The sequence below is a fragment of the Neofelis nebulosa genome, chromosome 14 (genome assembly GCF_028018385.1).
Source record: "Neofelis nebulosa isolate mNeoNeb1 chromosome 14, mNeoNeb1.pri, whole genome shotgun sequence".
Lineage (NCBI taxonomy): Eukaryota > Metazoa > Chordata > Mammalia > Carnivora > Felidae > Neofelis > Neofelis nebulosa.
In genome coordinates, this window is record NC_080795.1 from 10,139,143 (window position 1) to 10,283,321 (window position 144,179).

The 144,179-nt window shown below is 41.7% G+C and overlaps 2 protein-coding genes and 1 long non-coding RNA gene across 6 annotated transcripts; 1 reads left to right on the forward strand and 2 right to left on the reverse strand.

The window, feature by feature from the left end:
• The first annotated feature begins 2,547 nt into the window (after positions 1-2,547).
• SDCBP (syndecan binding protein) lies at positions 2,548-37,523 on the forward strand. 2 transcript variants are annotated; one of them, XM_058699648.1, is made up of 9 exons: positions 2,548-2,681; positions 17,511-17,576; positions 23,515-23,593; positions 25,063-25,172; positions 30,913-31,074; positions 33,448-33,623; positions 34,352-34,523; positions 35,254-35,345; positions 36,363-37,523. In XM_058699648.1, exons 2-9 carry the CDS (start codon positions 17,526-17,528, stop codon positions 36,415-36,417), a joined length of 897 nt encoding a protein of 298 aa, XP_058555631.1. In that variant the 5' UTR covers positions 2,548-2,681; positions 17,511-17,525; the 3' UTR covers positions 36,418-37,523. The 2 variants fall into 2 exon arrangements, with proteins under 2 accessions (XP_058555631.1, XP_058555633.1); XM_058699650.1 differs by having other exon boundaries at positions 30,916-31,074.
• On the reverse strand, positions 16,807-20,377 carry LOC131494908 (uncharacterized). Its single transcript, XR_009253635.1, has 2 exons — positions 17,484-20,377; positions 16,807-17,232 (listed from the first exon to the last, which is right to left on the reverse strand). It is a non-coding gene; the product is annotated as an uncharacterized LOC131494908 (long non-coding RNA).
• On the reverse strand, positions 37,205-100,055 carry NSMAF (neutral sphingomyelinase activation associated factor). Of its 3 annotated transcripts, none has more exons than XM_058699645.1 (31): positions 99,411-100,055; positions 81,825-81,914; positions 78,129-78,207; positions 77,964-78,031; positions 77,847-77,883; positions 73,755-73,805; positions 70,954-71,025; positions 70,588-70,635; positions 70,439-70,491; positions 61,872-62,001; positions 59,179-59,250; positions 58,718-58,826; positions 56,116-56,292; positions 54,622-54,701; positions 53,978-54,068; positions 53,819-53,882; positions 52,796-52,847; positions 52,558-52,678; positions 52,018-52,149; positions 51,201-51,243; positions 50,489-50,652; positions 48,882-48,990; positions 47,494-47,552; positions 44,900-44,967; positions 44,015-44,082; positions 43,466-43,589; positions 41,902-41,985; positions 40,592-40,742; positions 40,075-40,177; positions 39,817-39,926; positions 37,205-38,820 (listed from the first exon to the last, which is right to left on the reverse strand). In XM_058699645.1, exons 1-31 carry the CDS (start codon positions 99,467-99,469, stop codon positions 38,726-38,728), a joined length of 2,763 nt encoding a protein of 920 aa, XP_058555628.1. In that variant the 5' UTR covers positions 99,470-100,055; the 3' UTR covers positions 37,205-38,725. The 3 variants fall into 3 exon arrangements, with proteins under 3 accessions (XP_058555628.1, XP_058555629.1, XP_058555630.1); XM_058699646.1 differs by lacking the exon at positions 99,411-100,055 and adding an exon at positions 98,711-99,010; XM_058699647.1 differs by lacking the exons at positions 50,489-50,652; positions 51,201-51,243; positions 52,018-52,149; ... (16 more) ...; positions 81,825-81,914; positions 99,411-100,055 and adding an exon at positions 49,137-50,481.
• Between the last annotated feature and the right edge of the window lie 44,124 nt (positions 100,056-144,179).

The following is a 144,179-nucleotide window of genomic DNA, read 5'->3' on the forward strand; positions in this document are numbered from 1 at the left end:
AAAAAAATTTTTTTTTAACGTTTATTTATTATTGAGAGACCGAGAGACACAGAGCGTGAGCAGGGGAGGGTCAGAGAGAGGGGGAGACACAGAATCCGAAGCAGGCTCCAGGCTCTGAGCTGTCAGCACAGAGTCCAACTCAGGCTTGAACCCACGAACCCTTGAGATCATGACCTGAGCCAAAGCCGGTTGCCCAACCAACTGAGCCACCCAGGCACCCCAGATCTTTTGCCCAGTTTTAAATTGGGTTGTTTTCCTATTGTTGAGGTTTAGGTGTTTTTTGACTATTTTCGATACAATCCCTTCATCAGATATGTATTTTGCAAATATTTTCTTGTAGTTTGTAGCTTGTCTTTTCATTTTGTAAACAGTGTCTTTCACAGAAGTTTTAAATTTTAATGAAGTCTAACTTGTCCATTTTCTATTTCATGGATTGTGTTTTGGTGTTGTGTCTAAAAACTTATGACCAAACCTAAGGTCACCTAGTTTTTCTCCTATGTTATTTTTCAGAAGTTTAAAGTTGTATGTTTTAAATTTAGGTCTATGATCCATTTCAAATTAAGTTCTGCAAAAGGTGTAAGGTCTATGTCTAGACTTTCTTTTGGGGGGGGGCAGGTGGAAATTCAGTTGTTCCAGCACCATTAAAAACAATTTTTTTTTAATGTTTATTTACTTTTGAGAGAGAGAAGACAGAAACAGAGCACAGGTGTGGGAGGGGCAGAAAGAGAGGGAGACATAGAATTTGAAGCAGGCTCCAGGCTCTGAGCTGTTGTCCCAGAGCTCTACACAGGGCTTGAACCCGCTAACTGCAGGATCATGACGTGAGCAGAAGTAGGCTGCTTAACCGACTGAGGCACCCAGGCGCCCCTTCCAGCCCCATTGCTGAAAAGACTATCCAGTTAGCACCTTTGGCAAAGATCCATTGAATGTATTTGTGTGAGTCTATTTCTGGGCTCTGTATTCTGTTCCACTGATCTATTTTTCTATTCTTTTGATAATGCCACACTGTCTTGATTACTGTAGCTTTACAGTACGTTTTGATATCAGGCAACTGTCAGGCCTGTGACTTTGTTCCTCTTTGATATTATTGGTCCTCCTGGGACTTTTGCCTTTCCATAAAAACTTTAGGATTAGCTTGTTAACGTCCATAAAATAACTTGCTGGGATTTTGAGATCATATCAAATTTATCGAGTTAGGAAACACTGAAATCTTGACAATATTCAATCTTCCCATTCATAAACATGGAATATTTTTCCATGTATTTGGATCTTCTTTGATTTCTTTCATCAGAATTTCATAGTTCTCCTCATATAGATTTTGTACACATTATGTTAGATTATACCTAAGTATTTCATTTTTTGGTGTTAATATAAGTGATACTGTGTCTAATTTCAAATTTCAGTTGTTCCTTGCTGGAAAATATAACAACAATAGGCTTTTGTATATATTAACCTTTTATCCTGCAATTTTGTTATAATTGTTTAAATTTTAGGGGGTTTTCTTGGTTAATTTTTTAAAAATTTTCTACATAATCATGTCACGTTTATGATTAAAAAGGAGGTATATTTTTTTCCTTACCAATCTATTGTCTCATTATTTTTAAACGTCTGTTTCATTCACTAGACCATAAACTCTCCGAGGGCAAGTTTCATCCCATTTACTCGTCATCCCTTTTATGCTCAGATTTTTTATTAGTTTTACCACAGATTATTGTGGCACTAAATAACTTAGCTAGAGATAAAATGCTTCTAAGTTAATGCTATGTGGCCAAGTACTCGATGTTACTCTACGGTAATACGGTAAACTTAGGTGATTTAGTGCCTCAGTTTCTTTGTATGCTAACAGGGATGTTGTACCTTATAGACTGATGTAAGGACCAAAGACTATATACATCAAGTTCTTAGGACAGTGCCTGGAACATAGCCCTCAAGAAATACGGTTGTTGTTGTTGTTGTTGTTGTTGTTGTTGTTGTTGTTTTAGTTTTTGCATCCAGATACCGGTTATTACTTTTACGCAATACCACACACAACCTTGAACGGCCAACGAACGTTCGCTCGGATGGCCGAAGAGTTTATTACAGCCGAAGAAAGAAGCTGTCCCAAAGAGGGCAGGCGCTGGGAAGGGTTCATGGAAGCAATGTTTCTAAGCCTGTGAGTGGCGAGGTAAAGCGAGAGGGAAGAGATTAGTAGGAGTAAAGCGGTAGAAGTCGACGGCTGGCGAGTAAATCTCCAGACGATGGGCTCTTCAGGACTCCCTCTGTACTGGAGGCAATGGGAACCAAATGACCCTAAGCACGGACGAACGCGGCGGAGGGCAGGTGGCACCCGGCCCTGCCGCACTACCCGTCGGGGGGGGTGGTGGTGGTGGAGAAGGTGGGAAGCGTAACCCGGGGCGGCGGGTGGGCACCAAGAGCGTCCCATCCCTGGCTGGAGCGGGAGCCGGAGCAGCCCCCGTCGCGCCCCCGACACCCCGCCCCCGCCGCAGCCCCGTTACCATAGGGACTGGATCACCTGACCCGGAGCCGCGCGCTTGCGCGGGCGGAAGGCGGGGGCGGCACCGTGACGCGCCTCGCGGGCGGTCCTCGGGCGCGCGCCGCTCTTCTCTCTTCGGGTCTCGGGAGTCGGTGCCAGTTACCGAGGCGGCGGCGGCGGCGGCGGTGAGCGAGTCCTTGTGGCCTAGGTGAGCAGCCTCGGTGGGGAGAGAGGGGAGCTCGAGCCGCGTCCCGGGCGCGGAGACTGCGGGCGGAGGCGAGGGGGCCCCGGGTCTCCTAGCGGAGAGCGTCTGGGTCACGGCGGTTTTCGGGAGTCGGCGGCGACGCCCTCTCTCTCCTCAGTGGTCGCCGCGCCCCTCCTTCCGCCCCGCGGGGCCCGGGGCGAAAGTTTGCGCGGGCGGCGCGCTCTGCCTGCCCGGGACCCTGTGGGTTTCGTGGTTCCGCCCGGGACCGGGGCGAGGGGATCGGGGTCGGTGGGGGGCTGGCGGCGGCGGGCGTAGGGACAAGCCCCGAGGCCCGGCCCGCGGCGACGCCGTCAGCTGCCGCCTCAGCTCGGACTCCTGGTTCTGGTCCCTCTCGATCGTTTTTGTTCGTCTTGGCCAAGATCCCTCGGGACCGGTGTGGGAAGAGCCTGGCTGCCGCTCGTCACGGTGCGCCGCTTTCCTTGGACTGCACTTAGCCACCTTCCTGGGTGGCTTCATCGGAACGCCCTGGATTTAGAAGGAGGAAGGAGGTGTCTGTTGAGTGGGCCAAGCCTTGACTTTCTGGAAGGGGGTGGGGAGAGGTTATTCGCCGCGCGGATTTCTGGAGAAGTTGGAGGAAAGGGAGAAACGTTCCAGCAGGGTGTGTTCACAGGGAAATATCCCCCCGAGATGTAAATGACTCACAGTTTTCATTTCAGGATTTCCTTGTAATAATGGGAAAGTGAAGGCATGTATGGAGGTGGAAAGTTTTCCTTTGCGCTGCAGTGGAGTTAATCGTGGGGTCTTCCGGTGTGCCAGTTTTCGAAAGGAATTTCTAGGTTATCTAGGCTGTGTGTACTATCTGCATAGGCATTTACTGTGATTTTTTTTTCTTTAAGTACACTACGTTGGTTTACCAAAGTCTCAGCATCCACTTGTTTGCGGGGCACCTGGGTGGGTTAATCGGTTAATCCTGGGACTCTTGATTTCCGCTCAGGTCTTGAGCTTAGTTGGTGGGATCAAGCCCCTCATCCGGCTCTGTGCTGACCGCGGGGAGCCTGCTTGGGATTCTTTCTCTCCCTCTCTCTGCCCCTCCCCCGCTTGTGCACTCCTTGCTCTTTCTGTCTCTTTCTAAATTAATTAATTAAGCGTAAAAAATTTCTGTTTTAAAACTCTACTTGTTTGAGAGAGAAAACGATTGATTAAAAAGGAAAATTACATTGAAAACAGCTGCAGGCTGTTCGCTGTCTCTCCAGTGTATGTAAGGGATTCGTTTAAATTCAGATTTTCCAGTCTTTAGCTTTACTATTGAGGGCAAAAGGTAAAGAAATTTTTTTTCATGTTTTCTGGTCCCAGTTTAGTTGTATACGTTTTTGTCCGTTAATTGGTGTGTAAATATTATGGATCAAGTGGGTTGTGCCACAGAATGAAACTAAGGATGTGGAACGTGTTTTAAAACGTTCAGGAAATAGTCCATTAAAATCCAAATTTAACTTTGACAGCATTAGTTTTTACTTATTTGAGCATTAAAAGGATATAAAAGTCATGACCAGAAGAGGATGAATTTACGAATAGTTGGCAGTTGAACGCACTCTTTAATAAAGCCATTCCTTTAATTAAACATGACTCAACAAGTTTTTTCTTTCCTCTTTTTGCCAGATTTAGATACTTGTTTTAGGCAGTAAATACCAAGATTTTCTTTAAAAAAAAAAAAAAAAAAAGATTCCCCTGAACCACTTTATTTATTTTTCAAGTTTACTTATTTTGAGAGGGAGTCATGGCGAGTGGCAGGGGAGAATCCCACGCAGACCCCACACTGCCAGCGCAGAGCCCACTTCGGGGCTTGAAACCACAAAGTCATGAAGTCATTGGGACGCCTGGGTGGCTCAGTGGGCCAAGCGTCCGACTTCGGCTCAGGTCATGATCTCGCGGTCCGTGAGTTCGAGACCCGCATCGGGCTCTGTGCTGATGGCTCGGAGCCTGGAGCCTGTTTCGGATTCTGACCCCCTCTCTCCCTGTCTCTCTGACCCTCCCCTGTTCATGCTCTGTCTCTCTCTGTCTCAAAAATAAATAAACGTTAAAAAAAAAAAAAAAGCATGACCTGAGCTGAAACCAAGAATCATGAACCTTAACCAGCTGAGCCACGCAGGTGCCCCTTTTCTTGAGTTTTTGATTATAGCCATTCTGGTAGGTGCTAGGTGATATCTTATTGTATTTTTGATTGCATTTCCCTTTGAGAGTGATGTTGAGTATCTTTTCATGTGTCTGTTGGCCATCTGGAAGTCTTGGTTGGAGAAATGTCTGTTCATGTCTTCTGTCCATTTTTAAAAATCTGATTATTCTTTGGGCTTTGAGTTGTATAAGTTCTTTATGTATTCTGAATACCAGTTTTTTATCAGATCGGTCATTTGCAAATATCTTTTTTCATTCAGTAGGTTGCCTTTTAGTTGTGTTGATTGTTTCCTATGCTTTGCAAAAAACTCTTTATTTTGATGTCGTCCCAATAGTTAATTTTTGCTTTCAATTCCTTTGCCTCAGGAGACATATCTAGAAAAATGTTGCTACAGCCCACATGAGAAACCCTTGCTGCTTGGGCTCTCTTCTAGGATTTTTATGGTTTCAGGTCTCACATTCAGGGCTTTAATCCATTTTGAGTTTATTTTTGTGAGTGTGGTGTAAGAAAATGATCCAGTTTCATTCTTTTGTGCCTGATCAGTTTTTCTTCAATACTTGTTTTTTGTTTTTTTTTGTTTGTTTGTTTTTATAGTAGCCATCCTAATGGGTGTGAGGTGATATCTCATAGTTTAGATTTGCATTTTTGTAATGATTAATGATGTTTAGCATCTTTTCATGTGTTTATGGCCATTCTTGTATCTTATTTAGAGAAATGTCTATTCAAGTCCTTTACCAGTTTTGTTGGTTTTGTTTTCTTGTGGAGTTTTAGTAGTTCTCTAAATATTCTCAGTATTAATCCCTTACTGGACATATGATTTACAAATATTTTCTCCCATTTTATGTGTTGCCTTTTTGCTCTGTTGATGGCATCTTTTGAAGTACAAAATTTTAAAAGTTAATGAAGTCTAACGTGTATATTTTCTTTTGTAAATATACACATTGGTATGATGTGCCTTGGTATGATGTCCAAAAAAATCACTGCCAAATCCAAATTCATGAATCTTTAGTCCTGTGTTTTCTTCCAAGAGTTTTTTTTTTTGCTGTTGTTGTAGATCTTGAATTTAGGTCCTTTATCCATTTTGTTAATTTTTGAAATGGGGTTGTTAGGTAAGGATTCACATTTATGCTGTAGCACATGGGTACCTAATTTTCTGAGCACCATTTGTTGAAAAGACTTTTATTCATTGAATGATCTTGGCACTCTTGTCAAAAATCATTTGACCATATATACATGTGAAAGTTTATTTCTATGCTTTCTGTTCTTTTCCAATGATCTCTGTGCTATTATGCTGATACCCTACTGTTTTGATTACTGTAGCCTTATAATAAGTTTTGAAAGCAGCAAGTGTGAGTCTTCCACTTTTGTTCTTTTTCAAGATTGTTTTGGATATTTGAGTCCCTTGAAATTCCATATGAATTTTAGGATGAGTTTTTCTATTCTTGAAAAATATTCATTGTGATTTTGATAGGGATTGCATTGAATCTTGAGATCACTTTGGATGATACTGACATTTTAACCATATTAAGTCTACCAATCCATGAACATATGGTACCTAAGTATTTTATTCTTCTTGATGTTATTGTAAGACAGTAGCAATTTTAAGATTGTTCATTTTTCATGTATAGAGATGTAGCTAATTTTTGTGCATTGACTGTATCTTGCTACATTGCTGAATTTATTAGTTCTAACAGCTTTTTTTGTGTGGAGTCTTTAGAAGTTTTTAAACCCTAAACATATACATCATATAATATGCACAGATCATTTTACTTCTTTTTCAATTTGGATGCCTTTTATTTCTTATTTTTGCCTAATTGCTCTCACTAGAACTTCCAGTACTATGTTGAATAGAAATGGAAAAAGTGGGTTTCCTTGCCTTGTTGCTGATCTTAGAGGAAAAATATTTAGTCTTTCACCACTGAGTATGATGTTTAGTGTGGGGTTTTCATGTATGGCTTTTAATAATGGATGTAGTTTTCTTCTATTTGGTGAGTGTTTTTATCATGAAAGCATGCTGAATTTTATCAAATGTTTTTTCTGCATCAGTTGAGATGATCATGTGGTTTTTGTCTCCTTTATTTTATTGGTGTGACCTGTTACATTGATTAGTTTTTGTATGTTGAACCATCCTTGTATTCCAGGAATAAATCCCAATTGTTAAAAGGTGTATAATCCTTTAATGTTCTGTTGAATTCCACTTGCTTGTATTTTGAGGATTTTTGCATCAGTGTTCATAAAGGATGTTGGTCTGTAATTTTCTTTTTTGGAGTGACTGTCTCGCTTTGGTATCAGGTTAATGCTGTCCTCAGAGAATGAGTTAGGAAGTATTTCCTTCTCTTCAGCTTTTTCACCAATTTTGAGAAGGACTGGTATTCTTTTTTAAATGTTCAGAATTCAATGAAGTTTCACGGTTAGGGCTTTTATTTGTTGGGAGATTTTAGATTACTGATTTAGTCTTCTCACCTGGTATAGGTATATTCAAATTTTGAATTTATTTGTGATTTAATTTTGGTAGGCTTTATGTTTCTTGGAATTTGTCCATTTTATTTAGGTTATCTGATACTTTGACGTACAGTCATGCAGACTACTCTCTTATAATTTATTTCTGCAGAATAATTGTTAATATTCCCATTTTCTGATTTTAGTATTTTGAGTTTTCTCTATTTTTTAGTCCATCTAGCAAAAGGTTTGTCAGTTTTGTTGATTTTCTTCAAAGAACCAACTTTTGGTTTCATTGATTTTTTTTTTTTTCTCTCTCATATTTTCAATTCTCTGGTTCACTTATTTCTAATCTTTATGATTTCCTTCTTTTTGCTAGTTTTGGGTTTAGTTTATACTTCTTTTTTTAGTTCTTTAAGTTCCCTCTCCTTGTAACACATATGTTAGCATATTTTGTACAGTGCTCTAAAGCATAATTTGTTTTCCCAGTTAATGATATTTTAGACCTCTTTCAATGTTCGTATATATAGAACTTCCTCCTTTGAAGTCTTTTGCTATTGCAGTTGGTGCTTCGATGAATAAGCTTTTACATATGTCACTCTTTACATGCGAATATTTTTGTAGGCTGAAGATCTAAAGTGGCATTGCACTATGTTTATAATTCTGGTAGATACTGCAAACTTCTGTATGGAAATTGTACTAGTTTACACTTCCGCTAATAATGTATGAGTGTTTCTCACAACCTTACTATCAGAGTGTTGCCAAACTTTGGATTTTTGCCAATCCAGCAAGTCAGAAATGTAACCTTATGGGTAAGAAGACAGTATCCTACATAACAGTAGACTTTATATGGCCACGTTTCACAGTGGTTTATGAGAATCTCCTTGGATAATTATTAAAGAGTTCCTAAGTCCTTCCATGGTCTGTGTCAGCCTGGGAAGCTCTTTTTAACTAGTGCCCAGGTAATTCTGATCTGATGATTAACCAAGTTTGAGAACCATCACCCTAGACCTGTTTAGGACTTTATCAAAGTGAGCGCATTGACGCCATTTATGAGCCATATAGAATGCTTATTAATCCTTAGTGTACTGTAATAAATGGTTATCACCATTTACCATGTAAGCCCAATGGACACTTCTTTTATTTTTTATACTTTAATTCACCTTATGAAAAACTTGTAGAAGTAAAAAGTAAAGGGACAGTGAAGCACAGTTTTACTGAAAACACAATTTTAATAATGACTGGACACAAGAAACCCACATTTTATTCTAAATTTTCCTGGATTTGGGGTGCCTGGGTGGCTCAGTCAGTTAAGTGTCCTACTTCAACTCAGGTCATGATCTCGCGGTTCATGAGTTCAAGCCCTATGTCAGGCTCTGTGCGGACAGCACAGAGCCTGGAGCCTGCTTGGGATTGTGTGTCTCCCTCTCTCTCTGCCCCTCCCCCACTGACACTGTCTCTCCCTCTCCCAAAAATAAACAAACATTAAAAAAAAAAAAACAAACCTGAGAATATGTGTAGCAGACAATAAATAACACAGAGCAGGAAAAAAAATTAAAAAAAAGAAATAAGTAACATTTCCTGGATTTGAAAGCGTATGTGGCTGAAATGGGCAACATCTTTTTGAGTACAACTAATTGCTCATCAATTGTAATAAAGGAAATTAGCATGTGTCTATCTTATAAATATTGTTTCCATTTGAATATGTCTCTAATATGTTCTAGCTTGTCATTACTTCATGATATGTGTTGTCAAAACAATACTGATTCTAGATCTCAAATATATCTCTAATAGATTCTGTCTTTACCATCTGGTAATTTTTGTATTTGCATTGTCAAAATGCAGTACTTCTGCAAATATTAATGTCTTTTTGAGGGGAACACTATCTTTGTTCTATATTTACAGAGAATTTTTACTTATACTTTATATTATAAACTCCAATTAGGGTAATTAATGTGCTGAGTTTTAAAAAATTTCTCTACATTAGTTTCCTTCCAATCATCTTTGTTGAACACCAGACTTCATTTGGCCATTTAAAAGCCATATCAAGTAAATTTTGATTCACAGATACAAGAGTAAAAAGATAATATTTTAGTAAAACTAACTGAGTGAAAAGTTATATTTCTTTATTAGAGATATATATTTACCTACTGATTCTTAAATTTGAAGAATTTCTGTTAGGGTATTGTCATCTGAAAACCCAGTCTGTGATTTGCTTATATAATCAATTTCCTCATTATATAAGAGCCTAGAGTACAGCTACTTGTCACTTTGCATTATCTAATGATTTGTCTAATAAGTAACTTCCTCCTTCAGTTTCCTTCTTTCTTCCATCATGGGTGAAAAATGAAAAATTCCAAGTGTTCAAGAAATGCTTGTTTAGAAAATAAGCTACAAATGTGGTGTCTAAAGAGTATATATATTCTTGAAAGAGGATGCAATACTCTGGCCAGTACAAACTGAAGGATAAAAGAGTGTGATTAATTTGCTGTTGCATCATTCTAGGTGATCTTATTTTTTGTTAATTTGGTTTTTTAGCATGGTTGGGGAAAACTGATGAATTCTGATGAAATAATTCCTAGATTGATGAAATAGGTGTTTCAAAGACAGAGGAAAATAAGTTCACTAAGATCTCATAATAGATCTTAGTTTTATTAAAAAAAAAAAAAAAAGTCCAGTTGAGCCCTTATTAAAATTTTTATTTTTATTTTTTATTAAAAAAATTTTTTTTTTCAACGTTTTTTATTTATTTTTGGGACAGAGAGAGACAGAGCATGAACGGGGGAGGGGCAGAGAGAGAGGGAGACACAGAATCGGAAACAGGCTCCAGGCTCCGAGCCATCAGCCCAGAGCCCGACGCGGGGCTCAAACTCACGGACCGCGAGATCGTGACCTGGCTGAAGTCGGACGCTTAACCGACTGCGCCACCCAGGCGCCCCAAGCCCTTATTAAATTTATAAGATAGAGTGATTTTACTACATTTAAACATTTTTCTTCCTCTTTGTTCTTTGGATGATCTGTATGAAAGAATAAAAGTCGCTAAACAGAACTCCTAAAAAAAAAAAAAAAAAAAAAAAAAAAAAAAGGAACTCATTGGACCCTGATGGGTACACAGTGTTGAGGGCAGATTTCTGAACCTGACTCCAGACTTGACTGTTTCATTTTCTGGGCTAGGAATCTAGATTACGGTACTATAGTAGTCTCCCTTTATCTGCATGGTCAGATGTGGTCTGGAAGCAGATGATTCTTCTCTGATGTATTATCAGAAGGTCAGTAGTAGCCTAACGTTAGGTCACAATGCCTATGTCATTCACCTCACCTCATCCGTTTTATCAACTAACATCATAAGAAGGGTGACTATAGTACAAAAGGATATTTAGAGAGCGAGAACACATTCATATAACTTTTGCAGTATGTGTTTATAATTGTTTTATTGTTATTGTTAATTTCTCAGTATGCTTAAAACTTTGTCGTAGATACATATGTGTAGGAAAAAGCATAGTGTGTTTAGGTTCAGTGTTATAACTAGTCCATATATCCAGTAGGGGTCTTGGAATGTGTCCCTTGCAGATAAGGAGGTTATGAGTGTACTTTAGGTTCCTTTACTGATGTGCATTTGTTGTTTCTTGTGCTAATTAAAAATGTTTTGTACCATATTTTATTTTACAGTAATTGTAAGCTAATTAGGCTCCTTCTATGTTTAAATAAGAGAATAGTTTGATATGCTGACTTCCTGTGAAAATAACTTGTGGGACTAGAACATTCAAGCCCTTTGCTGTTGAAGAGTTCCAGGAATATAGCTTGTGGTGGCAGATATTTAAAAAACAAATGGGTTCTAAAAATTTTTGCCTTACAGGAAAGATACTTTGTTGATGTTATACGTTAAATTGAGACCCTGGAAAGCAAATTAAGTTGGTGGCAGAGCTGAGACTAAGACTTGGCTCCCTCGCCCCCCACTATATTTTTTAATTTTTAAAAACTTTTATTAAAGTTCAGAGGAGACCTATATCATTGTTAGTTTCAGGTGTGCAACAGAATGATTTTATATTTGTATATAATGTGAAATCACAGTAAGTCTGGTTAACATCATCACCACACATAGCTTTTTTCCCTTGTGGTGAGAACTTTTAAGATTCATTCTCTTAGCACTTTCAGATATACAGTACAGCATTATTAACTGTAGTCATCATCCGGTACGTTATGTCATCAGGATTTATTTTATAAGTGAAAGTTTGTGCCTTTTGACTCCCTTCATTCACTTTGCTCATCCCTTACCTTCCCCCACCACTGGCAACTACCAGTCTGTTCTCTGTATCAACAAGTTTGTTTTTGTTTTTGTTGTTGTTTAGATTCCACATATAATAAAGACCATATGGTTATTGTCTTTGACTTTTTTCACGTAGCATAATGCCTGTAAGGTGTGTCCATGTTGTTGCAAATAGCAAGATATCCTATTTTTTTATGGCTGCGACATATTCCATTGTGTGTGTTTGTGTGTCTTACATTTTCTTTGTCCATTCCTTTATTCATGAATAACAAGATTTCCTTCTTTGTTATGGCTGAAAATATTCCATTGTGTATATATACCACATTTTCTTTACCCATTCATCCATTTGTGGACTCTTATGTAGCTTCTGTGTCTTGATTATTTTAAATAGTGTTGCTTTGAACGTGGAGGTGCAGATATCTTTTTACGTTGGTGTTTGTGTTCAGATATATACTCAGAGGTGGAATTGCTTGGTAATTCAGTTTTTAATTTTTTGAGAAACCTCCGTGCTGTTTCCCACGGTGGTTGCACCAATTTATGTTTGCACCATTGATGCACAAGGGTTCCTTCTTCTCCGGATCTTCACCAACACTTATTTCTTGTCATTTTGATTACAGTCGTTCTGACAGGTAGAGGTGATATCTCATTGTAGTTTCGATTTGCAGTTCCCTGATGGGTAATGATGTTGAGCACCTTTTCATATACTTGTTAGCCATTTGTATGTCATCTTTGGGAAAATGTTTGTTCAGATCCTCTGCCCGTTCTTTTAAATGAGATTTGTGTGTGTGTGTGCGTTCGCACGCTTAAGTTGTATGAATTCTTTATTTTGGACATTAACTCCTTTTCAAATATATGACATGAAAGTGTTTTCTCCCATTTTGTGGGTTGCCTTTTCAATTGTTGATTGTTACCTTTGCTCTGCAGAAGTTTTTAGTTTTAGTCCCACTTATTTAGTTTTCTGTTGTTGCCTTTGCTTTTGGTGTTACATTCAAAAAATCATCAAGATGAATGTCAAGGAGCTTAACATCTATATTTTTTTCTAGAGGTTTTCTAGATGTTCTGAAATATCACATATGGCATTTGAGTTATGGAGGCCTTTAGTCCACCCAGATAGAAAGACTCCAAGGAAGTTACCCTGACACTGCCCTGAGGAAATGGAGAGTCAAATGGGAAACTGGATACTGAGGCAGAGTAGTTGGGTAATTTTTATTTTTAGGTGTTCTAAAGAAACCCTGGCACTATTTCAAGCTCTGAGAAACCTCTTAGTAGAAACGAATTTGGGGGTTATTTTCTAAGGCCTGGGATGCAGAGGCCTTTCATTATGCATGGAGAAAGTTGAGAGTCCATGAGGTTGCATAGAGTGGGCCAAACCTGGTGTAGAGGTAAATGGAGAACACCAGTTCTCTCCAGGCATTAGACCAGTGAAAGAAAGCTGTTACAGTCAGGAATGTTGTACTGAACTGGTGGAGTAGAGTGGATGGCAAGATGTTTTGCCTACTAATCTCAGGGTGAGTAGGATATACACCAGTTGATTCTCAGCTGTAGGGGAGGCCTGGAAACAAAACTGTATAGTCAGTCCGATGATAGTCTGTGAGGGGCGTTTTAAGAGAAAGTGAAAAGAGAATTCACATACTGATGTAATAGAATTATTTTCACAATCCCCTTAAATCTCATCATTAGTCATTCTGAAATTCCAGCCATACTTGAAAGGATTTTTCAAAGATAGCTTTGTAGTTCTTCAGAAAGAACTACTTATTGTTGACACTTAAGATTAGACCAAAGATTAACTCATACAAGTTGATAGAGCCTTTCAGAAAAATAATACAAGAATTTATTATTATCCTGGAAGAGCTTTAAACAGGGTTGTGTTCAAATATGTAGACTTGGAGGCGAAGAAAATTGAACTTTTCAATAAATGTTCGAAAGATACTTACTGCTATTGACAACATCAGTAAAAATGTAATAAACATTTGACTTGGTTTAGGACAAGACATCATGCTAGATAAATAAGAAATTAAAGGCCTTGACCTCAAGAACAGAGATAAACGTAAACTAGCTGTATAACGTAAGGCAGAATGACGCTGGTGACTTGAGAGAAACGGTGTCAGACTGAGGTCATCAGTGGTGTCCTCACAAAAGTGGCTCTTGACTGCGATTTTGATAGAGAAGTCCTGGAAGGACATTCTGGGAAGAGGAAGCAGCTTTTGCAAAGATACGGAGACACAGAAGCACTAGACCTGGCTGGGAAATAGCAAGTAGTTTGTGGCTAGAATGTTGTAATGCTTAAAGGAAATGATGTGAAAGGAGGCCACAACAATAGTTTGTGAAGGAGAATCATTAAGGAATCCTTTGTATTTTAGAAGAGTGGTGAGAGTTAATTAAGGTCAACGTACTTAGAGCAAACCTGAAACTAAATGTTTAAAAAAGCATAGGTTGGGGTGATATTTGATATTTAAAAAATGTCTGAAAAGCCATTTATTTTTTCGGGGATTGAATTTGAGTATTTGTATGAGTGTGAAGTCACTTCTGGGGAATGAGCAGCCTTAGAGTTGTTCGGACGACTTCAGTTAATGTTTATTTGAGGGAAAGCTTCTATGAGGAAAATCTCTGAGAAAATTCACTGAGTTTTGAAACTTACCACTCATCCAATTCATTTTTCATGAGGAAAAGGGGATCTTGTGGGTGGCCAGTGGCAAAACTAAAAGTAGAAACCAAAAATAGAAATAGTACTAGATTAAAAGTCAACGTTTGTTCCAGTGAATTTCAGAGGATTTTATGAGGTTGATAAAATGGTTGGAAAGGTAAATAAAATGTGTTTAAGGGGGAAGCTGTTAGAGAAATGATTTTTTGAGACACAGAAAAGGTACTCCCATTTCCCCCGCCCCCTGGATTAATAGAATTAAGTCATTTTTTAAAATTGTGCTTTCACATAAATTTGTATTTTATTCATAAACCTAAGCCCTATTTTCCCCTTAAAAACTATCAGGCCATTTTTATTTGGCATTTTGTTGGAGGCCCTATCCCAGGAGAATTAGGCAAAAAAAAAAAAAAAAAAAAAAAGAGGAAAGAAAGTAATAAAGTAGTCAAAGGATTTGAATTGGCATTTTCCCTAAGATATACAAATGGCCAATAACCAAATGAAAAGATGCGGGACATCATTAGTCATAGGGAAACACAAGTCAGAACTGCAGTGGGTGCAGCTTCATGTATGCTAGGGTGTCTGTAGTCAAAAAGACAATAGTAAGTATTGGCGAAGATACGGAGAAATTGGGACCCTCTGTTATTTGTTACTGGTGGGAATGTCAAGTGATGCACTTGGGTAAAAAGCAAAAGATTTATGCAATCTGAAAAGCCAGAGTATGATGATGCAGTCACTTTGGAAACCAGTTCGACAGTTCCTCAAAAAGTTAAACATCAAGTGACCACGTGACTCAGCAGTTCACTCTTCCCTGTGTGACAAGAGAATTATACATGTTTACACAAAAATCTGGATGTGAATGTTCATTAGCATCATTAGCGGCATTATTCGCAATAGTCAAAAAGTGTAAAAACCCAAAATGTCATCGAGTGATGAATGGATACCCCAGATGCAGTGTCTCTGCAATGGAATATTACGTAGTCATAAAAAGGAGTGAAGTGTTGGTCCATGCTACAGCGTGGAGGAACTCGGAAAGCATTATACTAAGTGCAAAAGAAAGAAACACGAGAGTCAACATGTTTTGTGATTCTAAATTAAATATCCAGAATAGGCAAATCAAGAAGCAAAAAGTAGATTCTTAGTTGTCTAGAGCTGGAGGGAGGGGAGAATAGGAGGGGAGATAGGCGTGTCATTTCTTTTTGAGGTGCTGGAAATACTCTAATATTAGATGGTAGGGATGGTTGCGCAACTGTAGACACGTTAAGACTGTAGAACTGCATCTTTTAAAAGTGAATTTTATGGTATGTGGAGGATATAAATTTTTTAAAAAGTACGGTGGTCTGGCATCCAGTCAAGAAATGGAAGCGATACAGCAATTTAAACGGTGAAAGTTGAATGCACGGAATTATTAACTATAACATGATTTAAGGGACAGGAATTGGCTAGCCAAAAGTAAAGACAACTTTAATGAATACAGGAAGAGCAGATTTAGTAAGTACCTACTACCCCCAGGGCTGAGCTGGAGTGCCCCCCAGAGGCTGCCCTCTTCCTGCGTCTGAGACCCGGGCCTCGGGGAGTGCGGGCCTTGCTCAGTGGAGGGTGAAGTTGGCATCTCAGAGGCGACCCTACTGGCCCTTCTCCCTCCGGGGTGCTGGTGGAGGCCAGGATGGTGCCGTCTCTGGGGACTTGCTGCACACGAGGCGGTGTTAGGGAGAGCTGCTCACGGGGAGGTGCCTCGCGGGTGGCAGCAAGCGGGAAGCTGCTCGGCGCGGCGCCGGGGTCCGAGGCGCTTCTGCGCACTGTGGGCCTCGGGTGCTAAAGAAGCCGCTCCCTGGCGGGAGCAAGGTGCTGGAGAAGCAGGTGCCACGAGGGCCTGGCCAGAGCGGTGTCCTGGACCCTGGAGGCGAAAACCCTCTCGCCGCCAGCGTATCTCCAGCTCCCTGCACTGAGGGAGCTTAACCTGGTGCTGCTGGTCACAGAGCAGTGTTCAAGGGCCCATCTCCATATCGCAGAGCCTAGAGGAATGCCTGGATTTGGAGAGGGGAGGTAGGTAATAAATTGATAGCTAGTTCCCGAATCTCTGTCATACCTACCCTATGCCAGTTTGGGATATGTTCTGTTTGGTTGGCTTTAAAGAAGGTACCAGATATTTATTTCAAAATAGCCAAACAAAATTTTAAAGGACATATCCTTGTAATACGTCTAAAGAACTTTGTTTTAAATTACTAGAAAAAACAACTCATGGTCACTAAAAAACATTGAACAGTATAGAAATGTCTAAAATGTAAAAAATTTCTTTGGGCTCCTTAGTGGCTCAGTCGGTTAAGCATCTGAGTTAAGCTCAGGTCATGATCTCATGATTCATGAGTTCGAGCCCCGTATCGGGCTCTGTGCTGACAACTCAGAGCCTGGAGCCTGCTTCGGATTCTGTGTCTCCCTCTCTCTCTGACCCTCCCCTGGTCATGTTCTGTCTTGCAAATAAATAAACATTAAAAAAAATTTTTTTAACGTAAAAATTTCTCTTATTCCTTAGTCCCTTAATATCTGCATCATTCGTGTGTCCTGAAGATAAAACTGTTGTTAATAATTGCTGTCTATTGTTTCTTCTAATTACGTGTGTGTGTGTGTGTGTGTGTGTGTGTGTGTTTCCTAGTGATAGAGATTCTATAGATACTGCATAGGAACTCTTTTAGGGTTTTGTTAGGATATGATCATTGCACATCTGCCAAGTGCATGTGCACACTAGGTAAGTCACATAACTGTACTCTTTGATTTTCTAAACTTTTGAAGTGGACTTTTCCTTGAAGGGAAATTTAAAATCTGCAGTGGATACAGTTTGGTAGTAGTAGTAAGGGAGGGAGAAATAGTTTGCTAACCAGTAATCAGTTTTTAGTGTAGGCTAGATGTTCATATTTTTCCATGTGTCTTACAGTTCAGATGTTTCTTACTGTGTTAAAAATTTACACATGTTCACATGTATTGCTGGTTTATATGTTGCTGGCTATGCATAGTATTTAAATTTCAATGACATTTGGGGCGCCTGGATGGCGCAGTCGGTTAAGCGTCCGACTTCAGCCAGGTCACGATCTCGCAGTCCGTGAGTTCGAGCCCCGCGTCAGGCTCTGGGCTGATGGCTCGGAGCCTGGAGCCTGTTTCCGATGCTGTGTCTCCCTCTCTCACTGCCCCTCCCCCGTTCATGCTCTGTCTCTCTCTGTCCCAAAAATAAATAAAAAACGTTGAAAAAAAAAAAAAATTTAAAAAAAAAATAAATTTCAATGACATTTGAATTACAGAAATTTATTTTTGTTTTTTCTTTAGAAAAATCCTGCAAAAATGTCTCTGTACCCATCTCTTGAAGACCTGAAGGTAGACAAAGTTATTCAGGTATGTTTAAGTTGTTTGTGTACTTTAGAAAATATATATGTAATGTCATAATGTTCTAGTTATAGGTGAAGTGAAGGAAGAAACTTAAATAGCAGGTGCATTCATTTTTACAGTTCAACTTTTTTCAGTTTATTAATTGCAGACTAAAAATTTACAGAAAAGCTGCCAATTCTTTTTTATTTCACTGTGAATTAATGGGCCTGGGGTATTACTTCTTTAAAACTGGACTTAAAGCTCTTTAAAGATAGGTTGATTTTAAGACCAGAATTTAAATACTATATATTTAAGTTGGTAAAATACACTTCAACTCCTTAGGCGGTTCATAGTTTTGTTTAAAATTAGTACATTGTTCTCTTGGATCTTCAGGTATGACTGATTTTTAAAATGAGTCTTTGCCTTTTCTTCGAAGTTAAAAATTACAGAAATGGTGAATGCTTTTAGAAGTAGCGTAAAAGCACAATGAAAGTGAAGGGTTTTGTTTCCTTTTAGGTATAAGTGGCAGACATTTCACGTGTTTGTCCTCTAAATGTATTTCATTAAGTCAAACGTTTTTTGTAGTACTTCATGTGAGTATTAGTTTTGAAGACAGATGCTTCTGGGGCAGGCACCTGGGTGGCCCAGTCAGTTAAGCAAGCATCCAGCTCTGGATTTTGGCTCAGGTCATGATCTCACATGGACATGTGGTCTCTGGACATGAGGTCCAGCCCTCCTCCGGGCTGACAGTGCAGAGCCTGCTTGGGATTTTCTCTCCCTCTCTCTCTTTTTCCCCCTCCCTGTGTATGCTCTTCCTCTCTCTCTCTAGATACATAAATAAACTTAAAAGAAAATTTAGTTTTTGAATGAAGACTGAGTCTTCTGCTTAAGAAAGTTGGAAATAGGGGTCAATTCTTGCTGTTTTTGTGAGTTTTTATTCTTTTTAACTGGGATAATTTGTAGTATTTAATGAACCTGTCCTTTTTTCCAGTTTACATTAAACTTGATCTTATAAATAAGCTCATTTTTTTTTAGCTCTTGTTTATTCTTTGAATTTGATAAGGTAAATGACACTCCGTGATTTCCTTCATTAGTCCTAAAACCTTTTTAAAATGATAAATGTGATGAGATTCTTTCTGAGTTGTTAATTACTTCAAAGCTTCTTATCCTGAAGATCCTTGTTTACTCCAAGTAAGATTTATTTCTTAGTAATTATTTAACAGACATAAAAAGTTTATTATAGGGGCACCTGGGTCTCAGTCCATTGAGTGTCCGACTTCCTCAGGTTGTGATCTCGCAGTTCGTGAGTTCAAGCCCCACATTGGGCTGTGTGCTCTCAGCTCAGAGCCTGGAGCCTGCTTTGGATTCTGTGTCTCCCTTTCTCTCTCTCTCTCTCTCTCTCTGCCCCTCCCCTGCTCATGCTCTGTCTCTCTCTCAAAAATAAATCAACATTAAAAAAAATTAAAAAGCTTATTCTAAGCCTGCAAGAAGTCTTAAGCAACCTCAAGTATGTAAGTTTTTTTGGGCAAAATGTTGGCCTTTCTAGGGTGAAAACCCCCCAGCAATAACAGTAGCAGTTGTATGGCTGCTTATAGCAATGATTGGGTAAATATGGGTGGACATCATGAGTATTTATTTTCCATTATAAATCCACTGAGGATATTAAAATACGGTTGGTAAAAGTGTCTGAAATCTGTTCAGCTGCTAAAGGCTTTGATGCTTCAATTTTAAGAGGTTTGTTCAGTCATGTAATGCTCTATCCTTTCTTCAGTATTTTGTCAGCATTTTTCTTATATAGTTTTATTTCTGCAAAATTCATCTGAACAAGCATACGTTGTTTTTAAAAAGCTTGTGTCTGAAATATTTAGCCTTCACGAATAACAAGCCATTAATAAGACATCAATAAGGATTTGCAGATGGATCTGAAGGAATGACTAATCTGTTTTCATCGTTTTCTGTTAGTTTTTATAGAATTGAACTCTAACCAGAGTTGCCTTTGAACAGAAGTATTTGATTTTTGAAAAACAAAAAGGAAAGTTGATATTTATAAATGTTTGATTGGAAAATAAAGAGGGCTACGAACACATCACACTGACCTCTTTAAGGAGAAGTAAATTATATGGGTATTTCCATCAGAAGACCTTTTAATGTTGTGAGCAGGAAGCTAGCTGCTTAGAAATACAACCATGAGTTAAGGAGGGGGAAACTTGGCTTTTTTTTCTTTCTGTATTTAAAAATAGTCCTGCCTTAGTCACTGTAGTCCTGGGCTGGTCTTTCTTGTTTCATTTTCTAAGATAGAGTTAGGTTTATTTTTGTGCTTGAGATGCCCCTGCAGAAGCAGCGTTTATTTTCTAATCTTCTGACCTTGTACACCACGGCAAAGCTAAACTGCAGCAGCGAACTGGCAGTTCATATTGTGTAAACTGTTTTACAAAAGCCATTAGGCTGTTGCTCTTAGCATCATATAATCCCTGAATCTCTATCCATTATGAGGTTGACGCGAGTGTCTCCACATGCATGCCCTGGAAGGGACTCCTTGGGGATCCCATTCCTTTTTTTTTTTTTTTTTTTTAGTAATTTGAGATTTCCAGTAAGTGTGAAATAGTTTGCTACATTTTAATGGTGTATAGTCTTTAAGCCCTTGATGTACCTTCTTTCTTGTGTTTTATCTTTACTACAGATTATATGATAATTAAATATGTACCTATTAGCAGAGAGCTTTCTCTATATAGTCTCACTTCAGTATTTCTTGGATAAGAACAGAAACAATGAGTACAAGAACAGAAAAATATACCCAACGTAAAAAGGAGCAATTTTTTAAACATTAAAAAAACAATTTTTAGGGGCGCCTGGGTGGCTCAGTCGGTTAAGCGTCCGACTTCAGCTCAGGTCACGATCTCGTGGTCCGTGAGTTTGAGCCCTGTGTCGAGCTCTGTGCTGACCGCTCAGAGCCTGGAGCCTGTTTCAGATTCTGTGTCTCCCTCTCTCTCTGCCCCTCCCCCGTTCATGCTCTGTCTCTCTCTGTCTCAAAAATAAACGTTAAAAAAAAAAATTAAAAAAACAAACAATTTTTAAAAGTTTGAGAGTCGGGGAGGGGCAGAGAGAGGGAGAGAGGATCCCAGGCAAGCTCCACACTCAGCACGGAGCCTGAAACAGGCTCATGAGATCATGAGAAAGAATAATTTTTTAAAAATAGGGGTGCCTGGGTGGCTCGGTCAGTTATGTGTCTGACTTTGGGATCAGGTCATGATCTCCTGGCTAGTGAGTTCAAGCCCCATGTCAGGCTCTGTGCTGACAGCTCAAGAGCCCGGAGCCAGCTTCAGATTCTGTGTCTCCCTCTCTCTCTCTGCCCTTCCCCCATGCATGCTCTGTCTCTCTCTCTCTCTCTCCTTCAAAAATAAATAAACATTAATTTTTTTTTAATTATTACGTTCTATTTTTAGAACAGTTTTAGGTTCACAGCAAAATAGAATGGAAAGTTACAGAGGGTTAACCTGTAATTAACCACCCCTCCCTTCAACACATACATAGAGCACATCCTCCCCCACTATCAGTATCCTCATTTGATTGGTATGTTTGTTGTTAAGTGATTAGCGTACACGGACACATTACCACTCAAAGTCCATAGTTTGTTTACATTAGGGTTCACTCTTGGTGTTACGTACTTGGTGTTGTTTTGACAAATGTCTAATGACATAGCCACCATGGTATTGTACAGAATCTAGTGTTATACAGAATTCTGTATTGCAAAATATGGCCCTAAAAATTCTTACCTATTCCTCTCTTCCTCCCCACTTACCCTGGCAGCTGCTGATCTGTTTACTGCCTCCATAGTTTGCCTTCTCCAAAATGTCATATAGTTGAAATCATACTGTTTTCAGACTTTTCAGGTTGGTTTCTTTCACTTAGTAGTATGCATTTAAGTTTCCTCTATGCCTTTTCATGGCTTGATAGTTCATTTCCTTCGAGTGCCGAACAGTATTTTTTTTTTTCCTTAGAGGTTATCCAAGAAGTAATCCACTGGCTCCTAGCTCATTTTAGCTGATAGCTGCTGAAAGAACTTTGAAAATTCAACATACACTGAGTTTGTGGACTATTATATAAAATTATAGAGATTTTCATTGCATTTTATTTCAGTTTAGAATGTGACAAATTGTAAAACAATCAATACTAAAGTATGCAATAACAAGCATATCAAAATATTTACAACCCAAGTGAATGAAGTACCCTCCAGTGCTTTTATAGGCTGTGCTTATTTAAGTTAAGCTTCCATCACTCCAAGCCTCTTTGGGACTACTCTTGGCACTAATTTCAGGAGTAGGTATAACACTTCATTATTTTTTTAACGTTTATTTTATAAGTTATTTTTTTAAATTTTTTTTAACGTTTATTTATTTTTGAGACAGAGAGAGACAGAGCATGAACGGGGGAGGGGCAGAGAGAGAGGGAGACACAGAATCTGAAACAGGCTCCAGGCTCTGAGCTGTCAGCACAGAGCCCGACGTGGGGCTCGAACCCACGGACTGTGAGATCGTGACCTGAGCCGAAGTCAGACGCTTAACCGACCGAGCCACCCAGGCGCCCCTTAACGTTTATTTTAGAGAGCATGAGCGGGAGAGGAACAGAGAGAGCGAGACACAGAATCGGAAGCAGGCTCCAGGCTCTGAGCTGTCAGCACAGACATTTACACTTTTCATTACTCTTTTACTCACTACTCTACAAATACTTGTAGAAGAAAAAAAGCTCAACCAGATTCATATAAAAAGTCACATATCAGAAAAACACCTAAAAATGTAAATACTTTTAAGTTGCTAATATTTTGCCGTGTTAGCATATCCCACTGAAATCATCTTCATTTTATCAGCTGTAAGCAGAGGGATACACTGTACTAAATACAAAATTATTACGGAGTAAGCAAAGTGCATACTTTATCATGGGTATAAAAGAATAATGATTAAAATAACGTATAACTTTTAAACAAATTTGTCAAAGTCATTTCACAATGCATGTATTTGTCAACATGCTACTCTTACTGAAATACGCCAGGAACTCCTCTCAGGCTGCCTCACAGCGCATGTCACATTAAGTATTCCAAGATGAAATCCTTTTTCTGATACGGATCTGACTTTCTGAAATCACCATGTAGCATTTAGAGACAATATTGTAAAGTTGTATGGCCCACCTCTCTTTTTTTTAAATTCACGTATTTATTTTAACATACATCCAAGTTAACATATAGTGCAACGATGATTTCAGAAGTAGAATCCAGTGATTCGTCTCTACGTATAACACCCAGGGCTCATCCCAACAAGTGCCCTCCTCGATGCCCCTTGCTCATTTAGCCCATCCCCCCACCCACAACCCCTCCCAGCAACCTTGTTTGTTCTCTGTATTTTAAGAGTCTCTTATGTTTTGTCACCCTCCCTGTTTTTATATTATTTTTGCTTCCCTTCCCTCATGTTCATCTGTTTTGTATCCTAAATTCCAAGTATGAGTGAAGTCATATTTGTCTTTCTCTAATTTCGCTTAGCAGAATACACTTTAACTCTGGTTCCATCCACATTGTTGCAAATGGCAAGGTTTCATTCTTTTTGGCTGGATTAAATAAGTATGTGGATTAAATTGGAAATACGTGTATTAAATAAATATGTGGATTCAATAATGCAGTTTAGGGGCACCTGGGTTAAGCGTCCAGCTTCAGCTCAAGTTATAATCTCATGGCTTGAGCGTTCGAGCCCCGCATATGGTACATGGTAAATGTTAAAATATTCAGAATATGAAGTGTATTTTAGATTTGCAGATTTTCTTTGAAAAATATGTTGCTGAAGGATTTGAAATTGAACTTTATTGAATAAGACTTAAATGTTTTAGTTTTTTTGGAAGTACTACATTTAACTTATAAATTATGGAAGAATTTTAAGTAAGTGTATGTGTAGCATTGTAAGAATCTTCTTTTCTTTTTCAGGCTCAGACTGCCTTTTCTGCCAACCCTGCCAACCCAGCAATTTTGTCTGAGGCCTCAGCTCCCATTTCTCAAGATGGAAGTAGGTTTATATTTCGGGTTCATTGTTCTTGAACAGAAATATGTTTAAGCTTTCTTTTACTGAAATAGGGAATCCAAAAGAATTTTTTTAACCTGTAGCATAATATGCGGTTCAAGTTCCAGTAATAGTAGGAAAAAAATGTTTACTTCAAAATAGAATCCTTTAATCAAAAGAATGAACTATGACTATGAAGATAGGTCTTATAGTTTAATCAAACTTAAGTGGATTAAGTGAAATCTCAGCCCCATAAACCCCTAATTTATGACTGCTTCATTATGAAAAAACAGTATATGTGCACTGTGTGTCCCATGCTACTGCTCTTGAACTTTGTGAACTGTCCTCCACCTTTGTGAGGTGAGGGTGGGGTTTGAAATTTCCAACCACCTCCGTTTGGGGGAGCGTCCCAAATTCTGGAACCTCTACTAGGTCTCCGTATATACGTCTCTTTGATTCCTTTTCCTTCTTTGTTTAGAGAGGTTTAGACCAGAGCTCCTAATTAGTATGACTTAAAATAAAAAAGGAGGGGCGCCTGGGTGGCGCAGTCGGTTAAGCGTCCGACTTCAGCCAGGTCACGATCTCGCGGTCCGTGAGTTCGAGCCCCGCGTCGGGCTCCGGGCTGACGGCTCGGAGCCTGGAGCCCGCTTCCGATTCTGTGTCTCCCTCTCTCTCTGCCCCTCCCCCGTTCATGCTCTGTCTCTGTCTGTCCCAAAAATAAATTTAACAAGTTGGAAAAAAAAAAATTAAAAAAAAAAAATAAATAAAATAAAATAAAATAAAAAAGGAGTATTCAATAGATTTTTGTAGCCAGTCATCTTATAACTACTTATAACATTGTTTCTTCTAGAAAATTCATTTTAAGTCACAAGTCATGTAAAAAGGAACTTAAGGAAATAGTACCTAACTTTGCTACTAAGTTAAATACTGCTGATACTTAAATATATTGTTTCTAAGATTTCGTTGGAATGTGGTTAATGTTTTTTAAATGCTCTGACACTAAATACGTTTTTAAGCTTTGATTTATTTTTTTTTATTTTAGTTCAGAAGAATCATTTCGAAGCTGTGTTTATTAAATGAGTTGTAAAGTAGCTGGCTTGACAATAAACATTTTAGTCAGTTCTGAGGTGGAGATCAGTGCTATGCTTACGAAATTGAGAAATAGATTTATTTTAAGAGAAAAAGGCAAGATAATTTATTTGGAAAAATTTACTTGTACTCTTCACTATTTAGAAATCTGAGGTTATTTCAGTTCAAATGTCTTTATACTTTATGACTTTCACCTTAAACTTTTTCTGTATTTCCCATTTCTAATTGTCATTACAGAGACAAGGAGACGATTTTCCAAATTGCTAATTTAAATTCATTCTAGATTTTCTAAATTAAATGTAGTTTTTAAACACAACTAGAAGCCCATAATAACAGTTTTCATTTTAAACATTCCTCTGTTTTCTTTATGCATTCATTTATGTTAGATCTCTATCCTAAACTGTATCCGGAGCTCTCTCAGTACATGGGGCTGAGTTTAAATGAAGAAGAAGTCCGTGCAAATATGGCCTTGGTCCCTGGAGCATCAGTTCAGGGGGTACGTATAGTGTAATTAATTTTGAATTGTATAAAATCATATTTTAGACATAGATAAAATGTCTTATGGCCAACTCTTATGGCCAACAGATTTATAACTTCACAGATTTATAACTTCTCTAATTTTAGATTGCCTCCTGGATCTCACTTCGTAAAGTATCTACTTTCATCCTTTTACCACTTTTCTAGTTTCTTAAGAGTGAAAGATTCAGACGCCGCTGACTAGTCCGTTCTTCTTAGTCTTCTGCATTTAGTCAGTTACGAAGACCTGGTGATTTTGTCTTCACTGTGATTTTTGTATTCCCTTTAGTCATTCCAGGGCTGCTATAACCCTACTCAGGCTACTTCTAACCTCTTCAGTTTCCTCGAGTGACTTCTTATATCAAACAGTACTAAGCTGCTGCTGGATTCATCTTTCTGAAGTACGGGTCTGTCATATCTCTTTGGTCACAATCTTCTAGCACTCCCAAGTCTAAAGCTCCCTGTAATAAGACCCCAGATTCTAGGCTTAAATCTGATGCATCTCACAGCCTCTTATTAAGGTTCTTGCTGTGAGGCCATAGCCCTTTATAGCACTTATTATAATTAAATCACAAAGACAGGGTCCGTGTCTGTCTTGTTGCCATAATTCCAGTACTTAATACGGTACCTGGCATTTATCTGTTTACCAAATATTTATTGAAAACTTGCTCGGATCAGTCAGAGCCCATTTGGTAGACAGCAGAAGAAATTAGAAAAGTTGAAGACTTGAAAACGCGGACGTGGGACAGAGATGTAATTGCAGGAAGTAGCTGCTGCTCCTAGCACTGGGGTGGCACAGGGAAGGGTTCGGAGTCTGCAGAGCCTGCAAGCTTGGGGGGAAGGGCCCCTTGGAGCTGGGCCTCAGACCTTGCAGGAGAGGACACTGCTGTTAGCACTGGGACCTCGGAGAGGGTGTGGCGAGGCCGGTTCTGGGAGTGGCAGTAAAAGCTGGAGACCGGAATCAACTCCTGCCACCAAGATGAAGGGTGAGGCCCAGGCCGTGCTGACAGGAACAGGAAACAAAGAGGAGGGAACAAGGCACTTGTCCTCCTCTAGCCTTCCAGCCTCCTGTGGTGGATGCTGACGAGAAGCCCCTGGCCCAGGAATACGCACGTAATCTGCACGCGTAAGCCCCAGTGTCACCAAATAGAGTCTAGAAGGGTGGCTTAAGAGCTGCTACTGCCTCCTCCTTTGACTACTCAGTATATGCACACACTTCTCCAAGGATTGTAATTTCCTAGGACAGCAGTTACTTCACAGGTGCCTTTTAAAAGATGTAATTCTTGGTAAAACTGAGGTTCAGTCCACTTTCTGTTAAGGGAAGCCCTCATGGTAAGCGTTTTAGGCTTTGCTGGGCACATAGGGTTCCTGTCGCCTATTCTTGTGGTTTTCTTTGTTTGCTTACAGCCTTTAGAAACAGAAAAGTCATTCTTAATCCAGGGGTGTATAAACCAAGTCAGTTACCACTGATGGAATGACGTTTCTCTTACCCTTTCCCCAGAATGGGACGATGCCAGTTATCATAGCCATGTCTGGGCAGCGGCCTGTGGTACCAGTTACTGTGCAATGTCAATTACTCCTTACTACTCATGTTCCCAGCTGAATATTTGTAACCTAAAGAAAAGGTATCGAGTTCACTGCTATAAAAAATTCAGGTATTTTGGGTAAAGGAAGTAGGGGGAAACAAAAAGATCATTTGCTGTATTTACAGAAGGTGTACAGGTACAATCACAGAAGGTAGTCGTGGCTACTGTGATTCTCTTGGTGACTGATCATGATGCTGTAGTTGGTATTATGACTCCCTTTGACTGCTACACATTCTTTACCCCCTCTGCCCTTGAGCTGGTCTTTTCTTAATACCTACTGGGGTGACCTAAACCATTTTTGAAGTGTCTGATTCTCTGGGGTTCCTTTTTTTTTTTTTTTTTTATGTTTATTTTGAGAGAGTGCAAGCAGTGGAGGGGAAGAGAGAGAGGGAGAGCGAGAATCCCAAGCAGGGTCCGTGCTGTCAGCACAGACTGGACACTGGACTTGATCCCACGAACTGTGAGATCATGACCTGAGCCGAAACCAAGAGTCAGATGCTTAACCAACTGAGCCACCCAAGTGCCCTGAATCCCTGGGATTCTTAAGCATCTTGCTTTCTCTTTTGTTTTATTTTGTTGCTGGAGATTTCTACTAACCTTTTCCATGTAGTGAATTTTTCATTTCACATACTGTATTTTTCTTCTCTAGATGGTCCAGCTGGTTTTGAGTCCTTGAGTGTACTGAACGTAATCATAGTAGCTATTTTAAAATCCCAGTGTGCTAATTTTATGGTTTTTTATTTCTGAGTTTCTGTTAACTGCCCTTTCCCCTAATCATGGGTTACATTTTCCTCCTTGTTCACATGCCACCTGTTTTTTTAAAATCAGAACCGAATATTGTGAAATTTACGTTTTTAGGTGCTGAATCACGTTGTACTTCTAAAAAGAGTGTCGGCACTTATTTTGGCAAGCAGTTAAGTTCGTTACATGTGCATCAGCTTGGTCATTCAGGGGCTTGATTTTACACATTGTTAGGGTAGGTCTGAGGCAGCCTTTATTTTTAATGTTTATTTTTTAACGTGTATTTATTTTTGAGGGAGAGAATGCGAGTGGGTTGGAGCAGAGAGAGAGGGAGGCACAGAGTACAAAGCAGGCTCCAGGCTCCGAGCTGTCAGCAAAGAGCCCGACATGGGGCTCATGAGCTGTGAGATCACGACCTGAGCCAAAGCCGGACGCTCCAACTGAGCCACCCGGGCCCCCCAGGGGCAGCCTTTATTTTATTGTAGGGTTGTTGTAGCCCCATTACTCAACATGTGTGTCCCCTCAGGTTCTCTGCTGAAGGTCCTGGGTATTTAAATGAGCACACCACACTTGCTGGTAGGACCCTGGATGTCTCCCAGTCGTGGGGGTTCTGCGGGAAGCCTCAGCTTACAGCTCCCTGCATGTTCTTTGCCTGGCCTTTGGAGCTTTATTTCATAGATACTGGGATTAGCATTCAGCAGAGGGTTCAAGGAGACCCCTACAGCTTTCTGGAGCTTTTTCTCTGTGTAGCTCCCTCCTTTTTGGAACTCAGCCCTATAAATTCTAGCAGTCTTTCTAGCTGCTTCTGCCTTCCTGATTTTTGTCTTTTCAACTAACAAGAGCACAGTGCTCTGCTTGGCACTTGTACTTCTGTGTTCCAGTCCAGATAGTGGTCTGGGCAGAAAGCCAGGCAATGACAGGGCTCACCTCATGTGTTTCCCATCTTTCAGGGATTACTGTCCTACCCTACATAGTGTCCACTGTCCAAAAATTGTTGCCTCCTATCTTTCCAGTTTTCTGGTTATTTATCGCAGGAGGGTAATTCTGGCTCCATCGTGACTACAAGCTGAAGTGGATTTTTCTGTTAATTTTACTGTTGGACATGGAAGACCTAAGAGGCATCTCAAAGAACTTTCTGGATTCCAAACATAGTCTAGAACCCATTATCAAGCAGCAATCCAATTTCACTTGGTTACCAGAATTAATCACACTAGCCAATTTAGTAACCTCCTCTTGCCTTTGTTCAGTGGCATATGAAGTCCAAAACAATGGTTAGGTGATGTTCTTCTGATTCAGAGGAGACAGTGTTGTGTTCCCAGGTGGAGGCATGCCTCCTTCGTAAATAAGACCTTCACACTGTAGAGCTCGGTATGGGGGTACGGGGGGGGGGGTGCGGGATGCAAAACTTTTGTGTTTAGATATAACAGCGAGAGGAACTAACTGTTCCCACAGCCACATCTTGGTTTCCAGATCTTTTATTCTGGCCTTGGAAAAAACTGCATCATGTATTTGGTTGCACATTCAAAGCATCTATTCTAGAAGCTAGAACCCTTTTCAGGGTGCTGTCTTCCACTGGCCCTTAAATGAGGGGCGATGAGAGCCAGTAGCTTAAGAACCCACACGTTCCACGCACTGTGCTAGGTGTGATAGATCTAATAGTGAACCACAGCAGTGTCCCACCCACCACACACGCCAGTGAAACTCGCATTGTAGGCAAATAAGCCAGCGCTTATGACATGAACGAAATGAATGAAGTGCCAGGGCTATATGTCAATATCGTGAGCATATGTGTTCTCTCTGAGGGGTTGACATACGATGAGTAAAGAACTGAAGGAAATGAGGGAGTAAGGCATGTGAATATCTGGTAAGAGAACACCGAGAACTTGAAGGCTTCATTTCTTGAAGGCAGAAATGAACTTGGTGGACTTGACAAGACTTGTGTGATGGCCAGAGGAAGCAAGGGTAGGGCATGGTGGTAGCAGATGGCATTGGACGGGTGGTGAGGGCCGGGTGGTCTGTGGCCTTGTAGACCGTGGTAAGGGATTGGGATCTGAGTTGTGGGAGTGGTGTAATCTGATTTCCTTCTCCCCCCCCCCCCCTTTTTTTTTTTTTAAAAATTTATGTTTTTGTTCTGTAGACAGTCAGGAAGACGGTCTAGAAGGTTATTGTAGTAGCCCTCTCCGGAAATGGTTGCTTGCTTAGAATGGGGGAAGGGCGCAGAGATGATGTGTTGGTCATAGTAAGTAAGAACGCCTAGTACATCAAGTACTTAAAAATACTTGCTGGAAAAAATAAAGATATTTCAAAAGTAAAACCTCCTCCAAAGCTCCCTTGCCCCTTTGTTCTGTATTCCAGCCAAACTAAATAATTCATTGGCTTCAATTTTTGTTTCTATCCCATTACCTGATTTTCCTGTGTCTCTTGTAGCTGTAATCATTTCTTGTTTTGAACCTGTATAATCTCATAAGTAGTATTTTCTGGCATTGTGTTCTGATTTCTAGCATAATTTTATGTGTGCATTACTCCCGTTAAGACTTTCAGCTTTAGGAATATGCGGTCATAATCACCACACATCTGAACCAAAAATTTGCGATCTGTGATTACGTAGTTGAGGTTCCTTTTTCCCTGTTATTGTTGCTCTGAACTCATAGTTCTTAGGTAGGTCGGAGGTTCTTTTGACAGATTCCAGCTAAGAAGGCTTGGTAAGCTCTTCCCACATTATCTTTTTGGTTGAAGAAAGGGTCCGCTCAAACTAGAAAACCAGTTTTGGTCAAGAAAACTTGAGAAAACTGAGAAACTGGGAACGTGGTACCTGCCAGGAATGCCAAGTATAGCTCTTCTCGGTCAGTCTGCTTTGTGCGTACAGTTGGTTAGTCCATAAATGTTCACTGTGGAGGAGGAGAACGATCCTGTCTCGTGTGCCAGCACTTCTGGAGCATGCAGTTTTAATCCTTACACTGGCACTGTGAGGTAAGAAGGTTCTCCCTTTTATAGAAACTCTGAAAGGGTCAGTAGATGGCTACACATCAGACCATATACAGAAGAACCCTCTGGAAAATGTGTGTTCTCAAGAGTATGATGTGGCCTTTGAGCTCAAGGATAATATGTTTGAAGACAAGCCAGAGTATACATGAAGCAGATGTCAGTGAATTCAGAAGGCGACAGAGAAAGCCACTGAATCTTTTGGAGGGGATACATGTGGTAATAAATTTCCTTTAGGATTAGTAAATAAAAGCTGGGGACGTTTTTGTGTAAATCCATGTATTTGAAGGAAACAGTATGCAGATTACTTTGTGGGAAACCACAACTGAGTATATTCAAGTTAATTGTCATTTTAGGTTTTTTCATGAAGAATGTTTCTAAGTATCGACACGTCGTATATGTTTTTGTCAGCAGCTGGTGGCACGACCCTCCAGCATGAACTACATGGTGGCTCCTGTAACTGGTAACGACGTTGGGATTCGTAGAGCAGAAATTAAGCAAGGGATTCGTGAAGTCATTTTGTGTAAGGATCAAGATGGAAAGATTGGGCTCAGGCTTAAATCAGTAGATAATGTAAGTATTTTTAATTATATTTCAGTTTGTCAAAATAGCTTATGGGATATTAAGTGATCACTATTAGCATAATTGACAGTGCAAATGTTTACAAAAAATTTTTTTTAATGTTTATTTTTGTGAGAGAGCGAGCGAGCGAGCGTGAGCAGGGTAGGAGCAGAGAGAGAGGGAGACACAGAATCTGAAACAGGCTCCAGGCTCCGAGCCGTCAGCACAGAGCACAACGTGGGGCTCGAACTGATGAACCGCGAGATCGTGACCCGAGCCGAAGTCAGACACATAACTGGCTGAGCCACCCAGGCGCCCCTACAGTGCAAATGTTTTAATTAATTGTATTGCATCTATAATCAAGATTATTTTAAGTCCAGTAACTTAAATTTTTCCACTTGGAGATGCTCTGTTCTGCAGAGGCAGAGCTGATACTTCATTACCTTAAGTGAATTATTTTTTGAGTCTCCTTTCTGGAATAAAGTTCATCGGTCTATGTATAACATAGTTTATACAGATAAAATTATGACCTTCAAATAGGGCATCATATGTACATGTTAAGAAAGACTGACCAGTGAGAGTTGGTGGTCTTGTGTGTATTTTCCAATAACGATCATTTAACTTGTGAAGTGAGTTTGCAGGCTTGTTATTTCCATCCTTCGGTGTGAATTTAATAGGTCATTTTTTGAGCAAAAGTGATTTTCTAATTAGGGCAGTCATTATTTTACTTTGTAATTACTTCTTACCGCACCATACTGAAGAAATTAAATGGGGTGGTTACTCTCTGAGGAGGCGTTTAGGATTGTTAAAGACATGCCGAGTCTTTACCCCGATTTGTGGTTTCAGGCATTACCTCGGATTCCTTAGCAGTCTGAAGTCTTATTAGCTTAGTGTGTCCCACCTTTTCACATAGAAAATGCTAAAGGTAATGAGTGTTGCACACTGTGGTAAATGGCTGAGGCTGATCCTGGCAGGAAGCCCCAACCCTGCCTGCCTACCCGGAGGGCTCAGGGCATCAGCGGCTCGCACACCTGTAACTTACGCAGGACACGTCAACACGCTTCCTCGGAAGCCCTGACTTCACTGCCTTTCCTTCCTTTTCAGTAGTGTGTGCAGCCCCTTCTGCCGGGATTTGCTCTCTGCTCCTTCCTCTGCCCTAAAAGACAAGATACTCTTCATAGGCCCCTATCTCCACTGCACTTATCCCTGCAGTGGATTTCGCCGTTTGGCCAAAACTCCTTGCTCTGACCATTTCATAGGGGGCCAGCCAGTTTTCGGTACTGTCCTAAAGTAAGCTGTAAGATACGGGACAGGAATTCTGTCCGACCCAGCCTAAGAGTATAGAAAGGGTCTAGCTTTGTAGATGTTTTCATATTTTGCCAAGTTTACTCTTCTTCATTTCTGAGACAGAGCGAGAGCGTGAGTGAGGGAGGGGCAGAGAGAGAGGGAGACACAGAAGCTGAAGCAGGCTCCAGGCTCTGAGCTTATCAGCACGGAGCCCGACGCGGCGCTTGAACTCGTAAACCACAAGATCATGACCTGAGCCAAAGTTGGATGCTTAACCCGGCTGAGCCACCCAGACGCCCCAAACTTGTATTTTTTTTTTTTTTTTATATTCAACATCTGAGATTGAGAGTTTATAGGAGTAGAAGTCTCCGTGTGGGTTTAATTCTCTGTTGACTAAACTTGAGTTTTCTGTATTTATTTCATAGTGGATTCTTTATAAAAACTGGAGTGGTATTGAATGTACCTTTTAGGCTATTAAATAAACCTTAATCTTATTTAATTAACCTTATTTACTTCTCTGTAATTTAGCAAATGGGTTGAGGAGTCCTTCAACTCTAAAGAAGAGTTGTGACCTTACACTGTCATTTAAAAAAAAATTTTTTTTTAATGTTCATTTTTGAGAGGGGCAGAGAGAGAGGGAGACACAGAATCCGAAGCAGACTCCAGGCTCTGAGCTGTCAGCACAGAGCCCGGTGTGGGCTCGAACCCATGAACCGTGAGATCATGAGCTGAACTGAAGTCATGCTCAACTGACTGAGCCACCCACCCAGGCGCTTGTAGAAACCCTACTTTGTTTTCCTTAGACTTTTTATTCCAAGATGAAGGGGGTGATTGAGGTTGGTCAGGTGGGTCATGATTTGAGGTAGAAATTACTAGTGTGATTTTACGTTTTTGCCCTAATTCCTGGGGTCATTGCCTCCATAAAATTTTCAGTTTCTTTTTTGGGAGTAATGACGCATACATATTCGTGTAGTTTTTCTTTTTCTTTTTTAACTAGGGTAGATTCATAACCTGAACAGTTGGTTCTTAATTTCCCAGTGTTTTTAAACCATTATCGTAACAGTGGCAAATGACTAAAGTTACTTCCTTATTCTCTAGGGTATATTTGTTCAGCTGGTCCAGGCAAATTCTCCGGCCTCTTTGGTTGGTCTGAGATTTGGGGACCAGGTACTCCAGATCAACGGGGAAAACTGTGCAGGTTGGAGCTCTGATAAGGCACATAAGGTGCTGAAACAGGCTTTTGGGGAGAAGATTACTATGACTGTTCGTGACCGGTAAGTTGACTAGACTGTTGAAATGGAAATTCAAGACTAGTTTTCCATTCTCTGGGGCTTTGAGATTCTGTGAATATGGTTGACTGTGTTGCAGAAGAATATTAGATGTTATTGATTAGCCTTACAGTCTTGTAGTTGTTTGGTGCAGATTTTTCTTAAAAATTTTTAGAGCATTCTGGTTTCGTATGCATCCTCTAGAAGTTACTTTCCTGTCTCTTTCTCTAGATCGTAGTAAATGAACATTGGAAGGGCAAGCAGTATGGCATCTCTGGCCTCACTTTCCAGCTTACTGTTTAGACATCCAGCATAGGAGGGACACCGTGCCAGGGTCCCTGCAGAACTCCCAAGTTGGGGTGGGAGTTCTAAAAACCAAATCTGGCCTTCAGGGGGGTTATGAAGCTCTAGTTGCCAAGGTAGAAAGGTGGCATTTTTATATTTAGCAGTTTATAAACCAAACGTTTGGCACTGAAATAAGGCCTCTATTTTCCTGCCCCTTAGCAAGTGTTAAGGGTCGATCTATGTCACATTGGTACAGTTAGCTTTTGGGTTTTTATTCTTCTCAGTTAAACTTCGGTTTTATCTAATTTTGTTCCTAGTTTCTCACACGGTAGGTGTTTAAGTAAACATTCTGCAGATGGAACATCTTCTCTACTTTAAGGAGAATTTTGAAGAGTAACTTGGGCCAATAGAAAGAAGTAAACTTTTCACTTAACCCATTATGTCTGCAGGCCCTTTGAGCGGACGATTACCATGCATAAGGATAGTACTGGACATGTTGGGTTTATCTTTAAAAATGGAAAGATAACATCCATAGTGAAAGACAGTTCTGCAGCCAGAAATGGTCTTCTCACGGAGCACAACATCTGTGAAGTCAACGGGCAGAATGTCATTGGGCTGAAGGTAAGAACAGAACTTGGGTCTCGTGCTACCTTTCCCATTTGTTTCAGTGGCGTTTGCGTGTAGACTTGCAAAATAAATAGGAACTTGGGGAGATGTGGGACCTAGGACTCTGGCTGTGCTCTCAGGCCAAAGGAATTACCTGGACTATTCTCTGGAATTGTCGTTCCTATAGCAGAGGGCTTGACTGCTATGATCTCTGCAGTCCCTTGAACTAGAATTCTGTGGAGATGTGGGCATTGAGGATTTTGAGGACATTCTGAATGAGTGATTGCTCAGCTTTTTCCAACCCAGGAATGGTAGGAAGTGAGTAATGGTTTCTGTTTAGATTAGTACCACATTTTCCCCCTCCACCGATTCCTAAATAAGGCTATGTTAGGGTCAAAAGGTTTTCATTAAGACCTGCTCGTTTCATGAACTTGGTTAAGAGTGCACTGTTAACACTGAGAAGACATGGGAAGTCTTGTACATGAAGAAAATTATTTCATCTTAAGTAATGAAAAAGATGATTCTTTGGCTACAATACTTAGTTTACTTAGCAATTTTGTTACCATCTATAAAATTGCCATTCTGTAGAATTAAACTTGGTGAAACTAGAAAAAATACCAAATATCGAGGGTCAGATTTTAGAATTATTAGCAAATCGTATGTGGACATACATATTTACCAAGAATAACATAATGTCATACTTCTTAAAGCCTTAGAATTAATTTTCATTGCGTGTTTTTAACAGGACTCTCAAATTGCAGACATACTGTCAACATCCGAGTCTGTAGTTACTATTACGATCATGCCTGCTTTTATCTTTGAACATATTATCAAACGGTAAGTAGACCGTACTTCAACTTGGTGCTTACGGTCCTGTGAGGTAAAAGAAAGTCCTTGTGCCTATATGAATTCCTCCATCTATGGTTCTTTTACCTAAGGGATGACGTGGTGTTGATCTCGAAATTTGAAGTTAATTATTTAAATCAGGGGAATTGGTAAGGATGACCACTCACAACTTCCCAAGTATTGAATACAATTCACCATCTGCTTCTGAAATTTTGACCTTTTCTGGTAGAAAAGAGGGACGTGAGCAGAAGTGGGCAGGCTTTCATGTCAGCTTCAGTAAAACGGACTAGAGTTGCACTCTGCCCGCAGTTCCTCTGCTCAGTAGAAATCTACTCGTGGGGGTTCACGATGGAGAATTCCTGCCTGTGGGATGTTAGGAGTAACGGTGCCTATTCTGAAAGCATCTCAGGAGGCAGGTCAGGCGTGTGGTGCCACCATGGTGCTCAGGAAGGGAGGCTGGAAAACTGACTTGGGGGAAGAGAAGAGGGACAGCCAGTGTTACCTTCCCTAGAACCTTTGAAATCCTGGCTTCTGTCAGCTGTTTTTACCAAGCCAACTTGGATCCTTTTTTCAGATTCTGTCTTGCCTGTGGAGATAGGATTTAAAAGAGTAAAAACATAATACCTTAGTAAAGTTTGTGTTTATGGATGGAAGGAAAAGGAAGCTGGAGTCGAGACTAGTCAGAGTTCTCTCAAACCAGCGATAGGGTCTCCCTTCCCCTTTCCCTCCCAGTTCATAGCAGTGTTGTCATTTTCCTTGTTTTAGTCACCGGTATTAATATTCAAGCACTTACTTGTATCTGATCTAACCTTTCCCAGCCTTTCACACTGGGTATTTTGTGAACTAGATTACCTGAGACTCTTAGAACTCATGAAAAAGACCTTCCCTCTCCCCCCAATTCCACTGGGTCCCAAGTGCTAAGCTTGAGTGGGAGTTTTCTTGGATCAGCATAATAGCTTTTTTGAACCAAGAAACCCAAACCTCCGTATTTAATAAACTCTCTCGTAGGATGGCCCCAAGCATTATGAAAAGCCTGATGGATCACACCATTCCTGAAGTTTAAACGTCATGGCACAATGGAAACTCCACTGAACTTCTCCGGTTTACTTCTCGGGCAACTTAACTTTATATTATGCACATGAAGCTTTCTAGGAGCCAGAGAGCATATGCTGCATGAAGCCCTTTCTATCTTACATTATGGCTGGGAATCTTAACTGTTTTGATCGGATATCTCGTCCCACTTCAAGATCGTTGTAGCCTTATCCTGGTTTTACAGATGTGAAACTTTGGACAGATTTACTGATTTTCATAGAGTAGTTTCTCTACTGGAAACCCGATGCTTTTACAAGCCATTATGATTAGAATGACTGATACAGGCTTAGCTCTGTGTTAGAACGAATCACCTTTATCCTGTATATCAAGTAGTGCCGCTCACGTTACTTTAGTTCTGTGGTATAATTGCCTTTTTAATGTGTTACCATAGTACGTGTAGAATGATTGCTTTTGATGGTTTTTTAGTTCTGCGTGCGTGCGTCAAACACCAATTAAGAACACTGGTTTCATTCCGTGTAAGCATTATACAGTGTAGGTTGCAAGAGACTGTTGATCATCATTAAATTGTAACTACCTTTACTCTATATGCTTGAACTGTCGCCTTAACTGTGTTAAGCATCTAGAATAAAAGCCAAAATAGAACTATTGCTGCCTTTCTAAAACCCAGAATGCAGTTCTGTATTAAACTGAAATGTACACTAGCCCAGAACGGTTAATGGTACATACTGAGCTACCGCATAGCTGCTTAGTTGCATTGGAGATTTTCTAGTCGTTGTGTAATGGAAATTTCTTTCTTCCAAAAGTTACTGACCTTACTTCCTAGAAATGAATCAGTATGTATTAACTGTAAAAATTCTTATACCAAATAGGATAAACTTTGACTCTCTTTTTTCATTTGTAGATTAAGTGGAATAGTATCTAATTTTGTCATTTACTCTAACATTATGTAACCTAGCTACTTCGGGATGGCCTTAGGATGTCTTCCAGGTAATCTGTTCCATTTCCTGACCCCTCCCTACAAACCAAGTGGCATATGACACATTACCCTCATTTTTTTGTTTTTTGTTTTGGTTTATGCCTATTCCATTTTAATTAAATATGTATAAATAAAGTTAACTTTTAGCCTATTTCTTGAATCATTTGGAAACTGTCTGTGGATTTCACCAAACTTGCGCATGACTTAGAAAACAGGCCCGTGGGGTTTCTCCCGGAGCAGCTGGCGTCCACGGGCCCTGAGAAGAGCCCTCTGTGCTGAGAGAGGAGGAGGAGCGCCTGTCAGGAGAAGTGCTTCCGCCTCTGAACCCCAGAGGGCCGGCGTGCACATCCAGGCAGAGCAACAGGAAGCCACTGAGGCTCCTTGCAAACCTGAGACCGAGTCATGTTTAATGACGCTTGTTACCCTGGTCAGGGTCTCCCGCCATGTGATACGGCCTATAAGACCTAACAATGTTTTTTAAAGATCATAGAAGAGTTTTAACAGAAAGGCAAATCAGTACTGTTTAACATCTTACCTTGAGATTTAGAAAAGCAAACCAAACAACATTTCCCCGTTTACTTTACCTTGTTTTGTTCTCTGGATTTGGACTATCTGAAGACAGTTCCAAAAATATAAGAAGGACATTCTCATCACTAAGTTTGGTTTTCTAGAAGGACCAATACTTGAAGTTCGTAAAGGGCACTAGCCTTGGTAATCACTTAAGAAAATGAAAACAGCTTTCATTACAGAAAAATATTTTTAATGTAGAAAAGATGAGCATTTAATAGCTATAATGAAATAAACCGTCCTGTACACAGTAAACTTACTGTTACAAGAATTGCTGATCCTTCCCCAGGTTCTTAGAATCTGAGAACAGTAGGTTATACAAAGTAAACCGCCACTCCGTGAAAACACATACCCCAGGACCCAATGGGCAGCAATTTCGTAGGTAAGGAAGACAAAACAGCGTGACTCAGAAGTAGCAGAGAATACTGCACATTTTCTTGGAAAATTCTGAGCTGCTCAGCGTTTTTTGAGTTTTCCCAACTCCGTTTTGTATCTCTTAGCTACTTTTCTTTGCCACTCAAACCTGCCGCGGGACGAACACCTGCCTTACAGGTGTAATGTTTTCACCCTACCACCGCCACGTTTTGTCCGCCTTAGAGGATGGCGACCAATGGCTTTCAATGAAGTCACCACGATTTTGGAAGTTTAAAACCACAAATACCTCATGTGGTAAAACTTCGAATACCATCATTGCACATTCACCAGTTGATTTCAAAGTTTGGTTCAAAATACATTAAATAGAGTTCAACTTAACATTCAAGAGAGGAAAAGGCACTTAATACTGCAATTTCCAGAACATTATTTGTCTGTCTTCCCCTCCTGTGATGATACTGCTACACTGTTCATTCATCCATATACATGTCACAGCACCTAAGGGAAAGAGACCATGTGGTTAGGTGGCAAGTCGACCAGGGGGCCCGGAGATCCGCTGTTAAGTACTCTCATCCTGTAATCGGTGTGTCAATGAAAAATAACTGCTTGGCGCAAGGAATGTGTGAGGAATGAGAAACCGCTCACGTGGAAAGCTGAAATAACGGAGGATTAGGAGTAACACCAGAATGCAAGTATATACATCTACGATAACAGGAGACAGACGAGAGGAAGAGGTAAGGAATTGGTGTGAGGCTGCGAAGTCCATTTACTGGACGGAGTCGAAGGTTATTTAAAGCCGGTAAACTGCGAATGACCTACACAGGTCACTGTAGAACGTGGCGAAATGACCATGTCACCAAAGGACAGAGGGAAGAGGATGTCGGGGGGGAAGTTCCTGGTCACAGTGGAAAAGTAGATACTTATAACCTTAGAAACTAGAAGAATTAAAGACCATAAGTCTTTGAGATGAGGAGGCAACCGTGCAAATAGAAGCACATACAGCGAGTCTCCAGGGGATACTGGGTGGGAAGAAAAGGGCAGAATACTTCATACACGTACAACACATCCCTCGTCTCAACAGTAAGGGTACACCCACACCCAGGACGCAAACTGGAAGAAAGTCCTCAAAGGAGAACAGGGAGGAAGGGGGTCAGTGGTGGGAGGAAGATCGTTTTTACTGAAATTAATTACTTTTGTGCTGTTTTGGGGTTTTTAAAAAACTTTGTGCGTGTACTTAAAAAAGTTGCAGCTTTTACTATGGTTTTTAATTCTCCAAGTGGGAGTTAATGCAAAAACTTCCTTTTTGGAGTCAGTCAACATAAATCTCAGTCCCGAAGGGTCACTTGGCCAACGAAGATGCTCGTGGGGAACGTTTACGACGTGGAGGGCAGTGGGGTGTTTTCTGCCTGGGAGAGGTAGGTTTCCTGATGGGAAAAGCAGGTTGGAGTTCAGCATTTTAGGAAGAAAGGTCAAGTCAACTGCATAACCACTTACCTGCGTGGCCCTGTATTCTCTCACTGAGCTTTCCTCCGAGGAGGTCCCAGACCAGCAGTTCACCAGACTGACTTCCAGACAAAACAGAATTTCCATCCCAGATGAAGCACCTGCAACAATGATTGAGAAACAGCCATTTGGTCATTTATCATGAAGGAAGGGCCCTATCCACGCCGGCCAAAGCAAGCCCAAATGTCACGATCACGAGCTTGTCCGTAAACGTCTTCGCCCACTAGTAACGCGAGCAAGAGAACGTACCTCTGGGGCTCGTCTGAGGTCATAGAGGAGATGAGCATTCCCGTCTGCACATCTATGACGTTTAGACAGCCATCTGCACCTGTGCTGAGGACGTGGCGACTGTCTGTAACGCGAGAGACAATTACAGCTTCAGAAGTGTGTTCTAGATCGTTCTGACGTTTCATCTCTGGCATAGCGTTCACCTGCATTTTCCCTGAGCTACTTGTACTTAACCAAGGACTCTCCTCTCGTGGAAACGTTTGTTTCTAAGACACTGGGCCGATGACCCTTTGGGGTGAGTCCACCCGCGCACTATAAATCCGTTCCTCTGGTGAGCTGGCGAATTAAGAGCAGCGTCCGCCGTAGCTCTCCTGGAGGTACAAATGGCCCAAGTAGCCCGTATTCTGCCACGAAGCAGCCTTGGATACGGGCAAAACTACTTCTATCGGCAGCCTGTTTTTCTTTTTACATTCTTATGATTTCAAGATAATAATTCTGATTCCCCCAGTGTCCTCTGTATTAAAAAGGATAAAACTACCTGGGCTAAAAGCAGCATCACGTATGGTCCCCGAATGGCACGGGATCTGGTGCAGTACGGTGGCCGTGGTGAGGTCCCAGATACTCACTGTGCCTTCTTTGGTGCCTGAGACCAACATCGTACCTGCGGCATTTAGGCTAATTGTATCTACCTGAGGAAGGAAACACATAACGTAATCCATTTAGAATTACGGTCATCACGGTTTCCCTAGGCTGACTCGACTATGTGCACGTGATGAAGGTTAAGCTCTAACGGACAGTGTACTGATGTGGCTAATGCAGACGTGTTTCAACATCGCCTACGCAGTTACTGAAAAATGAAATTCTTCATATGCTAGTGAACAAAATGAAATCTTGCCAACGTAAATGGAATGCAGTTTTAAAAGAGCTTAAAATTGGGGCGCCCAGGTGGCTCAGTCGGTCCAGCGGCCGACTTCGGCTCAGGTCATGATCTCGTGGTTTGAGAGTTCGAGCCCCTTGTCGGGCTCCGTGCTGACAGCTCCGGGCCTGGAGCCTGCTTCGGAATCTGTGACTCCCTCTCTCTCTGTCCCTTTCCCACTCACACTCTCTGTCTCAAAAAATGTTAAAAGAAATTCTTTTTAATAGCCTAAAATCAACAGTTTCTGAATAACTCTGAATTACAAATTGTAACGAGGTACCAAACTGAGGCACAGGTGATCCATGTTATTTGAGGGATTTCGGAGAAATGGGGATCTCTCGGGTTATATTTGCGTGCCCGCCTGGAATTACATACTCCGTAAATATTTCTGAACCTTAGCTCGTCTGTCGACCATGCAAATCAGGTTTCAGGTCACCATCTCAGAGAAGAGAGTACCGTGAGCTCCAGTGGGAGGAGCAGCTGTGCGACCCACTGGTTGTGGAACGAGCGAGGGGAACCAAGTGCGAGCTCTGGTTCTGCCCCAGGTCATGTGCGCCCGGGCCACCCAACACCAGGTTTACGTTCTTGGCTGTTGGAGGGTGTCACGCTAGATAGTCCCTTCTACTAATGTGCTGGAAAACATGAGAGATGATGGGGCATACTTTCTTGCCCCAGATAGTTCGAGGGGATCTAAATATTCATTGTCATGCTCAGAAATTGGACCGGACGGTAGCTGATTCTCAGAGAAACAGCAAATCGGAGAAAAAAAGGCAAAGTAGACTTGGAAACCCAAAGAGTCGAGTCAAAAGAACGGAGAGCCCGTGCTCTCCTCCCACAAGCGAAATAAAATGAAGCAAAAAAATGAAAACACAGGTAAGACCAAGAACAGCCCACCCTCCCTCGGACTCAGGCGTGTCTTTGCTGGTACTCACACTGACGTCGTGTTCCAGCTCGGCCAGCATGTCAAACCGGTGTCTTTTGGGGCATGTCGTTTCTGCAGGAACCCCGGACCACACCTAGGGTAGAACGTGTCACGGGAGGGATTTGCAAACATTCAGAGCGAAAGCATTTCTAACACATCCAAGAAAAGCGCCCTTGACCAACCAACTCCCATTTAACCTATTTGCCAACAAAACACAGCTGTGACTAAGTGCTTCTGGCTCCCTCCCTGCACTGCCCACGCTTCTGTTCCTGCCACAGGCGCTTGCCCGGTGTCTACTGCACCTGTGTCTGTTTCTGTCCTTTGCACCCGCTGTCGTCGTCGTGGTCTTCGTGTGAACTACGGAAACCTGACTGCAGAAGCGCTGTGGCATCCGGTGACGTTTCGAGAAGACCCAAAAAGGCAAGTCACCGAAAAAAATTGCCAAAATGCGGCGCGAGCGAGAAAATTTGTCTATAAGAATGGGGGGAAATCCTGAAAAACTCCGGAAGGAATTCTAATAGTTTTAGGTTCCTGCTTGCTTTTTACATAAATGCAAATTGGAAACAGGATGGTGAACGCTGGTGTGGTCTCTGCAAGACAGTTGGGCAGGATTCCAAAGCAAAGGCCATGGATGCCCCACGTCGACAGAATGGTGAAGGCGTGTGCGTTTGTATGTTCTAACTTTAAGTCGAATGCATTCTCTTTTCATGATTCCCCACTTCAGCTTGATGTTTTTTGATTAACTGCTAGTCCAAACTGTGAGATAAGAGGACTCCTACTGCATACAGTTGGCCCTTGAACAATGCAGGGGTTAGGGCTCTGACCACCCCTACCCCCTCCCCCCCGCCCACGCCATGCACTTGAAAATCTACTTATAACTTTGACTCTCCCCAAACTTAACTACTGTACTGATTGCATACTGTTGACTGGAAGTCTTACAACATAAACAGCTAACCTAGTCTGCATCTTACATGTATTATAGACTGTAATCTTACAATCGGTTACAGAACATAAAATGGTAAGAAAATCATAAAATAGATTTACAGTAGTGTATGAATTTACCAACAAAAATCCACATATAAGTGGACCTGAGCAGTTCCAACCTGTGTGATTCAGGGGTCCAACTGTTCCACCTCATTTAACCCCCTGGTTGAGCGCACAGTACAAAAGTCATGAAGACTTCCTATTAAGAGGTGCACACATTAAACACACACAGGCAGGGGCGCCTGGGTGGCTCAGTCCATCCAGCTTCCGACTTTGGCACAGGTCATGATCTCACAGTTCGTGAGTTCAAGCCCTGCGTTGGGCTCTCTGCTAGCAGTGCAGAGCCCTCTTTGGATCCTCAGTCTCCCCTCTCTCTACCCGTCCCCTGCTCATGCTTGCTCTCTCTCTCCCTTAAACATAAATTAATATTAAAAAAAAAAAAACAAACAGGCATTAACATTCAGGATCTTTATATATCACTTATACACTTCGTGAAAAATAGTGAAGTGACTGAGCACATGAACAGACAGCAGAATGGTTTATAATACTTGTATTATCCTAACATTTTAAGCTAGAAATTCTATGCAAACCTTCACTGTGGAGTCCCACGATGCGGAATACAGCCGGTTGTCATGCCAACAGATCTTACTAACGGCATCGTCGTGTCCCCTTAACGTGTCCTGGCGTCTTCCAAATGCTATAGAATAAAAATAGCTAACAGACAAGATAATGAGAACTATTAAAAAGCATTCCAGCTTAATTTTAAGACCCTTAAACACATATTCAAGGAATATTATATCATTTAAGTTCTCTACTTACTCAGGCCCACTAGAATGACAAATTTACTTGTTCTCCTGTTATCAGGCCAAAATACTCAAAATCTGGATTTAAAGCTAGAAATCTCCAGGTCTGGCTCATCTGTGTTTTCACCTCCATTTAACACACAAAGGAAAACAGAGTCCAGTTGGAGAACTTATTAGATTCAAATGCAGAGTCAAAGCCATCAGCACTACCCTTCTGTAGTATGTGACAATAACACAGTGTCTCCCCAGCGGAAGACCTGGCCCTTCCTGCCTTTCATCCGCAAAGACAGCGGGGCCACGCGAGGGATTACACGAGCAGCCCGCGCAGATACATACACGTTGTTGTCCCACGAAGAACTGATGACCGTGGCGTCTCCTGGCAAAAGCAAACAAGATGATAAAGCCTGAAATACAAATGGTTTGACATTAATGGTTTACGATAATCAGCAGATCCCGAACATGGTGAAATTATCTTGGGAGCCCTCGCCTGCCAAATTAATGCTCACATTCTGCTTATTTTGGCCTTCCTCATATTCAGGGAGTTTTTTTTTTTTTCAATCGGCCAATTCCAGAGGCTTAGTTTCCTCCCAAACGTAAGAAAGGAGGTCAAAGTGTGTGCAGTGCACACGGGTCTAGCCTGAGGATTTTCAGGGGCTTTGGATGGCTCTCGTGGCCCTGGGCTAGAGAAAATCCTAACACAGGTGAATCGTGGGGTGGGCAGAGGTGGGGGCTTTATTTATCCTCAAGAATCCTCTCTGGATCATACACTTCCCATGCGTAGGGAGGACTTCAAAAATTCTTTAGGGAATTTCAAAACCTTTCGGATGGTTTACATGAATAATAAAGTGTGTCTTTTTCAGAAGAACTGGTTTTGCTAGTATTAGGTGTCCTATCAACTCAGAAACACAAGTTATTTATAAACTACAGAAACATTTAGTTAGATAGTTCCGGAAAAGCACAGATTTATTAAGTAGAGAATTCTGAGTAGTACTTCAAATTTTCTAGGCTACAAATGAAAACACGGTATTATGAGAAAGAGGTACCCTGAAAAAAGTTGAAATTGAACTTAGAACTAATCTAACTCAGGCATTCTGTGCACACCTACACAGGAATAAACCCAATTGTCTGGGGGAGAAATGAAATGCCATTATACGTGTGTTGAAAACAAAGTGCTACGTGAATTTCCATGGTGACGCTGACTTAAAAGTAAAATGAACTCACCATATTTGAAAAGGATATACTTCTTTGTAGCATTTTGGATTCCTTAGAAAACATCTTCAGGGTGGAATCTAATTTAATAACGAGAAGGCAGACATGTGAGAAAGATTTCCTGACCCTTACAGAGGACAAAGAACAGCCAGAGGCCAGCAGGCAGTGGCACACTCTTACGGAGAGCTGGGTGGCAGGTGGGGGGGCTGATCTGCGGCCCATCTGGGCAACAGCACTGGCGACCTGTAACCCCTGGACGAGGAAATTAACATACCAGTACGGGCCCAGCACACTGCTGACATTTCAGCATGGCTGAACACAGAGCTGGCTCAGTCACTGACAGGAGTTAAAAGTTAAAGAGAAGTAAAACAGCAATTTTGAATTAATGAAAACAAAAATCTTGCCAATATCTGTTTTTTTTTTTTTTTCTTTTTAAACAGCCCAGTTAGGGTGTGATACCCTTGAATTAGCGTTTATGGAAGAACCACTCAACTTTCTAAAGGATAATAAAGTAGGGATTATAATGTCCTTGCCTAATAAAGGTGTAGCAAAACAATTTCTTTAAAAACCAAGATTCACAAAACTTACAATGAGCTCCAAATGCCCCATATTTGAAACATGTAACAACTCATTTCCTAATCTGTAAACGTATAACACGATAAATAAAAGGCCCGAATGAGTTTTAGGCAATTTCTTCTGTACAGTAAAAGGTAACCTCTCAACCTAATTTTTGCAACACCAACACACACGAGCCCTGAGACTTCGTAAAACTGAAAATTCTCCAGGATTAGCTTGGAAACAAAGCCCGAAGAGTGAGCACATTACCTGAACTTCACCCTTTGGGGCATAATTACTTCTGAGACTCTTTCCAACAGTGCTTGTGATTCTAAAGAATGCCCCTCCTATTGGGCATTTTTGAGTATTCACCCCAGGGTCTACGAAAGCTCACTAATTTGGGGCATCCTATAGAAAGCCATAAGCCAGCCTGGGGGGACAAGGATGCTGTTCTCAAAAACCAAAGGTTCCCTGCGTATGCTGGGGGTGATCCTGTCAAAGGCGGCTGTAAGAGCCAGGCTCACAGGTGATGGGTCCCCGCCGAACGCTCACGTCACTAAACACATCTACCACATACGGGAGGAAGAAAGGTCACTTTGGGGTGGTGATCTCGATATGTATAAATCAGTAATACAAGTTTTATCAACAGAAGAAAGAAACCAGAAAAAAACCAAAGCTTCTGACTTAAAAGAACCCTCTTTCTCCTTTATTTGTCAAATTCACAAAGAAGCGATACAATGCTTAATAAAAACCTCAGAGGTGCAAAGCCTTGACACTCCTAAGACTCAGGGTTTTACAAGGTCATACAAGTACAATGGACTAAAGGATTTAACAAACCATGTCAGACAAATCCGGCTAAGAACACAGGCTCTGATTGAAGCATTTGTCTTGTGTTATAATGCTGGCACATTCAGCGGGCAGGATCCCGGCAAAACACGGATGGCTTCCTTCTACCGGAGCAACACCTCCGTGACCCCAACAGGGCCCGGTGCGTGTCCTGCATGTTAACTCCCTTTGGTCTACAGTACGATCACTTTATGTTTTTAAATTTATTTTTATTCTATTTTAGAGCGAGCATGTGAGTGGGGGAGAGGGACAGAGGAAGAGAGAGACAGACAGAGAGAGAGAGAGAGAGAGAGAGAGAGAGAGAGAGACACTATTAAGCAGGCTCCATGCTCAGGGTGGAGGCCAACTTGCGGCTCCAGCCCACGACCCCAGGGTCACGACCTGAGCCAAAATCAAGAGGTGGACACTCAACCGACTGAGCCACCCAGGCGCCCCTACAGTAGAATCGTTTTCTATACTTTGTGGAAAATTCCGTTTCATGAAACCTGAGACTGTACTGGGAAGGGAAAGGAACGACGTGCTACAGACAGTAAACCACAATTGCAGAACCGGAGCGTAGCAACTCTCGTTTATCTGGAGGTGTCTGGTTAGCACCATTGCTGACCTCCAGCGACAAAAAATAGGATTTCCTCTGAAAAACGCTAAAGAAGAAGTACCCTCAAAAAACAGCCAGCTACTAACTCTGTCAGAGCAAGCTGTAAAACACAAGCAGGACAGCGAAGACCTACTTTGATAACGCATAAGAACATTAACAGTGTATGAACGGGGTTTCCAGCTGAAATCGACATCAAACTCCCTGAAATATATACCAGCGGACAAGAACGAAAACCTTAGCGGCAAATGCGCCCCTTCACGCTCCGCGCCCTGGGCCGCCCTCTGCTGGACACTGCGGCGCCCTGCCGGGCCCCGGGCTCAGGACCTCAGCCAGCCCCGAGGCAGAAAGGGCCCCACCGAGCAAGCAGGTGGGAAACAAGCCCTTTCTGTCCCTTAAGTTTCGGGAAACCTCGCCAGCAACAGAAAGGCACTTGCGTGATCGTTTCTGGCAAACTATGAGGAAGCTGCGTGCTAAACGCCACAGCTGCTCCAAATTCACGTTCTGGGGAGGCAGCACACTCAAGTACGAGCCCCTGACCGAGAGTTAACAGACTTCGCGACTGGGACGCTTCGCGCTTCCAGGCGAACCACCTTTCGGGCAGGAGACATACCTTGCGAGGTGGTGAAGACGGAGGAGCCGTTGCCGGACACTGCGATTCCAGTAACCGCCCTGTGTGAAAACAGACTTTGATGAATCACCATCGACCGTGCGCCAGACGCGAGTCTCTTCCGAGTCTCCGATCTCATCTCACCAAGCTCCTGGGATTCCCCCCGTCACATCTGTCTGCCGGATCCGTCCCCCCCGTGACACCCGCCACCGCCAGATCATCGCCGGGGAGCTTCTCACTTCGTCTGGGCGATGCCCGTGGCGAGAAGTCATCCCCACTCCCGGCTTCCCTGGCTGCCACATTCCAAGTCGCACACCGTCCTGACAGCTGGAAAGCTGGGATGCCTGTCCTTCCGTTCCACTCTCCTGGACCATCTCCCAACATTACTGAACCCCTCTCTTCTTCACGCTCGCTCGCTCGCTTCGCGGCGGAGTCGAATTTACCTAGCATCTGTTCACCGATGACACCCTTGTCTGGTTCCGCCATCTCCTCCTAAAGGACCCTTTGCGTATTCACTGCCTTGGATAAGGCCTCTTTCTGTGCGTCACGTGGAGAAGTTGAGACAAGGGAAAGCCTCTGTTGTAATGAGGAAGGCAGGACGCTTTCTTTTCAGGAGGCTGTGCTCTGATAGGAAGCCACTTGTCTCAAGTAGGTGGCACATTCAGTTCCACCCATGACCAACGGTGTATGTGGCACCAGCACGTCGGAGGGGACGTCTGTGTCCGTGGGACAGGACAGCGGGCCTCACCCCTGAGCTGGCGTTTTCTTATCTGTGACAGGATGGCTGAGGGGACGTCAGTGCTTCTCAAGCCTTTCCAGCACAGTGCGTGAATGACCTGACGGCAGAAGTCTTGAACGCCCGAAACCCCTCTGGGTCTGACAGCAGGCCCGTATTTTTTGAAAGGATAGGTGTTATTTTGAAAACTCCTGTCGAACTTAGCACTTTAATCTCTTTCTCTCTCTCGATACACACATTTGTTGTAATTTTTTGACAAAGACACATTCTCCCCTACAATATCCGTAAAATTCAACACCCGGGGAGGATACACTGTGCTTCTGCCACGGCTCCACACCATCAAAGCCGAGAGGGGCCGTGCGCCCCAGCGTGAGAGGCACAAATCTACCTGCTGACTGCAGACCCCATCCTGTGCTCTAGAAAGACCAGGGGTACAAAGGACAGCATGGGATGCTGACATAAATTCATTTTGTGCCAAACTTTGTTTCCCTTGCCACACTGACCTCAGATGGCTGATCACTACAGACATTTCGGGGGGTAAAAACCGATCAAGACAGCACTGAAACAGAATTTCCACCCCCTTGACTCCACGTAAAACCGGGGGCCCCAAGCCAAGACCCCGACCTCTGCCATGATGGCACAGAGACACTCTTACTCTTTGTGGATTTTATATCGCTCGTGTAACTGCAGTTTGGTGATGTTATTCCAGGCCAGTGTTTTGCTTTCTTCGGTCAGGTCCTCAAAAGACTCTTCACCTGGAGAGACTACATTGAATTGTTGCTAAGTGAGTCAACCCAATTACTAACGTGCAACCCAGGCAACAAATACCAGAATCACCATATTTTCTATTAAAATCAAACGACCAAGGAAACAAAATGCCCCACTGAAATAGAACTGCTTTGAAATGTACCTGCTAGGCAGCTCCATGTTGGTCAAGGGAAAATGATAAAATGTGTAATCTAAGTAAGATAAAAATCCTGTGGGGAAAGACTAAAAAGTACCTACGCGGTAACTGAAGTCATTTTAGACTCTTATCAGCGTCTGCAAAGTTTTCACTCGCCCCTAGCTTAGGAACCTCAGGAAACACAGACTGAGTAACTACTTCCTTGTCAGTAATCTTGCAAAAACCCGTTTCCGAAAAATGCTGCGGTGTCCTTTTGGTTTTGAGGGGGAGAAAGAGCAGAGATACATACGATCAGAGCTACAAGTGCCCCCGGACGGGACCAGCGAGGCCATCCCTCCTGTTTTATGAGCGGCTGGCACAATTACCCTTTCAAATCATCACAAGACAGTGGTATGAGCCTGCTGACTAAACAGGGCACAGGTTTAAGAGGCATCACAAGACAGTCCTATGGTCTCTATGACTTAACCCCACGGGACATGACCTCTCAGAGAACTCCCAGCCAGCCCTGGCTCAAGGGCCCCTGCGAGCCACGCCTCCACGCCGGAGGGAGCACTCAGCTGTGTGTGCACAAGCCCGAAGCTGTGTGTGTGTCCGGAACAGACGCACAAGCGCGGAGGAGGAGAAATCACGTGACTGTGCTCCCCATGTTCCACGTCCTGTCAGACTCCTTCTGGGAGCCGGTGGGTTTGAGGCTGTCCTACGTGCCATGTACAACATGGATAACGGGATAAAGGGGAGTATTCTTTCCTCCTTTTCCAAACACTAGATGTGAGAACAGGCAGGGTCGAGTTCAGTTTGAGCACGTAGCACATGCCCGCACACGAGAGAGACTCCGGAAATGTCTGTCAAATGACTGAATAAGGAAAAAGAATTCAGTAAAGAAAATAAAGCACCTGGAACTCAAGACCTGTGTGTGGGGAAGGAGGAGGAGAACTCGGGACGGAGGAAGTCATTTCTGGGACAGAGCCGGGAGGAGCCGGGTGAAGCGGCAGGGCCAGGACGCGTCCACGCGGACGTGTGAGCGGCTAAGGACCGAACGGCAGCGTGGAAAACCACAGAGAAGAAAGAGAAGCAGAATGCTAACAGAGTACTGCCAAGTCTCATGTGACGTGAGTAACACTACCAGAAAATAAAAGTAACTTGGTTTTCTCTGAAGTCAGTAGTCAAACACAAAACAGCGACAAAACCAGCCTTGTCAGAGTCGTTTCTCGGCTGAACTGCAGTAAGATGGCTGAACACACCCACCTCCAGGGAACGCGACGGCTCCCACTTCAGCTACGCTTCAGAATCTTCCGGAACATCTTCGTCAGAAAAGAGCAACACAAGGTGCTCACGTTTATTCCCTTTACAAAACGTACCTGGAGAATCTGCTAGGGGAGCATTATGACCGCAGGTCTGGGAGAAACTTCTACACTTTGGGGTGATCCGTCGAGGATGGGGCGTCACAAAGAGCTGTTTTGGCGTCTGCCCAAATTCCAAGATTTGGGTTAGCATGGCCACTTTCTCGTCAGGGTCCTCAATGCTTTAGGACAGAACACAAATAATGCAGTGAACCTTGAGGTTCCAGTTAGTTTCTTGAAAGCATAAACGTCAAATGATGCAGGTCAACACGAGAGGTTAACCCTCACATAGCTGCTGTTGAGCAACAGCTATGTGCCAGGACTGCTGAAGCCTCATTACAGGTTGTTCGATCATTTTCTGAGGCTCCGGAATGTACCTAGTGGTGAATGCAAGATACTATTCATTGTGAAATTTCCGTACCTTAGTATTATTATTCACAGAGCTGCAGTAATCATTTAAAGAAGTACTTGTTTTTTTTATTTTAGAGAGACACAGAGTACAAGTAGGGGAGAAAGGGAAGGGGGGTAAGAGAGAAAGAGAGAGAGATTGAGAACCTTAAGCAGGCTCCATGCTGAGCACAGAGCCCAACACGGGGCTTCCTTCCACGATCCTGGGATCATGACCTGAGCCGAAATCAAGTCAGGCGCTCAACCGACTGAGCCACCCGGGTGCCCCGATAAAGAGGTATTTTGTAACTTAAGTAGAAACTCCTTACAGACATACAAATACCTGTTCAAGTCTACACCTCCTTCGTAGGTCAGCGGATGAAATACTGAAAAAGGAGATGAAAAACACTATTGAAAGAGGTCATGTTTAGATAATATACACGCTGTACAGAGTTCTGTTTTTTTTTTTTTTTTTTTTTTTAAACTCAACAGCTTTAAATTTTTATTCAAAGAAATTGACGGTCACTTTGCAAAAATGACTAATAATATCCAACGGCAATAAATATCAACTCGGGCTATTATCTCTCGCAGAGCAGAAATCTCATCAGCAGCTCAGTCTGTTATCTCCGGGTGTTTCCCCACCAGCACTTCAGGCCCCCCCCCCCCCCCCCCCCACCCCGGGGCAGCACAAATCACCCCGCACTGCCCCGAACTTTCAGCTCAGCCACCCTCATGAGCGACACCGGAAACCTGGAGGCGGTAAGAACCAGACTGAGGAGGAGGTGGAATTCTGCCCACGTCTGTCTTTCTGCTCAATTAATAAGACACTCTGGGGCCCTTCATAGGAACGGGGGGTGCTCTCCTAGTCTATACTGACTGAGTTTTACTTGACATTATTGGGTGGGATGGAGAGTACATGCTAAAACTGGAAGGCTGTAGAAAAACACTTCTCGGGATCATGGTAAAGTTGATGTTCTTAAAGGCAAAAGTCCTTCCCCCTCTGTGGCTCAGTCTGATCCCAGAGGCGGGTGTCAGATGCTTCTGCCGCACCAGTGCCTCAGTTTTTCTTTCTTCCTCTTCTTTTTTTATTTTATTTTTTATTTTGGGTTTGCTTTCGCTTTTATCAAAGGCTATAGGAACTTTCCAAGACTATCACGTACCATTATTGGCCCCAACAGCATCGGTGCCTTTTTGCTTGTAGCCAAATATTAGATCGATCCACTCATGAAGGTGTTCTGACACGTAACCGCTTTCCAACGCCTCTTTGCTCTTCTGGAGAAAGTCCTCGGGACCTATTAGATTAGACTTGATCAAAACATCAGTCTTCATTTGTTTTCTCCCATTTCTTGTCTGCCCGTATGCAGACAGAGCTTCTAGGAGAGGCAAGAGGTACATATTTCTTAATGAGGTCCCCCCCCACCCCCACCCCGCCCCCATCACATAAAATATAAAGTTTGGTGGGAAGCGGGGGGTGGCAAAAGTCACGTTCACAACATTTAGGTCTTTCAAATACATATCAATGTTTTTGCATCTTAGACTCACAGACCATTTCTGATTTGGAATAGGACTGGTATTGCCTCATTTACATAGAAAATTACACCGTCATTTAAAACCACCCAGGCAACTACACATAATAATACTCCAATGGCACTGCCGGGTGAGGAACTGTTGTAATTCAGTACTTGCACGGCGGTACTCACTCCGTGCCCAGGGTGGAAGTTCAACATCATCCACCATCTGCCCTCCTTGTCTCTTGCCCAGATCCAACTTCAGACTGTTAACTAAAAAGCTGACATCATCGCCATAGAATTCTGGAATCAACTGAAAGTGTCAGGGGAAGAAAAAGAAAAAAAAAAAGGAAAGGAAGAGCAACGAATATTTTTTCAAGCAGTTGGAAACCACAAGCCCAGTGGATCATTAGCTTTAATAACCGCTTACCTCTTTAAAGTCTGTGGCACCATCCAAACAGTTTTTCCAAGTTTCTGCAATACTAAATACAAAAAAAAAAAAAAAAAAAAAAAAAAAAAAAAAAATCAACTGATCTGAACGCTCAGGTGAGTGAAACAGCAACCGCATCGCAGTCTATGCAGCTAGGTGTTGGTCTACACTTTACCTGCAGTGACTCACTTCTCTAACTCACAATTCTCAACATTTTGTATGAGGATCCCCTTTTACAGAAGAGACACCTCCCTGAGCTCATGCAGGGAGGGACACGGGGGAAGGACACAGACCCAGATGGGGTGTCTCCAAGTCCTTGCCGAGAGCCTCTGCACACACAGCGGCCGGTGCTTAGACACGGAAAACCTAGCACAGCCGTTGTAATAGCTCGTTTCAAAAAGGAATTATAAATAAACAAGCGTACAGTTTAAAAAATGATCGGAGAGACACAGATGAAAAGATTAACAATGAATATTATCTCAGCATGGTGGGAGGCCAAGTGAACTTAATTTTCTTCTTCATATTTTCTGATTTTTTTTTGCAAGGAAATATTACCTTTACAATAAAGAAGTTAAATGCTCAAAGGGAATTATATTCAATAGTATTATTAGAATAACAAAATGTCAGAAATTGTCTAGATGTCCAACAATAGAAAAACTGCTAAAATACTTAAATTATGGCACACATCAGGATATGATATGGGAATTTTAAAAAATCACTGTTTTGAAGAACATGTAATAATATGGAAAATATGGAAAACTTCAACATCTAATACGCGGCTGCAACAGGCAGGACAAAAGCTGTATTTAAAAGAAGTTCTTACAGTTACACACACACACACACACACACACACACACACACACACACACACCCACGACTAGAAAAAGCCTGAATGGAAAAGATATACCAATCAGTGATTCTTTACATCTCTTGACATTTTGGTATCCAGTTTTTGGAAGCAAACACATTGCACGTTTGTAACTAGAGGGTTTAAAACACGCTAAGGGAAGCATTAGGCCAAACCTGTTGAACATTCTGTCTGCATTATCAAACCTTCCGTTCTGCAGGCACAGCATGTACTCCGGTGCTAGAGGGGAGATCAGAGTAAAGTGAGACCACCGAGTCACCGAAGACGCCACGTGAAATAACACCGCATTTGGGAGCGAGGGTAAAGAACCTTACCGATCCTAACAAGGTAAAACAGCACGTAGCCCGGAGAAGAGTAGTGACTGCCGTACATGAACTTTGGCTCTGGCATTTCCTGGTAGCGGCTCTACAACACACGGAAGAAGATCCTGCTAAGTGCTGGCCTGAAAGTAACAACTGACCCAAGTAGTAAAAGCCTCAGCTCGTGGCATGGATACATTATATCCCTTAATTTCTCTCTTAAATAGGAATAGAAGGAAGGAAAAAAAAAAAAAAGGAATAGAAAATAAAACTGCGCACACACAGTATTCCTGTGATAAGTATTTTGCTTTTCTTGGCTCAGTGGGAACAATGCTGGGCTGGATTGAATAGAATGGATTTTATGCATCTCTTGAGCAATTTACCAGAGCACCTTCATGAAAATAAATCAGTCAACTAGTGATCAGTAAACTCCTGCTTCCTGAATTGTAGGCCAAAGATGCAAATGGCGGGTGAGCAGCGAAACCCATGGGGGAAGGCAGCGGGCAGAGAGGACAGTAAGAAGAAATAGGACGTGGATCCTCTGGTCACTCGGCATAGTCCTCATCTAAGTCTTGGAGAAATGAGTTTCCGTTACTATGGACACAGAGGCCATGGCTCGTGGAGTTGTTTAGAAGCCGGGTATCCCCGAACCCACATACCAGAAGTCTTTCCAGCCGTTCCTTGTTTAGAGCCCCTACCGGCCTGCTGAGATCCCGGAACGTTCCCGGATTGGACAAATCTGTAAAAATAAATACGTTTTAAAAAATGAATTATTTAAAATAAAGCAAACAAGCTTATACTTAAGAACCTCACTTCCCACACAACAGATACACATGCACACATTTATTTCCACAAACAGTTTTTGAAAAACCTGAGACAGACCCATTAGAATTCTAGTGTTTCTGATAGTTACTTATGCAGCTGTAACGGTTGCAGCCTGAGCTTTAAGTTAGCAACAGTCACTCAAGAGTAGCATCTCTAGAGGCGCCTGGGTGGCTCAGTCGGTTAAGTGTCCGACTTCAGCTCAGGTCATCCTCTCCCGGTTCGTGAGTTTGAGACCCATGTTGGACTCTGTGCTGACAGCTGGGGCCTGGAGCCTGCTTAGGATTCTGGTACCCCTCCCCCTCCCCCCCGCCCCTCCCCCATGTGCACCAACGCATGTGACTCTCTTTCTCAATAAACATTAAAAAAAAAAGAGTAGCATCTCTAATTGAAAATGCCCTGAATATTGATTTTTTAAAAAAAGAACTACAAATTAAAAAAACAAAACAAAACACTATATTCCAAGGAAAACAACAAAAATAAACACATTTTAAAAGCTAGTATTCTTCTACAAGATTTATGGTTTAAGTTTGAATTATAGTCAACCTTATTTTTCTTATTTTTCTATTATAGCACAATTTGAGAATTGGGGACTGAATATTAGCAGAGAAATAAATTCTCATTCTTAGAAAATCTGTTATTTCCTTCAAGTGTGAGGGTTCAATCAGTCAACTGTCAGAAAGAATTTACTGCCCACAGTACGTTATTTAGAAATACTAGAAAATAAAATTATAATAGAATCATATTTTTGTTAGAAGTAATTTGAGAGATAAATACACAAAGTTAAAATGGTTGCCACTCATTCATGTAATTATTGATGGCTTTTATTTCCTTCTTTAAATATCTCAGTATTTTCTACATGTTCTGGAATGAATAATTATTACTTTTCGCAATCTCATTTTTGAGCGTGAATTTTAAAAGTCTATGACAACCTGGAACAAATTTTCAAAGTGAAAAACGTAAGTATTTCTAATGTGGTAATTAGAGGTAATGCTGGTAACTGGCTTCAAATCGTCCGCCTACTTTCTGGGCAGGTCTTTCCGAAAGTATGGCGGGGGGGGGGGGGGGGGGGGGAGGGGGGGGGAGGGGCTTTTGTTAGGACTAAAAAAATTGAGATAGTGGAGAAAACACCTATGAAACCCATATATAATTTATGGAACACTTATCCAGTGTCTCAGAATGGACATCAGCAACCTTCAGTAAAAAAAAAAAAAACCAAAAAAACCAAAAAACCAAAAATCAAGATGAGTTCTAACGTGCTTACATATCACAACACGATTCTCAGTGAGAATTCATTCTTCCCTCTACAAACTCAGCGCGGCGGCAATTACCCAGTTCTGCGCTGCAGTAATCGTTTATTATCCACGGAAACACCGGGTACTGAGAGAGGTCGTTGCAGCTGCGGTCGGCCAGGTTGTTGAGGTGCAGGAGGTACTGGTAGTTGGAGAGGTGCCCGCGCTGCCACTGCAGGGTGTAGCTTTCGGCCGTGCGCTCCGCGACGTGGTGCTCTGAGGAGGACGGGGCCGCGGTCACCACCGAGCTGGGCGAGCGCTGGCTACGTGGTACTGAGCGTGTAAAAGCTAGGAGCTTTCAACGGAGGCCCTTCAACGTGTTTTTGAAAAATACATTTTAAGAAAAGGAGGGGCGCCCGGGCGGCTCCGTCGGTTGGGCGCCCGACCTCGGCTCAGGTCATGATCTCACGGTTTGTGGGTTCGAGCCCCGCGTCGGGCTCTGGGCAGACGGCTCGGAGCCTGGGGCCTGCTTCCGATTCTGTGCCTCCCTCTCTCTAAGCCCCTCCCCCGCTCACGCTCCCTGTCTCTCAAACATAAATGAACATAAAAAAAAAAATTTTTTTTTTTAAAAAGAAAGAAAACGAAAAGGAGGCTATGGCTGGTTTTCACCAAACGGCCGTTGTGTTGCGTGACTATCTCCAAGATCCAGGAGGGAATATTATCACATATATGGTATAAAACATACTTATGTATCAGATATATGAAAGAAAACAAATAGGAAGGTATGGAGCAAATATGTAAATTACATGGTAATGCATAATACTTACTATATTATATATAGTCTGCCACATACACAAAGCGCTTGAGTTTTAACGCCCTAAAGAAGCCATGGCCGCTCGTAAAAGCTTATTTCCTCCATTTTTTTATGCAATCAAAACAAAAATAATCTTTCAGTCTTCTTTTAGATTAGGAAGAGGTGTACGACAGCTGCTTTGCCAATGCCTGTGCATTATGTATGCGGGTGAGGAGCAAGGCTGAAGGAGAAAAAGGTCTCCGGCAGGAAAACCTAATTTCTCAAATGAGAAGAGCCAGAAGGGCCACCCCCTCCGCCGCCCAGAACACCTCAGGAAACTTGGAATCAGTATGTGGCACCAAGGATAGCTTTCCTCTCAGAGAGCATAAAGTGACTGACTGCTCTCTTTTGTTGAGAAAATTCTGCTGTCGACCTGTTGCTGGCTGCACCAAGCCACTTATCTAAGTCATCTGCTGGCTCAATATTTACTATTTACTTTCACCACGTTGCTTCTCCGACCAGCTAAGAGGAAAGGGGTTAAAAAAATCAAAATGCTTCTTCTTCTCATTTCCCACACTCAGAACACCTCAGAGAAAGTCTGACCAACCTGAGGAATAATACCAGAGAGAATAAGGAAGATTTACAGAAGACAGGTTTTTAGGTCATGGCAAGTTCCTTGACTTGAGATTTGAGGACTCACCATGAAAGTTGAGTTTTTTGTTGTAATCTTGTTAAATAGTTAGAGAAATAAAATGAAAAAAAAAATTAATCAGGAGGCAAGAAATAACAGTCACCTCATATCAGAGCTATACTTAGGCATTAAATTAAACGTAAGAGCTTAATGTGAGAAGAAAAAAAATGAACTCTAAACCTACTAGAAAATAAAATATATTTCTTATTGAAAATAAACGATTCTTCTTTGAGGGAAAATTCCACTTCCAAGGAAGTAAAAGCAGCAAACAAAATTAAGATGGCATTCACAAAAGCCCAACATCTATTTTTGAAAATCAACCCATTGTAGTTTTTATGGTTTACAGACAACTCTGTAAACAAGAATAACTCAACTGAACCGTAGACAACTTCATATCGTTTATGCCTAAAAAGAAAAATATAGGTGTTCTTTCTAACAAAGGTGGGAAAATTCACATTTTTATGGAAGACTGAGGAAATATTAATTAAAAGCAAATCAAGTCGGCTAAGCATCCGACTTCGGCTCAGGTCATGATTTCATGGTTTGTGGGTTTGAGTCCTGCATCAGGCTCTGTGGGGACAGCTCGGAGCCTGGAGCCTGCTTCAGATTCTGTGTCTCCCTCTCTCTCTCTCTACCCCTTCCCACTCACCCTCTGTGTCTGTCTCTCAATAATAAATAAACGTTAAGAAAAATGTTTTTAAATAAAATTAAAAAAGCAGATCAAGTCCCATAGTATTGTACTGAGTACAAAAGGCTCATGTGCACCTTCGGTGCTGTTTTTCAGCTCTGCGATTAAGACCACAGCTAACGCTCACAGACACATGACTGGGTAACTCACAGCCTCATATTAAGAAACCAAGTCTTGGTTTTCATAAACGAATACAAGACATGAATGAACATAAAAAACAATTAGATGGATTCTTTAGAATTCATTCAACGTGGGAGGTGTTAAAATGTAAAAAACATTTAAATGTATTTATCAAGAGTTTTTAAAAGATGCAATTGGCATGAGCTATTACCAAGTTTCACTTCTATCTCCCTCGGTTTTTGGAAGGCCATTCTGCCAGCCACAGTCCCTGCTGAGGAGAACCAAGCAGACCCGGAAAGGGGATTCTACATACAGCAAGCTTCTTACTTCCTACCCCAGGCACTTAGGAGTTGAACTAGAAGATAAACAGAATAGAAGGAATAGATACAATGAAGGGTGAGCACCAAACCTAGATACGTGGCAATATAAAAATAGAGGTCATCTCTGTCTTGAGGTTCATAGAACTTCAGGTAGATGTCAGAACAGAGGTCATCTTCGGTGCAAAACACTTCCAAGCCCTGTAAATTCAGAAAGAAAACAGTAAAGTAAATAGCGTTGTATTTACCCTGCAATCTCAAAACAAGCTACGTGAGTACAAAAGCCTTTCAATTAAACATTTCTATTTTTTATCTGTAGGTCTTATTTATTTATAATCTCCACATACAAATTTGATTTAGTGACGTGTGTGTGTGTGTGTGTGTGTGTGCGCACGCACACAGCTCATCTGAAAGAAAGACTCAGAGTCAATGTGCTTATGACAACATACCCGCACTTTTCAATCACGCCCTGGGTGTGTACAAGCGGAGAGACCACTGGCTAAACTGAAGACATGACAGTCCTCCACCCAGAAGGGACACTTTGGACACTCACCAAAGGCATGAGGCCATGTCTCCTCTTGTAAATGCGGCGGACATCCTGGAGTGTTATCTGCACCACGGGTTTCTTTAAAAGTAGAAAGGCAGCTTCAGACATCAACACTCTGACACAATTAGAAGCTGTCCTTTAGTATCAGAAAGGTGAAAAAAAGGGCCAAATCTTGCTTTTCCAAAGCGTTACATGTGAACAACTGGAAAGGGAGATTTTATGGGGCGCCTGGGTGGCTCAGTCAGTTGAGCATCTTGGTTTCAGCTCAGGTCATTATCTCACAGTTCGTGGGATCGAGCCCCACTTCGGGCTCTGTTGCCGACAGTGTGGAGCCGGCTTGGGGTTCTCTCTCACCTTCTCTCTCTGCCCATCTCCCACACAGGCACACAGACGCACTCTCTCCACTTCTGGTTTTACATGCTGCTCTGCCCTTTTTCTTTTCCTTTTTTTGTTTTTATTTGTTTTTAAAATGTTGATTTAATTTTGAAGGAGAGACAGAGCACGAGCAGGGCAGAGACAGAGAGAGTGGGAGGCACAGAATCCGAAGCAGGCTCCAGGCTCTGAGCTGTCAGCACAGAGCTGGATATGGGGCTCGAACTCACGAGCTGTGAGATCGTGACCTGAGCCGAAGTCGGATGTCCAACCAACTGAGCCACCCAGGTGCCCCTGGTCTGCCCTTTTTCACGAACTTTATGACCTTGGACAAGTTCTGTTACCTTCACTCAGTACCCAAAATATGATAAATGCGCTAATCTATCGCTCAGGATACTGCCAGGCTGCTGCTGAGTGACAAGGAATATTAACGTGCTGGTACAGGTAACTTCTCAGGAATTTTGCTTTTTATAGATCAATGGTTTGCTTACAACTGACACAGTACATCTTTTTATTTCTGTAATCATCTTTATTTCTGTAAAAACTACATTGTGTTAAGGCTCATAAACAACTACACTATTAAGCAGGTCCTCTAAAAGTTTTGTTCTTTATGAGGACGAATATTTTCTTGCTTCTCTAAAGGCTTAAAACACTAGTAAGGGGAGACCAAGGTTAGAAAAGCCACTGAGGGGTCCCTGGGCGGCTCAGTCAGTTAAGCCTCCGACCCTGGGTTCCGTTCTGGGTTTCAGCTCAGGTCATGGTCTCACAGGTCATGGGACTGAGCCCCACGTCCGACTCCATGCTGACAGGGCAGAGCCTGCTTGGGATTCTCTCTCTCCTTGTCTCTGTGCTCCTCCCCCACTCTCTCTCCCTCTCCCTCTCCCTCCCCCTCAAAATCAATAAATAAACTTAAAAAAAAAAAAGCCACGGAGATTGGCTAAAAGGTGACACATCCGTGCTTTTCCTGAGCGAGAGGGAAGAGGAGCCCACAGAGGCCAGGATGCGCAACTGTGGAAACTGCCTGAAGACTGGTCAAGGATCCTAGCCCAGAGATTTGGGAGGGGATGTATGCTCATACTGTGGATTCTCAAGCTATGGCACATACTCAGATATTTTCCTACAGTTTTGGACCCAAGCCACAGTAACAGTAGCGGCCAAGCCAAGTATTACACCAGGAGAGAACGCCCATCAGCAATGCGTAGGGTCTACTGCAGGGCTCGGTGAGGGTGCCCCGCCACCTGGTGGACAAAATTGTCATAGCACCACTTTTCACACAAAAGTGTTAGATGTTTTTTTTTTTTTTTTTTTTTTTTAAATTTTTTTCAACGTTTTTTTATTTATTTTTGGACAGAGAGAGACAGAGCATGAACGGGGGAGGGGCAGAGAGAGGGAGACACAGATCGGAAACAGGCTCCAGGCTCCGAGCCATCAGCCCAGAGCCTGACGCGGGGCTCGAACTCACGGACCGCGAGATCGTGACCTGGCTGAAGTCGGACGCTTAACCGACTGCGCCACCCAGGCGCCCCTAAAAGTGTTAGATGTTTTAGTGACATAGTGACTGAGTGACCAGCCTGGAGAATTTCCAGGATGCAGCCTCCTACGACAGAAAACACGTTCTTTAAGCTGAAAGTCGCACCAAATGGTCCGACTGTCTTATCATGGTGTATTAGGATTTCTGTTCTTCTAATGAACCAGGCCAAAAAGGGGTGAGATCCAGAGAAAGCTACAAATCTTTACAAACTTTAGTGTGAAAATCTGAGTTCAAGTTCACTTTCTGGCCCAGTAAGCCTAAAGTCATTGTGAAAGAGGAGCCTGTTTCCAGAGCAGAAGCACTACAGCTGCCCCATTCCAGCATCCGCACACACACCCCGCGCTAGCTGGCAGAGGGCCACTTCGTTCGCTCCTTTGCGTATGGAGACCTACTGAGTTTGTTCCTAATTAAAGAAAAACAAAATATACCGCATATACAAACGCATAAACAGATGTACAGAAAACATCCATTTCTCGAAGTGCTTCCGAGTAGAAAGCTGTAACAAACCTCCACTGACTCTTCACTAAAAGTGGGAGGGGCAGGGTTTCTTTTCACCGCACTGAGAACAAGTGATCCCCAAATTACGGAAAAGACATCAGAAGAGCTCAGATCTGGATGAGCAGGCCTCGAGATGACACAGGGAGGCCTGTTAAACACGCAGCTGCTGGAGGGGAGGGGGCGGATTCTGATCCTCGCCAGGACAGGGGAACACTGTAACCGCGAGGTCAGGCTCACAGGGAGGGTGAGTAGTCTGGTGCTAACACAGCCGTCCCGCTGACCCTGTGTCCTTCCTCACCGGGTGGCCGTTGAGAGGCTGGAAATACAGGTTTGTGTCCGTGATGCACACGTGTCCAGGGTTCGTCACCAGCGGGGTCACCATTTCTGCCTGGCATTCCATGTGCAGCTTTTCAGAAACACTCTGGAATCTGACAATACAGTTTGCAGCAAAAGCGAGAAAAATCAGAAATCAATCTAATTTCTAGGTTTAACTTTCTCTAAGGGAGCTATAGCCTGACTATGCACGAGGTGTCTAAACACAACATTTAATACAAGAACAACGGTAATCTAAATTGGTCGCTTAAATCAAACGGGCATTCTTTACACAAACAAAACCCTGACATTCTTTTAAATGGCATAATGAAAACTTAGAAAAAAACAACAGATGAACTTATGTATCATAGAAAACAGACAAGTAAATTATACTAAATAATCCCTTATAGCTCAACTCTTCTTCCTCCCAACATAAACTGGCCTTGAAACCGTTATTTTTAAGTTTATTTATTTTGTGAGAGAGAGTGCGCACGGCAGAGGGACAGTGAGAGAGGGACAGAGAATCCCAAGCAGACTCAGTGCTCTCAGCAAAGAGCCTGACGCAGGGCTCGATCCCACAACCATGAGATCATAACTAGAACCAAAACAGTCGGGCGCTCAACTGACTGAACCACCCAGGTGCCCTGAAACTATTCTTAGATTAACGTATTTTGCTATTTGGGGGCCACTAAGCCCTATTTTTATAGTCCCATAAGTCTTCTGGAGTAAATGGCATTTACTTCACATTCTACTTTAGGAGGCTATGAGTATATAATTACAATCACTTGTATGTCAGTTCCAAGGTAGTTCTTTTGTGGATTTACTGCAGAAAAACCAGTCACACATGATTTTTCCACTATCTCCTCCTAAATCGTTTAGTCAAAAAAGCCCATTTTCCTTTTTTTTTTTTTTTTTTTTTTTTACTAATTAAAACAAAATAGAGGGGAAACAACCATGTCATCGATATTTTAAAGCAATTCCTTTGTAAAAGTAACTGGGATAAAAATAAATCTTCCCTGGGGCATCTTGGTGGCTCAGACGGTTAAGCATCTGACTTCAGCTTCAGGTCATCGTCTCCTGATTCGTGGGTTTGAGCCCCGTGCAGGGCTCCGTGCTGACGGCGGGGAGCCTGCTTCGGATCCCCCGTCTCCCTCTCTCTCTGCCCCTCCCCTGCACATGTGCACACATGGGCTCTCTGTCTCTCTCTCAAAAATACATAAATATTAAAAAAAAAATCTCCCCTGCAAGTAACAATGGGACAAAAGCCCGCGGGACAGACTTGAGGTTCCTTGAGAAGTCAAGGGGACCTCAGAGCTCTCACCCTCACCACAAAAACCAGCTGGAGGGCTACACAAGCCTTTTACAAAGCCATCAGAAAGCTTAGATGCAAAGAAACCTAAAAGAAGAGAGAAACAGCTGGGTGGTGGGAAGAGGAATGACCTGTGTTAGAAGGGGAAGGGCTGAGGGATGGAGAGAGGTCTGCAGGGAAGCAGAAGGCAGAGTCAGGACTGAGAGTGGAGGTGCAAAGATGCTGCCAACCGGGGGGAAAGCAGACGGAGGTTGCCCCCGGCTCCGAAAGCAGGTGGTTCAGCTCCATGGCATAAAGATGGCTCTAGGGATCCTCTGAGGGCTCGGATCCCAAGCCCTGCCGGAAGGAAGTCTCAATCGCCCGCAGCAGAGACGGGGAATGGAACGAGGGCTGCAGTGAAGCCCTGACCCCCCTCGATCAGGGGTCACATGGTCAGCACCCTGTCAGAGCCTCAGCACAGGTGGCCGGACAGAAGAAGGGGGCGCACAACTACTTTTGGAGGTAAATAGTATTTAGTTCAGTCTCCACAGTTCTTTTTAAAACCCAACACTCAGCATACGGTAACAAGTTACAAGAAACACAAAGAATCCAGAAAACATGACCCATGCTCCTGAGTGAAAAGATTCAATGGAAGATGACTCAAGGTTGGATCCACCACAGGGAGACTTCAAGATCATAAACACGCTAAATATCTAGAAGATGAAGAACATGTGTGAAGACAAAGGGAATTTCACCGGAGGAATCAAAACTAGGAGAAAGAACCAAGAAGAAATGCTAGGAATGAAAAATCTGGATGGGAGAAATGAAGAATTAATTAAACAAGCTGAACAGACCGGAGATAGCAGGGAAGAAGTCGGGTCAGGCTGAAAATGGGTGAATAAAAAGTGGCCTGAAACAAAATGATAAAAAAAAAAAAAAAAAAAAAAAAAAACAGAACAGAACAGAGTATCTGACAGCTGAGGGAATATACAAAACACACTGACATAGGCATAACTCCAGTTCCAGGGGAAGAGACTGAAGATGGGGCAGAAGAAACACTGAGGGAGAGAATGCGGAAGAACCGACGAGAGACACGGGTTCTAGACTCATGTTACCCCCAAACCGTGAGGTCCCCAGGCAGGATGAGCACAGAGAAAACTACACCTTACATGCAGGCAACAGGACAACACATGACGTGACTTCACAGCAAACAGGGGACACCAACATACAAGAGAACAGAATTCTTTAAAATAGTGACAAGAAAACCAACCCAGAATTCCATATCCAACAAAAATGCCCTTCAGAAATGAAGGGGAAATAAAGATATATTCAGAGAGACCTACTCCGAAAGAAATCACTGAACAGGACTGCACTACAAGAAATGTGACAGAAAGTTCTTCAACCCGAGGAGAAATGAGACTAGATTAAACACACTGGAGTTGCAGAATGAGTACATGTTTAAATATCTGAGTATATGGAACAAGATGTATTTTTCTGTATATTTAGTTTACATACACACATGTACGTAGCTAAATTCTTTTAAAAATCAAATGATTTTTTTTTTTTTTTGAAGCAAAAATAAGAACACCGCGGTTATGGGCTTCATGCTAGATATAGAAATATAATATAAGACCATAAGATCAGGTCTTATGGGCAGGAGAGGCCATATGGAAATACACTCTGTAAAGCATTGTTGTAGAGTAGTGTAATATTATCGAAGATACACTATGGTCCCAGGTGCCTACTGTAATCTCTAGAGCAACCACTAAAAATGATACAAAGTGGCACAGCTTAAAAAGTCAAGACAGTAGACAAAATGGACTACTTAGAAATATTAGATTTACCCCAAAGAAGGCAAGAATGGAGAGTCAGAAAAGCCAAGAACAAATGGAATGCTAACAAATACTGAGATAGGGGATTTAAAAGCAACTATATTAATAACACATAATTACAAATGAATTAAGCATCCCAATTAAAAAGGGAGGGTGTCAGACTGCATGAAAAGCAAGACTCAACTACATAAAGTGTGTGTTGTCTGGTAACAGAATGAAGACACAGACAGGTTAAAAGTAGAGGGACAGATGGGGCGCCTGGGTGGCTCAGTCGGTTAAGCGTCCGACTTCAACTCAGGTCACGATCTCGCGGTCTGTGAGTTCGAGCCCCACGTCGGGCTCTGGGCTGATGGCTCAGAGCCTGGAGCCTGCTTCCGATTCTGTGTCTCCCTCTCTCTCTGTCCCTCCCCCGTTCATGCTCTGTCTCTCTCTGTCTCAAAAATAAATAAACATTAAAAAAAAAAAATTAAAAAAAAAAAAAAAAGTAGAGGAACAGAAAAGGAAATACCATGCCATCATACCATATGAGGAACTCGTATGGCCAGATTAGGAGAGGACAAAGCAGACTTCAAGACAAATGGATAAAGAGGGATACTTCATAATGATGAAGGGTTCAGGGCATCAAGAAGACATTACACATCTAGGGCTCCTGGCTGGCTCAGTCGGTTGAGCATCTGACTCTTGAGTTCGGCTCAGGTCATGATCTCGTGGTTCGTGAGACTGAGCCCTGTGTCGGGCTCTGGGCTGATAGTGCAGAGCCTGCTTGGGATCCTCCCTCCCTCTCTCCCTCCCTCTCTCTCTCTTTCACCCTCTCCCACTCATCACGTTCTCTGTCTCTCTGTCAAAATAAACATTTGAAAAAAAGAAGACATTACACATCAAAATGTACGTGAACCTAACAATATAGCTTCCTAATATACAAGCCATGAACTGACAGAAATGGGAGGGGAATAATCCCACAATCATTGCTGGCAATTTTAACACCCTTCTCGCGGTAACTGATAAAACAAATCAACAAAAACTTGCCAGAGTATAGATGATCAAAACAACCATCAGCCAGGTGGAACCAAACGGCATTTACTCAACACTATATTCAACAACTGCCCAGCACACCTTCCTTTCAGGGACATACGTAACTTTCACCAAGACAGCCCATATGCTGGGCTGAAAGCAAATCTCAACATACCAAAAGACTGGAGTCATATGGAACGTATTCTCTGAACCAAGATGGTATTTAACTAAATGTCGGTAACAATAACAAAATCCCCAAATAGGCTGAAGTTAAATAACACACTTCTAAATAATCCATGGGTCGCAGAAGAGATGGCACAGGAAATTACAAAATATTTTTGCAGTAATGACAGTGAAAACATAAAATGTGTGGGCTTCAGGTGAAGCCGTGCTTAGAGGTCAATTTACATGTAAGTACAAAAAGAAGGTCTAAAATTGCTGATCTGATTTTTGTAAGAAGCTAGAAAAAGAACAGTTAAACCCAAAGGAAGCTGAAGGAAGGAAATCAGAAGAGGGGAAATCCATTTTATATAAAATAGAAAAGTAGAGAAAAATCAATAAAGTCAAAAGTTGGCTCTTCGAAAGGTTAATAAAATTGACAAAGCCCTGGAAAAGCTGGCAAAGAAAGAAAAAACACACAGCTTCAATGTAAGGAGTGAAAGAGGGACGACCATCACGACAGATCTTACTGACATTAAAAGGACAATAACCATTTCACACCAATAAATGTGCCATGAAGTGGACAAATTTTTTGAAAAACACAGCGTAACCAAAACAGGCACAGGAAGAAACAGACAACATACACAGTCTCATGTCTAGTAAATAAATGAGTAAGAGCCCTCAGGCCTATATGGCTTTACCAATGAATTCTGTTAAAAACTTAAGAAAGAAATATAATCTGACAAGCAGTCTTTCAGAAAACAGGATGACGGAACATTGCTAAACTCATCTGATGAGGCCAATAGAACCCTGATAGCAAATCCCGACAGATACATTAAAGATTTATGGAGCAACATCCCTCATGAACATAGAGGCAAAAATCCTTTACAAAATACTAGCAAAGCAAACCTAGTGATATCAAGTAATAAAAAAAGGAGAATACATTATGATCAAGTTGGATTTATCCCATGAATAAGGTTGGTTGAACATTGAAAAAAAGAATCAATCAATGTAATTCACAACATTAACAGAATAAAGTGGGAAAAAAATGATCATTTCAAGAAGTGCAGAAGAAAAAATTAACAAAACTCTAAACCTATTATTGAAAATGCTCTCCGCAAACCAGGAATAAAATGGAGCTTCCTCATTCTGATGAAGGGCATCTATAAAAAACCTAGAGCTAGCCTCTTTCTTCAGCAGTGAAACAAACCCTTTTCCAGTAAGATCAAGGACAGGGCAAGTATGTGCTCCCATCACATCCATTAATTAAACAGCACAATGAGGCAAAACGCAGAAATAAAAGCCATGAGGATTTCTGTGAAACTGTCATTATTCACAGATGAAACGATTATGTATACAGAAATCTACGCAATTTAAAGAAACCCACCAGGACTAATGAGTAAACCTGGAAATGTCACAGGATACAAGGTGGATGTAAAAATCAAAGCAGGCAACAACAACAACAACAAAACACTGTATTTCTACATACCAGTAACAAATAATTGGAAGAAAACATTTAAGTAGCAACAAAAGAAATCACAAATCTAGGAATCTGTCCAACCAAATATGGCCACATCGACAGACTAACCATATAACAACAGGAGAAAGCAGGTGAGTTGTAGAACTCTGTGTGCTATCTTTACACCTTTCCTTTATACCCCAAATTAGTCAAAAATAAAAGACTTTCAAGGGGATTTTTGGGGTACATATGGGGGCAACTTGAATATGACACTATAAATTACATGATGCTATAGAATGATTGCCACTTGAGTACTGTAACAAAATGGAGGGGTGCCAGAGAAGATCCTTGTAAAAGACACAAGTTGAGATAGTTATGGGTAAAGTGTCATGTCTTGCAATGTAATTTCTAGTGATTCTGAAAAAGAATATTTTATATGTAACACATTTACGTACAAGTACACACGACTTATAATGTATATACACATATATGTAAGTATAAAGGAAATATAAATATCAGACATACACCCACACATACACACACACATATATATACACACACATCTACTTGTACACACACAAACACAGAACGTGCAAGAACTAAAGCAAATCTGACAAAATGTTAACAAATTAACCCTTGGTGACTCATAGGGTATCTCTGTTCATTATCTTATTCTTCGGACTTGTGAGGATTTGAAAATTTTCAGAATGAACGGTAGAGAAAAATAAACGTAGTTATCTTTTATTTCTTCAATAAGAAAGTATTTCCTTGGAACTATGATGGTCAAAGTTTACCTTTCTTTGAGAGGAAGTATACCACACGGGAATATGGCATTTTATACAGTAAAAGTTTCTTTTCTAAATTCTTCAGCCTAACATTTTGGAGGCTGGATTAAATTAAAACCTCCACAGTGAGCCATTTTTAAAATTAATGCGATGCTGAAGCCCAGGACTGAAAAAATCGCTACTCAGAATTATGCATTCTAAGTAGGTCAAGAGAAGCTAATTCTTCTTATTCCTTTTCCTTCCTAAAAAGGAAGCTATTCTTCCCCTGGCAATCCATTTACCTAAAATATCCTGCAAGTATTAAAACAGAAAGAAAAATTAATGCTTTATAGGTGAAACAGAAAGAGAAGCAAACAAACATAAACAGAGAAACATTATTGGCCAGATGGCTTTCCTGGCAAGTGCTTCAACACTCTAAAATGTAGTGTAAGGTCACAAATCTCACAAAGATAGCAATAAAACAGAATATTACAAACTAATCTCATTTATAAACATAAGCCTGGAGCAAAAGCCTGGCATATGATAATCCATAAATGAGTCTATTCAACCAATACTTTCTACGTTGTCTTAAGCTGGAGTCATTACAAATGTACGAATCTGAAATAAGAATCTAAAATAAAAATGGTATTTAGTGAACAGGGACTGTAATAATTTATGACAAGATTTTGTACATATTAAAGAATTTACATATAAAGTTAATGGAACTGATCACAAAGTTTAGCCACAAACTGAATACACAAAAATCCACTGCATTCCATGTATCAACAATGAACAGGAAAGGACTTTTTAGGACATCATTTACAACACTGTCAGAAATATGAAGTCCCTGGAATAAATCTAACACAAGTGGGGAAAGACCTTTACAGAGAAAATCATAAGGAAGACGTTAAAGAAGGCCTAAATAAATGAGTGATTCATTGCAATCCCAATCAGAATCCCAGCGGGCTTTCTTTTATGGAACTTGACAAGCTGTTCTTAAATGCACATAGAAGTGCAGGATAAGGCCAAGAATAGCAAAGACATAAACTGAAAAGGAAAATAAAGTGTGAGGCCCTGAACCTGTAAATATCAAGAGTTATTATACAGTTAGAATGATTGAGACAGTGGTATTAGAGAGGAAATGCAGATCTACTTAATAGAAGGCAAGAAACCAGTAAGAACACAGGTCCGTACAAAAAGCATAATTATTTGCAGGAAATATGTTGTATACTTAGAAAAGCTGAGAAAATCAATGAAAAAAATCACCGGACTAGTAGGAATATAGTTTCCCAGTCCCCACAGGACACCTTCGTAAGGTACCTATTACAGCTTGAAGGGTCGGATAAGACTTTCCAGAACAACTGGAAACAAGTGACTTCAGCCAAGCTGAAATCAGAAGAATAAGTAAGAGTCAGCCAGATGCAAAAGAGGAAGGAGGCTGAATGCTCTCAGTACAGGGAACATGCAGGAAGGCTCAGAGACCATTTGATTCAGGATCTGCATAGATGCAAAGAGCTGGAGCACAGAATTCCACAGGACACCAGCGACCACACATACTGCACACACAAGGGCTAGAACCTAAGCCACGTAAGGTTCAGACTTTACCCTGAGGGCAGCTGGAAATCCTGAAGAGTTTTAAACAGACGTGCGACATAATCAAGTTCCTTAGAAAAAGCACATTTTCAAGGCATGCTCGGTAGGGAAGAGAGAATAGGAAAAGAGAAGACTGGAGTCAGGTGGACAAGCTCACAGCCGCTACAGTGTTCTGAGTGAAGGCAGTGGGGGCCTGAACTCAGGCCAACAGCAGGGTGAAAAGACGGAAGTTGACGGCCTAGAAAGATCTTAGTGAGCATCAGTCCACAGGCCTGTCTGGCTGACCCAAGTCAGGATGGAGAAGCGGAGGCAGGGACATTCCCGACAACACGCAGGTCTGGGGGCCGGGACGGTGACATCGGCGGTCTGGGACAGGCCAAAGGAGGCACACGGATCAAAGACATCTGCTGCTTTTAGAATCTGGGAACGAAATCATTAAAAACTTACCTGTTCTTGTCAAATGATGTCCTAGCCAAACGCGACTGCAAAATAGCGGTTATCTATTAAAACAGAACCATTAAAAAATTAGGATTTAGGAGTGAAACCTCAATACAATTTAATTCACGAAAAGGACACCGATCTTTAGAAACTCTTACCATAGCAGTTTGGTCCCCAAGTTTGTCAAGGCAGGACGCTCTGTGAAGCTACAATATACAAATGTACAAGATTTTATTTTTTTTTCTCCAAAACGATAACAAAGATATTTCCTTAGAAGCAATGAAAACCAGCAATCATTCTGTTCCTCGGTAACAGGTAAGATCACTTCTGATACATCTGTGACTTCTTCCTAACATACAGTGTTCAAATGCAACATATTCAAGTAAATCTGCTTCATATTTAGAAAAGAAATTATGGTTTTAGAGAGATGTATAAATAAGATTTTTTTTTCTGTTTTTAAGTTTCTGCCTAAGCGTGCTTTGAATTCTCTGCCCAGGGAATGCCCGAGGAAGGCGCTGGCTTACCTGAAGCAACGTTTCCACGACATCTTCCACTTTCCCTGAAACATCCAATTCAAAAACGTACTCCATTGTGCCCTAAGAAGAAGGGAAACAAATCAAATCAAGGGAAGAGAAGAAGCCCAACCATACTACTTTAGGAACATTTGCAATGCCTCTGCTGGGCTGTGCCCGTGTCTGCCGGCTCCTCCCCCTGGAATGAGAGCTGGGGGGTGGGGGAGGGGGCAGGAGCAGACCCTGCCAGACATTACTGCTACATTTATTATTTCTTCCCTTCTGCAACTTTGGACTCAGTTGGCTGTTTTCTCTCATTTCTCGAGGTGTGTAGTTAGGTTTTTAAATCTGAGATGTTTCCTTCCCTGACTGTAGGTACGTATCACTAGAAACTTCCCCCTCAGTACAGCTTTTGCCGCATCCTGTAAGTTTAGGCATGTTCCGTTTTCGATTTTGTCTCGAGGTGTTTTTTAATTGCCCCATTTCTTCTTTGACCTACAGGTCGTTGCTGGTAACGCCTGTGAACTTGCCTTCTGCTATGTATTTCTAGTTTTAGTCCACCACGGTCAGAAAAGATGTCTGGTATGACTTCAATCTTCTTAAATTCATTTTGTGACCTGACATGTGCTATGTCCTAGGGAATGTTCCTTGTGCTCCTGAGAAGAATGTGTATTCTGCTGCTGTTGGGTGGAGTGTTCTCTGTATGTCTCTTAGGTTCATCTGGTCTATACTGTTGTTCAGATCCTCTGTTTCCTAACTGACCTTCTGTCTGGATGCTCTACCTATAATTGAAAGTGGGGCATCGAGGGGCACCCGGTTAAGCATCCAACTCTTGATTTTGGCTCAGGTCATGATCTCACACACAGTTCGTGAGATCGAGCCCTGCGTCAGGTTCTACACTGATAGCACAGAGCCTACTTGCCTACTTGGGATTCTCTCTCTCTCTCTCTCTCTCTCTCTCTCTCTCTCGCTCTCTCTCTCTCTGCCCCTCCCCGACTGTGTGCTCTTTCTCAAAATAAAGAAACATTAAAAAAAAAAAAAAAAAAAAAAAAAAAAAAGGAAGTGGGGCATTGAGATCTTCTATTTTTATTGTGTTGCTATCAATTTCTCCCTTCAATTCTGTCAATGTTTGCTTCAAACATTTAGGTGCTCAGAGGGCAGGTGAATATCTCCTGTGATGGTTAATGTGATTTGTCACATTCTCTCCTCTTAGCCCTGAGGGAGCGTCTGCTGGGCTGCACTGTCCTCCGTCTGCTGCACCACAGGTCCCTGGAGCGGCAGCCTGATGCCCAGCTTTTCCTTGTGGTCGGTGGCCCCAGGCATCTAGAGCATGCTGGGTCCTGTCACCGCCCCAACACAGGCAACACTGAAGCCAGTCCCTCGGGCAGCCACCCCAACAGTCAGAACACGGTCCCGGACACACGGTTGGACACACGGTTGGACACGGTCCTGTCTTCTCCTGGGAGGAGCTGTGAGTTCCCTCCCGTCACGTGGTACAGTACTGGGGGCGGGACTATATTGAAAGGATGTTACAAACATCCCTATTGGCTTCAGTGGGGCTGTTTCCATGCTAACCTGGGGTGCAGGGCCTCTTAACTGGTTTCCAGGTTTGTCACAAAAGGCACTGGTGGTCCATGTATTGTTGACTGAATCAGGGTCTCCATGAGAGGAACGAGGGCTTCCTATTCCGCCATCTCTCATGGTCACCACCAATGTCACTATCCCTCTTTTTCAATCTGAAAATCACACCCAGTTTACGCTGAAGCAACAGAGCTTCTCTGCTTCGGAAACCTCCCTCATCTCCTTTTACATAACTTCTCAATGGACCAAGAACAGCTTTGTGGATATCAGGAGAGCGATGGGAGGGAGAGTCCCCCAGGCAGTGGGTCTCAACTTGGCGGTGGGGTTCCTACTACCCCAGTGCATTGAGGTCCTACTCAACACCAGGGGGAACAGTGAGTAGGGTGTCTATACCTGCAGTGTGAGGGATGCCCCCACACCATTAAGAACCATCCTTCCCCAAATGCCAACAGCACCAGTGGAGAGCAATTAAATCTCATATCTACAGTTTCTGACTGGTAAATGCCAGTGTTTCTTGTGCATAAACCTCAAAGCCACAGCATGTAGTCTGCGAGTTCCCCAAGTGCTGAGACACTGCAGGCTGGCCTATGACAGACGGAGGTTTAGCCTGTGGGGCTGTTTGCTCCAAGAGGGTGGCTTTTCCTCATTCACGGTGGTGTCCATGTGCAGAGCACCAGCCTGAATGCAGGTCCCGTAAAAACCCTCTTTTGGTAGGAGTTACCCCTTTACTATATATTAAGCTGAAGCCAAAGAATGAAGTGATGTACAGAACGGTTAAATGTGATGCCTATGCTTCCTTGACAAGGCCTGGAAAACCAGAAATGTATGCAAGTATACTCATAGCTCTCTCAATTAAGACAATTTATAAATTATTATTCAGCTCTCAAGGGCATTTTATATCCTATAAATATTTCTTAAACATTTTAAAAAATACAGTTAGCAAATAACCTTATAAATGACACACATTCTGATTTCAATTGCTAATCTAATAATTTAAGCTTTATTTCTCCCCCCCATTAGACACATTTATTTTTTTAAGTCAAAAATTTATTGAAATCTCTTGGACTAAAGTCTGTGGCTCCCTTGGGTAATTCTGTTATAACTGCTGGTAACAAGCTTTAAATACTCTTTATTATTCTTCTATTCGATTAAAGATGTTAATAAAATCACAAAATCTTACTGCTTAAAATCACTATATAAAGTGCCGGGAATAAATGAAAAGCTTTACTTACCCTTTCTATTTTATACGGCGCAACAATATTGTGTTCTTTAATGAAATATACCTGGGAAGGACAAATCAATTACGTGTGAGATAATTAAAAATTCTCAGTAATAAGTTACTATAAATTAAGATATTATGCATCAAATTAAATCAGTGTGAACATAATCTCTATTTCCAAAAGCACTTGCATTGCTCTTAGGATGGCTTTAAAGTTGTAGTGTTAGGATAACAAATTTTTTTTTTTTAATTTTTTTTTCAACGTTTTTTATTTATTTTTGGGACAGAGAGAGACAGAGCATGAACGGGGGAGGGGCAGAGAGAGAGGGAGACACAGAATCAGAAACAGGCTCCAGGCTCCGAGCCGTCGGCCCAGAGCCCGACGCGGGGCTCGAACTCACGGACCGCGAGATCGTGACCTGGCTGAAGTCGGACGCTTAACCGACGGCGCCACCCAGGCGCCCCAGGATAACAAATTTTAAAAAGGGATTCATCAAGGCAGCAAGGTAGCAATCACTGCCGGGTAAGTAAAATCCCCAAGATGTTTTATGAATGTCATGACCTGTACCCAGTAACCAAGCAGACAGAGGAAGGAAGCTAATCGAAGTGCCAATTTTCTAAGAAACGGGTAAAACAAAGTCACTGTGGTATGAGATATGCTTATTAACATAAAGAAACTTCCCTTCTCTGTAGGTGATCTGGGCATAGGGTGTCTTACACGCACTGGTCACCTGCCTACACTGTATGTTAGCAACCATGTCCAAGAAGCAATGACACCCGCCAGGGCATGGAGCCCTACCCGTGTCCCTGCCTTCCCTCCTGCCATGCTGATGGGTGTGCCCAGGCCCTCAGAAGCGGTCCCTCTACTAGGCCACAAAATGTAGACCTCCCTCCACCTGCCAGCTGTTCAGAAACTCGGCTCCTATGGTGATAACGCTTGCTGTACTTTCTCACATTTGAAACAAACAAGAGATAAGAACCCTCCCTTGGGTCTTATATCCTCATTTTACTGTTTCTGTTCCTTTTTGTGGCAAAACTCTTTGCAAGAGCTGACGGTACTTTCTCTTGGGCCCTGGGTGGGTTTTTAGCCACATCACACAGTACAGGGGTGAATCCACTCCTGAGGTCATAAAAGGTGCACCAGATCTCCAGGTCACCAAACTCAAGGGTCTGTTCTGAGCATTTCCCGGGTTCTGCTTCTCGGAGCTCAGGATGGCTCTTCCTGAAGCAGCTGTCCAGCTGGCTTCCAGCCACCGGCTCCCAGCCCTCCCTGGCCTCGCCCGCTGCCCCTTCTGTCTTCCTTCAGACCCTCTCTCTTCCCAACCTCCCGAGGCAGACTTGCTGGGTCTAGTCCTCAGGCCCCTCTGTGTACACCCGGCCCCTAGAAACCTCATCCAGGCCCAGGGCTTCACCCAGCTTATGTCTGTCGCCTCAGCCTTCTCCCTGAAACCCAGACCAATGCTCCCGAGGCCCGCCAGACTTTTCCTCTCAGAGGTCACCTTCTCAACAGAGCCTGCTCTTCCCCAGGCTCCTTGACGGCAATGAAGGGCCTTGCTATCCACCTTTCTGGGGGTCATTCCTGACTGTTCTCCTTTGTACCTTGCAACGAACCCATCAGTACACCTGTTAGGTTTTTCTTCAGCATGTATCCAGACACTGGCCACCTCTCACCCTCCCATTGCTACCATCCTGGACTAAAACCTCCAGGTTCTCAATACCCCTCAAGGCTCTCCTTGCTTCCGCTCATGCCCCCTACAGCACATTCCCTACCCAGCCTCCAAGAGATTTACCAACACACACAACTCAGCTGTCAGGGGTTATTTATTCTCTTTTGTGCTTTATGTGGACTGCTTATTACCCCACAGGGCCTCCGTGACACAGAGCCCACCACCGCCCCACCTCCCTTCCCCGCTGCCCTTCATCCCTCGCCCCAGGCACGTTCACCTGCACTGGGCCTGCCACCTGCCAGGACCTTCGCCTCTCAGGCCCCCACCACTCGGCAGCTGCCTGGCTCATTCCCTCAGCCTTTCTGAGTGGTGTGCCTTCCCATGTGCCTTTGCGGCCGGGCACCGCTGACCATTCTCTGTAAAGCAGCTCCTGCTTTCCTCATCATTCTCAATTCTTTTGTCCTGTTTGCATTTTCTTCAGTACAGAAGATGTCTGCTTATTGTCTGTTGCCCCCATCAAACAGTAAAGTCCATGGGGAGAGGGGCTTTGAATACTTTATTCTTCCCTATGCCTTCAAAGCCGTGAATATATATACTGAATATATAAATGCATGAATAAAAACTATTATTTACACAAACACCTACTCTCTAAAGCCTAAAGAACCATAACATAGTTCTGAAACAAGTGTGACCTCTTAAAGTAATCAAAAGCCACAAAAGTTGAGCTGCTTTTAATTGTATACTTAAGTTGATTTTGAGTTAGTCTGACACGAGACCTCTGCTACTAAGTCTGTAAATGACTAAAATGGATCATTTGTATAATGGAAACCACGCTTCCAATTGAGAAAGTACCTCTTCCTTTCAAGAAGTGGACTTTCTAGAACAAAGCTATGATGTAGGATGATACTACAGAAATAATGAGAGCACAGGTGCAGGCCAGAATTATGGTGTTCCCCCCACCCCACCTCCAGTAATAGATGGCTTTAACTGTTTTCATTTATACCAGGTAAAACAACAGGAAGTCAAAGATAGGCTGGTTTCAAATGTTTTCTTCCTGGAAACTAACTGAATCATGGAAGGTAGACCTAGAAAATCACCTCATCTGTTTATCTCCCTGCTTTCATAAAACACTTTTCAATACACATTAAAAAGTGTTCCATGGGGCCTCCTGGATGGCTCAGTCGGCTAAGCATCTAAGTCTTGATCTTGGCTCAGGTCACGATCTCACAGTTTGTGAGTTTGAGCCCCATGTCGGGCTCTGTGCTGGGCACAGAGCCTGCTTGGGATTCTCTCTCTCCCTCTCTCTCTGCCCCTCCCTTGCTCGCTCTCTCTCTCTCAAAATAAATGAATAAACTTAAAAAAAAAAAAAAAAAAAAAAAAAGTGTTCCATGAACAGAAGGGGTAGGTGATCCGAAAAAAACCCACCGGAGCAGCCTCTGCTCCAATCATCTCCCTCCTACGCTTACTTGACCGTGGAATGACTTCCCTTTGAGAAAATCCACTTCATGGAACTAGGCCTCTGCAGATAGTTGGGGCAACGTGATCTCTAACCCTCTCATTTTAAAGATAAAAAAGGTAAAATCCAGAGCAAAAAGCAAGTGGGAGAGGCCCTTGACTCCTTTCTTATTTATAAGTTAAAAAAAAAAAAAAATCTATGAACGAACTAAGTATATGATGGGAGAAAAACCGTATTTTAATTTTCTCTGTGTTGCCAGCAGTAAGCACAGCACTGGGTACATCATTGTACACGGAATACATCTGGAATGAGTAAGAGGTCATGACCCCAAGCCTCATCACTGTACAAGCCGGCACATCCTGAGCTGGTGGCCTGCTGTCACCATGAGTCGAGCCGAGATCCTACTCAGTGCTGTGCTGCTGGCCCCCACCGACTAAGTGGCCAGGAGGCCTGGGGGGAGGGGGGGACGAGGGGGGGCTGCGGTGGTTTCATCTCAACCCACGGACACCATCATGATCCTCAGGACGAAACCACAAGCCTGTGGGCATCACACAACTTTATAAACATTAAGGATCTCATTAGTGATCACAGCTTTCAAAAAATATATTTCTCGGGGCCCCTGGTGGCTCAGCCAGTTACGTGTCCGACTTTGGCTCAGGTCACGATCTCATGGTTCATGGGTTCGAGCCCCGCATCGGGCTCTGGGCTGACAGCTCAGAGCCTGGAGCCTACTCCGGATTCTGTGTCTCCCTCTCTCTCTGCCCCTCCCCCGCTTGTGCGCTCGCTCTCTCTCTCTCAAAAATAAATAAAAAATTTTAAGAATATTTCTCAATGGTTCAATATTAAAAGCATTTAAAGATCTATTCCAGCAGTCTTCGTCTGAGATTTCTACCAATAATTTCACTGTGCTAAAAAAACCCAAAATGGTGTGTGCGTGTTTTTACTCGGGTTAAGAAAAAAATATTCACTGTGTGCTTCTTACCTGACTGAAAAGGAGTGAAATCGCCCCAGATTTTGCCCTACAATGCAGATAAAAGTCATTAAATATACAGAATTTTTTGGCAGAAGTAAAATTGAATAGTTACCGACAAAGACATACTTTGTCAAGTGTCTACTGGATCCATTTTCTTCATGTTTTCCTATTTTTATACAATCTCTCAAAGGAATCTGGATAAAATTGAGGGAGAAATATTATAAAAATAAGCAAAGGTAAGATATACACAAAGAGTAAGAATGTCTCTGTTCACATTTAAGATGCATTTACCTTAATGATGGGCTGGGATATTGCATCTGGTTCAAAAATAACTGATTTTGAACATATTTTTAAGGAGCCTCTGATTTTCCTAGGGATCAAAATACAAAGGATTATTGCTCATGAACATAACAGAAGTCACCAAAGAACTAGAATACATTGTAACTAGAAAGTACATAGGCAAACCATTAACTAAAAGAACAACAATGCAATTTAAGAGAAGTGGCAGGCCAGATTTTGAACCCGGGGCCATAGCTGGCCATCCTGATCCCATTGCTCATTAGGAACTGAAATTTTTATCATTCTTTCTGTGTTTATTATCTAGAATTCATTAATAGAGAACAACTTGACAGTATTTATCTGTGATCTGGTTACCCTAAAAGTACAAGTTGTACAGAGAAAGCAGGAAAACTGCTTGATTCTTACTTTTCTGAGGGGAGAGCTAGAAAATGCTTTCTTTTAAAATTTTTTTTTTTTCAACGTTTTTTATTTATTTTTGGGACAGAGAGAGACAGAGCATGAACGGGGGAGGGGCAGAGAGAGAGGGAGACACAGAATCAGAAACAGGCTCCAGGCTCCGAGCCATCAGCCCAGAGCCTGACGCGGGGCTCGAACTCACGGACCGCGAGATCGTGACCTGGCTGAAGTCGGACGCTTAACCGACTGCGCCACCCAGGCGCCCCGAAAATGCTTTCTTTTAAAAGAAAAGTATATGAATCCACATAAATGTTTCCAATTCAAAAGTAAGATCAGGCTTTTAACTTAACGCCTTTACTATTGGATTTGTATCTCTTTCGTACTCAAAATCTCTGTCACAGCATCAACATACTCCTCATTTGCTTCACATAAATCTACGTGCGTGTGTGAATAACGAACAGTTTCAAAATAATAATACCAAAAGTACTGACAACAATATTACTACTAAAACATTTGCCACCTTTTTTGCAATTCTTTTTCTACTCAGGCTGCATCTCACCAGAGACACAAATTACTGTAGTTACCCCTCAACTTATATGTAGTTAAGTTCATTTGCTACATTTTCTTTTTCATTTTTAGGATTTGCTGTTTCTTCTGAAATTCAATTCTATATTAAAATATGTGTAGGGGGCGCCTGGGTGGCTCAGTCGGTTGAGTGTCCGACTTCAGCTCAGGTCATGATCTCACAGTCCGTGAGTTCGAGCCCCACATCGGGCTCTGTGAGGACAGCTCAGAGCCTGGAGCCTGCTTCGGATTCTGTGTCTCCCTCGCTCTCTGCGCCGCCCCCCCCCCACCCCCACGCTCTGTCTCTCTTTGTCTCTCAAAAAATGAATAAATGTTAAAAAAAAATTAAATATATGCAAAATATTTCTATAGTTCCAAAAGCAAAGGATATAAAATAAGGGACACTCAGAGAAGTCTAGTTGTCATTTTATATTATTCCCCCATCGCTCCTTCTTCTGTGTAATCATTTTCATTACCTTTTAGTTTATGCTTTTTAAAATGTGTAATTTAAAAAATTTTTAATTTTTAAAAAATATAGCCAAAAAATTATTTCCTTCCTTTCTTATGTGAAAGATAGCATACAGTACCCAGTATTCTGCCCTTCACTTTTTGCACTGAATGCATGCCGGAGACAACTCCACAGCACTATGCACAACTTCTTCAGTCACTGGACTCTTTCCAGTATTTTGCTATTACAAGCAACGTTATGGTAAATAACCCTGTTCATGGGTCCACTTACATATTTCCCACGGTACCCCTGAGACAGCTTCCTAGAAACAGCCTTGCTAGATCAACAGGTTAATGCACATGCCATGCTGCTAGATATCACCGAATTCACTTCCGTGGATTATACCAATGTACTCTAATGGTAACTTAAAACGTAGAAAAATAGGTTTCAGTTTGCTAGCTTACATGTGTGTTTTAATAAGAAACAAACGTACAGTAAAACCTTGGGTTGTAACTTGTTCTGCAAGCGTTCTGCCAGACGAGCAAACATTTCTAATGAATTTTAACTTGATAAACGAGCAACGTCTTGCAATATGAATAGTACATGACGCCGAACATCACATGATCACCACTGACCCAATGGTTCTTTTCTCTCTGTCTCTCTTTCTCGCTCTCTACGGGATCGTGGGTGATCGTCTCCCCACGGATGCTCGGTCTCAAGCCACGGTGTTCGGCAGAAATCAGTGATTTTTCAGAATGTTGGAAGGTGCCCGCAACGGGCACTAGGGTATTTTTTGTCACTTCACAGCATAGTCCTTTGCTTTTCCAGGAGAGTCAGCTTAGGAACGCTTTGCTTCATTCTAGGTCAGGCTACCCGCAGATAGAGACCCTCTCCTCTGCAGCCTTATTGCCGGTTACATTAAATACAGTACATGGCAAGAATTTATTAATACTGTACTGTAGTCAACATCCGTTAGTGATAGTGAAAGTTGTCCTACACAATAACCCTCCTCTCTCTTGTCTCCCTCACACCAGTCACAAAGGCTTTCAAGGGTAAGTGCAGGTTAATATATTTTTCTTTAGATGTTGTATTTTCTTTATTATTTTATATAATATTACAGTATTGTAATCATTTTTATAGGAATATTTTTGGGTTGTGGAATGAATCATCTGAGTTTCTGTTATTTCTTATGGGGAAATTTGCTTTAATGTACAAATGCTTTGGATTACAAGTATGTTCCCAGAATGAATTATGCTCACAAATCAAGGTTTTACCGTACTTAATTTTAAGCAAGACATTGTTATGATATAGGGCAGAGGAGTATTGGGAGGAAAAACAAAGGTATGAAATTAAGGAAAAGAATATGAGCAAAATTCCAGAAGTAAGAAAACAAGGTCCTACTTTCAAGGAATAGTAATTATCTAATTTGAATGTTAAGGAAACAGACATTCAATGCACAGTAGTTTCTGATGCCTGCCTTCCTCCCCAATAGGACAGACACTCCAGGGTCAACTTGTACCCTTCCTGCCCCAGACTTAGACTTAGCCACTTCTCCCAAACAAAAAGCTAAGTAATTTTCACTTTAGGTTGTATCCAAACAAACACCACACGGCTTTGATGGCCCTTTCAAAATAAAACCTGAAGCACAATAAATATTAAAGAGTTTAACTAGTATCAAAGCATGTTCAAGTTGTGGCCTGTATTTGTTAAGGGACATCTCTCAAAGGAAACCATAAGCAAAAACAACTTTGCTGCAACAACTCTGATTTTATGCATTTCAAGTTGGTATTTTAAACAAAAAATTTCATTATAAATTTTTGTACACAGCTTTCAAAAGGTATGGCCAAAGAAACTGAATCTGTTTTTACAGCAATAAGCTGTAACTATTACAATATTCAGAAAACTGATTTCACTTCTACTTCAAATTATTCATTTTGAAAGTACTGATTTTTATGCCACTCTGGTGTTTTATGATCATTACCTTATAACACCATAACCCAAATAATTGAGTATAAGTAGTGATACATGAAAAAAAAAAGACGGAATAATGAAGCCTAGTCCTATCCAGCTGATTTAAGCACCCATATTAGAGGAATTCATACACACTACTTCTTAGCTTTAGAAAAATCTGAAGTATGACAGCAACTTGTAAGGCCTCCTTTCTCATTATGTTCCCAGTACAAAAGAGGGGAGAATCTGCAAGATCATACATTTAATTTTTAAAATATCAGGCAAGGAAAAGGTCTGTGACTCTGTAAAGATCCAAAAATCTTCCTTACCTTTCGTTGTGACCACCTTTGTTCTGAATATGATTAGCTGTATGTTGTTCAAAGTAGTATTCCTCCAAGTTAAGTAGGAGCAAGGAAAATCTAAATTTGGAAAAACCAGAGCAAACAAAACGAAACCTCATGTTTATTATTTTTTTTAAGTATAAGAAAGCAGAATATTTAAAGCATCTGTTCTCAAAGCGTTTTTCCATTCATTAAATCAACAAATACTTATTAAGTGTAGATCCTATACCAGAAACCCTTCTCTAGTCACTGGGAGAAAGCGACAGACAGACCTACCTGGCCAAGCCAAAAATAACACAAATAAAATTATTTACAAGTGGATTTTTTAACTCCTTTAGGAGAACCCCCAAATTTTATATTAAATTTTTTTTTTAAATGTTTATTTACTTTTGACAGAGAGAGAGAGAGAGAGAGCAAGAGCAGGGGAGGGGCAGAGAGAGAGGGAGACACAGAATCCGAAGCAGGCTCCAGGCTCTGAGCTGTCAGCACAGAGCCCGATGCGGGGCTCGAACCCGCAGACCGCAAGACCATGACCTGAGCCAAAGTCGGATGCTCAACCGACTGAGCCACCCAGGTGCCTGAGAACCCCCCAATTTTTTGAAATAAAACTTATTCTTGCCTGAACAAAACCTGGGGCTTTCCCATCTATGGAGTTTTTTCATCCTTTGTTTCCTCTGACCGACCACCAGACGTCCCCACCTCCCCTTCAGACTGCACCCCTCCTCCCATTCTAGTGTTCCACCTTCTGGTTAGTTGGGTTTATCTTACGACTTCCACAAGATCATATGATTCTGAGAGTCAGATCTTTAGATACAGTCCAATGCTTTGGTGTTGAGTAAGTAAGTAAACTGAACAGAAGAGGACTGAAATGTAGATCTTTTAAAAGTTTTAAGTGCTTTAAAAGTATGAATTCAGTTGTATGGCCACAGAAATAAACACATGGCAAATAACTGAAAGCAAGTGTTTTGTCTGTTCTGCAGTGACATCGGGCAACACTGGCGGCATTCTACAGGGTCAGGAAAAGCTCTCACGGGCAGTGTGGGACTGGAGGTCTGGTGTGTTGGAGGAAGGTATCTCTGATATACATAGCAGATCAAGCATGTGTGTCTATCTCTGCTCCACTAACATGTGAATGAAAATATTTTTTAAATTGTAAGACCTCAGACCAAAGAAAACTGAAGAGTCACAAAGACAGGAGCAACAAATATGTAAGAAATGGAAAGCAGATGGGAGGACTCGCCAGAGATCGGAAACCAGAACGGCAGATGCCTCCAGTAGAAGATACCAATCGGTAGAAAACCAACTCAAGTCACAGGACTTCCAAAAAGTCCTGAAATTGCAGGAATCAGGTACCAAGAAGATAGGGAGGAAGCATGGGGGGCATGGCCCGAAGTCTGAATGAGTCAGTAGCCCAGATTCCTCCCCTGATGCCTATCCTACTTCGCTCCGGCACAGGTTTTTCTAGACAAAAACTGAGTAAGAGGCTCCAAAGCAGACACCAAGCACAGTGGAGAGCAAGGCTACGTACGGCGTGAAAAGAGAGTGATTAAGGAAAAAGAAGGAACACATAACCACTCCAAGCAACAGTTTGGCAGATTATTTTTAGAAAAAACCCAACTAGCTTTAGAGAAAAGACCTATGGATAGGAGTACTTGAAGGAGCTGGGTCTCTACAATATCATCCCTTACTGGAGCCCACCAGAAAGGGCCTGCCCACAGTGACACAGAATTACATGCTTCATGCTTAAATACGAATCGATAACTCAAGATCACCAGGCTCTAACATGAAGGAACTAGAGCAAAACAAGCGGAAGAACACAATGTGAAGTTCTAGACATAATACAGAGAACAGGAGCTCAAAAACCTATAATATACTTACAAAAAAGCCATTACATCCAGACAACAAGACATTGCTCGTTACAAAGAAAACCTGAACCAAAAGACGAATAACTCATAAATTAAAAAGAATGACAGCAGGAACCAGCTTTACCATCCTCATAGGTAACTCTTTATTAGCCTATTTATTCTATGTCTTTAAGTCCATGAACAAGAATTAATCATTGGCTAAAATGCCAGAGCTCAAAGGCAAATGCTCACTATTAATTCTTATTCTGAAGTTGAATACAATCACCAGAGTTAGGATTGCTAGAACAGTCCTTTGATGCTTCAGATAATTGCCACGAAGGTTTAAATCAGAGACATACTTCCTAGTTACCTTGGCCCTTGTTTTTAGCTTGTGTCTTAATGACCTAAAAACCTTTGCTTGGGCTGGAGCTATATAATCCTTCCTTCCCCTTCTTGGTCCCCACTCCTCCTCTTAAGAGAAAAGGTAAAATAAGATAAGTATCTTTAGTAAGACAATGGCACAATTTTATTGCTATGAAGCACAAAGAACCTTCATAGACAATCGGCTCTTCCATATAATTATTAAAATATAACCCTATTCTTTGCCACAACATAGATGGATCTAGAGGGTATTAAATTACATGAAATTAATCAGAGAAAGACAAATACCATATGATTTCACTCATATGTGGTATTTAAGAAACACAACAAATGAATACAGGATAAAGAGAGAAAGAAAAAAATAGACTCTTAAATACAGAGAACTGGTGACTGCCAGAGGGGAGGGGGTGGGGGGTGGCTGAAATAGGTAAAGGGATTTAAGAACACACCTGTGATGAGCACCGAGTAACGTACAGGCTTGTGGAATAATTATATTCCACACTAAGTTTTTTAAAAAAGAAAAATAAACATATATACATATATAATCCTATCCTTAATATTGTTAAAACGTCCATACTACCCAAAGTGATCTGCAGAAATCATTGCCAAATCCAGTGTCATGAAGCTTCCCCCCAAGTCTTCTAGGAGTTTTGTACTTTCAGGTCTTGCATTTTAGGCCTTCAATCCATTTCGAGTTAATTTTTGTATGCGATTTTAAAGTAAGGGCCCAACTTCATTCTTTTGCATGTGGAAATCCAGTTTTCCCAGCACCATTTGTTGAAAAGATTGTCCTTTTCTTTCTTTAAAAACTTTTTAGGGGCGCCTGGGTGGCGCAGTCGGTTAAGCGTCCGACTTCAGCCAGGTCACGATCTCGCGGTCCGTGAGTTCGAGCCCCGCGTCGGGCTCTGGGCTGATGGCTCGGAGCCTGGAGCCTGTTTCCGGTTCTGTGTCTCCCTCTCTCTCTGCCCCTCCCCCGTTCATGCTCTGTCTCTCTCTGTCCAAAAAATAAAAAAAAAAAAAAAAAAAAAAAACAAACAAAAAAAAAAACGTTGAAAAAAAAAAAACTTTTTAAATATTTACTTATTATTTTGAGAGAGAGACAGAGTGTGAGCGAGGGAGGGGCAGAGTGAGAGGGAGACATAGAACCCAAAGGAGGCTCCAGGCTCTGAGCTGTCAGCACAGAGCCCGACGCGGGGCTCGAACTCCCAGACTCCGAGATCATGACCTGAGCTAAAGTTGGATGCTCAACTGACTGAGCCACCCAGACGCCCCATGAAAAGACTGTTCTTTTCTTATTGTGTGGCCTTGGAACACTTTTAAAGATCATTTGACATTGATTTGGCAATGATTTCTTGGACAGGACACCAAAAGCAAAAATAAATGAATGTGACCACCTGAAACTTAAAAACTCCTGTGCAGCAAAGAAAATAATCAACAGAATGAGAAGACAACCTAAAGAACTGGAAAGAATATTTGCAAACCATATATCTGGTAAGGAGTTACTACTCAGAATATATAAAGAACTCCTACAACTCAACAACAAAGCTTAACCCAATTTAAGAATGAGCAAAGGACTTTAATAGATACTTCTCCAAAGAAGATATACAAATGGCTGAAAAGTATATGAAAAGATACCCAATATCAGTAATCACCAGGAAAATGCAAACCAAAACCATAAATGAGAGATCGCCTTGCACACCATTCAAAAGAAGAAGAAGAAGAAGAGCAACAACAACAACAACAACAACAACAACAAACATTGGCAAGGATGTGGAGAAATGGGGACCCTTGCCCACTGCTGGCAGGAATGTAAAATGGGGCAGCTGCATGGAAAACAGGGTAGAGGTTCTCTCAAAAATTAAAAATAGAACTACCACACAATCCACAGTCCCACTTCTGGGTATTTATCCAAAAGAATGGAAAAGGGGACCTCAAGATATCAAGTGAGCATAACCAGGCTCACTGCAGCACTGTTTACAACCTACATGTCCATCAATGATGAATGGATAAAGAAAATGGGATATATGCATACAATGGAATATTATTCAGCTTTCAAAAAGAAGGAAGTCCTGTCTTATGCTACAACATGGATGAACCATTATGCTAGTGAAATAAGCCAGTCACAAAAAAACAAATACTACAAAATTCCACTCATGTGAAGTATCTGAGGTAGTCAAACTCTCACCAAGAAAAAACAGAATGGCCGTTGCTAGGAGCTGGCGGTAAAGGGAAAAGTAGAACAGCTTTTCAGGGAGTTGCTTTTCAGTGGGTACAGAGCTCCCGGTTTGCAAGACGGAAAAGTTCTAGAGATCTGTTGCACAACAATGTGAACATACTTAACACTACTGTACTATACACTTGGAAATGGTTACGACAGTAAAACTATGCTATGTGTTTTTTACCACAATTAAAAAAAATAGTATCAACCATTATAGAACTGGAGTCATCATTTGCTAAGTAACTTGTATCCTGCTTCATTTACCAATATTCATACTTTGTAAGAAACGTAAAACACATGGTAAAGGGACAGAACCAAATTAAAGTTAAAGGATGAAGGGATTTTTCTGAGTTTATTTTTCTCTCTACTGAAGTGTTTAGTTATGCCTGCTTTAAAATTTTTGTATGTAAAAATGGTTCCAATAAGGTTTCGTGGTATTTTGAACAATGACTTTTAAACCACATCCCCTGGAGGAAAAGGTTCTGTGAAGTCGCTTTTATAACTTTAAATGATTTCTTTCCGAGGCTCTTGGCCCTGCCCCTGGGATTCCTCAGTTTAATCTGTCTTTACAGAGGTGTGGTGGGCTCTTCAGATTCTCCTGATAAATTCACTCACTCAGCAACTTAACTTTCTTGAAAAAGATGCTGTCCCATCCTCATGTCACCTAAATTTTAAAGGATACCATTCAACACTTAACCAATAGCATCAAATAAGCTCACCCTAGGCAGCCCTGACGGCAACCTTGTGTTCATGCCCACTCGGCCCCTACCCAACACTCCACTGGTGAACAGTATGCACGATGGATCCAGAAGATTGTTCTAGTCGATTAGTTCTCTCGGTTGGAGCTGTACAACAGGCTTCGCTGTGTTGAGGAGAATTGCGTTACGTGCTTAATGGGAGAAAAGGCCCCGAGGCCTCAGTGATGCGTGCACGGGCACAGGAAGGGGCATGAGAGTCCTGTATCTGCCATGTCTACTCTGGATACCCTGACACCATGCTTGGATTAAGCTAGATTCCAGCGCCCCTCCCAGTTACAGAGTTGGTTTAACTGAACTGGGCATTTTGGGTCAGCTTCCTAAAATGGCTCCGAAAACGAGGATGTTAAGAAAAACGCTCAACAAACGAGGCGAGAACACAGTCCTTGACTCACCATTAGAGATGTTTCCCCAATAAGACATTTGACGGTCTGAATACAGTCACTCACACACATATTATCCCACCTGTCATACTAACATTAATTTCTCCCTTCTTGATTCTGTTAAAAGACATCACAAGAACAAACCTTATTCTTTGACGAAGTTCAGATGAACTAATCTACTGTGTGTTCCTGACCGACCAGTCAGAATGCTGTCAAAAGAAATTCGCAAGATGTGACTTTATAGTGGATTCGTGCTAGAGACCGGTGGCAACGACTTCCTCTTCTAGTGGTTTATAAACAATCCATCTGATCTAGAAGTCGCACTAAGCCTGCTTATGCACGTATGCTCTTTCTGCAACTTTCAAAGTTCCTAGATCATGAAAACGATCCTGTGGTCCCAAACGCCAACCCTCCCAGCAGCTTACAGCAGGGGAGGGCACACGTTTTCACCCATCTTACGTAGGCTTATTCTGTTACTCTCAGTCTGAAGGTTCGTGTCATGACAGAGTACAAAATAAGAACCACTTTCTCTGTTATAAATCAATTTTACAGTAGCGGCCTGGGCCCTACCCAGCAGCCTGCTTATTTAAATTCAACATCAGGAAACTTAAAAAAATTTTTTTTAATCTATAGCAGTTTTTAAAGCCACCACTCATTCCCATTTGGGGCTTTAACTTTCTTTTTGCTAATTAAAAAAAAAAAAATTATAAGCTCAGGGGAACACTACCTGTACAACCATCCTACGTTTAGTTGTTTGTCTGATTTTCTGTAACTCTTTACCAAAGACCATTTGGCGTGAATGTTCTGAATTTTATTTTTGACAGTTTCACAACTTTCTGGATCAATATCCATTCCAGAAGAGTCCAGTAAAAATGCCTATCTTTTTTTTTCTTCATTGAAACTTTCAGTATCTGTCTTCTAAAAGTCTAGATTCTATGTATGACAGAATCCTTCTTGATCCCGACCCTGGGCTTCAACAACAAATAACTTGCTATGGACTGCTTTTCCTGAAGGTTTCCAGCACTGCTACTTAATTAAGTAATTTCTCTTTAATATTCAGAATTTCACAGCTTTCAAGCTCTCTGTCTTAAGATAAATCAACATTTCAACAAGGAAACTCAAGAAACAATAACTGTATCTCACTAAGCATCGACTAAGTAAGGTCTCTTGTCATTTTCTGGGTGCTATTTCCTGTTTTCAATCTACATGAGGTACACATCCGCCATTTTTTCCCACTCACTCAGATGCCTTAAAACAAGTGAATGCAATGATCTCCGCTCCTCTTTCCAGTAAGTGCCCTGGGTGTTTCCCCCTCTGGTCATGGATTCCCCTGCAGTTGTGCTTCTTGACATTCGGGTGCACTGCCTTACTTCCTGACAGGTCTTTCCTTTTGTATAGCTCTGCAGCTTTTCAGCACTAGTTTCCAATCTGGAGTCCTGTCCTGCCAAGCTTCAGCACCATCGAAGACACACCGTTAATCATCTTCTGTAATAAAATTCGACTCATTTTATCATTCATGGTCCACACGATTGCACAGAGACATCTGTGTGACTAAATGTTATTTCTAGGTCTTGAACCCATTGTTTTCTCATGTAAATTACTGCCCCTTCTTCCCTTGGAGTAGCATTTCATCTCCTACCTGCTGTCTTCCAGTGTAACCAGTATCACCATTTCATCTGCCCTTGTGATCCTTTCCCTTGGGAGTAAGTTTAAAACTCTAGCCCTTGGCCAGACTCTAGGAAATTACATTCTCCTCTGACTTTGTGAGATGCAGTTACTTCCTGGGCAAGATGGTTCAGATATCAAAATGCCTTTCATTGACCATCCGTAAAGCCAATCACTTCTGCTCTCAAGTCTCAACTATCTTCGAGAACAAACGGCAAAACTATCACCTACGCTCTCGAAGACTTTCAATTTCCTCATCAAGGGAGCATGCTCCATGAGCACTCCCTAAACTGTCGAGAAGCATAGTTCAAAGAAACCAAAAAGAAAAAAAAAAAAGAAAAGAAAAGGAAAGAAAAAGAGGAATACTTAATTACTGTTCTCTAGAACAGTGCTTCTCCAACGTGAATGTGTGTGCGATCATCCGGGGATCACGTTAAAGTGCAGGTTCAGATGCGAGAGATCTGGGGCACAGCCTGAGACTGCGCGTTTCCTAAGGAGCTCTGAGGCAGTGCTGATGCCACGAGCCCGTGGATTACCCCGAGGACAACAGATGCTAACCAACAGCCACGTACACCAGGCTTCGATCGTTCCTCAGTCATTCTACGTTTCTGAGATACCATAAAAATAAGTAGACCTCATTTTAAAACAGAAGCAGGACGCTGTGGTGGCACAGGAGATGGGCTCGGATAGGACAGTATCTTTTCTAGCCCTAGTTCAGCCGTGACTTGGCCGTTAGACTTTTAGTCAAATCACTTTACTATAAAATTGAGGGGAGGGAGACAAATTAGATTACCTCAAGCCTCTTCTTAACCAGCGGGTTTATAGATTTACTAAATAAACCCGGGCTTACACAAATCAGCAGGAATCCCATTTCAGACATTATGGCAGATTACACGTCCAGAGAAACAATCTCAGTACAGAGCCTCTAAAATTGCTGGATCAATTACTGAAATCTCTTTTCAAATGCTTGGCTGAGGTGATGGGAAAGTGAGGAAAAGCTTCAGAAGAGAGAAGTTAGCAGGCACTGGAGCAGTCTTTTCCCCTGGGTGTTTGCCCGACTCTGAGTATTAGAGAGCCTGCACTTAAATGCCCTGTGTCCTGAGGGGACAGTGGGAAGGGGGACAGGGGTAGAGAAAGCTAGAATCCCTAAAGTTAATACCCTTGAAGGATGGAAATAAAAACCACCTCCCACCCTTCCCCAGAGGGAGATGGCAGGACCCAGGCTCTGGCTGGGCTGGGGACAAAGCCCGTCTTGCTTGAGAATGCGAAACCACCAGCCTGTCTTGATACACATCTGGGGCTGGAATTCACACTACTTATTTAGCCCAATAAAACTCCAGACAAACCAGTGTGGTCTCTCCCAGCACCCCAGGCAGAAATGAACGCAAATACTTTCTAGAAAACTCCACCTTAAATCCAGGTCTGCAAGGACTCCCAAGAAGGAGCTTCCAAGGAACAAGAAGACACAATCAAAAAATCATAAAATAAGGGACAAAATTACTGAATGAGGCTCAATACAAGTAACAAACTATTCAATCAAACCTGTATAAGCTACAGATAGCTTATTTCCTATATCTAAGCACTCCAATAGAGAAGTTTAAAGAAACAGAAGGACATCAAAAGTATAACAGAGAAACAGACTTTTATCAAAACTGATCAGGCAGTTATAAATGACCCCCCCCCAAAAACTAGAAATTTAAAAATAATTGAAATTAGAACAAACTAATGATATAGACAGCAAATTAGGCAACTAGAGAAAAAAATGTAAAATGTAAGATAGATTTAAAGAGTCCATAAGGCAGCACAGAAAAATACATATTAAAGAGACTTTATGAGAAATAAAAGTAATATCCTAAGAGCTGAAGGCCTGGCTCCAAATTTTCTAAAACTGTTTCAGCTTTTGAAATACCAATCAGGACAGGTGAATAAAAAGAAATTTTTATACAGACAAACAACAAAGCACTACAAAGAGGAGATCTTAAAAGCAGCCAGAGAAAAGACAGAGATCAATGTTACAAAGAACAATCAGACTTAAATGATAGGGGGTTGTGGGGTGCCTGGGTGGCCCAGTCGGTTAAGCGACCGACTTCGGCTCAGGTCATGATCTCACAGTTCCTGAGTTCCAGCCCCGCGTTGGGCTCTGTGCTGACAGCTTGGAGCCTGGAGCCTGCTTCAGATTCTGTGTCTCCCCCCTCTCTCTACCCCTCCCTCACTCACAGTCCGTCTCTCTCTCTCTCTCTCTCTCTCTCTCTCAAAAATAAACAAACATTAAAAATTGTTTTTAAAAAAATGATAGGGTATGTGGCAGGCTGGTCTCCTCTAGAATAAAAAGTAGCCTCCTGCAAAGCTCCACACAAACCCACTATGCTTCTATGTCAAACAGTCCAGACAAATGCAAGGCTTGGACCCCAGTGCCTTAATTATGCCAGGGAAAGTGCTGGTGGTTCCTTAACCACGGGCACAAATACAACAAATCCTGTCCCTATCCTGCCATATCATATGGGCTCAAGTGCAAGGCTTAACAGCCCCAGTCAGGTCAGAGAAGGGGCGAGGCCAACGCATAGCCACAAACGCTGAGCTGGATGGTGAGTCAAGTCTCCATCACAACACAGCTCTACTGTTTCCTGGCTCCTGGTCATTCCATGGGGTCCAGGTTTCTCCTGGAGTCTGAAGCCTGATCTTACCACGTAGCTAAGAGCTGTACCTTGGGGCAAGGCACACCTTTTCTCTTAGTTTGGGAGCTGAGATCCCCTCCACCAAAAAATGCTTCAGCAAGTCGGGTGCATATTCCCTGGATATCTCCCTTCATTTGCGCAATCTTCAAAATGCTGAGAAAATTACAGTTGACCCCCAAACAACATGGGTTTGAACTGTGCTGACCCACTTATATGTGGATTTTTTTCAATACATATACCACAGTATTGTAGATGTATTTTGTCTTCCTTATAATTTTCTTAATGACATTTCTTCTCTAGTTTACGTTATTGTAAGGATACAGTATATAATACATATGATACACAAAATACTTGTTAATCAACTGTTTGTTATTGGTGAGGCTTCCAGTCAACAGTAGGCTATCTAATAGTTAAGTTTGGGGAGAGTCAAAGATTTTGTCATAGATTTTTGATTGCGCAGGGGGTTGGTGTCCCAAACCCCCTTTTGTTCAAGGGCCAAAACTATACATCTAGCAAGACTGATTTCCAAAACAAGAACATAAGCACATGTTCAGACAGACAAGAAGAGTTTAGTACCATTAGGGGAACTTCTAAAGGATATTCTTCAGGAAAGAGAAAATAATTCTACATGGAAGATATGATAGGCAAGAAGGAATGCTGAACTAAGACAATGGTAAACATGCATGTAAAACTATATAAACATAAACTAGACAATTGTAAAATCTAATTTATAGGTTTAAAATACAGACTGAAAATACTAGACAATAAGAGACTATAATTTGGATGGGACAGAAGTATTCCAAGGTCCTTATATTGTTAGGAAGGTGGCGGGGAGTGGGGTGGGATGGTAAGAGAATGATTAGCTTCAGATCTTAAGCTAAATATAAATGTTAAAATTTCAAGGTAAGCTCTAGAAAAACAGAAACAGAATATATAAGTTACCATATTCTTCAGGAAAGATGAAAGAGAACAGAGTCTTAATCCAAATGAAGGAAAAAAATAAGAAAAAAATTAAAGAACAAAATAAAAAAATAAAAATCCAAATATATCTGTACCATAATAAATATAAATGGACTAAATTAATCTTTCAAGACAAAAATTATTAAAAAATGAATTATTAAAGAATCCAACTATAAAGCTATTTGTAAAAAATACGTCTAAAACCTAAGGACACAGAAAAGTTGAAAGTAAAAAAAAGAAAAATTCCATATAATGCAAATAACCCAAACAAAACTGATAGAGTTATAATATCAAACAAAACAGAAAAAAAAAATCATTCCTAGAAGAAGTCATCATATATCGACTAAAGATTCAATTTTGTAAGATAGCAATTTTAAACTTACATACTCAATAACAACCCCTGAAAATATAAGCAAAAATTGATGGAAATATTAGTCAAAGTTTGCATCATGAAGCATCTCTCGGTAACTGGTAAGTCAATCAAAAAAATTCATTAAGGAAAAAGAAGATCTAAACACAGTTAACAAGATTAACATAACAGATATACAGATATTATATCAATATTAATGTACATCTATTTTCAACCTCACATCAGTTTGTGACAAACAACAATAACCTAAGTCATAATAATTTCAAAGCATTAGTATTATACAGACCTTACTCACTAAACACAAATTAAAAATGAAAAACAAAATAATTTTCAAAATCTTTTGAGTTATAAATGTTACATCACAATTTTACATGTCTGATGGGTAAAAGATGAAATCAAAATGGTATAGGAAAATAAAACAATGAATTCATTAAATGGCCACACCCATTTTATATCACATTAAAACAAATTTCTTGGTGGGGGGGTGGGCACCTGGGTGGCTCAGTCAGTTGGGCGTCCGACTTCGGCTCAGGTCATGATCTCATGATCTGTGAGTTCGAGCCCCGCGTCAGGCTCTGTGCTGACAGCTCAGAGCCTGGAGCCTGCTTCAGATTCTGTGTCTCCCTCTCTCTCTGCCCCTCCTCTGCTCACACTCTATTCTCTCAAAATTAAATAAATATTAAAACAAAATTAAAAAAGATTTTCTTGGGGCACCTAGGAAGCTAGGCGAGTTTGAGCATCCACCTTTGGCTAAGGTAATGATCTCATGGTTCATGAGTTCAAGCCCTGCATCGGGTTCACTGCTGTTAGTGCAGAGCCAGCTTTGGATCCTCTGTCCCCCCCTCTCTCTGCCTCTCTCTCTCTCTCTCTCTCTCAAAAATAAATAAACATTAAAAAAATTTTTTTTTCCTTAATGAAAATCATACAGCAAATCCACTCAGAATGTATAAGCATTCTCTTGTGTCTTCTTAAACAGTAGCCATTTTGGAGGAAATTAATGTCAGACAGCAATGAGGGCATAAGGTGAAGGGTTAGTAATGTAGTTTGGGTAAAGCCAATGTAAATTCTAAATTACTCAAAATATTTACAGCATTTATTTTTTTCTCCCACTGTTTTTTTGTTTGCTCTTATGTGAGAAAAACACGCCCTATTTCTGAGTCACAGGCAGATTTCCTTTAACCCTTCAGCATTCTAACTGCTGATTCCACAGTTAAGTCTCCAAATTCAACACCGGGCACATCCCAATTGAGATACTGAAAGAGTGGGATGCTCAGTCTCGGAAATGAAAGAATAAACAGGAGTACAGCAAGTCACTTGGCCCTCTCAACCAGCATCATTAGTATAATAAATACAGAATCAACTGATAACACTTGAAGTAAAAGATATTTCACATCAGCCAAGAAATGTGGGATCAGCATAACCAAGAGAATTAAACACATGGAATGTTTGAGGCAAAGATGAATTTGAAGAAGTGTCTTATGTAAAAGTATTAATGAAACATGTGTGCCCAATATAGAATTCACGATCACTAATGTTTTATCCTAGAATGACAGCTTGTAAGCTATAGCTAAGTAATCTGCTATACAACCTTAGAGAAAAATTTGACTCCCCAATAGAGTATGCCTTAGGTTATCTAAATTTCTGTATCACCCCAGAAAAAAATAGCTATTCTTCCATAATACCACTCTAGATGTGAAGATAAAAATATTTAACAGTTAACCTACTCCTAAATCTTGAAATAGAAAAATCTTAAGTGCAGCAGTTTGTAAAATATCCTTATCTGCTAACCCACTGTACGCGTTATTTCCAACAACTCCAAAGAAAGACACGAGTTGCCTTTTACAAATGTTTTCCACTGATCTTCATTAAGACCTAAACAGCACATTTTTTAATTAACATTTTTAATGTTTATTTTATTTACTTTATTTATTTTTGAGAGAGAGACAGAGAGAGTGAGCAGGGATGGGCAGAGAAAGAGGAGGAGAGAGAGAATCCCAAGCAGGCTCCGCACTGTCACTACGGAGTCCGATGTGGGGCTCGAACTCACAAACTTGCGAGATCATGACCTGAACTAAAACGAATAGTCAAACACTTAACCAACTGAGCCATCCAGGCCTCCCATTAATGTTTACTTATTTTTGAGAGAGAGACAGAGTGCAAGCAGGGGAGGGGCAGAGACAGAAGGAGACACAGAATCTGAAACAGGCTCCAGGCTCCGAGCTGTCAGCACAGAGCCCAATGCTGGGCTCAAACCCACCAACCGTGAGATCATGACCGGAGCTGAAGTCAGACGCTTAATCGACTAAGCCAGCCAGGCACCCCGACAACACATTTTTAAAAACCAGTAAAATCAATATAGTTCCTGGCATCTAAATCTTAACCAGGATACTAATGTACTTTTAATGACCAAGTATCTCTTCATTTTCTGATACACTACCGAAAATTCCCAAAGCATTCTTTACAAACATGACTAATAAATGGTACTACTGTACAGCTGGTCAAGCCAGAAACCTGAGTATAGGACTGCCAGGCTGAGCAAACAAAAATACAGGATACCTAGTTAAATCTGAATTTCAGACAAATTACAAAAAAATTAATGTAAGTATGTAGCAAATATTGCATGGGACATACTTGCACTAAAAGATTTTTCATTATTCATCTGAAATTCATTTAACTGGGCATCCTGTATGTTATTTGACAACTCTAGCTGGGATTCTTTCTCCGTTGCCTCCTACATGAAATCTACCACACCAAGACCTGTCAATTCCACCTCCTAAGAACATCTCCTAAGTGTAAAATCCATACACTTTTCTCCATTTCTTCTGCCTCCGCTTTGGTCTCAGCCACCAAGAATCTCCCAACCGGTCTTTCTGCTTCTATCTTTGTAGAAATATCACTTACTCTAAATGCAGTAGCATCAATTTAATACTAAAAGAAATAAATGCTAACTTCAGGTTTCTCCTTTTCTGAGGTTATTACTGGGTAGTGGTAGAAATCTAAAATCTCTAAAGCAGCATGAGAGGTGAGGCCTTTTATTAAGGGTCACCTCCGAAGGAGTCCCAAGGAAAGAAACAGTTCTCTTGGGTATGCTTGAGCAAATGGCCTATATCAATCACTGTGCTAATTGGTGTTTATTGCCACAAAGGGATGAGCTAGGAAAAATCTGTGCAGAAATAAAGTTTGCTTTTTAAAGTTTATTTATTTATTTTGAGAGAGAGCGAGCAGGGGTAGGGCAGATAGAGAGGGAGAGAAAGAATCCCAAGCAGGCTCTGCATCGTTGGCACACAGCCCAACACAGGGCTGGATCTCACGAACCCTGAGATCATGACTTGAGCCTAAACTAAGAGTCGGATGCTCAACCGACCGAGCCACCCAGGCACCCCGGAAATGAAGTTGCTTTAAAATAAATCGCCATGGGGCGCCTGGGTGGCTCAGTCGGTTAAGGGGCCGACTTCGGCTCAGGTCACGATCTCGCGGTCCGTGAGTTCGAGCCCCGCGTCGGGCTCTGGGCTGACGGCTCGGCGCCTGGAGCCTGCTTCCGATTCTGTGTCTCCCGCTCTCTCTGACCCTCCCCCGTTCATGCTCTGTCTCTCTCTGTCTCAAAAATAAATAAACGTTAAAAAAAAATAATAATTAAAAAAATAAAAATAAATCGCCTTGTCTTTCAGAGTGAATTCTAAGATTTATAGAGACTGCGTGGTTCTAGCCTACATCTGCTTGTGAGACAGATTCCTTTCATTCAACTGGTACTCTACGGACATCTTCGGGGTTAAAGTCCACTCATCAGCCCAAGGTTGCAAAGTCAGAAAGCAGAGTATTAAAAAATGTGGGCAGTCAGCAAGTAAGATCCAAATAACTCTAAGATGTATGGCGCCAACGTCTTCAGATTCCTGATATGGCAAGTGCAGACTTTAGGATTTGTGCGACATTGTAGAGCTGTATAAACTAAGCAAATTAAGCAAAAATTACAGCTATTGAATGAACTGACAAATCTAAAGAAAACAGTTTTTCCTCTTATGAAAGAGGCCACAGAATTGTTACAAATAACTCTTTGATCAGAGAACATGATGGAAATTCAAGTGTTTCTAAGGTCTTACAATGCAAATTCGAACATCCATCTATTTAATACAGAATACCCCCAATTCTTAACGGTGTTGGTACAGAACAAAGAAACTCTACTCAAGCTCCTTCCAAATGAAACAAGCATTATAAATGAAGTCAGAAGAGCCTCTACAAGTATGAGTTACTTTATTTAGGGTCCAGTCATTATTTAAAAAACAAGCGTTTCTGGGGATGCCTGCATGGCTCAATCGGTTAAGCATTCGAATTTGGCTCAGGTCATGATCTCATGGTTTGTGAGTTCAAGCCCCACATTGGGCTCTGTGCTGACAGCTCAGAGCCCGCAGCCTGCTTCGGATTCTGTGTCTCCCTCTCTCTCTACCCCTCACCCGCTCACACTCTGTCTCTCTCTCAAAAATAAACATTAAAAAAAAAAAAGGCGTTTCTGTGGATAAAAGGCTAATCACAAAACCAGAAACATTCTTGAAAGCCATGTCTGAGATATGTTTTTTTGATACACCTTATCTTCTTCTCTACAGTGGGGAATGAAATTTCAACCTACGGATATCCTGGCCAGGCCAACATTATAGATTAGAAAAGGCTATGAATGTTTGGACAAAACGGATCAAATCAACACCTATAAAACAGGTGTGGATGTTGCAAGATCACGCAAACCTTAAAGTCTCCACCTGTATTTCCATGTATAATCTGCTTTGTTGGTGTCCACTGCAGAGGCCAAGGGCAGGCTGTCCCAAAACTTGCCCCTGCGGCATATTTTACATAAAAGTTACTTAAGAAATAGCCAATGCAGGGACACTCAGACCCTCCTCCCGCCTGAAATCAGGAACAGAATCTTCCAAATGAGAAATACCCTCCCTACTAAGAAACAAAAAGACATCTTTATCACCACAGATAAGGCCTTTAAAGCCAAGAAAGCTGTAGAAACAAACCTTATTTCCCCCCCCCCATCTACCTCAGCCTAAATTCTACCTTGAATTCCCCACTAATTAAAGCTCCCAAACACCTGTTTTCTTTATCCTGTCAATTCCTCACAAATGTATGGTCTCTTTGTCTGAAATGTGAAAGAACTGCCTGCCTTGGTCATTTCTTTAGGTCTCTATTTTAATATTGGGCCTCTGCGGACAAGTCATAAAACTTTGCTTTTCTCCCCCTGTTCATTTGTTGTATGCAAATTGAATTTAGCCCAGCTGGAAGATCTTCAAAGGTAAAGGAAAATTCTTGTTTCCTTCCACCGCTGATCACACAACAACGTGACAGGCTAGCAGAACTCCTAGATAACTTATTCTCACAATCAAAATAACGACTGTAAAATCATTCGTTCCCAGTTCGTTTTGACACCTGAGACCACAGACTCGAAATTCAGCAAGCTATTTCGCTCACCAGTAATTTACTTAGGGCAGAAGTGACCTTTTTTAGAAATGACTTCCCTTGGAGGCGGAGAATCAGAAACTAAACGGGTGCTGCTGCTCAGAGATCATTTGATTGAGCTCGCGGGACCCCAAATCCCTACTGGGATCTGGGGACAATGACTGCTGTGCCTCACCTCGCGTCTGAATGCAAAGCCTTCCAATGCACTTGTCTTGTATATAATGAGACCCAGTGCTCGGTACAACACGTTTGTGGGGTGGCCCTTGGCTTTTCGCAGAATAAGGCCTTTCTTGCGGCCCACCTCGCGGCCCGGCAGGGCAGGGAGCCGGGCAGGCCCTTGCCTTGGCCTTCCGTCTGAAGAAGTCGACAAAAAAAGGCACAGTAAAGCGTGGTATCCAGGTCCGTCCCGGCGCAGGCGGGGTGGTCGCCGACCGCGGAGGGCAGCCCTGGCGGAAAGCCCCTACGGCGCCCACGCAGTGCCCGGACCCGGCGCCGGTGACCCGGGGGGACAGGGGGAGGCCGCCGGCCCGCGCACCGCCAGCCGCACCCCTCCAGAGAACGCCAGGGCTCGCGTCCCGGGCCGGGGCGCCGGGACCCTCGCGGCCTCTTCCGGGTGAGCCGCGTGGCCCCACCTGCGCCCGGCTCGCTACCGGACCGGGACGCGACCCCGGCCCCGACCCGGCTCCCGGGCTCCGGCCGCGGCCCCCGCCCGAGCGCCCGGCATGCTCCGGGCCCCGGCCTTTGTGCCGGGTCCCCACACCGGGTCCGACCTCTCGGGGCCCGGCCGGAAACCCGGCTCCCGCCCCCCTCCCCCGGCCTCCGACCCCGGCTCCGGCCCTCCCCGCCTCCGCCCGCAGGCCGGGGCCGGCGCTCACCTCTCCTTGGAGTAGAGCTGCAGCTGCTGCTCCCGCCGCTTCTTCCGGATAAACGCCATGGAGGGAGGGCAGGGCGCCGGCGCGCGGGGACGCACGGCTCGGGCGCCGCTGCAGTCCGCGAGGAGTCCGGGACGCGCCTGGGAGGCGGGCCCCGCGAGCCGGCCCGCGAGGTCCCGGCCGGGAGGGGAGAGCGGCTGGGGGGCCTGGCTTCGCGCGCGGCGGCGCCGCTGGGCGCCCCACCGCCTGACGCTGCGCCCCCAGGGCCCGCGGCGTCCGGGCCGCGCTCAGCGGAGCATGTTCGCGTGGGGACTCCCGCGGCGCCGTGACTCAGGCCGGAGGAGGGGCGCGCGCTGACCCGAGGCGCCCGACACTCTGGCCGCCGGGTGCGGGGGAAGGACCGGGGCCAGCCTGCGGTCTGTGCTTACGCGCCGAACGTTCCCCGCTCAGTCACCCGCTGCACAGCCCCGTTTTGAATGTTGCACGCGTGAAAACGGAAGCTTGCCCGTGGACTGCCCCCACGTTGCTGGCCACCGGGACTCCAAATAACACCGTTTGGGGCTCTCGATCTCTTGGTAGTTGAAATGTTTGGTCGCATGACTTCTCTTTCTCTCTTTTTCTAACGGCTTTGTTGAGCTAGAACTCACACAGCAAGCAGTTCACCCATTTAGAGTGTACCATTCGGTGATTTTTACCACGGTAGCAGATATGCAGAACTCCCCCCCCCCCCCCGCCCAATACCCTTCGGTTATCACCCCCACGTCCTCGAAGCCCAGCATGAGCAAGCACTTATCAACTTTTCTGTGTCTATGAACTTGCCTATCCGCAACATTTCATATAAATGCAATCGTACGTTATGTAGCCTTTTATGTCTGGCTTCTTTCATTTAGCATGAATGTTTTTCAGATTCATTCATGTATCTGTACTTTATTCTTTTTTATTGCTGGAGAGATAGATCCTAGCGTACGGACGTACCCCATTTTGTTAATCCATTCATCATTTGGCAGTTATGAATAATGCTTCTAAGAACATTCTTGTACAAGTTTTTGCACGGACGGATGTTTTCATTTCTACTGACTACGTGCCTAGGAGTGGAATTGCTGGGTCGTGGAACTCTACGTTTAAACACTTGAGAAACTGCCAAACTGTTTTCTAAAATGGCTGCACCATTTTACGTTTCCATCAGCAGGGTATAAGGGTTCTAATTTCTTCACATTCTTTTTTTTTTTTTTTCACTGAACATTACCATTTTACTTTGTTTTCCTTTGCATAGTCTATTTCTAGTCAGAACATATATTTTGCCCCTTGATGGAAATGCTTATGAAATATACACATACATTTTTCTAGCGCTTAAAAGGTGTTCATTTGCTCAAATAAATTTTTTTTCTTTTTTTTTCTTTTTTTTTCTTTTTTTAAAATTTTTTAATATATGAAATTTACTGTCAAATTGGTTTCCATACAACACCCAGTGCTCATCCCAAAAGGTGCCCTCATCAATACCCATCACCCACCCTGCCCTCCCTCCCACCCCCCATCAACCCTCAGTTTGTTCTCAGTTTTTAACAGTCTCTTATGCTTTGGCTCTCTCCCACTCTAACCTCTTTTTTTTTTTTTCTTTTTTTCCTTCCCCTCCCCCATGGGTTTCTGTTACGTTTCTCAGGATCCGCATAAGAGTGAAACCATATGGTATCTGTCTTTCTCTGTATGGCTTATTTCACTTAGCATCACACTCTCCAGTTCCATCCACGTTGCTACAAAAGGCCATATTTCATTTTTTCTCATTGCCACGTAGTATTCCATTGTGTATATAAACCACAATTTCTTTATCCATTCATCAGTTGATGGACATTTAGGCTCTTTCCGTAATTTGGCTATTGTTGAGAGTGCTGCTATAAACATTGGGGTACAAGTGCCTCTATGCATCAGTACTCCTGTATCCCTTGGATAAATTCCTAGCAGTGCTATTGCTGGGTCATATAATTTCTTCACATTCTTGCTGGCACTTGTTATTATCTGACTTCTTGATTATAGCTATATCCTAGTGGGCGTGAGTAGTATCTCACTGTGTTTATGACTCCTTCATATATCCTGAGCATGACTCTGTGACTGTAAAGGATTTCTAGAATAACAAACTTCTAAACTGTATATATGCTAACACGTATGTATTATCTTACAGATCTGGTTCTGCAGAGTTAGATCTAAAAGCTTCAGGGTAAATGAGTATTTCAGCTCGCTAGGATGTGGCAGGAAATCTCTGAAGGAAAGATGGAGAACCAGGAATAAAAGCCAGGGCCGGATCTTACTGAACTTGATCCCAGCAGCATTGGAAAAATGATATGCATAAAGGGGGCACTCATTACAAGCGTTTGGGAAGGAGTGAGGGTGTGCGGATACCCTGTAACTTGCACTGAGTCCCTTCCGTGTGACCAAGTACTACACAGAACCTGTAACTGTACAAACGTGTCCGAGGCGTTAGCCCCAGTATACCTCTAGGAAACTGTGATTTAGTCGGGTGGCCAAGACAAATACAGGAGTAGATCCACGATGAAACAGGATGATATAACTGCAAAGAGGCACAACGTGATAGCTTTCTATATGAGAAGTACACAATACATATTAAGAGTTATAGGTATTATGAGGTACCACTTTTGGCTGGAAAAAGGCAAGAAAACAGCATGCACGTTTTCTTCTTTTAAACGTTAAAGGATGGGGCATCTGGATGGCTCCGTCTGTTAAGCGCCGACTTAAGCTCAGGTCATGCTCTCCTGGTTTGTGGGTTCAAGCCCCGCCTCGGGCTCTGCGCTGACAGCTCAGAACCTAGAGCCTGCTTCAGATGCTGTGTCTGCCTCTCTCTGCCCCTCCTCAGCCTGTGCTCTCTCTCTCTCCTAAGTAAATAAATAAAGAAAGAAAAATAAATACGCATTAAACATTAAAGGATAATGTGATTCTGGTAGGCAGAGTGACAAGCAATTTCTCCTTGACCGAACTTTAGCCAGGCCTCTTTGAACTTCTTTGTCAATTAGGCCTCAACCGTGCCCCATAAAGACTACAGACTCTCAGCACAAATGATTTTCTCCACACCCTCACCCACGTTAAAAGACCTAAACCAACACTAGCATTGTTTCTAACAGCTCAAGACCTCACACCTGGGATGACCCTAGCCTCCTCTAACGTCCCCGTCTGAGAAAGCTCAAGGCTGCCGATAGAATTTCATGTTTGTTCTAGCCAACACCTGACATGAACCCCTGACTGCTGTTTCTTAGAGCATTTACTAAAAAGAGGTTCCAATTCTGAATTCTCTCTCTGAACCTGTGAGATGGACAAACATGTACCTCCTACAACTCAGGAATGCCTTTCTCAAGGACTTGAAAGCCATTCCTTTGAAATGTAATCATCAGGAAGGATCAGGCTTCTGTCTCCCAGTCTAGGAAGATAATTGCCAGGTAGCAGATACAGATACTGCCTTTACACTGATTAACCCTTTGTAATTCTTCACTTCCCCAGCTTTATCTTTGACAAGAGGAGGGGAAGAAACTCACTCAAAAGGATTTTCTAGAACAACGGCTCAGAAGATGGATGCTTCTGCCGTCACAGAGTGTATGTTGGTGGAGAATTGAGAGAACTGGGGCGGCAATTTCCTCAGCCCCCTTCCACCTCCAGATCCTTCTGGCATCTGCTCCTGTGCTTTCCTTACTGCTGTTTTGAGGTATATTTGCTCCTTTGAAAGACCAACTTCTTCCTTCTCAGCAATTTTGCTTTCATAATTGTGCTTTGTCTCTAGTCCCTTTCTCTCCCTTGCTTTGGCTATTTCTCCCTCCCTTTTGAATCATGCCCACCCAAATAGAAATACAGTTTTCAAAAAAAGGTCCTTTTGTTTCCTCTAGCTCCCCATTCTTAGCAAAACTTCTGGAGACATCTGTCCCTATGTGCTGCCTGCATTTTCTCTCCTTGGACTCCCTTCGATCTGTTCCAACAGGACTTCTGTTTCCATCATTCGACTGAAATGTCAAGTCACCATGATCCTTGGTCACCTTTCTACCTTCAACTTCCCTGAACTCTTGGTGTTGCAGGGTGTTTTACCTCAATAACTGGGATTTGTGGTCTCGCTGCTTCGAAGAGTGAAGAGGTGGACACAAAATGAGCAGCACGAGAAAGTTTATTAGAGTATAAATTTAGAAAGTAAGAATAGTTTGAAGCTCCCTTTACAGGGAGGGAGCATTCTAAAGTGAATGCCCATGGACTACAGGCAAGTGTCCTTTTTTTTTTTTTTTTAACGTTTTTATTTATTTATTAAAAAAAATTTTTTTTTTTTAATGTTTATTTTTGAGACAGAGAGAGACAGAGCATGAACAGGGGAGGGTCAGAGAGAGGGAGACACAGAATCTGAAACAGGCTCCAGGCTCTGAGCCATCAGCTCAGAGCCCAATGCGGGGCTCGAACTCACAGACCGCGAGATCATGACCTGAGCTGAAGTCGGATGCTTAACCAACTGAGCCACCCAGGCGCCCCTTTTTTTAAAAAAAAAATTTTTTTTTTTAATGTTTGCGTTTTTATTTATTTTTGAGAGAGAGAGAGAGAGAGACAGAGTGTGAGTGGGGGAGGTGCAGAGAGAGAGGGAGACACAGATTCCAAAGCAGGCTCCAGTTTCCGAGCTGTCAGCACAGAGCCCGACGGGGGGCTCGAACTCACAACCCGTGAGAGCATGACCTGAGCCGAAGTCAGACATTTAACCAACTGAGCCACCCAGGAGCCCCAAGTGTCCTTGTTTCATAAGTTCTAGTCAGCCTCCATATTCCCCCTTGTTCCTTCTCAGGTTTTACCCTTATTGGCTAGGTAACTCTAAATGCCTAGTCATTCCCTCTTGATTGGCTCGCTTCCATTGAATGAGGGGTGGTCTATGACCATACTGTTCCTTGTGGGTCATACATTTCATGGTCTTTTGGCAAATTCCTGAGGGGAACCTGAGGGGGAATCGGTGGTATCTCTCACATTCTTAAGAGGAAACTTACCCCCCAGGGAGTTTGCTGTGGTCAAACTCTCCCAGCATTGTTCCAAAATATGTTTTTTCCCCACCCAGGGGCCTTGGGACCTAACCTTTCCCTCTCTGCCTGTTCTATCCTATCTTTTCCCTATCTGTTAGCAGAACTCCGCATACTTGAACGTGGCGTTCGACACAGCTCCTTATTGGAGTGCTTCCCTCCGTGAGTTCCAAGGCCCCACAGTTGCCTTGCTTTTCTCTTATGTTGGTCCTTACTCTTCCTCAGTCTCCCTGGCAGGGTTCTCCCCTGCCTAACTTCATACCATTGATTCTCTGCACTCACCATACAGGTCCTTCTACCCCGTGCTGTGATTGGGTGGGGTGGAGGAAGGAGGATCAGAGATATAGTCTTAGGTTTAGGTGTGGGTGAATTCAATTGAATAGCAAATTTCCAAGGTTCTACCCTGCAGAGACTCACCAGGGAAGACAAGAGGGAAAATTTCAGGACATAAAACAAAGTAAAAGATTTCACTGGGGGATGACTGACAGATTGCTTTGTCCCCCAGGCAATGGAGTTTTGGACAGAACGTAGGACTTCCAATGAGTCTGAGTAAAGCCTTAAGATAGTCTTCTGTTTTTACTTGTTTTTTAAATTTTTTCAGAGAGAGAGCTCAAGAGGGAAAGGAGCAAAGGGAGAGAGAGAAAGAATCTTAGGCAGGCTCCACATTCAGCGTAAAGCCCAGCATGTGGCTCAATCCCACGACCCTGAGATCATGACCTGAGCTGAAATCAACCCACTGAACCACCCAGGGGGCCCCAGCTCGAAGCCAATCTTACTTTGATCTTGAGTTGCTTACAAAACTAGTTTGAAGTAATGTTGTCGACCTCAAATCAAGGTGCTTGCACACCCCAGAAAACATGATGAAGCTCTGGAAGAGATCTCATCTCTTTACCCCCGCTCCCATTAGCATCCTCATAAACTCAGAGCTTTATTCTGTTGAAACAATTTTCATTCAGAGCTATTTTGCAAGGCCAAAACACATCTTTGAGCTCTCGGAAGTGTTTTTATTTTCATTGCACAGAATAAGCCCTAAAAACTTCAAAGAGCTTTGTACTCATCAGTTTTAAAAAAAACAAAAAAACTTGTGTTTGGAGGGGCGCCTGGGTGGCTCAGTCGGCTGCGTGTCTGACATCGGCTCAGGCCATGGTCTCACAGCTCATGAGTTCTAGCCCCGCGTGGGGCTCTGCGCGGACAGCTCAGAGCCTGGAACCTGCTTCGGATTTTGTGTCTCCCTCCCTCCCTGCCCTTTCCCCACTTGCGCTCTCACTCTCTCTCAAAAATAAATAAATAAATAAACAAACAAACATTTAAAAAAATTGTGTTTGGTCACAGATGAGGATGTGTAAATTTATGTACCTCCCACTTGCAAGGTGACCATCACCAGAGTAAGCAAGAACACTGTCTTCATCCTGTCCGTAAAATGAATATCTTTCACTAATGCATATTTCTGACAAATGTCTGCTTGAGTTATTTTTTAAAATCTTATGAATGGAAGATTACGTACAGCTGTGTACCATTTTCCTAACATAGCAGCAAGAAGGTTTTCAAAAATAATAAGGTGCAAGAACTGATGTTCTAGACCCTGACGACTGTGTGGCTGCATGATATATCAATAAATAATTCTTGAAAAACTTTTTAGAAATCTTATGAAGTTGTCCATATTTAGCTCTTCTTAAGTAGAAGTGGTAGCCTATTTTTTTTTTTTTACCTAGACAATATGGTCAATCATCATTCTCTTTTATATGTTATGTCTTGCTTCCATTATGCCTTTAAGCTTCCTGTTCTCTGCCTCAGTGCCATTGTATCTTTCATGCAACATTTCTCCCTGTCAACATCCTACCTACTTAAGTTGCCACTCAAGACTTTAAGGCCTTCCCTGATGCACCCAGGGAATTCATCTCACGTTCATTCACTCAAGACGTGTTTATTTCACACCAAGATATGTCAGACGTCGTAATGGGCACTGGATAGTGACTTTACAAAGCTCACAGTCAAATGAGGATTTTAATAGTGATCCCAGTCTACCTTATATTACTGGGATCTTTCTCTCCATTTAGGTTGGAAACTCATTGGAAACAGGAACAGCAGCTTCTTGGTCTTTATATCACATTACTACTCACCACAGTGTCTTGCATCTCGTGGTTGCTCGGTAGTTTTTTTGTCACCACTGTGTCTGTTATGATTTGTTGCATTATAAGTAAAAGAAAACTCAGTCAACAGTTTAAGTTCATTTTCCCACTATCGGCTATGTTTGAAAAGCTCAGGAGTATGATGTGACTTTTCTCTTAGGCTTACATCCATATGGTCCACAAGATCACCGCTTGGTTACCACGATCATACCTGGCTTCTGAACGGAAATAAGGAGGGGAGCGCCTGGGTGGCTCAGTCGGCTGAACGTCCGACTTCGGCTCAGGTCACGATCTTGCGGATTGTGAGTTCGAGCCCTGCGTCGGGCTCTGTGCTGACAGCTCAGAGCCTGGAGCCTGCTTCGGATTCGGTATCTTCCTCTCTCTCAAAAATAAATAAACATTAAAAAAAAAATTTAGAAATAAGGAGGAAAGATAGAGCCTTTCTTGTCCCTTTGACCAGGCAGCCAAAAGCATTCCCAGAAACATACTCCAGACTTTCTTTATATCTCATCAGCCAGAACTGTTATATAGGCAAGCCTATGGCAGCAATGGAGGCTAAGAAAAGTATTTGAATCTTGTAGGCAGGATTGTGGAAAGTAGCCAGGAAGAAGGGGACGGGGAATGGTTCTTGAGTCACCCAACCAGCAGTATGTACCCCGTTACTAAAATAAATAATAGTCAAGGACTTTACCCTGATAGTTCTTCTTTTTTTAAAAAAAAAAAAATTTTTTTTTAAGTTTTTTTAATTTATTTTTGGGACAGAGACAGACAGAGCATGAATGGGGGAGGGTCAGAGAGAGAAGGAGACACAGAATCGGAAACAGGCTCCAGGCTCCGAGCCGTCAGCACAGAGCCCGACGCGGGGCTCGAACTCACGGACCGCGAGATCGTGACCTGAGCCGAAGTCGGCCGCTCAACGGACTGAGCCACCCAGGCGCCCCCCTTGATAGTTCTTCTTAAGGAAGATCACTCTTGGACACTATTACTGTCTTCTCTATTTTTTCTTCAACAAATATATACTGACTGTTTGCTGTGGGCCAGGCAATGCTCTAGGTGCTGGAGACACCGTTGTAGAGAAAATACAGTGCTTGCCCTCATGGAACGTGCATCCTAGTGAGATTGAAAGCAAGGAATATCAATACAGGTGGGGATAAATGCCATGAAGACAAATAGAACAGAGCAAGGGCTAGAGTGTGAAGGTGGTAGGTACCGCTTTCAATAAGGGGGTCATGGAACCCCACTCTGCTGATTGACATTTGAGCTAGTAAATGAATGAATTTAGATATGAATGTGAAGATCCCAGGAAGGGCATTCCAGACAGAGGGGACAGTAAACAGAGCAGCACTGAGACCTGAGCTGAAGTAGCTAAGCGCAGGAAGGGAGGTGGAGGTAAGGCAGCTGAGGCCAGAGACATGGAGCTAGGGAGGGCACTAGACTATTCGTTATTATGTTCTTACCGTTATTGTCATCGTTGACGATGAGTGACAGAAGCCACCTGGGGGGTTAAGAGCAGGGGAGTCACCTGCTATGACTTAAATATTCAAGTTTGATAATGGTGTAACCAGCCTGATAGAAGCTCAGAACATACACAAACAGCTCTGAGAGTTAGGTAGGAACAGTTACTGCTTCCCTCTCCCTTTCACTTCTTGCTTAACAGAGAGAATTTTCGGCATAGCTACCTGGAAATCAAAATTCAAGGATTATTGAGCTAGTGGCTCAACATTTTCATCAAAGACACAGTTTCCTTCCGTCTGTGTTAGGCCTGTAGCACCATTACCTGATTGTAAGTTCGGCCCCTCTCCCCACGGGGTTGACGGATCGTTTAGGTTTTCTCCTTCAGGGTGAGAGACCACATCTAGCCCAGCATCCTAGCCAGAATCCAGAGATCCACCTTGATCGGGTTTCTAGGTCTCACAACTACTTTGAATCAAAGACTTTGGAAAAATGGACTGTTCAATGGGATTTAGGCCAGGGCCATCTCTAAAATTAAAGGTAAGAGTGAGTTGCCCCCAAAGCACACGGCTACGTGAAGAAGGGGAGAAAAAACAAGTGAAAAGTATGTGAGAAGGACCAGGTCATGGGACAGCAATGAGATGCTAGCTCTGCCCCTCATGGTAGACACTACCCATAACCCTTTGAATGTTTTCACTTTGGCAATGTGCGTGTGAACCTCTTCTTTTTCCTTTCATGCCTACTCAGGCTTTTGAGTTAGTGTTGAGGTTAGTGGAGCAATACGACCTTACCTTTTTTTTCAGGCAATTCTTCTTCGTTTTTTTAATTTTATTTTTTATTTTTAAAAATTTACATCCAAATTAGTTAGCATATAGTGAAACAATGGTTTCAGGAGTAGATTCCTTAATGCTCCTTACCCATTTAGCCCATCCCCCCCTCCCACAACCCCTACAGCAACCTCAGTTTGTTCTCCATATTTATGAGTCTCTTCTGTTTTGTCCCCCTCCCTGTTTTTATATTATTTTTGTTTCCCTTCCCTAATGTTCATCTGTTTTGTCTCTTAAAGTCCTCATATGAGTAAAGTCATATGATTTTTGTCTTTCTCTGACTGACTAATTTCACTTAGCATACCCTCCAGTTCCATCCACTTAGTTGCAAATGGCAAGATTTCATTCTTTTTGATTGCTGAGTAATACTCCACTGTATATATAAACCACATCTTCTTTATCCATTCATCCATCGATGGACATTTGGGCTCTTTCCATCCTTTGGCTATTGGTGATAGTGCTGCTATAAACATGGGGGTGCACGTGTCCCTTCGAAACAGCACACCTGTATCCCGTGGATAAATGCCTAGTAGTGCAATGGCGGGGTCGTAGGGTCGTTCTATTTTTAGGTTTTTGAGGAACCTCCATACTGTTTTCCAGAGTGGCTGCAGCAGCTTGCATTGCCACCAACAGTGCAAAAGAGATCCTCTTTCTCCGCATCCTCGCCAACATCTGTTGTTGCCTGAGTTGTTAATGTTAGCCATTCTGACAGGTGTGAGGTGGTATCTTATTGTGGTTTTGATTTGTATTTCCCTGATGATGAGTGAAGTTGAGCATTTTTTCATGTGTCGGTTGGCCATCTGGATGTCTTCTTTGGAGAAGTGTCTATTCATGTTTTTTGCCCATTTCTTCACTGGATTATTTGTTTTTTGCGTGTTGAGTTTGATAAGTTCTTTATAGATTTTGGAGACTAACCCTTTATCTGATATGTCATTTGCAAATATCTTCTCCCACTCTGTCAGTTGCCTTTTAGTTTTGCTGATAGTTTCCTTTGCTGTGCAGAAGCTTTTTATTTTGATGAGGTCCCAGTAGTTCATTTTTGCTTTTGTTTCCCTTGCCTCCAGAGACGTGTTGAGTAAGAAGCTGCTGCAGGCAAGATCAAAGAGGTTTTTGCCTGCTTTCTCCTCAAGGATTTTGATGGCTTCCTGTCTTACATTGAGGTCTTTCATCCATTTTGAGTTAATTTTTGTGTATGGTGTAAGAAAGTGGTCCAGTTTCATTCTTCTGCATGTCGCTGTCCAGCTGACCACATGTCGCGGTCCAGACATACTTCTGCATGTCTTATTCCACTGGATATTCTTTCCTGCTTTGTCAAAGGTTATTTGGCCATATGTTTGTGAGTCCACTTCTGGGTTCTCTATTCTGTTCCACTGATCTGAGTGTCTGTTCTTGTGCCATTCAGGCAATTCTTCTAAGCTAGATTTAAAAAAATTGTTTAAATGGTTCTCCCTGCACAGTTAATATTGTTTCTGAAATTCAGATTTTTATGGCCAGTTGGATTTTTGCCTCAGTCTCAGTGTGCCTCAGGAAATGCATATGCCCACATTGCATTAATATTCTTCTCCTCAGGGAATGTATTTGTCAGAGGGCACCTGTTATCTGTCATCTGCATAGAGTATCTTCCCTGCATGAGTAAGTGAGTACTTTATACACCCAGGAACTTTTTACAGGAACATTGTCCGTGAGAGATTAGTATGAATTAGATTAGAAGGTAGGTAGCAACTGATAAATGAAACGGTGACTTTAAGATATACATCATACACCTCAGAATACAAAAATGTCAACTTTATTAATAAACAAGGAAATAAAAAGTAAAACAGGGGCTCCTGGGTGGCTCAGTCAGTTGGGCGTCTGACCCTTGAATTTGGCTCAGGTCATGATTTCATGGTTTGGGGGATGGAACCCCAAGCCTGCTTGGTATTCTCGTTTTCCCTCTCTCTCTGCCCCTACCCGGCTCACACACGCATGATTTCTCTCTCTCTCTCTCTCTCTCAAAATTAACAACAACAACAAAAAAAGTAAAACAAAATGAGATGTCATTTTCATATATCAAATTAGCAAATAATCTGTTCTATTAATGGTAGCGTTGGCTAAATCCTTAAACATGACTGATAGAACTAAAATTTGGTACCTGTTTCAAGTGTGTGCTGGTACAGATTTAACAACTAGCAAGCTGGGAGAAAACAGACTGATTTCCAGTGCTTACCAATAGCTGTGGTATAAATACTCCTGTCATGGCCAATTTCAAGCTACCAACAGGAAGTCATTGAAGACAGAGTTGTGAAGAGACGGGCACAAGTGAACCAGTCCTTCTGGAAGGCAATTTAAACAGGTGGCAAGACCACTGATTTCATGTCTAGGAATTTATTCCTCAGGAGCTATTCGGCTGCACAAAGAAACACTTTATCTCTTGATCCAAAAGTACTCGGGGTGTAAGGACTCAGGATTAAGACAGAACAAACGATTGGGGTGCCTGGGTGGCTCAGTCGGTTAAGCATCTGGCTTTGGCTCAGGTCATGATCTCACAGTTCCGGAGTTCAAGCCCCACGTCAGGCTCTGTGCTGACAGCTCAGAGGCTGGAGCCTGTTGCGGATTCTGTGTCTCCCTCTCTCTCTCTGTTCCAACTCCCACTCACATTCTGTCTGTCTCTCTCAAAAATAAATAAAGATTAAAAACAATTTTAAAAAGAACAAATGATTAAGAGTTTGGGGAGAAAGGGAGGGATGAGAGATGGGATCAGATTCGGAATGCGTGTCTTGCATCAGTGGCTTGAAAAGTTTGGGCTTCTAATAATAACAGAAGTAAAGAGATGAGAAACGGGAGACTGGGTAGAAAAAGGATTCAGCCTGTTGTCCTGAATACACGGCTCATTGACTTCTGGCTAGTGCTCACGTCTGCATCTCCCCAGGCTTCAGAAGCCCGGGAGGGAAGCCTCTACTGGGAGCAGCAGCATACTTACTCACACACCCAAGCATTTGCAAAGTTGTTTTGGACTCAGTAACTTCCTTATCCTCCAACTTCTCATTAATGATTCAAGTAAAATTTCACTTCCTCCTAGAGCCATCCCCCAATCTCCATTTTGACCTAGCCACACCCAAGGTAAAACACAAGAGATACTGAATGCCCAGCATCCTCATGGTTTCCTGTTCATAGTGTAATTTTAGATCAAACTATAATGTAAATATTTGTTCACATGCCTGTTTACTCTAGTAACATCTCTTCACGGGCAGAGATCATGTTACTCATTTCTGATTCCTAGCAATTAGTAGAATGTCTGTCCATGCATATCTCATCAATGAAAGTTGATGGAAGAAGGAGAGATTCAGGGGCACTTGGGTGGCTCGGTTGGTTAAGCCTCTGACTCTTGATCTCCACTCAAGTCTTGATCTCAAGGTCATGAGTTTAAGCCCCATGTTGGGCTCCTCACTGGGTGTGAACCTACTTCAAAAATTTTTTAAGTTGAAAAAAAAAGAAGAAAGAGAGATTCAGCTACTTTAGTCTATTATCTGCTTTGTGCTGTCATATCTCCTCATATTTCTTGTACTTATCCCATTCAAGTTTCAGAGTGCCCCTTATAGTAGTATTTTGAACTTAGCTAACAAATCTCTCTTACCTTGATCACATGGTTTAGATTTGTGTGTTGTGTGTCTTTCTAGTCTAAATCCTGGCAAATTAGAGTCCACACTTTGTGGCTCATCTTTTTTTTTTTTTTCTTAATTTTTCTAAGTTTATTTTTTTGAGAAGGAGAGAGCATGAGTGGGGGTGGGGAGGGGAGAGGGAAAGAGTGAATCCCCAAGCAAGGTCCTCAACGTTAATGAAAAGCCTGATGCTGGGGCTTGATCCCATGAACAGTGGAATCATGACCTGAGCTGAAATCAAGAGTTGGACGCTCAACCAACTCTTGTGCCCCGTGGCTCATTCTTTCAATGTAGTTTCTCTTTTCCATGGTTTCAATGTCTTCAGTTGCCCTTCTTTGTACAATTAGGTGTAGACTCCCTTTGCATTGTTTAAAATGTGAGTACTTGCTTTAATTCTTAGTCTCTTCACTGGGGCTTGAAATCAACTCGGAAATGTGACTGAAAACAGGCCCCATTTTCCCTGTGAAAGAGATACAAAATATCACTCTCCACATGGCCTTGACATTCAATAGATTTTAATTACAAAATGGACCAGGTTTTTTTTTTTTTTTTTTGATCACCCAGGATTGTGTTGCTTGCCACATTTAATATAATCATTTATTTAAAAGGTATTGACCAATGACAGGTGTAAAATGCAGAGAAAGCATGCACTCTCTGTTTCTAGATACATAAAGAGTGTGGAAATTAGAAGAGAAGCCTTAAAATAGCCATAGAACAAACCAAAACACACCGGTCTACTTTTGCACAGATTTATGAAAAAGATATCCGGTGAAGAGTATGATACGCAGCCTATTACTTTTTAAACAATATAAATTACTTTTGGAAATAACAAAGCCTCCTCAGATGCTGCCAATAATCGCCAAAGGCACAGTAATAGCCCCCCAAAGATGTCCACATCTTCATTCTCAAAACCTGTGAACATTTACCTTCCACAGAATTGCACCAAAAAGAGATTTTAAAGATGTAATTAAATGAAGGAGCCTGAGATTGCAAGATTATCCAAGATCATCCTGGATGCCCTGGGTGTGCCCAATTTAATCACACGGCCCTTTCCTAGTGTGTTCAGGGGGAGACGTGCCTATGGAAGACAAATTAGACAGATGGCAGTGTGAGGACTCAGGTCACCCTTGCTAGCTTTGGAGACAGAGGAAGGAGGCCATGAGCCAAGGAATGTAGGTGGCCCCTATACACCGGAAAAGGCAAAGAAGTGGATTTTCCCCTAGAGCCTCCAGAAAGGAACACCACCTTCCTGACACCTTGATTTTAGCTCAGTGAGCCCCTACACAATGGTAAGGCAATAAACTGTGCTGTTTTAAGCCATTAACTTTATTGTAATTTGATATAGCATCCAGAGGAAAATAATATATGACATTTTTGGGAAAGTAATGGAAGTGCTTTCCAGAAAGAAAAAAGAAAAGAAAAGAAAAGAAAATCAGGCTAAGCATAGTATCTAATTTAGATGGAAATAAGGGAAATAACTTTATAGCATGAATTACCTTTGATTATTATTTTTCTAGATAGGTCTAACGACTACTTAAGACAAAATAGAGAAAAACAGATGTATCATACACACTAAAATGTTTACAGCATTATCTTTGTTAGTGGGATTGTAGATACTTTATTTATTCATTCATTCATTCATTTATCTATTTTCCTGTCTATTTCTTTATTTGCTTAATTTTTAATTCTTCTATAGTAAATATACATCACTTTGTATATTAACAAAATATTTGCCAAAAAAACTGGAAGTGGGCAGAAAAAGAAATGATTTGCCTACAGAAAGATCTGGTTCAACGTACCAGGTCCTATGTACCAGAAATCATGACCCATGAGTAAGTTTTTCAATCAGTAAGAAATTCTCTAAGTACTCTGCAACACACACACACACACACACACACACACACACACACACACACTCATCTTTGAAGCAAAACTTTTAATTTTTAAAAACCTTCATATAAAACCATGAGCTTGGTAGTTTCCTAATGGTCAAAATAATGTTCTTGATGAAATAAGTGGGGATATTAGCAAGTGTGACCTTTTTGACATTGTAATAATGAAATCTGTCAACATTTGGAAGTTATATAATCACATATGTACAAGATCCATTCAGATTGGGAGATAGAATGATGGGCTTTCATGGAAAGAAGAGCTCACTTCGGTTAACTATGGTTTTGGTTTCCACGTTCAACCACTCTTTAAAAAGCTGCCACTTGTTGAGTTTCAGTGTAGTACTAAAGAAGAATATTCGATTATACAAGAAGGCTATTAAAGAGACTTCCCTTTTCTAACTACACACCCCTGTGGGATTGAATTTTCTTCATGTACTTCAACCAAATAATACATCACAATGAATTAAAGGCACAAGCAGATGATGGGAATCCAGTTTTCCTCTATGAAGCAGACATTAAAGGAATAGCCAAAATATAAAACAAAACCATTCTTCGGGTTAACTTTATTTTAAAAACATGTTTTTGTTTTTGTTTTTGTTTTTAGTGAATACGTTATCTATGTCCACAGGTAATGGGTTTATCATTGTCATTTTAAAATATTTTTTAAACTCCTCACTACAAATTACGAATATGGTAGATATCAACAATCACCCACATACACAAAAGTTCCCCGTAGTTTTTAAAACTGCAGTCTGTTTGGCAGACCGAAAAGTTTGAAAATCGCTAAATAAACAAAACCATCAGGAAGCTCTAGAATCTAGAAGTTTCTGACAGAGATATCGCAAAATTTGTTAGCCAGTTAGGTGTCTTATTTGTTTGATACACTTGTCATTTCAGGAAGGGTTAAAAGTATCACAGATCTAAGACCAATTCCAGTTACCCACATGACTGCTAAGATTTCTGGTTGGTGTTATAAACTGAATTGTAAATGAATTACATTAACATAAAAGAGATTTTCTTATCCTATTGGTAATAAAAAATGCCAAGTATGAAAGACACTTTAGTCTTTTGCTATCAGAGAAAACGGTGATTTATTAAAAAGAAGAAAAACCTGGGGCGCCTGGGTGGCGCAGTCGGTTAAGCGTCCGACTTCAGCCAGGTCACGATCTCGCGGTCCGTGGGTTCGAGCCCCGCGTCAGGCTCTGGGCTGACGGCTCGGAGCCTGGAGCCTGTTTCCGATTCTGTGTCTCCCTCTCTCTCTGCCCCTCCCCCGTTCATGCTCTGTCTCTCTCTGTCCCAAAAATAAATAAAAAACGTTGAAAAAAAAAAATTTAAAAAGAAGAAAAACCTGAATAGGAATTGACATAAGAAGGTAAGACTTTGGGAACCATTTAACAGAAAACAGCCACTAAGAAACTTGGTGATTAGGCACTTGGGTGGCTCAGTCGGTGAAATGTCCGACTTCGGCTCAGGTCATGATCTCGCGGTTTGTGGGTTCAAGCTCCATATCAGGTTCTGTGCTGACAGCTCAGAGCCTGGAGCCTGCTTTATATACTGTGTCTCCATCTCTCTCTGCCTCTCCTGCACTCATGCTCTGTCTCTCTGTCTCTCTCTCTCAAACATAAATAAACAAACAAAATCTTAAAAAAAAAAAAAAAAAAGAAAGAAAGAAACTTGGTGATAAAGGGGATTATAGATTACGGAAAGACTGGAATTCCTAACAAGATTGAAGGGATATTTGAAACAAGAAGAGTAATACACGTCAGTTAAAATAAAAATCTCAGGTTTAAGCAACATCCTTTATTCCTGTAGTTTTTATAAAGTACACTGTCAATGTAAATAACCAGAGCAAACCTATTTCCTATCCACGTAGTTTCTCAGCTGCATGTCGTAGACCAGCTGGGTCATGGTCATGGCCATAGTGACAAATAACAGCTTTCGAACTGGCAATCTGTAATGTGGAGAGTTCACATACGGAGAACTGGGAATTTATTTCACGTAATTTAATTTTCCCTCTCTACCCAGCAGGGACAATGTTTCAGATATTTTCAGGAGTCATGATCATGTTCCCCCGATTATGATTCTAGAGGCACAGTGTTTTAATGCCAGTTAATTGAGCCAATGACTCCCTCAACACTCAGGCTTCACCAGCTACACACAGGAGCTAAATGGCCTGTAACATAGCACTGGCCTGGAAGGGCTATTGAAGTACCCCATCGCTACACACTGTTCTGCCACGATGATAAGGGTTTGATGGTGATCCAGATGGATGATGATGGCTGGAACTTACTGATGCTGCTGGACCCCTGGCCATTTATTTTCCTACTCATTCACTTACGTGCTGTCACAGCACATCCAGAGTCGCGTAAGTTAGTAGTCTAGAAAAAATACAAAAGCTTTTTAAAAATTGGATTAAGGGGACGCCTGGGTGGTGCAGTCGGTTAAACATCTGACTCTTGATTTCAGCTTAGGTCATGATCTCACGGTTTGTGAGTTCAAGCCCCACGTTGGGCTCTTTGCTGACAGTGTGGAGCCTGCTTGAGATTCTCTCTCTACCTCGCTCTCTGCCCCTCCCCTGTTTGCACTGTCTCTCAAAATAAATAACTAAACATTTAAAAAAAAATAAAATTGGATTAAGGGTCTATTTCCCCCAAGTGAGAGGCTATAGATGAAAAATAATATGGTTTAATAATGATCACACTGTAACAATGGTTAGAGTATTGAGCTAAAGTTAGTTTTAGGCCCCAAGTTCAGGAGATGTTTGTAGTTTTTTGGCAGCCAGCATCCCCTGCCTCTTTCCCATAGACGACTACTAATTTCCTTTTGAGGGTTATCTTATCTCTTGTTGTTTTTAATCTGGTGGAATTTTTTCTGAGTCAAATGTTCTTTCCTCACCAAGCTAAGGCTGGGCACATAACCTGAGTCTGATGCATCTTCTGTGAAGCTTAAATCCTGAGCGGAGTACAGAGACTGAGGATGACTGAATTGATGTATATTAGCGGCACTAACTCGGAAAATCTGTCCTTGCTGCCCCTTCATTCCTGCCGCTCTTGTTGGCTAGTCCCTGGAGCTACCTGGCCTCCTGCCCATAAAAACTCTGCTTCTCCAGGCTGCCCATGGATTTTCACTACTCCTGATACCTTTCCAGAAAACTTTCTTTTTTGTGTGTAAGCAACCAGAACCTAAACATCCAGTTTTGGGCTTGCAACCAAAGAACCCCAAGGTAAACAAGTGTCCATACATGTGTTACCACGTTTAACCCTGTAATTTAAACACGCATTTGTAATTTCATGCTACGTGAAGAGCCCCAGCCTTAGCCGTCTGCAAGAGAGCGTGGCGTAAATACCCCAGACCTCCGTCCATTCGAACAAGTATCCATGAGCACAAGGGACTTCATCAAGAATCGTTCTAGTTTACTTAATCTGTATCACACATTGTTCTAAACCCTAAAGCTAGGTCTTGGAAATACAGAGATAAGAAAGAAATGGTGGCACATCTTCAAAGGACTTCTAATCTAGCAGAGTAAATAGACACATACACAATTAAATAGAACCAGCATAATAAATCCTTCAATAGAGGTGTGGACAAGAGACGGTGGGGGCCCAGAAACAGCAGCAACTTCCTTCTGCCAACTAGTTGCAGAAGGAGTTAGGCTTTAAAATAGATTGGATTTCTCAAGCTCAAGAGGAAGGTATCTCAGTCAAGGGGAACAGAGGGAGACTAAAAAAACAAAAAAAAATAACAAAAAAAACAAACCAGATAATGCAATGGGGTGCCTGAGTGGCTCAGTGGGTTAAGCATCTGACTCTTGGTTTCTGCTCAGGTCATGATCTCACAGTTTGTGAGCTGGAGCCCTGCATCAGGCTCTGCACTGAGAGTATGGAGCCTGCTGGGGATTCTCTCTCTCCCTCTCGTTGCCCCTCCCCAGCTTGTGCTCTGTCTCAAAAAATCAATAAATAAACATTAAGAAAACGACAGATCATGCAAGATCGTGGCCATGTCTGGGCAACAGCGAGAAGCTCGGAGGGGTTAGCAGGAGGATGAGAGTGTAAAGGCAGGCAGCAGGAGGCTGGGGGAGCATATGGGCAAGGATGCAGGAGTGATGACGTGTTTAGGTTTGGAGCAAATGGCAGTGGAGAGCCTGGACACAGTTTGGATTGGAGAAGAGAGTCGAGAGAATGATCAATCCTATATTCTACAAAGATAACTCAGGGGAAATAGAGACTAGCTAGAAAGCAGACAAAATCACTACAGCATGTATGGGAGTGGATGGCAATGCCACTAAATAAGATAAAAACATAGGATGATGTTCAAGTTTGAGGGAAGGAGGTCTTACTGCCACAATAAGCTTCTGAGCTACGTGCAATGCAGGGAGAGGAAAGGAGAGAATGGGGGTGACCTGATTCCTTTGGGTGGCAGCTAGGAGATAGCTCTGAGACGGCCTCAGGGACTCCCTGGTCCCTCTCCAATGTGGTCTTTGGCAGTGGGGCTACGTGCCTAGGACAGTGCCCAGAATGTAGTAGGCTCAGAGCCAATATTTGTTGAATGAATGAGTTGGCCAGGTCTTGAATCCTTCCTACTTTCCCTCTTTCTTTAGGCCAGCTGCAGATAATTCTAAGTCATGTTGCCACAGGAGACAGACTGTGTCTGATTCTTAGGTTGGTATATCCAGGTTTCTGGACTTGAAATTTTAAGAGAGTTAAATTTGAGTGAGTAGTTGAAAATCATGGAATTGTCTGCATTTTGCTTCCATTATGGCTTTTTGTTTGTTTGGTTTTTGTTTTTAAAGCAGGCTCTGTGCCCAGCACGGAGCCCAATGCAGGGCCTGAGCTCACAACCCCAAGATTAAGACCTGAGCTGAGATCAAGAATTAGAGGCTCAACTGACTGAGCCACCCAGGCGCCCTCCCTTATGGTGTTTAACTGATACTCATTAACATAGCAACTGGTGCAGAATGGGAGTGGATACTCAGGTGGGCCCTATGCGGCTCCCACCTCATCTATGTGAGCTATTTGGGTTAAAAAACAAAATGTGGAGGACATGTTCTGCCTACAGACTGGATGGTGGGCTCTGGGAACCAGAGTAAAACACTGTTTTGTGGCAATTGTGTTTCCAACAGGTTGATGTTTATTTCTTTATTCATAAATACTTTTTTTTCATAAAAAACGGACAGATAGATATATTTCTTCCTGATGCTCCTCCAGTTTACCACTGTGAAAATGAAACCATCAAAAGAATACAGTATGAGGGGGGCACCTGGGTGGCTCAGTCGGTTGAGCGACCGACTTCAGCTCAGGTCATGATCTTGCACTTTGTGAGTTCGAGCCCCGCGTCAGGCTCTGAGCACAGAGCCTGGAGCCTGCCTCGGATTCTGTACCTCCCTCTCTCTCTGCCCAGCCCATGCTCATGCTCTGTCTCTCAATAATAAATTAACGTTAAGAAAAAAAAAAAACTTAAAAAAAAAAAGAATACAGTATGAGGAATGTTTTTTTTTTCTTAATGTTTATTTATTTTTGAGAGAGAGAGAGAGATGGAGAGAGAGAGCAAGCGCGCATGAGCCAGGGAGAGGCAGAAAGAGAGGTAGACACAGAATGTGAAGCAGACTCCAGTCCCCGAGCTGTCAGCAGAGAGCCGGACGTGGGACTCGAACTCACAAACCCTGAGATCGTGACCTGAGCCAAAGTTGGACGCTTAACCAGCTGAGCTACCCAGGTGCCCCAGTACTGGGAACATGTTTTTATGTTTTCATCAACAGAACTCACCATCGAACAGACACTAAAAATGACATTCTTTGAATGATATAATTTCCGGAACATTTTATCATTAGTGACTAAAAAGTCACAGTATCCCTGTATTACTGGTGATATTTTATCCCCCCTCCATTCATCTCAACTGCCTGTTCTCACAGTAAATGATATATGTGGACAAATATATTGAACGAGGATATTTCAAATGTTAGAGTTTTGCAGGGATTATCATTTTATTGTTTTCTGCAGGAATTATTTTTGAATAAATGAAAGTAGATATAGCTTGACATTTGTAGTTGAGAAGATCAAAAGTCTATATACAGCGGACTGAGTCCTGAACAGATTTATTCACCTTAAAGTCACTTATTGATTGACTAAGGTATAGTTAGTGAGCTCACACCTAGGCAAGGCCTTTCCCGGGACTCTGGGGATAGACCGATGAGCAAGATAGATGAAGTTCCAATTGGCAGGGAGCTTACATTCGAGCAGGAGAGACAGAGATGAAACAAGCAATTATAGAATGAATTATTTCATTACAATTGTGGTCACTGCTAAAAAGATTAATCACAGAGCCCCCTGTGAGCTCATGTGGCCCCACTGAAATTGTGTGCGGGACAAATGACATACAAGGGCGGTGGCTGGAGGCATGGAGAAAGCCTTTCTTCAGGAAACACTGCTGGAGTGTTGATCTGGAAGATTAGTTGTCCAGTGTGGTGAGGAAAGTGCCTGGGGCAGGCAGGAGCCTGGCAAAATGAAGTGAAAGAATCTAGGGTTGCTCTCTGAGGTGCTTAGACATGTGGCAAAAATTCGTAACAGCCTCCAGTGTAGACTCTTAGCTTATTTCCAGTTGAGTTTGTGTATACAGTCGTCGTACATGCGCATGTGTATTTATTAAATAAACATTTAAACACAGACCATGGCTTTTGATTCCTTGTCTTATCATTTGGAAGGGGTGCTTCTTTTCTGTCGGGGTCGTCGACAATTCCACTTGGTTCAGGCCCTTCTCACCTCAGAGAGGCTCTGCTGGAGAAATGATGGGAGTGAGGTCACAAGGGATTTCGCTGGCTTTGCAAAGGATTTGGGGGTCATCTCTCCAGGAAAGCCTTACAAGGGCTTCCGTCCATGTGTGAGACATGTCATGTCCATGTTTGCACATTAATCATCTCTTTTGACTTCGTCCCTGCCTGGTGAGGAAGGTGTTTCTTCTTTTTTTTTTTTTTTTTAAAAAAAATTGTTTTTAATGTTTATTTATCTTCAAGAGAGAGAGAAAGAGACACACACAGAGCGCGAGTGGGGGAGGGGCAGAAACAGAGGGAGACACAGAATCGGAAGCAGTCTCCAGGCTCTGAGCTGTCAGCACAGAGCCCAATGCAGGGCTTGAACCCATGAACCATGAGCTTGTGACCTGAGCTGAAGTCAGACGCTCAACCAGCTGAGCCACCCAGGCGCCCCAAGGAAGGCACTTCTGGTCTTATTTTACAAATGGGGAAACCAAGGCTAAGAGGCTACATAATTTCCCCAGGTCACACTGCTAGGAAATAGTGAAGCTGGCATTTTATTACAGGCCTAACCCCAAAACTCAGGCCATCCCCACTGCTTCATAGCCAGCCCACTGCCCTGTGGAGATTTAAGAAGGGTGGGCAATGTCACGAAGAAGGTGAGTCTTATGGACTGAATTTCATCCCCCCTCAAACATCTATGTTGAAATTCTAATCCTCAGTACTTCAGAATGTGACCATATTTGGAGAAAGGGTCTGCCCAGAGGTAATTTAGTTAAAATGAGGTCATCAGGGTGGGCTTTTATCCAGTCGGACGGGAGTCCTCCCAAGGAGAGGACTTTTGGGCACAGACATGTATGTGCACAGACACAGGGAGAAGATGGCCATCTATGAGCATAGAAGATGGGACTTAGAAGAAACCAAGTCTGCTGACACCTTGACCTTGGAATTACAGCATCCAGAATTGTGAGAAGAAATTTCTTTTTTTTTTTTTATTAAAAAAAATTTTTTTTAACAGTTATTTATTTTTGAGACAGAGAGAGACAGCATGAACGGGGGAGGGTCAGGGAGAGAGGGAGACACAGAATCTGAAACAGGCTCCAGGCTCTGAGCCATCAGCACAGAGCCTGGCGTGGGGCTTGAACCCACGAACTGTGAGATCATGACCTGAGCCGAAGTCAGATGCTTAACCAACTGAGCCACCCAGGCACCCCAAGGAATTTCTGTTAGTTAAACCTCCCAGTCCCTGGTGCTTTGTTATGACAGCCCTAGCGAGCCAAAGAGGGAGTTATTACTATCTTTGTGCTTCTTTGCTGTTACTTTGTAATTGATATTATTCTCTTTTTGCAGGTGGTCTTGGCAGATCTCCTCCACTGGCTACAGACCGTGCTTTGCACACCTGGCCTTCTCCCCATAATTAAAAATCATCATCAAGTTAACGGTCGAAGCATTATCCTCCCACCATATGATGATCTATAGTAAAAGATTATGTTGTTTAAGCTAAATCCTGCCAATTATCAATATTAGCCATCTAAGTTGAGACAAAGCCTTAACACTGGTAAACATGTAAGAATGTCGAAACATAACAAAGCTTAAGGATCTTAAAGATGAGCTGTGAGTCTTAGGAATTTCAGGTACTAGGGATTTATCAGAAGAGAGATGTCTGATGAAGAGAAACGTTTGTCATCTTTTGAAACATCCTTCAAACCTCATGCATAAGGCTGACTGCACTGAAAGGGGTATCTTGGCAGATGGAGAGGTTGAGAAGTCCTGTGTAAATTTACTCTCATTTACAATCTCATGGTTTGTTTGGTTTCACTAATTGAATCAATATTTCTTGTGTATTTTTTTCTTGTCTCTAAAAAAAAGGAAACCCACAGAAATACAGTACCAACCTAATGCCTTTAGGCACTTGTATTCTGTCTTCTGAAGACTTTTTAGTGTTATAATTCCCTCAGCCACTTTGTAATCCTTTATTAAGTTTTAATGTGGCTTAAACTCTCCATCTGTAGACAATATATTATTTCCCCCTCTGCCAGCAGGTCTAAAATTTCCCAGTAGTCTGTTTTAGAGCTCCTTCTGGTGGCTTAAAGCTATTATGACATATCTGCCTCTATTCAATCTCACGGTGCTTGCTAAGACCTAGCCATCAAAACAAAATCATAGACGTTATGTTTGTCGTAGAATGCAACAGAACGATGCTCAGCTTTCCACATTAAGAACAATTCTTCAACTCGCGGCCATCAGAAAAAGGACAGAAGAGTTTCTGGGAGGCAGGTTACCCCTATTTTAGCAAATGGCCGTTCCTTCTCCTGTAACTAAAACATTCTAACGGATGCATTTCATATTTCCATTGTTCGCTGAATTTGGCTACATTTTTGGTATGGAGTGATGGTGGAGAAAGGGCTTCAGTTTCCTCTTATGTTTTTGCTCGTATTAATATCATTTTGAGAATAAGTATATTAGAGGAGGGCAATGTGATTAATTATTAGCTCCTTTGAGATTTTTTGTTGGTACTTCAGCATGGAATGTTAGTAGAAGGAGCTCAATGACTTGTGTTCACAATAGCTCATGTGCCTTATGATTTAAATGTCTGTGTCTTTCTTTTTATTTATTTGCCTTTTATTGTGGCAAAACCACATAATACACATAATATAAAATGTAACGTCTTAACCATTTTAATGTGTGCTGTTTCGGTGCCTTTCAGCACCTTTTTCTGTCTGTTCTATCATATCCTTCTCTGTCATATCATATGAGTTGCAAAGTAAGTATACTTAAGTAGTGACATTTAAATGAAATAAAACATATAAGGATTATAATAAATTGGTTTATGTTTTGATATAACCAGAAAACCATGTGAAAAACAAACAAAAGCAAAAAACAAAACAAAACAAAACAAGCCTAGATGTATATCCACATAAGTTGTTTTTCAAAGTCACAATATTGGGAAGTTAAATACTTATTAGAAAAATTTTACCTAAAATTGTGGTATTTACTTTGGAGAACACAGAATGTTCGTTATAGTCTCACTGTTAAAAAGTAATCTGTCTTCAGAAGTGGGTTTGATTTTTGGAGACTGACAGAGGAGAGATGGTTACTAGATAATGAAGCTGGGTAATGTACACGTGGGTCAAAAATAAAACTCAGCTGTTAATTAATCAGATGTCTTTTCCTCCACTAGTTGCAAGTGGATTTTCCAGGCAATTCCAAGAGAGGACATTTGAAAATATCTTGGGAAATAGCAGCATTTTTGGAATAAAAGAGGAAAATGTGTGCAAGCTATTTAGAGCTTACAACACATTTTAACTTATATTTTCTCATCTGACCATAACAAACCTGAAAAGTAGGTGAAAGAGATATTATTAATATTAATTATTCTATTTATTACCAACATGCCGATGAGAAAATGGAGACTTGAGGAAGTGTTTCGTTCAAAGTGCTGTACAAATCCCAAGGTGTGTCTTTTCAGCTGTACCACAGCCTTTCAGGGACTGGCTGTTCACGGTACATTCTATAGCTTATGGTATTTTTGTCTTATTAAAAAAAATAAGATCCCTCTTATCATAAACCTGTAAATCTCATAACATTCAAAACACTGTTGGATGGGAAGAAAGGCTGAAAGAATATTTCTCCCAAATTGTTAACAAATGGCAACATGATTTTATTCCCTTCTGGAAACAATAAACATGCACGTGTTGATAATCAGAAAAAGGTGTCATTTGTTGAATCAATTTTAAAAGAACTAATGGCTGAGTTCACAACTGTAGTTTTTCTTCCTTTTTATTAAGATTTTATTTATTTAGAGAGAAATTTAAGGTTCACAATGAAATTAAGGGGAAGGTATAGAGATTTCCCACATACCCCCTGCCCCGCACACGCATAGCCTCCCCGTTATCAGCATCCCCCACCGCAACGGCATGTTTGCTATAATTGATGATCCTGCATTGACACATCATAATCACCCAAGGTCCATAGTTTACATTACGGTTCACTCTTGGTGGTGTACATTCTATGGGTTTGGACAAATATATAATGACGTGTATCCACCATTATGGTATGATACAGAGTATTTTTACTGCCCCCCAAATCTGCTGAGCTTTAACTATTGATCTCCCAACTCCCCCAGAGAAACCACAGCTTTTTACTGTCTCCATAGTTTTTCCTTTTTCAGAATGTCGTATCAGTTGGAATCATACAGTACATAGCCTTTTCAGATTGGCTTCTTTCACTTAGTTCCTCTATGTCTCTTCATGACCTGAAAAGCTCATTTCCTCTTAGCACCGAGTAGGATTCCATTGTCTGGATATAGCACAGTTAACGTATCCATTCACCTACTGAGGGACATCTTGTGTTGCTTCCAAGTTTTGGCAATTATGAATAGAGGCTGCTGTAAACAACAGTGTGCAGGTTTTTATGTGTACATGAGTTTTCATCTCCTTCGAGTAAATACCAAGAAACATGACAGCTGAATCACATGGTCAGAGTATGTTTAGTTTCACACGAAACAGCCAAACTGTCTTCCAAAATGGCTACACCATTTTGCATTCCCAGCAGCAATGACTGTGAGCTCCACCCACCACCCCCCCCACCCCCCAACAGTGTTTGGTGTAGTCAGGGTCCTGGATTTTATTTAATTTGCATTTCCCTGAACTTACAGTTTCTCCAAAGACATTTTTAGAATATTAGAATTGAGATTTTGATTGAAGAGCAATAAAGGTGTTTTGTTGTTTTTTTTTTTGTTTTTTTTTTTTAGCTGTGGATAAGTTCTTGAAAAGGTATATAGGAAGAAATTATTCTAAACTCCTTACTAAATAAGAACATATATGGTGGAGTTGGACTTTTTTCGTGATTTTTGATCTAGTTTTAAAAAATTCTTTGACATTCTTTTTTTTTAACGTTCATTTATGTTTGAGAGAGAGAGAGAGAGAGAGAGAGCGAGCAGGGGAGGGGCAGAGAGCAAGGGAGAGAGAATCCCAAGCAGGCTCCACACGGTCAGCATGGAGCCTGACACAAGGCTCAGTCTCACAAACCATGAGATCATGACCTGAGCTAAAAGCAAGAGCTGGACACTTAACTGACTGAGCCACCCAGGTGCCCCAAAACTCTTTGAAATTCTAAGGAAAACTATCAACTCTCTCACCAGGAAAATGAATACAATCTCAAAATTTTGCCTGTAGTTTCAGAGAATTTGTGAGTACCTAAACACCATCCATAGACCATATACTACCTACTTTTTTTCTGAGACTTTTTCCAACTATAGAAGTTTATTTTCTTAATGTATTCAATTATATCAACATCTTAATAGGCAGAGTTAAGTTAATATGGCTTCTATAAGAATGGAGAAAATATATCTGTATTAGGATAAAGAGAAGATTATTTTTTTTCATCTCTTCATAAGTAATTTCTTGAATGTGTTAGGATCTTCTTAAGAACCTTTATTCAATCTGTACGCCAGATTTCTTCCTTGCCCTCTCCCTTCCTTTTCTTTCCAGAAAGGACTTAAGGCAGTTTATGGACATGCACTAAGTAAAACAAGGCAAATGGAAAGTTAATAAAGTGAGTAAATTTGGGCAAAGAGGGACACAAGGTAGGAACAATAGTGGAAATCATGTTTATCCCTTCTTTGAGGACCTAGAAGTGGACCACCCATTAGAATCTGAGACAGCAGAGAAGGAAATGTGCGTATTAGCTGAATCATTGATCATAAGATAAGAGCTCTCTTTCCCAAGGCTCTTCCTTTGCTTTGCAATTATTCTCTTTCATGGCACAGTGTTCGGTTGTTTTGGGTGGCTGTATTATCTCAATTCTACTGGAATATACTAAAAAACTTTTTTTTTTTTTTAATCTTTTTGTTTCCTCTTTCGTCAAATAGACTTTTATGTTGCTGGGTTTTCTCCTATTCCTACTGATCCATGGTTGGCATTCTTAACTAGGAAGAATAATGGTGGAAGAAGTGGTGGATGGTGGACGAAGAAGGCTTAGGGATCCCCAAATGCCAAAATGGGATCAAGTATTTACTCTAGACAGCCACCCCACGCTAGAAGCTTTAAAACTCTCCAAGGACATTTATATCTTTAGCAAATAGTCCTCCGGTCCCCCCCCCCCCCCCGCCCCCCGAGTTAAGTGCTAGATTTCCTGAATAATTTGAGTTGTTAGGCTTGGGGCAGAGGCTATATCGTTGCATCCACCAACCTTTAATTCATTATTGTTTAGCCCCACTTTTTACTCCTGACTTCTCTCAGAGCTTCTGATGCAGAGCCCAGAGAATTATCCATTTTCCCAAAAGTGGGTTGGTGCTTATCTCTCTTAGAGTACCCTGGGAGAATATTCCTGATGGTTGTTTCCCTGGCCGTGTTTCATCTGACAATACACTCTGACCACTTTATGTGGCCCACCAGTTCATTGAAACCTCTCATATGCTGTTAATAACTCCTCATGCCTGTTGATATTATAGAACTTTCTTTTTCTCTATTTCCCTAATTTTATTTCATTGGGTTTTAAGAGGAATAAAAGGAATTTCCTTTTCATAAGTGTTCAATGGCAGTTTCAGATTTTGCTCTATTAGGGATTCAATTGTGTCCCCCCAAAATTCATAGGTTAAAACTCTAGTCCTCCATGATACTGTATGTAGAGATATAGCCTTTAAGAAAGTAGTAATTACAGTTGAATAAGGTCATCAGGGTGGGACCCTAATCCAATTGAACGGGCATTTATAGGGGGAAGAGATACTAGGAATGCCCATGCATAGAGAAAAGACCGTGTGAGGATACGGTGAGAAGTTGACCATCTGCAAGGCAAAGAAAGAGGCCTCAGAAGAAATGAAACCTGACAACACCTTGATCTTAGGCTTCCTGCCTCCAGAAGAGTGACCAATAAATTTCTGTTTAAGAAATTTTGTTATGGAAGCTTGAGCTGACTAATATGTGCTCTAAGAAAAGTACCCATAGTACAGAGAGTCTATATTACCAGGTAAGTGTTGGGTTTCCTATTTCAGCTGACGCATTCCTGTGAAAGTGAGTGGTCTAGGGAGGATGGATGCTTTATGGAAGAGAAGGCTATTATATTTCTACACAGCAGTGGAGTGAGGCAATTCCTGAAGCCAGTCTAAAGCTGGCTTCAGATATTTCTTAGAAATAGTTTGGGCTGTACATGAATATGTGTGTGTGTGTGCATGTGGGTGTATGCATGTATGCGCAGGTGCGCATAAGTGTTTGTATGTACTAGCAGTGGGAAGGCTTTTTTTTTTTTAAGTTTTTAATTAAACTCCAGTTAGTTAACATGCAGTGTAATATCAGTTTCAGTGTACGAAACAGTGATTCATCACTTCCCTACAACACCTGGTGCTCACCCAAACAAGTGCCCTCCTTAATCTTCCCTGTAACCCTCTGGTTACCATCAGTTTGTTCCCTTTAGTTAAGAGTCGGTGTCTTGGTTTGCCTCTCTCTTTTTTTCCCCTTTGCTCATTTGTTTTGTTTTTAAACTCCACATATGAGTGAAATCATGTGGTATTTGTCTTTCTCTGGCTGACTTATTTCACTTAACGTACTCTCTAGCTCCATCCATGTCATTGCAACATAGCAAGATTTCATTCTTTTTATGGTTGAGTAATATTCCATCCCATATATATATCACATCTTCTTTAGCCATTCATCAATCGATGGACACGGGCTGTTTCCATAATTTGGCTATTGGAGATAATGTTGCTATAAACATTGGGGAGCATGTGTCCCTTTCAAGTAGTATCTATGCATTCTTTGGGTTAATATCTGGTACTGCAATTGCTGGATCATATGGTAGTTCTATTTTTAATGTTTTGAGGAAACTCCATATTCTTTTCCAGAGTGGCTACATCAGTTTTCATTTAATGAAAATGTTTTTATAAAGATTATGCTAAAGGCAGAACCCATAATGGAGAAAAGTGATCAACATAACCACATAAAAAGGTAAAAGTTCCTGACAGAAAAAAAAAAAAAAACTGTCTCAAACAAGCTTAAGAGGTGAAAAAGTAGGAAAAACACCTGGACAATACATTTAAGACACCTGATCTCATTGTTATTAAAATGGAAAAGGTAAATATAATAGAAAACAAAAGAACAAGCAACTGACAAAGAAAAAATACAGATGTCCAAGAATATTTTTACAAAGTATACCTGGTTTACTAAACCTATACCCCAAATAACACCACCTGGAATGGCATGATTATAATGTTACTTGTCTAAGAATGATTCCACACTAGCTATTTGTATTTATAAAGCAGCCATTGTCTATGGTACACTTTCAGCTAATCACAGCTAGAAACAGAACGGGTCATGTCCTCAGCCATGAACTTTGGCATACCATGTTGAACTCTAAACTAGTAACTGCTAGGGGCACCTGGGTGGCTCAGTTGGTTAAGCGTCTGACTTTGGCTCAGGTCATGATTCTCACCATTGGTGGGTTTGAGCCTTGCATCGGGCTCTGTACTGATGGCTCAGAGCCTGGAGCCTGCTTCGGATTCTATGTCTCCCTCTCTCTCTGCCCCTCCCCCACTTGAGCTCTGTCTCTCTCCATCTCTCAAAAATGAATAAACATTAAAAAAATAAATAAACTAGTGAGTGCTATGCCAAATTAAATATATTCTGCTAAATGTGATATTTACTGCTGGCTCTGTTTGATTTGCGTCTGAAAATAATTTTCACCTGTAATGGCTGAAAAAGTGTTGAACTATGCAAAGAATCCAAGATGGTGCATCACTCTGAATATTAAAATGCAGATCACACAGCAGTTGCTTGAAGTATCTTTTAGGAAACAGTTGAGGATATAGAATGTGTAACAGTCAACTTTTAAGATGGGTGTATTAGAGTCCTGTGGCTGTTATAAAAAAAAAAAAAAAGTACTACAAACTCAGTGACTTAAAACAACAGAAATACATTTGTCCACCGTACTGGAGGCCAGAAGTCTAAAATACATCACCGAGCCAAAACCAAGTTGGCGGCAGGGCTACGCTTCCTTTGCAGGTGCCACGGGAGAATCCATTCCTTGCCTCTTCCGGCTTCCGCTGGTTCTCAGAACCCCAGGTGGCCACATTTCCAAGTCCCTCTCTACTCCCCATTTACATAACCTTCTCTGTGAGTCTGTGAAGAAGCCCTCTGCCACTCTTACAAGGACACTTGGAATGTCGGGCAGTAATGTCATTCACCTGGAACGTGCAGAATTATTTCCCCATCTCAGGATCCTCAGCTTATTCACATCTGCAGGGACTTTGCCATACAAGGTAATGATCACAAATTGCAGGAATTAGGACTTGATAAGTTTTGGTTGTGGTGGGGGTTAAGATTCTGACACCAATTACAATGTGTGTGAGGGGGGGTGCGTGGGGTGTGTGTGTGTGTGTGTGTGTGTGTGTGTGTGTCTGTTTTCCATGCCATCAGGCAATTCTGGAACACCAGCTAGGTGTCCTACAATTCAACTCAATTCTGACATCATCTACCAGGAGACGGGGTCAGATCCCACAGGTGAAGTGTTCAGTCCTACAGACTGTCCCCACGTCCCACTTCAGATGCTAAGTCCAGTTTGTCCCCTGTGCTTCTGACTGACTGGCTGTGGATTAGAGGTTCCAACAACTACCCCCTTGTGTTCAATTAATTTGCTAGAGCAGCTCACAGAACTCAGAGAAACACTTAACTTCCTGGATTATTGGGTCATTATGAAAAGATAGTAACTCAGGAAGAGTCAGATGGACGAGTTGCGTAGGCCAAGGTGTGAAGAAAGGGGCACAGAGCCTCCATGCTCTCTGAGTGGTCTACTCTCCAAATCTCCATGCATTTACTAACCTGGAAGGTTTTGTCACAGCTGTCTGCTACTGGGGTAAGTCCTGAGCTAGTATGATTGAGAGGTAGGGGTTCTTTCTTTGTCCATCCTCCATCATGGAATGTAGGCTTTACCTTTTGTGCAACAAACTCTGAAGTCTGGGACGCTGATCATCTTTACCTCAGTTCATGAGATGATGGTTGCAAATCAGGAAAAGCAAACCGAAAGGATATCTGTCAGCCCCACTCCTCCCACTGCCCCAGTGCTCGGCTTCTGTAGAGAATGTGTCTCTCAGGGAGAAGCTGGCCATTGTCCCCACCCTCAGCTCCAGAACCCTGACTTAGAGATTTTATCTGGCATGGAGAAGCAAGCTGCAAAACAAAGAGCTTCTGGGGCACCTGGGTGGCTCTGTCGTTAGGCATCTGACTTTGGCTCAGGTCATGATCTCAGAGATCCTGAGTTTGAGCTCTGATTTGGGTGCACTTGAGCCCTGCATCAGATGAGCTCAAGCCCCACATGGGGGGAGCTCATGCCCTGCATAGGGTGAGCTCTAAGCTCTGCTTCGGGTGAATATGGACCCACTTCCGGTAAAACAGGAGCCCCACTTTGGGCGAGCCCTGCCCCCCCTCTCTCTCTCTCTCTCTCTCTCTCTCTCTCTCTCTCTCTCCACCTTTAACTATTTATCTCTGCCCCTTGTGGGATTCTCTCTCTCTGCCCCTCGCGCACTTGTGCCCTCTCTCTCAAACAAACAAAAAACCCCAATAAAAAACACAAATAGCTTCTAATCTTTTCCCAAAGAAACCAACTCCTTTTGCAATAGAGTCTGGAGGAAGTCAAGCCTAGGGGTGACCTTAAAAATTACAGAGGTTGTGATGAAAGACAATTGGAGGAGACTCAATATACAAATGAAACTGTAGGCTGGCTAGCTGGAAGCAGAGAATCAGGGAAGAAGACAGCTGACTACATGTTTGTGTTCCCCTAAAATTCATATGTTGAAGCCCTAACCACCAGTGTTAGCAGCTTAGGCCTTGGGGAAGTAATTAGGTTTAGTTGAGGTCATGAGAACGGAGCCCTAATGATGGGCTTAGTGCCCTCGTAAGAGGAAACACCAGGGTGTTTGCCTCCTCTTTCTCTCTCTGCCATATTAGGACATAGTAAGAAAGCAGCTTTCTACAAATCAGGGCCCTCACCAGGAGGTGAATCTGCCTATGCCATGATCTTGGACTTCTCAGCCTCCAGCACTGTGAGAAATATTGTTTTAGCACCCCAGTTTGTGTGTGTGTTTTTTTTTTCTTTTCATTACAGCCTGATTCCACTAACACTCCTCCTGAAGTCAGAGCAAATATCAGACAGAGGCTTCAGAAACTATTCTGAGAAGCCATAATTTGATTGGATTTGTTTTCAAAACAGTTTATGACCCAGGGCATTGCTGGAAACAATTGAGCAATCAGCTGACAGTTGGTGGAGATGGGCATTTGGATGTGGTAAAGGAGAGAGAAGAAAAGAGCCCTAGGGACTCATGCACCATGACTGCCGACCTTGCAGGGTGACTGTGGATATATTCAAGCCTGTGCCTTCCTGAGGAGAAACAACAGAAACTTATACTGTATGAGGGGAAAAGGGACTTCTCTAAAATCATCCAGACAGTCATGACGCAAATGAACAAGCAAATAACAACAACAGATCTGGTGTGGGGGGTGGCTAGTACCCAGAGCTGCTATGACATGTTATCTAAAATATCCAATTTGCCACAAAAAATTATGAAGTGTAAAAGGAAACAGAAAAGCATGACCCATGTACTGGGGAAAAAGGCACTGACAGAAACCTTCTGTGAGAGTAACTGGATGTTGGATGTGGCAGGAAGATTTCAAAATAGCCCTTATAAACCTGTTCATAGAATCAAAGGACATCATGGTTAAAAAAACAAAGGAAGAGGATATGGGATGTCTGGGTGGCTCAGTCGGTTAAGTGTCTGACTCTTGATTTTGGCTTGATCCCAGCATTGTGGGATCAAGCCCCATGTTGGGTTCTGTGCTGACATCATGGAGCCTGCTTGGGATTCTCTCTTTCTCTCTCTTTTTCTAATCCCCCCCCCCCCCGATTCCTGTGCTCTTTATCTCTCTCTCTAAAAAGAAAAAGAAAAGAAGAAGTAAAGGAAGGTATGATGACAATATCATATCAAATAGAGAATAGCAATAAGGAAATGGAAAAAAAAGAGCTCCGTGGAAATTATGAAGTTGAAAAATAAAATAACTGAAATAAAAAATTCTCTAGAAGCCATATGCTTCAGCAATTGTGGTCTTTATTATTTACCCAAATGAGTTGAAAACTTATATCCACACACACCTGCACACAAATGTTTTTTATTCATAATTATTCATAATTCTACTCACAGTTCTAAACTTGGGAGTAACCAAGATGCCCTTCAGTAGGGGGATGTTTGGGCAAACCGTGATGGCCCCATATCATGGGATTATTCAGCAATAAAAAGAAATTCGCTGTCCAGTCATATAAAGACATAGAAGACCTTGAATGCATATTGCTAAGTGAAAGAAGTCAATGTGATATTCTATATGGTATTCTACAAAGAGAAAACTCTAGAGATAGTAAAAGATGAGTGGTTGTTAAGGTGTTAGCAGGACAAACGAAGGGGCAAAGAGGTGGATCAAGGGGATTTTTAGGGTAGTGAAATTATTCTATATGATACTGTAATGGTAGATTCATGACATTATACGTTTGTCAAATACATGGAAGTGTATGGCACAAAGAATGAACTTTAATGTACACTATGACCTTTGGTTAATGGCAATGTGTCAGAATTGACTCATTAGTGACAACAAATATACCACAATAACTCAACATGTTATAACAGAAGAGACCGTGGGGGAGAAAGCATACTCGGGAACTCACTGGACTGTTCAACTTTTTTGTAGACCTAAAAATTTTCCTCAAATAAGCTTATTAATTAAAAAGTGTTCACTAGAGGGACTCCCCAGTACTTTGGAAGTGGCAGAAAAAAGAATACATGAACTTGAAGAGAGATCGATAACAAACAGATTATTTAAGCTGAAGAGTAGAGTGAATAAGGAATGAAGAAAAAAGAAGAGACCCCAGAGAAAGGTGAGACAGAATAAACAGCACCAATTCATACAAAATTGGAGAGGAGAGGAGGGTGAGGAAGAAGCAGAACAGTATTCAAAGCAACGGCTGAAAACTTCCCAAATTTAATTAAAAATCAGTAACTTGCATATTCAGGAAGCTCAAGAAACTCCAAGTAGGATAATGAAGAGTGATCTATTAAGAGGGGCGCCTGGGTGGCTCAGTCAGTTAAGTGTCCAACTCTTCATTTCAGCTCAGGTCATGATCCCAGGGGCATGAGATCCAGCCCCACGTTGGGCTCTGCACTGAGCGTAGAGCCTGCTTGAGATTTTCTCTCTCTCTCCCTCTGCCCTGCTCCTGCTCTGCTCGTGCTCTCTCTCTCAAAATTAACAAAACAAAGTGATTTACTAAGAGACACGACATAGTAAAAATTCTGAAAGACAAGGTAAAAATCTTAAAATCAGCAGGAGAAAAATGAACGACTCATTATTTACAAGGGACCCCAATAAGACTAACAGTTGACTTCTCAGCAGAAATGGGGTAACATATTCAAAGTGCTGAAAGACGAAAATAGCTATCAACCTAGAATCTTATATTCAGCAAAATTATCTTCCAAATGTGAGATAAAGGTGAAAGTGAAATAAAACCTAACCACTAAACAAAACATGAGAGATTTGTTGCTAGTGGACTTGACTTACAAAGAGTATTAGAAGTAGTTCTTCAAGCTGGAAGCAAGTGACTCCAGATGGTAATTTGAATCCACATCTCCCCGCCTCCCCCACCCCAGATAAAGAGTGCTAGTAAAGATAATTATGTTATTATAAAGATAGTATAAATGCACAGTTTCCTCCTTTTTCTTTTTAACTGATTTAAAACGCAATTACAGAGGCACCTGGGTGGCTCAGTTGGTTAAGTGTCTGAATTCAGCTCAGGTCATAATCTCACATTTCGTGAGTTCAAGGCCTGTGTAGGGCTCTGTGCTGACAGCTCAGAGCCTGGAGACTGCTTCAAATTCTGTGTCTCCCTCTCTCTCTCTCTCTGCCCCTCCCCTGCTCGCACTCTGTCTCTGTCTCTCTCAAAAATAAATAAAAATTTATCTTATTTTTTGATCATTATTTATTTTTTCAATATATGAAATTTATTGTCAAATTGGTTCCCATACAACACCCAGTGCTCATCCCAAAAGGTGCGCTCCTCAATACCCATCACCCACCCTCCCCTCCCTCCCACCCCCCATCAACCCGCAGCTTGTTCTCAGTTTTTAAGAGTCTCTTATGCTTTGGCTCTCTCCCACTCAAAAATTTAAAAAAGTAAATAAATAGAATGTAACTACAAAAAATAATATGTATATAATATATTGCTGGGCCTTTAACATACATAAATGCAACATAATATATTTGTCAATAATAGCACAAAGGAGATATGTGGGAGCAAAGCTGTGTGGGGCTAAGGAAATGACTACAGATGATAAAATAATTAACAATGTATCATTGGGTTGAAACATTAGTAAGTGTAATGTGTATTACTGGAATTAAGCCTACATAATTTTAAAGCTGATACTGATACAGTAAACTGTAGACTCTGGGGCAATCACTGAAACAAATTAAACAGACAGAAAAAAAACTCTAAAAAATATAGTGCAAAAAATCAGTAATGATATTAAAGTGTTATGTTAGAAAATATTCACTTAATGTAAAAGAAAGCAATAAAAGAAATATAAAGGAACAAAAAGGCATGAGACATATAGAAAAGAAAGTAAAATGGCAGATATAAATTCAACTATGTTAATAGAAAGATTAAATATGTGAAGGGATTAAATAATTCAATCAAAAACCAGTGACTGTCAGGCTGGATAAAAAGCATGAACCAGCTATAAGTTGTCTGTAGGAGCCATGTTTTAGATTAAAGATGAAAATAGATAGAAAATAAAAGGATGGAAAGGTAATAAAAGGTTCAATCTATTAGAAGATACAATACTAAACTTGTGCTACTTAATAATAGAACACCAAATTAGTAAAAAAGAACAGAAATGAAAACAGATATAGATAGTTCAAGAATAATAGTTGGAGACATCAATACCCCACTTTCAATAGTGGCTAGAACAATTAGACAACCAAAAAAGAAATAGAAGACTTGAACATATTATAAACCAACAATACCTAACAGACATCTGTAGAATCCCCTCACCCAGTAATCACAGAATATGCGGTCTTCTCAAATGCATGACAGTATCCATCATTAGGGAAATGCAAATCAAACACAGAAAGATATACCAACTCACACCCATTAGGATATCGAGAATAAAAAAATCAAGGGGCGCCTGGGTGGCTCAGTCGGTTGAGCCTCTGACTTCGGCTCAGGTCATGATCTCACAGTCCATGAGTTTGAGCCCCGCGTCGGGCTCTGTGCTGACAGCTCAGATTCTGTGTCTCTCTCTGCCCCTACCCTGCTCTCTCTCTCTCTCTCAAAAATAAATAAACTAAAAAAAAAAAAAATCAAATAGCAGCAAGTGATGGCAAGGAGGTGGACAAATCAGAACCCCCACACATTGCTGGTAGAAATAAAAAATGGTGCAGCCACTTTAGAAAACGGTCTGACAGTTCCTTAAATAAACATATAGTTACCATATGACTCTGAAATTCTACTTCTGCTCCTAGGTATTTACTCAACAGAACTGAAAGCTCATCCACACTGAAACTTGCACAAAACTATTTATGGTAGCATTATTTATAATAGTCCAAAGTGGAAACAACCCAAATGTCCATCAAGTGATGAATGGAAAAACAAAATGTGGTAGATCCATACAGTGGAATGTTATTTGGCCATAAAAAGGAATGAAGTACTGAGAGATGCTGCAACACGAATAAACTAAAATTGAACCAAGTCTCTAGCAAAAGGTGCCATAGTGTACGATTCCATTCAAGTGAAATGTTCAGAACAGGGAAATCTGTAGAGATGGCAAGTAGATTAGTGGTTGTCTGGGGCTGCTGGGGGGTGGGGGACAGAGGGGAGCCTAGGGACCTGGGGGTATGCTAGCTAAAGCTTACAGGGTTTCTCTTCTGGGTGATGAAAATGTCCTAAAATTGACCATAGTTATGGTTGCACATATTTGTGAATATGCTAAAAACTTTTGAGTTGTACACTTTTAAGTTGATTATGTGGTATATTAACTATATCTCAATAAAGCCATTTTAAAAAGAATAGATTTTAGGGGCTCCTGGGTGGCTCAGTCGGTTAAGTATCTGACTTTTGATTTCTGCCCAGGTTGTGATTTTGTGCTTATTAAGATCAAGCCCCTCATCAGATTCTATGCTGAGTGTGGAGCCTGCTTAGGATTCTCTCTCTCCGTCTCTGCTCCTCTCCCACATGTGTGTGCTCTCTCTCTCTCTCTCCCTCGCTCTCTGCTCCTCCCCCACATGTGCACGCCCTCTCTCAAAATAAATAAATAAACAAAAAAAAATAAACAGAATAGACTTTGTAGATAAGTATTTATTGACACTGGGTGATGTTTAAAGGCAGAATAGAAAACAATATGCATGATCTTAGTTTTTTAAAAATACGTTAATATACACAGAAAAATTTATGGAAGGATAAGTGTTAAATGGTTATCCTCATTGTTGGGATTATGAATATTTTAATTTTACTCTTTCTATCAGTGCTATCTACATACAGTGAATATGTCTATGCATCTCTGCCAACTTTGTGATGGGAAAAATCCTTCAAAATTATTTGATGTCTGCTTTAACACAAACAAAATTACAGAGAATGTTCTGGCAAAACTATCTTGAAAAATTCTCAAAGAAAAATTTTAAGCAAGCATCTATCCTTTTATAAAGAAAAGTCTCAGCAAAAGACTCATAGAATCTGTACCTTTGAACAATATAACCTAGATTACCCTTCAAGACTAACTGCCTGGGTAGGGCGCCTGGGTGTCTCAGTTGCTTGATTGTCTGTCCGACTTCGGGTCAGGTCATGATCTCGTGGTTCATGAGTTCAAGCCCCACGTTGGGCTCTGTGCTGACAGATCAGAGCCTAGAGCCTGCTTCAGATTCTGTGTCTCCCTCTCTCTCTGCCCTTGCCCTGCTCATGCTTTGTCTCTCTCTCTCTCTCTCTCTCTCTCTCAAAAATACATAAACATTAAACAAATTGAAAAAAAAAGATTAATTGTGTGGGTAATGTATATCCTGGTAAATGGCAGTGCTTTACCCAATGGGATAGTAGGTTTCTAGCCCATTAAATGTAAAATAATATCTATGAAAAGCACAACATTGACTGAAATAGTTATCTTAAGACTTTCTTTTTAATAGCAATTAGTTTTTTTAAAAAGTCAGACTGGGACAATAAGACCTCGCTATCTGTGTTTGGACACATCTTTGTTCTTTTTCTTTTCTTTTCTTTTCTTTTCTTTTCTTTTCTTTTCTTTTCTTTTCTTTTCTTTTCTTTTCTTTTCTTTTCAATGTTTTTTTATTTTTGAGAGAGAGAGAGACAGAGCATGAGCAGGGGAGGGGCAGAGAGAGAGGGAGACACAGAATCCAAAGCAGGTTTCAGGCTCTAAGCTGTCAGCACAGAGCCCGACGTGGGGCTCAAACTCAGGAACTGTGAGCCAAAGCAGGACACTTAACCGACTGAGCCATCTAGGCGCCCAAGGACACATCTTTTTTCTAATTGAAAGTGTGAGGTATGGGAATGAAAGCTGGTGCAGCCACTCTGGAAAACAGTATGGAGGTTCCCCAAAAAACTAAAAATAGAACTACCCTATGACCCAGCCATTGCACTACTAGGCATTTATCCAAGGGATGCAGGTGTGCTGTTTCGAAGGGACACATGCACTCCCATGTTTAGAGCAGCACTGTCAACAATAGCCAAAGGATGGAAAGAGCCCAAATGTCCCTCGATGGATGATGGATAAAGAAGATGTGGTGTATATATACAATGGAGTATTACTCGGCAATCAAAAAGAATGAAATCTTGCCATTTGCAACTACGTGGATGGAACTGGAGGGTATTATGCTAAGTGACATTAGTCAGAGAAAGACAAATATCATATGACTTCACTCATATGAGGACTTTAAGAGACAGAACAGATGAACATAAGGGAAGGGAAACAAAAATAATTTAAACACAGGGAGGGGGACAAAGCAGAAGAGGCCCATAAATATGGAGAAAAGAGGGTTACTGGAGGGGTTTGGGGAGGAGGGATGGGCTAAATGGGTAAGGGGCATAAAGGAATCTACTCCTGAGATCATTGTTGCACTATATGCTAACTAATTTGGATGTAAATTACAAAATAAATAAATAAATAATAATAATAATAATAATAATAATAAATAAATAAATAAATTAAATTAAATTAAAAAAAAAAAAAAGTGTGAGGTAGAAGAATGGAGGGATCCAGGAATCATCTAGTTCATTCAAAAATATCATTACATCTTTTAAAAAAATATTGAAATGAGCAAATAAAATACTGTGCATTTTTATACTATAAACGGAAATATAAGATATCTGTGGTAAGGATGTGGGAGAAATATAGGTATTTATACAATAGGTTTTTTTTTACAAATCTCTCAAACATCAATTTCATCAATAGGCAGATGCATTATTACTAGGGTAAGAATATGGCTGCCTACAATTACCACCCACCCAACATTTTCCCCCCTCGCTCTGTTGCAATTCCAAACAGAAAAATACCTAGAGCCTGTGAGCCTGCAACTAGAAGTGTTTTTTTTTTTTTATCCTATCAGTGTAACGGTTCTTCCTTTTACTCTCAAGTGCCTTGGTTCCTATGATAATTTATCTTAAATAAATAATAAGGGCATTTTAGCGCCACAGTTGGAAGTACAGTATTTTCATGGATTTCAACTTATTTTGCACGTTTCTCTGTAAGCATATTAAACGTGAACGTTTCAAATGGAGAGAAATGCATATAAGCCTGATGGGAGCAAGAATCAGGAAGTAATTCAGTTACAACATTATAGTTAGCATTGATTGAACACTTAACTATGTACCAAGCACTCCTGGGCACTTCACGTGCACTGTCTCTTTTAATCCACACAGCAAGCTAAGAGTCTATGCATCCTGTTTAACATGACCACACATTCAGCACGTGAAGCTTGAACCAGGCGTGTCCCTCTCTAATATCTAGGATTTTTCTATAATACTCCGACGAGAATGAGACGATACCTTTCTGATAGTCTTGCAGCCCTGGTTAATTTATGTGTATAAATTTTGCATTAATGTTGGACTTTTGGTTAAGAATTTGGGCTCTAGGGTGCCTGGTTGGCTCAGTTGTTAAGCATCTGGCTTCGGTTCAGGTCATGATCTCATGGTTTGTGAGTTCAAGTCCCATATCGGGTGAGCTCGAGCCCCACTTTGGGTGAACACGAGCCCTGCTTTGGGTTAACCCTGCTTCTCTCTCTCTCTCTCTTCCCCTCTCTCTGTCCCTCCTGGGATTCTCTCTCTCTGCCCCCATACTCACTTGTGCCCTCTCTCAAAAAAAAAAAAAAAAAAAAAGAATTTGGGCTCTAGGGTCAGATCTGGGTTCTGGGTTCATGCTACTTACTCTGTGTACAGTCTTGGGAAGTCAACTAAGTGTAGCCAAGTTTCCTTATCTGGGAGAGGGGTAGAATAATATTAACGTCATAGAATTGTTGTGAAGAGTAAATGTAATTTCTGTGTATAAATTCTTGGCACTGCTAAGTAATTGTTAGTTCTTACCATGGTAATGAGAAAATTGTCCTGTTGAATTCGTCTAATAAGATCCCACCCCGTTGGTCATGCTGCAAGAAATGACCCTTGCAAGAAATTCTTCCCTTGTAAGAAATTCCTATTGTAAGCCATGTTTGGAATTAGAATGTTCTGGTCAGGGAATGAGGCCTTATAGGTTGACTTTGAACTAGGGTAAATCACTTTTGCTTCTTCGGGGTAGACTCTGGAGCCTCTATGCCATTGATGGCATTCTTGCATGGCGTAGAAACAATGGCTTCTTCCTTAATGTGGCAAGTTGTGTTCTAACCAAGGAGACACATCTCCATTATCTTGGGGACCCAAAGTACCCGAGGTCTTCTGCCTGCAGGTTCCCAGAGCAGCCACATCCAGTGGGTCACAGAAAATTACACTCTGGCTTGTAGTTTCCTTCTGTTACCATCAGGACTTTAGTAAAAACTGACCCACATATTTCAGTCTGGTCTCAGATCTGCTGTGGGAGATTAAGGGAAGGGTCTGTGTTCGCGCTTTTGCCGGAGTGAAAGCAAGTGCCGTGGTTTAATAGTCTAAATTGTTACATGTATAATACTCTTTTCTACATGTATTAGTACTTTATTGAAACTGGTAGTCAAATGTGTTAGGTTGGTTTTCTTTTTTTTTTTTTTTTTTTTTTTTCAACATTTTTTATTTATTTTTGGGACAGAGAGAGACAGAGCATGAACGGGGGAGGGGCAGAGAGAGAGGGAGACACAGAATCGGAAACAGGCTCCAGGCTCCGAGCCATCAGCCCAGAGCCTGACGCGGGGCTCGAACTCACGGACCGCGAGATCGTGACCTGGCTGAAGTCGGACGCTTAACCGACTGCGCCACCCAGGCGCCCCTGTTAGGTTGGTTTTCAACTCAAAATTTGTTCACGATACTGACATAGATAACATGGAAATGAATCTATGAATTTGTTTCATTCTGTCATTCAGTCATTCACATATATAGATAGATAGATAGATAGATAGATAACTGATTGTAAACCAAGGATTGTTCTAAGTGTTGGGGATACAAATTTTTTTAATGTTTATTTATTTTTGAGAGAGAGAGACAGAGAGAGAGAGAGACAGAGAGAGAGAGAGCAGGGGAGGGGCAGAGAGAAAGGGAGACACAGAATCTGAAGCAGGCTGCAGGCTCTGAGCTGTCAGCACAGAGCCAGACATGGGGCTTGGACTCACGAACTGTGAGATGATGACCTGAGCCGAAGTCAGATGCTTAACCAATTGAGCCACCCAAGGGCCCCTAAGCATTGGGGACATAAAGCTGATCCTTACTTCATGGAAGACAGATATGTAGCAGGGAAGATGGATACCCAAATAAATTACATCACATTGTGCACATGGTAAAACACAACAAGAAAAAAATTGAGACTCTAGCAGAAATAATTCTCTGGGATAAATACAGATCTACAAACAATAAGATATCTTCAAATAGCAATGGACTAGATATTGGACATACCCCAAAAGTCAAATGTCCAATGTCCAATGTTTCAACCCTCGAAGAAGATACTAATATTATTCCCATTTGACTTGTGGAGAACTGAGGTATAGAGAAAGGTTTTTCCATACTATCCCTGTGAGCAGAAATTGGGGGGCAAAAGTTTGAGTAGAAGCAGAATTTGCCTAGTCTCAAGTTATCCCCCCCAAACATATTTAGCCATCTCAGTAAGAAAGAGAGTAACTACAATGCAGAAACACACCTACCAAGGGTTTGAGGCAAATATAATCAATAATGATACATTACTTTGGAATTTTGGAAACAAAATATTAAACACAAATCATTAATAAAAAGGTTATAATAAATTACGAAGACTTACTCATCAAGACACCTTAGAAAGGGTGAAAAGGCAAGAGACAAAGCAGAAGATATTTACAACATACATAAATGACGAAGATCATATCCAGGTTATATAAAGCAATCCAAAAACCAATATGAAAAAGACAATGCATCAAAAAATAGTCAAAGTCTTTAACAAGCTGTTTAAAAAGGAGAAATTGCAATGGCCATGAGGCATATAAAAATATTCTTAACCACACTGATAATCAGGGAAATGCCAACTTAAACCAAAATGTAATAGCATTACTACCCGGCAGACTGTTTAAAAGAAATGAAAAAGAGAACTAATAATAACAATTTTGGGCAGGGTCTGGACCACCAGGAGTTCTCATACTGCTGGTGGAAGTGTACATTTATACAACTGCTTTAAGAAAACTTCCTGGAATAACCTAGTAAAATTGAAGATGTGCATTCCCCAAGACTGAGCAATGCTACTCTTATGTTTATATCCTCTAGATACATCTTCAGAACTGCATGTAAGAGGCACCAAAACAGAGATGAACACATTCGTAGCTGCATGATTTATAAAATCCTCGACGAGGCCCCCAGATATTCACCTACAGCAGAATGGATTAATAATTCATACAATGGAATATAATATAGCAACAAGAATGGACTCATTAAACACCTTTCAAAGTAGATGAATCTTAAAAATCTATGGTCAAGTGGATGGTTAAGTGGAAAAAGCCAGTCACCCTGACACACACACGCATACCCTACGTACTCTGTGATTCTATTTAGGCAAAACCAAAATATTTTATTTAAAGATACTTTGAAGCTAAATTATAAACAAGAATGAAGGAGCAACCAGGATTCTTCTGAGGTCCTGAGAAGTCTCCATTTTATAACTTAGGTATTTGTTACCTAACTACTTTATAATAATCTGTTAAATTGTACATTTATGCAAAAAAGAAAGAATATGATAGTCATTCAGCCATTTTGGGGGGCGAATCACAATTTCCTGGTGTCACAAAAATATTTAATAAGAAATGCAGTGTGCTTAAATGCTGAATTTTTACAATCCTGAATATTTAGGCTTTTCTGAACTTTGATAGTCATATATTTTTTATCATAAGTGTTGCAGACAGAAAGATTCTTAACAAAATTTGTTGACAATGACAATCTGTTTTATCAAATTTTGCAGAAAATGTGGGCCAATTTCTTTTATTGTAACCATATGTAATGTGAAACTAAAAGTCAAGATTTTCCTTAATTTACTCCATTTTCAGTAAATGCCTTCAGGCATAAGAGGGGGCTGAAGTGTCTGCAAGTCAGACTGTAATAAAAACCTCCAGGAAGGACACTTCTTCCACTGGTCCACTTGATGGCACTAAACTAACATAGAATGAGGGCTAATCCTCCATAGATGTTTGATGCATTAATGTGTTTTCATAATCTTAGACCCTGTGAATTCTAAAGGTCTTTTTTGGCTTAGAGTTGTGGATATATTCTGTAGGGGGAAAAAATGGTTTAAAAAGTCCTAAAGAATTAAAGCCGGTTTTCAGAATTAAAGAAAGATGTGTTAAAACTCTCAAGGACACACATGTAGAGCTTTTCACGTCCTCTTGTCTCTTGCTTCTTC

Coding starts and splice junctions, on each gene's coding strand:
- NSMAF (XM_058699645.1), bottom strand. CDS start 99,469: ATGGCGTTTATCCGGAAGAAGCGGCGGGAGCAGCAGCTGCAGCTCTAC. Junction 52,848..53,818: donor GCAGACAGAATGTTCAACAG/GTTTGGCCTAAT, acceptor TTTTGTATTTAG/TATTGCAGAAACTTGGAAAA. Junction 41,986..43,465: donor CGTGGGACTCCACAGTGAAG/GTTTGCATAGAA, acceptor GTTCTACCCTAG/GTGTGGTCCGGGGTTCCTGC.
- SDCBP (XM_058699648.1), top strand. CDS start 17,526: ATGTCTCTGTACCCATCTCTTGAAGACCTGAAGGTAGACAAAGTTATT. Junction 17,577..23,514: donor AGGTAGACAAAGTTATTCAG/GTATGTTTAAGT, acceptor TTTCTTTTTCAG/GCTCAGACTGCCTTTTCTGC. Junction 33,624..34,351: donor ACTATGACTGTTCGTGACCG/GTAAGTTGACTA, acceptor TTATGTCTGCAG/GCCCTTTGAGCGGACGATTA.